We start from the raw sequence: 144,179 nt of genomic DNA, 5'->3' as shown, positions 1-144,179 counted from the left end.
ATTTTTCACACTCATCACTTCAAACATACATATCCAGATTTATTTGTTCCTTTTTCTTGAGTTATGACACCATATTCTTTGATCTGATAGCCGTGGTGTCATCACAGTTGTTGGTGAGTCCTCGTAGTCTAGGGCTTTTCTTTTTATTGTTTTTTAAAGTTTCCAAGAAGAAAATTCGCAATTTCATCCATAAAATTACTTCATACTTTGAAGTCTGACAGAATATTCCATATATACTCTCATTAGGAATGTCTGTGACCAGAAGAATGGCATGTTAATCTTAAATGGTAGAAAAAATATCAAAAATCGAGGTTTCATTTTCAACAATTCAGACAGATGATATCAACAACAAAGACAGTTTATTAAACAACTCAAAATAAAGTACAAAACTGTCATTCCAACTCACATGGAGTTTGTTCGCGCAAAAGTGACATTGATCTTTGTCAGCAGTAAGTATCAGAACCTTATTGCAGTTTGACGGTTCAGTCCCAAGTTAGTACTGTATTGTATGAAGAGAAAGAAAAAGGGGAAAAAAATTAAATACTTTTAACAAACATTCAACAAGGAAGCCCACAATTTTTATTCCTTTCTGAAAATTTGAATTATGCACAGGTTTGTTTGTGTGTGTGTGTGTGTGTGTGTGTGTATATTATATATATATATATATATATATATATATATATATATACATACATACATATACACATACACACACACACAATGAAAAATAGCAAAATCCGTAATTTAAACAGTTTAAAAAAAATCAAAAATCTTACAAAGTACAGTACTAAAATAACAACACATAGCACCTTGGAAAGGGACCATAATCTTTGCCTATAGTGCCAAACAAAAAACGATTTACGGCGAAGTTGAAATGTTTGCATTTTTAAAACGCTCTTCATCAAATAAACAGGGATCAAATGCTTATTTTTGCTTTGACAGAAATCTACAGAAGAAAGGGAAAGCTTTCTCAAAAGGTGACCATGAACATCATTATTTGCAAGTATGAAAAATAAATAAATAAATATGTAGGAATGATTGTGTAAGAGTAATTGAGATCGTTATTTCGGTTGAAAACTAGAAGACTTTTCAGTGTGACAGCCTGAAAGATTAATGTCCTCGCCTATAGCCTTAACACTTGTGTGTTCAGAACATAAAGCTTCTCTTTCCATTACTGCTAATTTTGCCTACATGCTGTGCAACTCTTGTGAAAGTTTGAAGGAAAAGTGCTTCAGAAGATAGAGCTCAAATATGATTCTTTTTAACTTTTCCTGAGAGCACTCTTGTTTTAACAAATCAATGATACTTTTACTCCAAGACATACTGTATCTGAATTTACTACACTTCATGACTTACAACTTCTCCAAAATCTATTACTCTGCTCTGGAATTAAGACTCTTAAATTAAAACCATTCAATAATATACAAAACAAATCCATCAAGGCTGGATGAGGAGGCAGCAGCAGCAACAGGAGGTATGGCCGTACTAGTCTTCATCTGCATGCACAATAAAACAAAGCGTAGCCAAAAAAATAAAAAAACTTGTTGGTGTCTTACTCTTAATGTGCAGCTGAAAACTTGTCAGTGTTCTGAGGGGCATTAACAATTTAACAAAAGGAAAAAAAAAAAATTCACAGGCCAAGTGAAATGAAAAATTGCTCCTTCATACCAGGGATCAATGTCAAACTTTTCGTGTTGAATCAGAGAAGCAGCAGACCACTGAAATGGATCATTTCCAGATGATGTGTTTTACATTAGTAATTCTGATTTGGATTTCCAACTTCAGAATACGTGAACACCAAGGATCTCCAGCTTTCCCACTACGGGTAACCGCCTCACATCTGACTGTTGTGTCTTAGAGTAACAGCAATTAAATCCTGTCTTCTAGCAGTTCTCTTTTTGACTTTTTTTATTCTCCTGAGAGCGCCATCCTCTTATTAAGATCAGGTCAGGTATGGACAATTAGAGCATAGCTGCACAATAGCCCTGGACAATTTTTTCTTGTCTTAGCAAAAAAGTAATATTTAGAAAAATATGGATACACAAAGATATTGGGATACTTTGTGTGCACTAAGCAGTTAGTAAATAATATTACATACTTTAAAATACCATCTTGAAAATAAGATGGATTCAATTCCTTCACAAATTCTGCATGATGCAGTGCACTCTTAAAAATAAAGGTGCCACCACAAGTCATAACGGAGCAATGTCAAACGCTTAAACTACCCCCGGTGTCTCATCACGAGACACTCCACAAACCGTAAACGAGCCTTTCCCATTGAATACAACTGTGAATCACGACTCTGTGCGAGTCAAAATTAGATATCCCGTGATGACCAATTGTTTAAAAAATGATGCTTTAGAGCAGTGCCATAGGGGAACCATTTTTGGTTCCTAAAAGAACCATCCACATGAAGGTTCCAGAAAGAACCTTTAGATCCATAACAGTGCCAAAGAAGAAGAAAATCACAGATTATAGATTTGTAAAATTTAAATAGGCTAATGATTGTAAAAGGAGAGTAAACGAAGGCTAACTTCAGGTTGTCTTAATCAGTCAATATCCAGTTAGGTAGCCTGCTACACACTGACAGTTTGTTTTGTCCACATATTAGGAACCTTTTCAAAGCTCCAAGAACCATCTTCCTAGAATAAAATGGTTCTTTGTCAATTGATGGTTCAACATGGAACCACACAACCTGAAAAAATGACAACCATTATTTTTACATGTGGTTACTGCTGCTTCTCATGGATCCAACATCCTAGGTGTACCCGTCTGAGCAATCTTCCCATGTCTGCCCGAGATTCCTTCCTACTTCTCCAGAGACATACATTATGTTGCCTAGCAATTCTTAAATAGCTCCATAATGGCTTTGCATCAAGTGCTGCTGGTGCATTTACCAACTAACTTTGAATTCAATGAAGAGTTTCAGAATGTTATGTCAAGTATAAGAGACACAACAAAGTCCTTAAAAAACATAATGCTTGCTAAAATATGTTCATTACACATTTACTGCCAAGATACAGATGTTGTCCGCTTTAAACTACATTATCATAAAATCATTCTCTTGATTTAGTTCCACAGAACAAAGGGAGGATGGCATGGAGGCGCAGTGGTAGTGCTGCTGCCTCGCAGTTAGGGGACCTGGGTTCGCTTCCCGGGTCCTCCCTGCGTGGAGTTTGAATATTCTCCCCGTATCTGCGTGGGTTTCCTCCCACAGTCCAAAGACATGCAGGTTAGGTGCATTGGCGATCCTAAATTGTCCCTAGTGTGTGCTTGGTGTGTGGATGTGTGTGCCCTGCGGTGGCCTGGCACCCTGCCCAGGGTTTGTTTCTTGCCTTGTGCCCTGTGTTGGCTGGGATTGGCTCCAGCAGTACCCCCGTGACCCTGTAGTTAGGATATAGTGGGATGGATAATGGATGGATAGAAGAAAGGGCCTGCTATTTAACAATGTCTTCTTTTACCTTGGATGTCATGGTGGCACTGGGGTTAGTACTGTCGCTCCATGGATCAAGTATCCTGTGTTCCAACCCTAATAAGCCTGACTGTTGTGTGACATTTATGAGTTCTCCCCATCTCCTTATCAGTTTTCTTTCTACATCACCACCTCACCAAAGATGTCAATGGCAACTCTAAAATGAACCAACTATGGATCTGGGTTTAGATGGGCCACGTTAAGGCCAGACTTTTTATCCAGCTCTAATGCCTAAAATGTACCCGACAATGCCCAGATTGTCTCCATCCATCTTTAACCTTCAACTAGGTTAAGCATGTTTTGAATATTTTTTACCTAAAACTGGAAAATAAATTGGCGCCAATTAAGTTGCTGACAGCACTCCCAATCTCTCATTTGCATTAATTTAGATGAGTTGTTCTTATCCAAAACATCTCATAAATATTTCTACAGTTGGGTACTTCATAAAGTCAACGAAGGAGACTGAACCTGTGTCCTTGTGCTATAAGGTATAGCTTTAGTCAGCAGAATGGCTTGACCAAGTCAATATATAAGGAGGTGAAAAAGCATCACTAACATGAACGCACACACTTTCAGATCATATTTTAAGATCAAATGTGCTGACCAGGGGCCTCATGTATAAAACCTTGCTTTGATTACAAATGAAAAATATGGCACATGCGCAAAAATAAATTGGATTTGCAAAACTGTACGTATGCCACACCAATCCTTTATATATAATCTCAACTCAACTTACAACAATGGACTTGTGCACACACCTTTCTTGCTAAACCGCATCACAACTCAGTACACATGTACAGAGTAAAAATGTCATTTTTGAATATTCATGATCTAATCACCATATAAATTTGTCCATGTCCCTGAGTGAGACCTGAAGGCAGTCATGCATCACAGTCTAAAAACTGCCAAAAAAAGAAGCAATGGTTTTACTACAAACCACTGGAGAATACAAAAAATAAAACTACAGTGTTTGTGAACTTAAGGTATTGCTAACTGACGTGGATAACCACAAAAATATTTTTTCATTTATGCTCATTGGGCATTATAAATAAAAAGAATCAAGTGACATCAGCTGAGTGGAGATGGAACTAACAATATGCCATCATGCAGCATCCAGACAGCCGTCAGTACACAGCATGAATTGCTGTAGGCTGTATACTGTATGCACAGATCTTGCATTTTTGTCATGTTAAATTGCAATACATACAAGCCTCTTTGCATTCTAACTACATCTTCTAAATCTGCTATCATAATATGGGAAACCTTAGTGGAGCTGTATCAGCAGTGTAGTTTTAATTAACAAATGGTCCTTTCTATTACTGACTGTATGTTGGGAGTGCCTTTCATTTTTTGTACTGTCCTGTGGTGTACCCACTGTCACTTGAAAGGAAGATAATGCAAGTTGTCTGTAATGTACTAAACCTAATAGAAATCCTATCAAGTAGGCTTACTTACCAAGAAGCTAACCATCACAGACAGCATTAACTAAGTGTGCTTCCCATACTACAGTTTCATAAAATAAAGAAATCGTGGGTTTAGCCTGGCTACCTTGCAAACCTGGCCAAATTTTAGCATCACATATTAATTGTATATTAATTGAATGAAAGTGCTTTCCATTTAAAAAAGCAAACTCATTCTGTGACGGTGCCTTTCCTGCAACACGTGTATAGTCATCTGCACTGATTACATTAGGAAAAACGGCAATTGTTGCAAATTTCCTTTGACCTAAGCTTGCTTACCTTGACTTTAAGGAAATTGGACATATCTGGGTAGCATCTTATTTATAAAATCCATTACAGATAGTATGACATGGCTCAGGGATGACTGAGATATTCCTGATCAGTCAGCCAACTGACCCTGAAAAGCATCAAATACCCTACGGTAATTAAAACTTGTAATAGAACAGGGGTCACAAGACTACTGCATGATGGTCTCTGTAAGGAAGAGACCAACTTGGCAAACAAGTGCAAGAAAACGGCTCTAGGAAGTCTAAATCGGCTTAAATATAAGTGATGAGCCAAAAAAATAAGCCTGCAAATTGGCAATATCTTCCAATAGAGCTAATGCTGCCATTCCTCGTTGTCATACAATATACAACACACTCTTTTTATTGACAAAATAGATAGACTGCTTACTAAGGCAATACCTATAACCTTTATGCATTAGGTGTTTTTACCAGCACTGAAGAATGTTGTATTGATAGACCATTTTGGTCAACTGTGATATAATTAGTTCAAGAACACTGGAATGTGACCCACGTTTCAATGACATGCACTGCAAAATTAGTTTTTCTGTTCACTACATTGTGCTGCTAAAATTCCAACACACAAAAAGTCTGTGTAGGATCTATGGATGATCGAAACTTTGGTGTAATGTTAAGCCAATTTTCATGCCAAGTTCATGTTTTGTAAGTCCCAACTTTTACATAAGAAATGATTTACACACATTTCCAAGAGTAAGCCAGTTTTATCCATGAGGCCCCAAGTCATCCACTTACTTCAAAAGGCATCAATAATGGAAGCTGACACCTTCAAACTGGTACTAAACTGTAGCATCTGGGATAAATATGATGGCCAATTTGTAAATTGAATGGGTGTAATCAAATAAGAATACAAAGTATAGTCAAACTAATTATTTCACAGTTACTTCCAATAAATAAAGATTATTAACAAACGTTAAAGCAGTTGACAGTGGTATATTAGCAAGTCTAAATGCACTCAAGGAAATTGTTACTTTTGTCACAACATATTTGGTTAGGGGAACAGGGGAGACATTTTAAGGCTACAAATTCTAAAATTAATGTAAAACATGTCTCTACAGAGCCTTAGAAGGCAAAAGTGCAAATGCCCATAATGGGTTTAGTGTAAACAGACTGGTGAAAATGGAAACTGGAACATCATGAAGGAATCATGGGAGTTCTCCCAAATCTGGCACAAATCCCTGGGGCAAGTTTTCAAAGTTTGTTGCTGGTTCAATTCTAACTTTCCTTTGCACCAGTACTACATCTGTGTACTTATGAATGGTGTTTTGATGCAGAAAGGAAAATAAGTGGTATGTTCAAGTTATAACTAGTATTGCACACCTAAATGCCACATACAGTAGTTTTGAGTGACTACAGATCTGGATACTTTTATGAAGGATGTCATTCTACTTCTACTCAACATTCTTAAGCAGCTGAGGCAAGGTGTTTCCTGAAAACGTACTATACCTATTTGGCTAGATTATGGTCATGTTGAAGAACTCTGCTTCTGATACGGTCTAAGAAAAGCATAATCATAACTGACAAAAGTGTACAAACATGACTATAAGAGAGCGCAAAGACCACCCAAATATCCAACCAGGAACTGCTGCCATATGCAACAGATCCTAAAATCAGGCAAGGCCTTTCTCCAAGTCCTTTGTGAATCCAACATTTCCAAGCAGGTAAAAATATTTATAACTGAAGAGAAAGCAGTGTCACTATACTTCTCTGTGCAGAGATGTCATAGGGAGACATGGCATTAGAAACTTCACACAAATGACAGCTAATGATCTGAATGGTCCTGTCCTGTGGCTGCAAGTGAGATATACCTTAGAAACTATCACATTCAGACTCTAATTCAATCACAAAATCTTAAGACAGTGCCATCCTCACCTATGTCATTGATCCAGCTCACTAAAAAAGCAACACCTACTGAAACACAGCTCATGACTTGCTCAAAAAAAGGATGTCAATACTTCACACTCAACTTTAAGTTAGAGACTTGCTTTCCATATGAACTGGCAGAATGTGCCAACATACAGTGCATCCGGAAAGTATTCACAGCGCATCACTTTTTCCACATTTTGTTATGTTATAGCCTTATTCCAAAATGGATTAATTTTTTTCCTCAGAATTCTACACACAACACCCCAATAATGACGTGAAAAAAGTTTAGTTGCGGTTTCTGCAAATTTATTAAAAATAAAAAAAACCTGAGAAATCACATGTACATAAGTATTCACAGCCTTTGCTCAATACTTTGTCAATGCACCTTTGGCAGCAATTACAGCCTCAAGTCTTTTTGAATATGATGCCACAAGCTTGGCACACCTATCCTTGGCCAGTTTCGCCCATTCCTCTTTGCAGCACCTCTCAAGCTCAATCAGGTTGAATGGGAAGCGTCGGTGCACAGCCATTTTAAGATCTCTCCAGAGATGTTCAATCGGATTCAAGTCTGGGCTCTGGCTGGGCCACTCAAGGACATTCACAGAGTTGTCCTGAAGCCACTCCTTTGATATCTTGGCTGTGTGCTTAGTGTTGTTGTCCTGCTGAATGATGAACTGTCGCCCCAGTCTGAGGTCAAGAGCGCTCTGGAGCAGGTTTTCATCCAGGATGTCTCTGTACATTGCTGCAGTCATCTTTCCCTTTATCCTGACTAGTCTCCCAGTTCCTGCCGCTGAAAAACATCCCCACAGCATGATGCTGCCACCACCATGCTTCACTGTAGGGACGGTATTGGCCTGTTGATGAGCAGTGCCTGGTTTCCTCCAAACGTGACACCTGGCATTCACACCAAAGAGTTCAATCTTTGTCTCATCAGACCAGAGAATTTTCTTTCTCATGGTCTGAGAGTCCTTCAGATGTCTTTTGGCAAACTCCAGGTGGGCTGCCATGTGTCTTTTACTAAAGAGTGGCTTCCGTCTGGCCACTCTACCATATAGGCCTGATTGGTGTATTGCTGCAGAGATGGTTGTCCTTCTGGAAGGTTTTCCTCTCTCCACAGAGGACCTCTGGAGCTCTGACAGAGTGACCATCGGGTTCTTGGTCACCTCCCTGACTAAGGCCCTTCTCCCCCGATCGCTCAGTTTAGATGGCCGGCCAGCTCTAGGAAGAGTCCTGGTGGTTTCGAACTTCTTCCACTTACGGATGATGGGAGGCCACTGTGCTCATTGGGACCTTCAAAGCAGCAGAAATTTTTCTGTAACCTTCCCCAGATTTGTGCCTTGAGACAATCCTGTCTCGGAGGTCTACAGACAATTCCTTTGACTTCATGCTTGGTTTGTGCTCTGACATGAACTGTCAACTGTGGGACCTTATATAGACAGGTGTGTGCCTTTCCAAATCATGTCCAATCAACTGAATTTACCACAGGTGGACTCCAATTAAGCTGCAGAAACATCTCCAGGATGATCAGGGGAAACAGGATGCAGCTGAGCTCAATTTTGAATACTTATGTACATGTGCTTTCTCAATTCTTTTATTTTTAATAAATTTGCAAAAATCTCAAGTAAACATTTTTCACGTTGTCATTATGGGGTGCTGTGTGTAGAATTCTGAGGAAAAAATGAATTTAATCCATTTTGGAATAAGGCTGTAACATAAAAAAATGTGGAAAAAGTGATGCACTGTGAATACTTTCCGGATGCACTTTTACTTAATGCCACAACTTTATCAGCCAAGATGTTGCGCTAAACCTATGATCACTTGCATACCAAATTTGATGGAGACCTGATAATACTTTTATGGTGTTTCACTTTCCATTTTTGTCTGTGAATAACTTTTCTTATGTTGTTACACAGAATCCAGATGTAGGCATTTTGTGAATGCCATTGTTGTTTAAAGTCATGGCATTAAAAAATGATCAATTATAAAAGATCAAGGAAGCAGAATGGAGAATATAAATCATGAATTATACCCAGGTGTGAGAAGAGTTTGAAAAACATGACTACAACTACAATACTAGCTCTTATCATTCAGGATTGACTTAGGAAAAACACAGTGCAAGGACTAGAGGCAAAGATAATACTGCAGTATTAATTTAACCCTAGCAATCCACACGTCTGTGGCTGGAGAGTTTCGGAGGTCTTCACTATTTACAAGGCAATCACAATTCAAACATTAACCAAAAAAATTCAGCCCTGAATATAATTTGAAACCAATTAACAAAAAAGAAAAAATTAAAACAAAGAACTGGGTCAGCTGGGTTCAGGCACTTCAAAAGGTACTGAACACTTCTCGGGTAGGGTTAAACGGCTTACTGGGTGGGTATGGTCCCCTCATTCATAATTATACTCAGTATGTTTTGGGCTTAGATTCCTTACGGCTGCAAAAATCAGCTTTATTTTCTGTTATCACAAATGCGGCACACTTCTCCAGGAGCTGTCCTTGATGAAAAAGTTTCCACCTCTTTGAGGCATGGTAGATTGTTTCTATGGTTTTTGCCATTTAAAAATAAAATAAAGTATTAGTCTGGAACAAATGCAATACTTTCAAGTCTTCTTGCTTACTGGACCAAAATGTCAAATTTTAAAAAGTGCTCCTGTTTTCACACTAGAATGCTGACACCTGCAGTGAGGTAGCCTTTTGCACAAGACCAAACTACAGCCAGTTGATGCTCGTGTGCCGCCTCCTTCAGACTGGGCTCAGCTTGGAAAAGGGAATCGCCTCCCTTTTATTTTACCAGGCACCTGTTAAAACGACAAAGTGTAAATTTCATTAAAACAGTTACTTTGTTGAGTAAAGAATGAAACTGCGTAGATATGATGGAATGTCATCTTTAACTAAAGACTCATTTCCCATTCTTGAGGAACATCTGAAGGGAAATACTGTGCATTCAACTTAAAGATTAAAAGAGGACAGACTTTAAATTCTCAGAATAAAAAGCAAAACTATCAAACATAATGAAATGCACAAAAGCAATTCAGCTGCTGAAAAACTGTCCAGATGTTAAAGTAATTTATTATTCACATACAGTTACAAAGCCACATTTTCAACAGTCATTTCTTCAGTGTCCTAATGGCAAACAACCTAAGCTTATTCTTAACACTAGAATTACCAGAGCCTACGAAAAAACTCGTAGATCCGTCCCACCTTAAATCACTTCACACTTCATCAGCGTCTTTTGTCCTGTAAATGTGTTGATAAGCAGCAAGCAGCCTACTATCACATCCCCCACTGCCGCACAGTTTTCTCAGCTCAAATCTGTTTACCTGAGTGTCAGTTGCTTGGAGTTGTATAGAGTGAGAAGTCAAGCAAAATGACACCTTTTATAAATACTATATTTGGAACACATGTATTTCGTGTGTGTTCCGTGTCTACAACGGTCTATGTAAACACATCATTAAAGCAGAAACGTTTTTCATGTTTTAGTAATAATTGACAAAATGTAGACATGAAGTTTATAATGTGTGAAGCCTAAAGTCCAAATATCAAAGAAACACTTTTACAACAGGTACAAATATAACAGAACAAATGCGCTCAGTCTGTAACAGCCGGTGTAAATGTGTGATACTTGTAAATACTTGTAAAGGTTAGCTTTGTTTTTTTTTTTTAATTCAGTTTCATTCTCTGTCACATTCACGATTCCACCCTACCCCCCCCATCTGACACTGCTGTTTTCACATAAAGACGCGCTATAGTTCAAATGTTATTTATTTGGATCACATAAAGACGCGCAATAGCTCAAATGTTATTTACCGTATTTTTTGCTCCATAAGACGCACCTGACCATTAGACGCACCTAGGTTTACAGGAGGAAAACAAGAAAAAAAATATTCTGAACCAAATGGTGTACTAATATGTTTAATAAAATATAGCAGAATAATATTTCAACCATGTAAATTCAACAGTGGTATTAAGAAGCATCATCACTGTCATTAACAAATAAGGAGAGACTTTAAGGTTCAAGCACTCTTCTAGTTTTATGGAAACCCCAAGAACTCCTCATCGCTAGTGTCAGAATTTAAGATGCTCAGTTGCTCACAATCACTTTGCAGGAGCACGTACCTATCATCACGCACATTTGGACCAATGCTGAAGTTTAATCGCCAGTCTAGTCCCATCTATATTTGTAATGCCACAACGCCCTTCATCTCGTGTTTTGTTGTGGGTTTCCAGTTTGAAAAACGTGAATGCAGTGCAAGCACAGCCCTCGATTCAAAAAATTGCTCTGCATACCTGTTTGTCTGACAGTAGCTGAAAGGCAGCTTCAGGAAAGAACAGCCTGAAGTAGTCCAGCGGCTGGTAATCTGTCATGTCCAACAGCAAGCCATACTGTCTTGTGAAGTCCGGTATTCAGTTTGGCTCCCACGGATCAATGTCTAGGTATTCCTCCCACACGAACCTTGCCATAGGTGCATCGGCTGCACAAATGGTGTCCCGATCAGCTGATGCCAGTTCCTCACTCTCTTGTTCGATTTCCTGATCACTCTCAACAAAATCAGATTCTGAAAATCAGAGTCCGACTCACTGATAATGCGCAAAACATTTGTTTTCTGCACTTGCTTCGCTCCCTCGGGAGATGCCGATGCCATCTTGCTATTGTGTACATTTGTTTACATTTCGCAAATCACGCACACGCAAGGATTAGATGCCGAGTCAATGAGTCTAACATTCCTCCAAGCACAGAGGGAATGCCTGTAATGTATCAGTGAGTCTGAGTCTTGTCGCCCTCTACCCCTGGATGTCGACTTTTGTCAGGTAATACACATCATGGTCTGTGACGCAATATTCGCTCCATAAGATGCACAGACATTTCCAACCTTCTTTTGGGGAAAAAAAAAGTGCGTCTCATGGTGCAAAAAATACGGTATTTGGATCACATAAAGACGCGCTATAGCTCGCATGTTATTTATATGGATCAAATAAAGACGCGCTATAGCTCAAATGTTATTTATTTCGCCAATGCTACACCTTCCAGATCTAAACACTAGCGTGGTGTACGTGCCCAAAAAAAGTCTAACTGCATTCTTGTACCATTGCTCACGTACTAAAGTGTCAGCAGGTATTTTTTGTGACATTACACGTGTAATTTGTGAGCATGCCTTTGACGATCAAACAGAGGAAGCTCTGCAGTTCACTTGTGACTTTATGCTATAGATCTGGCTCTTACATACAAATGACAGTGCATGTGCCCAAAACATTAACATTTATATGTTACTTACATAAAAGCCAGAGCTAATGTTATTTACCTATTTACCTTGAGTTATTTACTTACATGACGAGGGTTCTACATTGGATCAAGAATGTACTTTTGCCATCGCTGTACTTTGTATATGTACATGGGAAGCTCTGCACTGGAGACTTTACGCTGTACAAAGTAAGTAAATAAATAAAGGTAAATAGGTAAATTGAATGTTATTTACTTACATAAATGTTAATGTTTTGGGCACATGCACCGTCCTTTGTATGTAAGAGCCAGATCTACAGTATAAAGTCACGAGTGCAGAGCTTCCCATGTACTGTACATATACAAAGAGCAGCAATGGCAAAAGTGCATTCTTGATCCGATGTAGAATCGTCGGTATGATTTGAGTGTACCTCTGTTATAGCACGTCTATGTGAAAACAGCAGTGTCAAATGCTGGGAGGTGGGGGGTGATATTGTTGCGGGGTTGTTGGGAATGTGAATGCGGCTGAGAGAATAACAGAATAGAAAAAAACAAAGCTAACCTTTACAAGTATCATAAATTACACCGGCTGTTACAGACTGGAATCAAATGTATGTTTTTATTCTAAAATAGTAAGAATACGAGCAGCTCAGTTCTCAAAACGGACTCACCCGGGATCGAACCCGCGAAGCTTTGATTACAAGTCAGCAGCTGATACCGTTGCGCCACCAAATCTCTCATTCCAATTGCATGTCAATGTCGTAGGTAAACGCGGGTTGTTTTTCTGCAGTTATATTTTTGAATAAAAGCGCATTTGTTCTGTTATATTTGTACCTTTTGTTAAAGTGTTTCTTTGATATTTGGAATTCAGGCTTCACACATTATACACTTCATGTCTACATTTTGTCAATTATTACTAAAACATGAAAAACGTTTCTGTTTTAACGATGTGTTTACATAGATCATTGTAGACACGGAACACAAATGAAAATCATGTGTTCCAAATAACGATATAGTATTTATAAAAGGTATCATTTTGCTTGACTTCTCACTCTATACAACTCCAAGCTACTGACACGCAGGTAAAAAGATTTTGGCTGAGAAAACTGTGCACCGGTGGGGGATGTGATAGCAGACTGCTTGCTGTTTGCTGCTTATTGACACATTTACAGGAAAAATGATGCTGATGGAGAAGTGTGAAGCGATTTAAAGTGGGACGGATCTACAAGTTTTTTCGTAGGTTCTGGTAATTCTAGTGTTAAATCGCTTCTTAAATCCGTTCGCACCTCTCCGCCATCGTCTTTTGTCTTCTAAATGTGCAGATAAAGAAGCTGTAAACAGCAGACTATTCCATCCCCCCACCGACTTAGAATGTGCAAGAACTTCTCCCAGCTCATGCCTTGATTGATTATCTGGGAGTGAAGTGGAGTTCTAGAGTGGAAATAATAGATCGTTATTTGGAACATACGCATTTCATGCGTGTTCCGTTTCTACAGTAATCTGTGTAAACACATTTTTAAAACAAACATTTTTTCATATTCTAGTAGTAAATAACAAAATGTAGGCACAAACTATATAATGTATGAAGCTTGAAGTCCAAATATGAAAGAAACACTTTCACGAAAGGTACAAATATAACAGAACAAGTGCGCTTTTATTCAAAAATATAACTGCAGAAAAATAAAGCTGCCTTAAGTGTCAAAGTGTGTGACATTGACATGCATTTACTACGACGGCCCCGTGGCGCAACAGTATCAGTTACTGACTGGGAATCAAAAGGTCACGAGTTTGATCCTGCACGACTCCCTTTTGAGAAGTGAACTGCTCTTATTTTTACTATTTTAGAATAAAAAGATACATTTGATTTCAGTCTGTAACAGTCGGTGTAATTTAAGATATTTGTAAAGGTTAGCTTTGTTTTTTTTATTCACTTTTCATTCTCTCAGTCGCATTCAGGATCCTTCCCTATCCCATCTGACACTGCTGTTTTCACATAGCTCTGCAGTGTATCATGATACATATGACCGCGTGTTTTTTTTCCCCCAATCTTGCCAGTCCCCACATGTTGCTGTATGCTGTTTCTTTTGTACGCCAGGACATGCAGAGGAAAGCATAGTAAAGAGCAGTAACTTCAGCGCTATATGCAATCATCAGACACTCCCCATCTGACACTGCTGTTTTCACATAAAGATGTGCTATAGCTCACCCAAGGAGTGCCCTTCCTACATTTACGACATGTGTACTTGTTGCAGTGTACACACCTCTCTGTGCTATGGTTCCTATTACACTGAACAAGCACCTGTAATTTGCAGCTCTATTCATTATCTCAAAACAAATATATGTGACAATTTGAAGAAATCATTTCATGACGCGAATAGTACCAATCAGAAAACATCGTCGAAGTAATGCAATATTATTTGAAAACGAACAGCGTCAGATTGGGTGTGATTTATACTGGCACTGTTACTTAGTGTCAAATCAGAAGCTGAATAAGCTCCTGTTCTGACTAAGTAAAAAAGCATGAATTAATCAACAGAAATAACCACGATTGACATTTTAAACTTAACGATTTACAGTGCATACCAATTTATAAATTTTATGTCCGTTTAGGGCTACAAAGAAAAAAAAAAAAAAAAGCTTCCTCCCCAGCGGGGAATCAAACTCAGCACTCTACGGCGTGGCAGCGCTGCCGTGCTCCGAGTCAGCAAATCTTAGTGTTACGCCACGGAAGGTGTTGTTACATCCTTGAACCTTTTGTGAAAGTGTTTATTTGATGTTTGGCCGTCAGGCTTCATACATTCTATAGTTTATGCCTACATTTTGTAACATTTATTACTAAAATATGAAAGAGTTTCTGTTTTAACAATGTGTTTACACAGATTACTGTAGAAATGGAACACACATGAAATGCGTGTGTTCCAAATAACGATCTATAATTTCCACTCTAAAACTCCAGTTCAGTCACTCCCAGATAATCAAACAAGGCATGAGCTGGGAAAACTTAGTGAACGGGATGGAATAGCTGGCTTTTTGCTGCTGGTCTTAATCACACATTTAGAAGACAAAAGAGAGGTGAGAATGGTTTTAAGGTGGACCGGATCTACGAGTTTTTTCGTAGACTCTGGTAATTCTAGTGTTAATTAGTCATGTATAAATGCTAATAGGGTTTTAGAGAAACATTTGCAGTTGGATTAATAATACTGAAACCTTTTATTTTGTTTGCTTGGGCTGCAAGGTACCGGAGCTCCTAAACTTCAGTTCTTGGTTTAAAAATCTCAAAAAATATGTCAGTCTGTTTTTTTTGGCAGAATGGAGGTTACTTCCATGTGACATTAAAAACACAAGCAGCTATACCTGATGAAATTGGAAAAGCTTCAGTACAGTGTAGTATTGGCAACCAGATGACCTGGGGCCTCATGCATAAACGGTGAATACACAGAAAAATGCTGCATATGCCTGTTTCCATGCTCATGTTAATTTGTATAAAAAGTAAACTTTGCGTAAAGCTACATACATTTTCACTGCAGCCTCAGACCATGCCTATGCAGATTTCTTTTTTCTTCATTACATTTTACAGATAAATTGTTAATTCCATTTAAATAACATATACTGTTGATAATAAAACGTGGTGGCATAGTGGTGCAATGAAAGCGCTGCTACCACGCAGTAAGAGGGTCACATTCCAGTTGTCTCCTGCCTGAAGCTTGTACGTTTTTCTGATGGGTTCCCTCCACGTGCATCGGTTTTCTGACAAAGGCATGTAGCTTTGGGAATCTGATGATGCTAAAGTGACGCTACTAGTGTATGTGTGTGCTCGTATTCACCCTGCGTTTAGCTGGCGCCCAGTTCAGAGACTGTTCATGCATCACGCTCAATGCGTGCTGGAACTGGCGCGACTCTGGATGGACAGAGTAATTAAACATGTATAATGAAGATTTTTCAATGTTCCTTAAAAGTTTTGAAGAATCAACGTTCTAAGCTTATAGCTGGTTTTACATTTATTACAGACACGTATTGTGTGATGATTAGTTAAGTGGGGAAAGAAAACTGAAAGACAGGCATTGGGAAATGGAATGTTTGACGGAGACAGCACTGCTGAAATAAAGAAAGCCCACTCAGAAGATCCATTAAATTCCCAGGACACCTTGCCATAATATCTCTAAAAGGTGATTGCAAAAATAGCTGTAAGTTCAATTCAGAGAGCATTTATGGGATTTGTGGTAAGGCTCTAAGAGGTAGGATGTATCAATGAGTATCGCACTGGTTTAATTGAAATAATGTATAAATGTTAGGTTCGTGAGCTGTTGTCAGGGACACAGACACAGAAATCAATGGATGTTCATCTGAGCAGCCTTTCTTTATTGCAATCGTGCTATCTCTATCAAGCGTACCAAACCTCAGTTCCCATCCTTCCATTTTATTTCCCCATATAACCAATCACCACACAATAAATGTCTTAATGACAGTAAAACTAGCTATAAACACAGAACACTGAGTGTTCAGAAATGTTAAAGAACACTGAAAAATATTCATTTTACATTGTGTGCGAGGCAAGGACAATCCATGGATGGGGCTCCAGCTCATCGAAGGGTGAATATCGGCACACACATACACAAGTAGCATCACCAAATCAACTAACCTGCATGCCTTAGGAAAGAAACTGAGGCACGCCAATGAAACCCACTAGGAAAACATACAAACTCCAGGCAGATGCCACCCGGGACATGACCCCCCCAATCCCCACCATACTGCAAAGCAGCAGCGCTACTGTTGCTCCACTGTGCCCCCACGTGTTTAATATATGCTTTAATGTATTTCATCATGAAAATGACATCAAGTATACATCAGAGACCTGTAATATCATGAATGTAATGTATTTTGTGTGGCGATCACTGCCTGCACGCTCCTGTTGGCATAAGAGGAAGCCTGTTTAAGTAAGAAGCATGTAATGCTCCGGGTGCGCAGCCGGCACTTCCGCCACACTGGGGAGTGACGGTGGAAGATTGTCGGGAGGCACCTGCAACACATCCGGGTGACCATAAAAGGGGCCGCCTCCGTCCATGCAGGGGCTTGAGTCGGATGGAAGAAGGACGAGGTCCGGGAGGAGGCTAGGAGGCGGCCTGAAGAAGTGAGGCATTATTGTTGTTGGACAGGACTTTGGGGACTGTGGTGCACATTTGTAAATATGGATTTGTATAATAAATGTGTGTGGGGTGAGTTGAACATGTCTGCCTGTCTGTGTCCAGGTCATCTTCCACAATGGTGCCCAAAGTGGGGAGATCTGCCTGTTGCAAGGCGGGGAACCTCATTAAAAAAATATTTTGTGGATGGCCCGGAGAAGCAAGTGCACCCACACACATACTGTGGGAGCAGAGTGCACACGGCCCCGGGAGAGAGAACTGACCCACAGACCGCCACCGGACTGCGGAAGGAGCGATTTCACCTGGTGCAGAAAGTCAGTGAGGGGTGTTACAGGAGTGCAGCAGGCTCCTATGTGTGCGCTGCCGCTGAAGGTACCCGGGACGGCGTGGCGTCTAGGAAGGCCATGCCGAGGCCGTTGCCTTGGACAGACGGGATCCGGGACGTGAGTTCCCTGCTCGCAGGCAGCCGGCCCTGGGGGGCTGCGCGTGTTTTGTGTTTTACAGGCAGGGACTGCGTCGATGGCAGACGCATGCCGATCAGCGGCACTCTGTAGATGCGGCTGCAGTGGAGAGAACTGCCGTGGAGAAGACACTGCAGCTCAGAAAGCCGGCTCATCACCGCACCAATAGGAGGAAATCCAAAATGGCTGCGAACCAGAAGTCCCTCCCCAAGACAGGCTTGGGATTGGAAGGTGTGTCTTGCGTGCACGCCGATGATTGGATGGAGACGGGACCAAGGAATGTACATCTCGGGCCAGGGAAGGACCAGATTGGGCAGGAGGAACGACCCCACAGGAACCAGTCGGATGATGTGACTGACAGACAGGTAAGTAAATCACCGGCTGGCTTTCTGTGCTTGCCTGTGACTCTGCACAAGCTGGAGGAGTGCCTTCAGCTCGCAGAGTCATTATCGCAGGTGCTATGTGCCCTCTGGGTGGAGCTGCAGAAGCTGGAGGGGAAGGCAGTCACGTCGGTAAAGTTGCTTCGTGACAGGGCAGAATGGCACGACGCTGGATCCTTCGGCCAGAGCGGTACAGTGGGGACGGTGAGTAGCACCAACCCCGTAAAGCATAAAGGAGATCCCACCGAAAAGGCCCGTGATATAAATTATCAGAACCGAGTAGGGGGTTCTCCGACAGTGGACGTGGTGGCGAGTGCTGCAGACGGGACAGGATCTGTGCCTTATTCATAGGCAGACCCAAACCGTCACGGCGTCCCAGAGGAAAAGGAGGAATCGAGGGAAGAGAGCCGGTTCCTCCGATAAGGGAGGACATGAGGCAAGAAGGTCACGTCTGGAGAATGGCCGCCCTCTGCGGAGGCAGAGGGAAACCCCAGAGTCGGTGGAGGTGACGGAAGTGCGAGCGGACCCGTCTGTTGTTCCGATCAGACGGGCACAGAACCCACGGAGGGGGTGCCGAAAAGGCAAGTCCCGGGGTGCCAGTTGGAGGGGAGAGTGCTGCCAGTGCGCAGCATGGAGGGACGCCAGGTGGTGGTGTTCAGGCTGCGTCTCAGCCCCTGTTTCTGTCTTTGTTGCAGGACTGGACCCTGGACGAGCAGTAGGACCCGCTTCGTTGGGGGCCTGCCCTTGCGGGACGGGCCGCTTCGCCGGACGGCTCTTCACTGGCGATGGGGCACTGTCACAGCTGGCAGAGGCTACGAGGGTGTGAGTAGCTTCAACCAAAGGGGCACGAAAACCTTGGAGGGGGTGCCGAAAGAGTAGGCCCCGGGGTGCTGGTAGGAGGGGGGAACGCTGCCTGTGTATGTACAGTTAGGTCCATAAATATTTGGACAGAGACAACTTTTTTCTAATTTTGGTTCTGTGCATTACCACAATGAATTTTAAATGAAACTTAGATGCAGTTGAAGTGCAGACTTTCAGCTTTAATTCAGTGGGATGAACAAAACGATTGCATAAAAATGTGAGGCAACTAAAGCATTTTTTTAACACAATCCCTTCATTTCAGGGGCTCAAAAGTAATTGGACAAATTAAATAATTGGAAATAAAATGTTCATTTCTAATACTTGGTTGAAAACCCTTTGCTGCCAATGACAGCCTGAAGTCTTGAACTCATGGACATCACCAGATGCTGGGTTTCCTCCATTTTAATGCTCTGCCAGGCCTTTACTGCAGCGGCTTTCAGTTGCTGTTTGTTTGTGGGCCTTTCTGTCTGAAGTTTAGTCTTCAACAAGTGAAATGCATGTTCAATTGGGTTAAGATCAGGTGACTGACTTGGCCATTCAAGAATTTTCCACTTCTTTGCTTTAATAAACTCCTGGGTTGCTTTGGCTGTATGTTTTGGGTCATTGTCCATCTGTATCATGAAACGCCGCCCAATCAATTTGATTGCATTTAGCTGGATTTGAGCAGACAGTACATCTCTGAACACCTCAGAATTCAATCGGCTGCTTCTGTCATGTATTACATCATCAATAAACACTAGTGTCCCAGTGCCACTGGCAGCCATGCACGCCTAAGCCATCACACTGCCTCCGTGTTTTACAGATGATGTGGTATGCTTTGGATAATGAGCTGTTCCACACCTTCTCCATACTTTTTTCTTGCCGTCATTCTGGTAGAGGTTGATCTTGGTTTCATCTGTCCAAAGAATGTTTTTTCAGAACAAACTGGCTTTTTTAGATGTTCTTGAGCAAAGTCCAATCTAGCCTTTCTATTCTTGAGGCTTATGAGTGGCTTGCACCTTGCAGTGCACCCTCTGTATTTACTTTCATGCAGTCTTCTGTTTATGGTAGACTTGGATATCGATACGCCTACCCCCTGGAGAGTGTTGTTCACTTGGTTGGCTGTTGTGAAAGGGTTTCTCTTCACCATGGAAATGATTCTGCGTTCATCCACCCCTGTTGTCTTCCGTGGATGTCCAGGTCTTTTTGTGTTGCCGAGTTCACCAGTGCTTGCTTTCTTTCTCAGGATGTACCAAACTGTGGATTTTGCCACTCGTAATATTGTAGCAATTTCTTGGATGGGTTTTTTCTGTTTTCGCAGCTTAAGGATGGCTTCTTTCACCTGCATGGAGAGCTCCTTTGACCGCATGTTGTCTGTTCACAGCAAAATATTCCACATGCAAGCACCATACCTCAAATCAACTCCAGGCTTTTTATCTGCTTAATTGATAATGACATAACGACGGACTTGCCCACACCTGCCGATGAAATAGCCTTTGAATCAATTGTCCAATAACTTTTGAGCTACTGAAATGAAGGGATTGTGTTCAAAAAATGCTTTAGTTGCCTCACATTTTTATGCAATCATTTTGTTCACCCAACTGAATTAAAGCTGAAAGTCTGCACTTCAACTGCTTCTGAGTTGTTTCATTTAAAATTCATTGTGGTAATGTACAGAACCAAAATTAGAAAAAAGTTAGGTCCATAAATATTTGGACAGACAACTGTATGTGTGTATATGTACAGTATGTGTATATACATATATACATACATACGGGTTTCCCCGAAAATAAAAGTTCAACTCCGAAAATAAGCCCTAGCATTATTTCCAGAATGCTCTGTAATATAAGCCCTAGTCAAGATCGTCAGCTGAAAAGTAAGGCGCCTAAGGCCAGGTTTATATTTCACACGATGTGACGCGTATTCCCAAAACATCCATTAAATTCTGAGGACACCTTGCCACAATATCTCTGAAAAGGGTGTTTAATGATTACATCCATCAATTCGGGGATGCACCCATTCCAGCAGCACTGGCGCAAGACAGAAGCAAAATCCCTGGACAGGGCATCAGCTCATCACAAAGTGAACACAAGCACCCACACACATACACTGGCGTCATTGTAGCTTCACCAAATCCCCAAACCTTCATGTCTCTGGATGGAAAACTGAGCACACTGTGGAAACCCACCAGGAAAATATGCAAATTCCAGGCATGGATCACAAGGGACGTATTCATTATTTAAACAAAGGTAACGATTTATCTGAAAAACGTAACATACATATTTTAATGCATTTCATCATGAAAGTACAAATTTAAGAATTGTAAATGTGCAGAGAGCGAGAATATCACAAATTTAATGTGTTCTCTGTGGCGATCTATTGCTGCTGTCAGGTCAGGAGGAAGACCCAGAGGCAGGTAGTGATTTAACAACTGTCAGTTTTAAGATGACGGTTATGACGGTCCGCTTTAATGATACAGTAAACTGAGGTTAAAGTGGACATTTCAAGGTTAAAGCAGAAATTTTTACTTTATTATGTCTGTACATTCTGACGGTATTGTAAAAAAAAAAAAAAAAAAAAAAAAAAAAAAAAAGAACAACTTTTAAAATATATCACGTCATTACTTTGGGGAATATGTGACGCTTGAATATTAAAGCACCACGAATGCATTTGTATGTCGGCATTTTGATTCACCACATCTAATTGTTAGTCAAACATCGAATCGCATACCTCAAACCTGTAGGATCCTAAAAGCGGATGATGTAGCAAGAAATTCAGGCTGGAATTCAGAGTTTGAATGTGGAAAGTTATGATGATATTCCAGAAGAAGATGACATGACTGTATTTGGATAAATGTATATTGTTGTACATGAATAAATATAACATCCCCTGAAAATAAGCCCTAGTGCATCTTTTGAAGCAAAAATTAATATAAGACTCTTTCTTATTTTTGAGGAAACATGGTAATAATAATAAAAATAAAATAAACTGGAAGAAATTACAGTACTAACGACTGGAACTGTTATGCTAGTCTAGAGGTGGGCGGTATGACCAAAATTCTATATCACGGTATTTTTCTAAATTCTGCCGGTTTCACGGTATTAGACCGTATTTTTTTCCCCATGCATGAGTGGATGTTAACCACATTTTCCACTGCAATTACTGTAGTAGACTGGCTAAGAATAACCCATTAGACTGTTATGAGAATTGTACATCGTACAAAAAGACATTTTAATGTGCACACAAGTATTAATCCAGGTTTGCATGGCCCCATAAAGTGATAGTTTTCAAGGGGGTGGCACTAAAGAGAAGGAAGCACATTGCATGACAGATGCAGTCAAAATATAGAACCTTTAATTGAACAAATTTTGCAAAAGCTTAAACTATGATTTTGACAACATATTTTCAACAATCCAAAAAGGCATTTAGACTTAGTAAAATATCCAGAGGTGTTTGTCAAAAGTTGGATTGCACTGAACATGTCTTAGAAAAGGAATAAATAGTAAATATTTTTTGTAAACCAACTACACTTTCTGTTAATGTTAACAATCTCTGTCCACTGACATGTTACAGTGACTTTTTAAACAATTTTACCATCATTAAATTGCATAATATTTAAACTAATAAATAATAACAATAAAATACATAATAGTATTACTGATAGTTGCACCATTACTTCAAAGCTTCAAGCCCAGGTGCATTACACAGTATTCACCAAATTAAAATAAAATAAAACAAGTGCAACTTGGTGATGACATCTTACCAACTGTACCATCATTTAGGCAAACTGCATTAATATGGACCTTGCTTCAAGCTAAGCTATATACATAAATAATAAAAACTGCAACTTGCATTTATAATGCTGTTTGTGGTATAGCCCTATGGAAGCGCATTAGGGCCACTGTGAAGAAAAAAAAATATGGACACAGAAGAAAAAAACAAACTATATGTCGAGAATAAATTCAACATGTTGACTATGTCAAGATTAAAGTCGACATTTCCACTTTATTCCTATAGTTTATTTTATAATTAAAGTAGAATGTTGTAAACTAAACTTCATCCTAAAATCAATGTTTAATTTACTAGATTTTCTCAAACCCCGTCACAAGTTAATGCAGCACATCAAATACTTTGTGTTAAGTGTTCCCCGACCCAGTCGTTAATCACTACGCTTCTTAAACTGACTTCCTCCGCACTAAGAGCAGGCGCCTGCAGCAATCACCGCACAGAATCCATTCACTTCATGATATTCCTGCTCTCTACCAAAACCCCAGTTCCTATCTTTCCTTTTTCTTTCTCCACATTACCAATCACCACACGATAAACGTCTTTGTGAAATTAAAACTAGTTATTAACTTAGCCGACGGAGTGTTCAGAACTTTAAAAATATCTTCGTTATACATGTTTAATTATGCCATCCATTCAGAGTTGCACCCATCTCTGAACGAGTCGCCAGCACAGGATGAATACAAGCAAAACATACACCAGCAAGTACAAAAACAAGTACAACTTGGCTTGCAGTATTATCCAGTAGTATAGAAACAGTATTTATACATCTGACCTTTTAAAACTAAAGTATCTCCAGGCGACGGCCATGACTCCTTTTTTTCGGCAAAAGTTCTTCTGTTCATCCTGTTCAACTTTTAGTTCAGTTTCAGAATGCTCTCTGTCCATTTTCACCACGCGGCATACCTATGCTACCGCCCACTATTTGGTGGTGTAGCAGTGAAAAAGAGCCCTAATGCAACAAATCTGTGTTTAGCGGTGTAGCAGTGAAAAAGGTCCCCACTTGAACAGTTTCCCGCTGCACCATGTTCCGAATGTCGTTTAGGCAATTTAAACCGGTGTTGCGGTATAAGAAAAATCCATATCATAAAAAAAATAAAAAACGGTCTTCGGTATGAACCGGTATACCGCCCAGCACTATGCTAGTCCATTATATTAAAAATGTTATGGACCATTGCTTTAATGCTTACAACACATACATTTATATAAGAAACTACCAAAAGACAAAACTGACCAAAACACAATATACAAATACTTTAGTGAACAGTCAACACGGGTTTAGAAAGGAGAAATTCATGCTTAACTTGTATATTTTAATTCTGTGGGAACTCAACAAACACACTTAATCAAATTGGAGCATATCAAATTATGTACCTTGATTTACAAAAAAGCTTTTGTTAAGTGACAGATGAAACTCTAGTGATCAAACTAAAAGAAGAGAGAGCTCAAGGCTCACTGAGCAAAACTGGTCCAGGAATGAAATACAAAAAGATTACTGGGCAAATACCTATGCGAAACGTAAACATGCGTCCTTAAGGAATCGGTTATTAAAACACAGCTCCTTTTATATTTACATAAATTTAAAAAAATTTAGAATCAAGTTTGCAGATAACACTAAACTAAATGGACATGCTAATAACCTATAATCGGCAAAATCATTGCAAAAGGACCTAGACTAGAGTTGTGCAATTAATCGAAAGTTAATTGAAACAGACATTCATAACCTCTAATCGGTGCAATCTTGCCTATGTCGGCTATTTCAGTTTTTTTTTTTTTTTTTTTAATTCTGTTAATACTTTTTTTTGCCAGTGTGTGCTCATGTACTGTCCCATTAAAAACATAACACCGTGTGTGTTTCCACGTGACTCCGTCTGATCCAGTCTGCAACAGGGAAGTAACATGGAGGACAGCTTAAACATCGAGCAACTATTACCAAAAGAAAAATGCTGTGTCCATCGTCTGGACACATTTTCATTTCAGTGTAGTTAACACCGAACAAAACAAAGTTAAATGTAAACACTGGAAAAACAGTTTCAGCAACCAAACGTAGTACCACCAATCTGTTTCAACACTCGGAGGACAGACAGACTGACAAGCGGCCAGCAATAAGTTCCTCCACAATGCAGGAATCAACACAAATGAGGAAATCCCAGTGAATGTAGGTCATAAATCTGCACTGATTAAGCCAGTTTTTTGTACAGACCAGCATTTGCTACTACCTACTGGATGGTGTAGTAAGGTCCTAAAATCTGCACTGCCGCAAACACTCACAGCCTTTAGCAGTATGCCTAAAAGACAACTGGACTTGACAATAGAGGAACTAAAAGTCTTAACAAGTTTTCCATGGGTAAATCAGCAGAAGGAACATTACTGAGCCTCGAGGGAGGAGAGTATACTGCCAGCATGCTGGCCAAACCCAGTTTCCTCACACCAGTCCTCCCGTTGAACCTAATTTAATTTTAACCATGGGATCAATGCTTCTTCAGTATCCATGTGTGGTTTTTGTATCTGTGGGATTTTTCCATCAATGTAACCCCACAGATTGATTGTATATACAAGATTTTTTTCTATTTTTTATTATAATTATCTGCAGATTTCATTCTTTCACCATGGGGGGGGGGGGGGGGGGGGGGGGGGATGGGTCATGAAACGTTTCCCCTGTGGCTGTAGCTGTACAACTAAAAGAGATTTGACAAATGAAGACTTAGTCTATCAACAGTGTTTGGCTAACTAATAAGCTTAAGTCTGGCTATGTTTTCTCAATATGTCCCAATACTTTTTAAAGGTAATTATATTTGTGTGCACATACACCTATGCCTAAGATGATGTTTTGTGTTCTAAGTTAATGAAACTTTATGTTTAATTGTACTGTATTTCAAAAATCAAACTGGCTGCCACACTTAAAGCACACTTGCCATTAAACTAAGTTAATAAAGTGAATTGAACTGAATAACGGCATTAGATGCCTTGAAAGTTGCACATTAAATGTATATGGCAAAGGCCGATTTCCAACTATGATATGTCTTTATACACTTTGAATTCAAAATCTGGAACGGATGCTGCTCCATGGATCACAAAATAGAAAAATGTGTGAAAAAAATGAGTTAGGATGACCAGCTATTAAAGAAGACTACGCTAAAAACAACAAAACAAAAAACATACTGAGCAAAGTCTAGCAATTCCTTCTACAGGGTAGAGCTGGATAGTTTTCTCCAATATGTTTTAAGTAAGCCTACTTGACATAGTAATCCCCAACTTTTAAATTGTTACATAACCATAGGATACACATGTCTACCAAATCTTAGGAGGGACTGACTTCTACATCTTATCTATTAGCTAACCTAAGAAGCTTAATAAATTAAGCAGTCTATCATTCTTTGTCAGACTTCTTAAATGCATAAGAAACATGGGGAAAAATTAAGAAAACTAAAAAGAACGCAAAGAAACCAAGGAACTAAAATGTACTTTTTTTTTTTTTGAACTTGCTGTCTTATCGGGAGGTTTGCGGAACATCAACCCTTTTTAGAGTATGTCTTTGTAGCACAAGAAATTAATTTCTCCTAATTAAACTTTGTAACTGTCACAGAACTTATCATTTTGTGGAACAATTCAAGTAAAACAGTGCTGAATGGTACAGGATTAAATTAACTGAATTTATGAAATACGAAGGGATTAAGGTGGGCCGGGAGTATGAGTTTTTTCGTAGGCTTTGGTAATTCTAGTGTTATGTGTTTAATCATTGCTCTGTCTACAGATGAATGGTATATAGTAATTATAGCAGGAATCAAAGAAACAATGTGGCAACAGATAAGGGTGTTTACTGAAGAAACATATTTTTAAGCTCAAAACATATATGGATGGACCATGCAGTTACAAAGATATCTTGTAGAAGTGCACAGAATAGCACACCAGCATTGCAAATACGTGAAATAATTACTTACTTTCTTCATCTGAATCAAAGCCAAACAGAGACTGACATTTCTTTTGTGCAAGATGACTGTCCAGTGCTTCCAAGTCATTAAAAACAGTAAAGCATTTGCTGCACCTGTGCCTCTGAGTGGTGTGGCTCTCGGCACTTGCCTGCACATTAGCAGTAGAGTCTACTTTTTGCGAAGAGGTTTTCCTCCGCTTGGGCATGCTAATAAATTGTTCATCAAGGTAGCTGGAGGGTGGAGGCCTAACAAATGGCTTCTTAGAGATACAACCATAAGGAATTGCTTCTTCTGTAGCGACTTTTCTGAGCGGTGGTTTTGACAAAGAAGAATCCTTTACCGTGGAATTGCCAGCGTCATTCTGTGCAGTGTCAGCTATATTTTCGGGGGATATGGATGACAGGTTTGTTCTTTCAGTATTCACTTCTGTGGTGCCCAAATCATGCATGTTTTCTATGGGTTTGTATTCTTTTATAGTGCTTTCCACTCCTCCAAGATCTACATCAGGCTCTTTTTCATTTTTGCCGGTTTTATTTTCCCCGAGATTAGAAAAAGCTGGTGAAGTGTTGTGTTCTTCTCTATGACCGTTCAAAAGTGGTTCTGCTGAGGAAATGCGCATAACTAAACTTTTATGGTTTTGCTCAATGTTCTCGTCATTGTCTCCATCTGTGGATACATTATGCTTTGAGGCTAGATTTTGCAAATACGTCTTTGGCTCCACAGACTCCATTCGAAGCTTCCAGTTAGGTAATGGTGGTTCCTCCACAGCCACAGTTTTGCTACAGCTACTTGAAATTTGTCCTTGATCTCGGACAACTGCAGAGCTAAGTGCACATGATTTCACATTTTTTACCAACCTTTCTTCTACAGGTAGAGCAGGATAATGTTTACACTCATGTTCATGAAGCACAGAACAATCAGAAAATGTCATTTTGCACTCTGCAAAAGCACATCGTAACTGGAATTCTCCATGGACTTTTACGTGATTGCTAAGGTCTATAGCCGTCTTAAATCTTTCTATGCAATTCATTTGGAGGCAGAAGTACTTCTTGTCATTACCATGCCTATTAAGGTGATCTAAGTAGTGCTGAGGGTGAATAAATTTTCTTTGGCAGTACTGGCACTTTCCCTTGGACCACTTCATAATATACTCATGTGCCTTAACATCATGTGGATGTACTTTTCTTACATGCTTTTTGAGAGCCCACTTCCGGTTGAAAGACTTTCCACAATCCTGGGCGGGGCATTCAAATCTTTCTTCCTGCCCCTCACCTTTCTTCTTCTCAAGAATAGATCCATTAGGTCTATGAATCCCCAAGGAATCTGTAAGTTTATCTGAACCACTTACAGAACTGTCAGGATTGTCATTTTGGCTTTGGGAAATAGTTATGTGTTGGTTTATGTGGTTTTCAACTGAAGTGGACTGCTTGGCAGTCTTCTGTTTATTTTTGAGATGTGGTGCAGATGGTTTATGTTCACAGTTTGTAGAAGTGCCATTTTCAACAGGAGTACAGCCATTGTCCATTTCCCCTGGCTGTGCAAGCTGTCGTCGTTTAATTTTCTTAACATGGGCCTTAAGATGCTTTAGCATTAGAGTCTGCCGCTTTATCTTTCTACCACAAACCACACAAGTGAAAGTCCCTTTGTGTAAATGGCCCATTGCATGACGCATGATGTGTCCACCCAAAAATTCTCGGTTACACAACAAGCACCGATGCTTTGAAGCATGGTTGTTTGATGAACAAACGGAACAGGAATCTTTTTCAGAGTTGATTTTACTGCTAGGTAACACAACAGATTTATCTACTTCATGTATCTGTGTCTGAGGTGCAGAAGTAGATGGACTTACAAAGTTATTCGCAGTATTACTGGTTTGTTGGATACAATCACCCACTATATTTGCTTCCACGGTGAGTACTGCTACCTCCTTGTCTGTCTCTCCCAAAAGCGTTTGCTTAATATTTGACTGAGGGCTAATTTCTGTTGACACAGCTGACTGTATGGTAAGATCTTCTATCATTATTCCGTCTGAATGCCTAGATGAACTATCACAGGCTGCATCATTCATCTGCTGAGAAGCTTCGCTTCCTCTTTGACAAGCAACATAAACCTGCTTCTCTTTAGATTGTTCATCTGATAGCTTAGATGGTATTACTGAAGCGTCCTCAAGTGGCTGCATAGAGATCTCAGATATCCCTACTAAAGGCTGCATAACAGAAACCTCTTGAGACTCATTAGGTTTTAGTATTGGGTCTGGTATCGTATCTTGTTCGGTTTCATTTTCTATCTGTTCAGTGACGGTTTCTGCCTTGCTCCCAGTGCTTTCGGAATATCCTCCAGTCCCCAACTGTCCTAAAACTGGATGAAGATGATTTGACAATGGATGAATGGATGGAGCTGCATTTTCCAAACAACCATCAAACTGTATGTTACTGGGAACTGACATATTAATGGCTACTACTTCATTATTGGTTACTGAAAAGACCTCAGTTGACAAAATAGAAGCTGTTGGAGTTTTAGGTTCCATATGTAGAAGTGGCTTTTCCAAAGATTCCTTTTGTTGTTTGGTCCAAGCAAATTTTTCTGCTTGGATTGCTAAATTTTTGGGAGGTCTACCCCTTCGGCGAATGCGGAGTATGGATGGCTTCCTTCCTCTTCTTTTGGGAGGTTCCTCAGGTGTTTTGTCTGTCCTCCTTATACAATACCGAGAGGATGCACTATAGGATTGCCTTGGGGGACGTTTCTGTATTGCATCATGCTGTTTGAGAGAACCTTCTTGAATCATATCATGCTGTCTGAGGGAACGCCTACGGCAGCTGTTATCTTGTTGTCGAAGACGGTATTTCAAAGTACCATTCCCAAGACTTTTAGCTGGAACTTCTACTGGCACACTATGGATCTGGGTGGAACGTGCGGGTCTCTTTTTTGACTGTGGTAGTAATGGACCACTTATTTCTCTAACAGGTTCTTTCGGATACTTAAGATGTTTTTTAACAGAACACTTATTCATTATTTTCTCATCGTCATCTTCTTGAAAAGAAACAAAAATAGCTTTCTCCCCCATTAAAGGAAGACAGTTCGTCCGTAGCATAATTAGATTCCAAAACTCTGGATCAAAATATAGGCCTCTCTTTATAATCCGGAGTAACTCAAAACGTATGTGATTTCTGATCAGGTTCATGTCAACATGATATTCTTGATCTGGATGAATGTAAAGACAATAAACAGTGTTGTAGGATTCTACTGTGCGCTCCAGGAAAAACACAGAGAGAGCACAGGCTCTGCATACTTCCAAATCATTTGGTAACAAATAAGCAATCATTTTGTAGACAAGAGATTTAGTCATAGGATCATCACACAAGTCCATTTGTAGAGCAAATGCACACAGTTCTACACAGAGTTGTAAGCCTTCAATGCCCAGCTGAAAACACAAAAAGACAAGATTGTAATTAAGAAACAGTCATCTGACACAACACAAAACAGCACCATCTTCCAAAATAAAGGGGGGGGGGGGGGGGGACTTTGCGGTCTGAAGCATAAAATAAAATATACAAAATAAACAATAAACAGGAAAAGGACACACAATCTTACAGCAAGAAATGTAATTAAGTGTATCCAAAATGTTTGCATTTATTTCTCTTTTGGCAAAAAAGACACTTGCTAGCAAAAAGAAACTCCAATTATAAAGCTTGGTTCTTCATAATCTAGGAAAGAAGGAAAGAAAGTGTTTTGAATTGAACTTTATTAAATCAACAAATCATTTCCATTATCTTAAGCAAACCAAATTAAGAAAACTGCAACTCACCCCAAATAGAAACCAATATCTAATTCATATTTCAAAGAAGAAAACTCTACAAATTACATCATGAACACACCACCTTTCCACAAAAGAATGTACATTTGTGGTCATTTTGTGGACTTTATATTCTAAATAGAGTCTGGTTTTCACAAGTTGCCGAAATATTCTTGTCATGTCACACTGCCTTTCTCTTCTCTCGACATATAAACAGCCAGCTTGGCCTGTTGAATGAGGAAATTCCCAACTTCACAAGAGACACTCTGGAGGGAGGGACTTAGGGGAGCAGAGACACTGGGGCCAGCTTGGCGGAACCTATATAGACCACCACTGAACAAAAGAATTGGCGATTTGCAATGGCATGTGACAGAAGATGTCATTGCTGGTAATTCTTAAGTCTCACTGATTGATCCTTCAATTACAGACAAAATGTCCATTCTGTGGAAAGAGAGAGAGAGAGATACTTTCTTCCACTGTTTTCAACAGTAAACTTAGACCTATTTTAACTGCTCTTAGCTTACCTTTTGGAAAGGAAGCAAAGAAGGAAAGAGAGGACAGCCATATTGGTTAGAAATTGCCAGTCATCTATGAAAGTAAATGGAAGTTTTTGATTTCCAAAAGACACTGTAATCTCTGAAGGCAATGCACACAAACATGTTTTTAGTGTATATTTCTTGGTGAAAAGCATTCAGTTTTACAGTGATTTTATAAATCAATGCCTTTAAAATGTTGTACAATATATTCTAGTAATGAAGAGAATAAAGCTGTGCTTACTGGTGATATGCACCAAAAAGTAGGGGAGACAAAGACTGGTAGAAAAATCAAAAGGAAAGTTCTACCTAATATGATTACTATAACTAAAATATATCACTCAACCATGTCTTTGTCAGATATATTGCGTTTTAAAACTGATCCATATTACTAACCGAGAATGCTAAACTGGATGGACGCAGGGACATCTGGCCATGGGCCGTAGCCGCAAAAAGACGTACTGCGCAGGCGCCCCAAGAAATGAGGGGCCGCGAGAAGCGGATGAGGGGCCGCGAGAGGCGGACAAGACCACAGAAAAAAGGAGTCAAACGCAGGCAACGCACGAAACCCATTGCACACGAAACTAGCACACAAAAAAAAAAGAAGACGCTCGCGCACAACAGCAAGGCACACCCACCCCCCCACCCCCCTACAGGCACCGGACGGGACACACACCAAGAGGGGGATTTAACAAGCCCATGGAACACAAAAAAAAAAAGAACACAAAACCACCCCACACACCCTACAAGCAACGGACGGGACACACAAAGTGGGGGATTCAACAAGCCCCTGGAACACAAACAGAAAGAAGACGCTCGCGCAACAACAATCCTCACCCACCCCCCCCCCCCCCCCCCCCCACCCCACACACATCAATAAGAAGTGACACCCAAAGCCACATATCTAAAGGAAACGTCCATATTAAACATACGTCATCTCAACACCTTCACACTAGGCAGCATAGGTTCTCCTTACAATAAAGCACTATTAACCGTTCAACTGCAGAAAAGGCTCCATATTAACAGTGAGTGCGATCCTCCTTATTACTTAACCATATTTCGCACGCTGAGGAACAAACAAGTCATGAATACACGGTCACGGGTACAAAACGATTCGGATCGGATAACGGGACCAAACACACGAACACGAATGAAACAACAAAATACACGGGGGCGCATACAACGCGCTTTGGAAACTCCTGGAGAAAAAATGTCTCGGATCAAAAAACGCAAAGCTCAAGTAACCCCGTTACAGAGACGTGCCCAAATGGACAGACACAATGAACGTAGACGCATACAGCGCGCGTCTCAAAGTGCTGCATCGAAACAAGCACGATTTCAAAAGAAAGAGCTCGCGACTCAGACATACAAAAAAGGGAGCGAATAGACAGAATAAATGAACGAAGATGTGTACAACGCGCATATGACCTGCCAGAAAAAAAGCAAGCAAGACTCCAAAAGCAGAAAGCTCAACTGACCGACATACAAAAAAGGACAAGGCTCGATACAAACAATGCACGACGTAGACTGAAACGGACTTTTGGCAAAGCGGAGGCGAATCAATTAAAGCTACAAAATAGCGCGTCACAAATAATGGACATGCAACAACACGGCACACAAACGCCACAAGCAAAACATGCCCGTCGCGGACATCAACGCAAGACAACGCCTTCAATAATGAGTCCACTATTGAGGAAAATTCATTGGGATTAATGAATGTCATTTGCAATCATTGTCATTCACTTAACTTCCCAGAAGAAACAACTGACAATACAAATAATGAATTTACACGTTGTTGTCAAAAGGGGCAGATTAGACTGCCTCCTTTACATTCATATCCTGAATATCTACAGAAGCTTCTAACTAACGATGTGCCTGAAAGTAAAAACTTTATGAACTGCATTAGATCCTACAATAGTTCATTTGCTTTTGCATCTACCGGAGTACATATCAGGCCACCAAAAGGCAAAGGCCCATACTGCTTTCGCATATGTGGTTAACAAAATGCACTATATTATGTCCAAAAAATATTAATGTTAATCACATTAATAACCAGGTCATTTCATTACTTCCTGGAGAGACACGGCTCTTTCTAAGCTCTGACAAAGTTGAGTCTGATGACAACAATGAACATCTGAATTTCCCCTTAGAATATTTGAACACTATTAACCCAGACGGATGACCACAACACAACCTTACCCTTAAAAACGGTGTTATTCAAGCAACAGTTCTTACAGAATCACATGCTAACAATACTGTTCTCATTCCTAGAATTGACCTTACGAGTTCTGGATTTACCTTTTACATTGAAATGCCGACAGTTCCCCATTAAACCTGCATTTGCCATGACCATCAACAAATCACAAGGACAAGCCATGGACAAGGTTGGCATCTACCTCTCTGAACCCGTTTTTGGACATGGACAACTTTATGTTGCCTTCTCACGCGTTCGACGTTCATCTGACGTTAAAGTTAAAGTTATAAATGATCCATGCCAAGGAAGACTCATTCAAAGACAAGACACCATCTTTACTACTAATGTTGTATACAATGAAATATTCCAATAAAACATTACTCTATGCCAAACGCTCTATTTTTTATTTATATAGGCATCATCCAAACCTGCACACTATTCTATATCTAATTCATACATCTCACTCTTTGTCATGCCCCAACGCCAGGGGTTGGCGAGCGAAGCGAGCAGGGGGCGGAGCCCCCTAGTTAATCAATGTTTTACAATTATCTGATAAAGGTATGGTCTTTAAATAAAGTATGAATTTTATGCAAGGGAGTAAATTCATCTTGGGGAAAAATTCTAAATAATTTCCTATTGCTCTGTGTCCAAAACATTTGTTTTAACTTATCAACCAGTAAGTAGTAGCAATTCAAAGAAGCAATATAAATTTTAAAAGGTGACAAAAACATATGAAGCTCCTTTTGCTCAAAACATTGGAAATCAGATGAACTACAGTTAAATAAGTAATCTGTGATTTTAGGATGACAAGTTAAAGAAGTGGGTGGCCACACAGACCCAGTGTCCTGGGTTGGAATCCTGTGTCCATATGGAGCATGCACATTCTCCTTGTGCCTATATGAGTTTCCCCTTCAGTTTTCGGCCCACATTCTCCACAATATGTTGGTTCGGCCAGCTGGTGATGTTAAATTGTCATTATGTTAGTGCAAATCTGGGTGTATATGTGAGTGAGCCCTGTCCAAGGCCATTTCTGCCTTATGCTCAGAACAGTTTATCTCCCCTAGCGATCCTGAACTGAATTAAGTGGTTTGAAAACTTTACATTCTATGTTACAATTTAATTTATCAAACTGAACCCCTATCCATCCATCCATTTTCCAACCCGCTGAATCCGAACACAGGGTCACTAAGAACTTAAAAAATGTGGAACATCTGGCGATGATGCAGCATCTTAAAATATTACAATTTCAGTCTGAGAGTCTTTTGATCACATGACTTTGCAGCTTAATGAGCAGAAACACCACAGAACCGTTCTTGGAATGGAGCTACACACCCTTTGGAAAGAACAACTCATGAGTCAAGTGCTTCCTGTAGCTATGAATGAGATGCTTGTGTCTCTCTCCTGGAATTTACGACCACTCTTCTGCTTGCTTATTTATCTGAACTGTGTGTTTCACATCAGCCATCTAGAGCGCTTAGATCTCTTGGTCAGCTGTCTCTGCTTGTCCCTCGTACCAAGTGTAAAACCAAGGGGGGCAGGGCTTTTGCAGCTGCTGCGCCTCGCCTGTGGAACTCTTTACTTCATCATATAAAGGAGTCATCTACAATTGAACTGTTCAAACCAAGATTAAAGACTCATTTCTATTCACTTGCATTCCGTGACTTTCAGTAATACTGATGGGATCCCCTTTGTGATTATATAACATTACTTCTATTTTTTATGTATATAACGTTATTTCTATTTATTATGTATTTTACTTTATGTTCATATATTTTATTTCTATTTATGTTTTATGTTAATTGTTTTGTTTTTCTTTTATTCTATTATTGTAAAGCACTTTGGCCACTTTGTGCTATATAAATAAACTGACATTGACATTTTGCAAAATGCTCCAGGTCTCCCAAATTTGATGGGTAGACTTCTCCAAACGGCACTTTTCAGATCTCACTACAAGTGTTCAATAGGATTTAGATCAGCACTCATTGGTAGTCACTTCATAGAAGTCCAATGCTTGTTTTGAAATCATTTCTGAGTGCTTTTTGAAGTGTACTTTGCGCTGTTGATATGCTGAAAGACCTTCAATAGGGACTAAGCTTTAGGACACTGGATCCTATATTGTACTTGGAAAATTCCTTGCTAATCTTTGGAGTTCATGATACCAAGCACAATTTTAAGGCACCCAGTGCTAGAGGCAGAGAGAAGCAACCTCAAATAATCAGTGATCTACCTCCACGTTTGACAATAGGGACACTGTTCTTTTCATTGTAGGCTTCAGAGCAATCAAAGAGCTCTGATTTGGTCCCATCTGTCCAGAGTACATTCCCCAGTAGGATTTTGGGTGGTTTAAGTGTGTTTTGGCAAACTCCAGTCTAGCTTTATGCTTCTGTACCAGAAGTTCCATCATCCTGTGATTCCAACCATAGAACCCACTTTCATTGAGATGGTGAGCTTGGATCTGTGGGGCAGAGGTTTCTTTTCCATCATTAATGCAGTCCTCCAATGCAATCTTTCTTCAGTTTTTTCCTTCCGTTCATGTCCAAGGAGGTTGTCTATATTGCTGTTGATCTTAAACTTCTTGCATACAGTGGACAAAGGAACATTTAAGATCCTCTGAGATGGACTTGTAGCTGTGCAACTGTTTATGCTTTTATATAATTGTTTCTCACTTCTTAAAGACTATTATTTACTTCTCTCTATGCTTTTTCATGATCATTAATAAAATGCATATTACTGCCAGCCTTTTTTTAATGTCATACACTTTGTGGAAGAATTGGTGCATTGCCTGAAGAAACTGCAGCAGTGTCAATATTTAAGGCCACAACTGTACATGAGCAAATAGTTAATGTGAAAAATATCCATTCTTCCATCATCATCTACTAATTCATGGACTGATATTGCTAGTTTCCATTTATGTTTAATCAGTTTCTACCTTGTTCTCTTTGTAATTTAACAAATTTGCATTTATGCATGTACCAGTTCTCTATTTATTTATTTAGTAATTAGTATAATCTATATTTGTAATTTAACTGACAATTGTTCACAGCACTCTATGACTGCACTCAGTGAAAAAAGCCATACAAAAAATAAATTATATTGTATAGTATTGTAAGTTGTATTTCATCCCTAACTAAAAAGTGTACAGTCATAGCCAACATCATATCACTGAATGATGCTGAATGTTTTAATTTATGCATATTACTCAGAAGCATCAACGAGATACAGAGTGAAAGTTTTTGGTCATTTTATCAAAGCTGAATGTCTTTGCTATCTGAACTTTGTTAGACAACAAATTGCAACTTCAATTGCAATAACATAAAACATAATATTGATTTCAAGCAAATTTATGTTTTATGTAAATAAACAGCAAATTATGTGGCTTTGTTGGCTTGCCACTTCTGAAGTGATACAATCTCTATTTTCTATGGAATATTTGGATATGTACTCTGATCGTGAGCAAGTAAACCAACAATTGAAATTTAACACTGAACTTTACTGGCCAAAAAAAAGAAAAAAAAAGGCATTGTAAGTGGAAGAAATTCGAAACCACCAGGACTCTTCCTAGAGCTGGCCGGCCATCTAAACTCAGCGATCGGGGGAGAAGGGCCTTAGTCAGGGAGGTGACCAAGAACCCGATGGTCACTCTGTCAGAGCTCCAGAGGTCCTCTGTGGAGAGAGGAAACCTTCCAGAAGGACAACCATCTCTGCAGCAATACACCAATCAGGCCTATATGGTAGAGTGGCCAGACGGAAGCCACTCCTTAGTAAAAGACACATGGCAGCCCACCTGGAGTTTGCCAAAAGACATCTGAAGGACTCTTAGACCATGAGAAAGAAAATTCTCTGGTCTGATGAGACAAAGATTGAACTCTTTGGTGTAAATGCCAGGTGTCACGTTTGGAGGAAACCAGGCACCGCTCATCACCAGGCCAATACCATCCCTACAGTGAAGCATGGTGGTGGCAGCATCATGCTGTGGGGATGTTTTTCAGCAGCGGGGACTGGAAGACTAGTCAGGATAAAGTGAAAGATGACTGCAGCAATGTACAGAGACATCCTGGATGAAAACCTGCTCCAGAGCGCTCTTGACCTCAGACTGGGGCGACGGTTCATCTTTCAGCAGGACAACGACCCTAAGCACACAGCCAAGATATCAAAGGAGTGGCTTCAGGACAACTCTGTGAATGTCCTTGAGTGGCCCAGCCAGAGCCCAGACTTGAATCCGATTGAACATCTCTGGAGAGATCTTAAAATGGCTGTGCACCGACGCTTCCCATCCATAATATTCAAAAAGACTTGAGGCTGTAATTGCTGCCAAAGGTGCATCGACAAAGTATTGAGCAAAGGGTGTGAATACTTATGTACATGTGATTTCTCAGTTTTTTTATTTGTAATAAATTTGCAAAAACCTCAAGTAAACTTTTTTCACGTTGTCATTATGGGGTGTTGTGTGTAGAATTCTGAGGAAAAAAATTAATTTATTTAATCCATTTTGGAATAAGGCTGTAACATAACAAAATGTGGAAAAAGTGATGCGCTGTGAATACTTTCCAGATGCACTGTAATTGATGTATTTTTTTTTTTATTTCTTTAACAACCTTGGTCTCTATTGTCATTTGATAACTTGCAAATTGCACAAAGTATCATCTACATTTTCCAACAATGTACTTGTTAGGTTATTCCAGAATATGACACCAACTGTGTCACACCTCCTATTTGATTAATTTTAATTATCACCCCCAGAAATGACACTTTATGTGGACTACAGGTTTATAATAATTTTAGTTGATGTGCACAAGCTTCAAGAGTAGGTTGGTACATTAAATTCAAAATAATAGTGTGTAGTCCAACTGGAAAATTTTTAAAAAAGTAGAAAAACTAAACTTATTTTACAGTCTCATGATGTGATAGTGCAAAGTAACTGGAGCAGAAACTTGATACACCTTAATTAGAATCCATGTTCCAAGATTAAACATTACTCATACATCTTATCCATTTTTAACTCTTTTAAACACAATGACTACTAATTATTACTAAAAACATAAAAAAAATATTTACCTCAGTTTTAATAACCTTCATGAACGGGAAAATTATTTTGACATTCGTTGCTGCCAGTAACAGCTGCTGACATTCTTCTAAAAAATCTTGTTTGGAGGAGTTACCACGAAGCTGAAGCTTGCTCCATGTAAAGATGAGATCCCTGAAAGTAAAAAGAAATGTGAAACATTAGAATAGCAAAATAAAGGGCAGTAGTAAAATTTTTAAATATACTACTTATGTGGTGACAATCTGCACTCTATTCAAGGATAGTTCATTTAAAAGGGCTATGCTGGGATCTTAAAAGGGAGCTTTCTCAGAGACTAAAGTATTCATTTCATTTTTAAGCAGTGCTTAACTATGGTGGGTACGCAGACAGTGCTGTAACCCGGACCAAACAAATGCATTGTGTGCTAAAAGTAGCATGTATACCCTGCACTATGCATGCACTGAGCACCATTTCTTGTTATCTGTTTTTTATTTATGTTGCAGCAGTTAACTACAGCATAAATCCAGAATATTAGAAATTTTTGAATGCATATTTTGAAAACCAACTAGTACTCCATCCAAAGTTGTCTTTATTCCTGTGCTCATTTGTGTCGTGAATAATCTCCAATATGGAAAGTCAAATTAACATTTAGAGATATCTGAACGTCAGGTATCTTAAAATAGAGCTAAACTTTTTTAATCTCTGAAACCCAATTCATCATTCATAATTCTCAAGAAAAGGACTAGCATTTCAACCTAAGACACCATTGTAGCAGCTTTATTGAAAAGCACAATATAAAACCACAAGCAATAGGGTGGAGTAGACAAAGAGTGAAACATAGAAGTCTGTCTAAGCCATTTTAAGAGGCTTTTTACTTATTTTAAAATGTATTAAGACGGTCAAGTTAAATTCGCTGGAAAGGTACAATGGCGAAATTAAGTTCTAAAAGGCAGAATGTCACCAAGAATCACCTGTGGAGATTTGTAACATTTGAGGTGTGATTTCCACATTTTCATTATATTAACTAAGCAACAGACTAGTAGAAATAGAAATTTTACTTTTGAACTAACCAGTGCAATCGTACCAATAGTTATATTTAATTGTAATCTCACAACTGACAACGTTTTGGCAACAATTCATTAACTATTCAAAAAAATGTTGAAATAACGCATACATTTGTGCTGTGTTATCATGTAGGTTTGTCATTGTTTATTTGTAAAGGTTTTGAGAATTGCCATTTCTCCTTATAGTAAATGAATTTTTATATTCTAATATGGTGGTGTTTTCTCTTGTATTCTTTTATGCCTAATTAGGAGACAAGAAAACTTCTAAAATCATAATACAGGTTAAGTATTCTTAAATGCTAGGACCAGTAGTATTTCTGAATTTTAATATTTTAGAATATTTGCATATACATAATGAGACATATTGGGGCCACGTGATCAAGTAGAGAAAAGCAGCCAAACAAGCTAAATGACAACTTGTGTGCATTATAATTCATATCACTGAGCTGTTATTATAATGCAAGTTCACATGACAAACATATTGCACTTCAAAAGTGAGGAATATGATGTACATTGTGACACCCCATGTAGTGGCAAAGTTGGCAAACTTGAGAGAAGTGAGACATGGAGACACAAACACAAATTGGTGGTAATTTCCAAAACAAAAGTGGGGTTTATTTACAGGTGCACAAACACACAACAAAAAATGACCCAATCAAAAACAGTGAATTATGTTTACAGTGAAGCTGTTGGTCCCAAAATATGAAAAATAAAGACAAAAATGTATACACAAAATTGTAGTCCTCCTAAAGAAAAAAATCAACAAGCAGGTAGAAACTACACACAATGAAGACCAAAGAATCCAGAAAAAAATATTCACAAAAGTGTATATACAAGAAAAATAAAGTACACCGCAATCCCTAAATCTATATAAATACCTCCATCAAAACAATACTTCAACCAGGAGATGATATCTATATTTCTACACAACAAGAAAATATATACAAGTAAAGCAAAAGCCAAAGTTTGGTATACTAAAGAATGAGCTATACCACCACACAGAGTCTAAAAAACAACCCTAGAGGTAGGAAGTGCCTCTTATATACTGGGAACAAATCTTCAGCCTATCCTGTGACATGCTCCCTTATACCAATCGCGATTGATCCAGGTGTATTCTGCACAGGTGCTCCTCTCAGTCCTTGCAAGGCATGTATTAAACAGGGCAGCCTCGTGAGCGAGCACGAGTGCATCCAAACGCACTCCCCTCAGAAATTACTTTTCTTGGGGATCCCCTTCTCACACTAATGCATACAATAACTAAACACCCCACATCTTTCTCTTTTTGCTAACAGCAGGGGCTAAAGGCTCAAGGGCCTTTATGATGGGGTACATGCAGCATCCTCCAACAGACCTTATCTGGAGGCGCGCCAGACCTGTTGCCAGTGTTCCACTGCATGAACCTGCCATCGTCCAAGTTAAAATCCTCATGAAACACCCACCCGCAGTTCAGCAATTAAAACAAAACAGCTAAGTACTTTTTTTCGCTCCATGAAAGTTGACTTTTCCCTGTTCTTAGGAACTTATTCCTTTAAGGTGAAAATGCCTGGTAGGCAAATTACCACATATATACTATATTTTAGTTCCTTCTTAAGAGGGACAATGCTGTGTATTTGCACTGAATAACTCGTATGGTTGTACATCAGTTTATATTGGCTACCTTTGTCATTTCTCAAAAAACTGGCAGAGGTTAAAGATTATCTCAGTCAACCTTCCCTGCATCATGCCTATTATGCCAGAAGTCATTAACTGAATGACAAGACTCTAAAATTTGTTTTCATAAGGTGTGTGTATACATGCAAAAACATGTTTTGCCAACATAAAAGGGTAATTTGCACCTGTGCTCAGTTTTTCTAACGTAATCAGAGAAATTTACTTCACTCATATTGCAATAAGGGCACCTAGTGAGAATGAAGCTGCTTTTGTTAACAAGTAAACAGTGACATTCCATTAACAGACAATTTATCTGCAATTTTAACAGTGTCGCACAACAATCTTGAACATAGGTGCTATCGTTTCATTGGGAACAACCTGCACCATTTGTGTTTCATTGCTTAGCAGTTCTTAGTGCTTCATGAGGTACCTCCCATTCCACCTCAGTTTCATTGACCATGTATCATTTCATTATGGAGTTTGATGCTTCACGGGAACTCTCACTGTCCACCTCTGGATCGTCAATTTGGTACAGTTCCTTCACGGTGCTCTAAGCCTCACTGGGGACTCACTCCCCATACCCCATTACATTCTGAAAGAGTGAATCAATTTTGAATATGTACATAAGTTATTCATGTCCACTTTCTGGTTTAAGTATGCTCAAATTCAAGTAATGTTTTATAAGAGAGGATCCTTGTGTAGAATTTGCCACTGCGTCATGACTGAGCTCAAAAATGTTCAAATTTTAGAATTTCAGATTGGGATATTCAACCTGTAATTTGTTATATTTGTCTAATTATACAGCTATGAAATTTTGCAGTAGTTTTAAAAAAAAATATTACAAGGTGATTCAATATACCAGAGGAATAAGCATTCAATATAATTCTGGAAGGCAGTCTGAGACTGGACCTGGCACTAATTCAACAGCAGGGCTCACAAAATTTCAAAATCCCTGGTAGCCCTTCGGGCAGCCACTCTTCAGTTTTTGGTAGCCCAACATAAATTTAAGTAGCCCGAATAAAAAAAGATTATTTTTAATGTATAATATTGTAAAGGAAACAAAACATCAATCAAAAAATTGTTAAAACACAAATTACAACAACTGTAAAAAAAATTACAATCATCAACTCAAATATTTGGTTCTAATTGAACTGAAATTTCTATAAACTTGTAAGAACTGTGTAGAACATGAATCAGTCAGTCATGAACCATGAATCAGTCAGGCTTTCTTTTTGCCTCATAGTTTGATTTGTCATAACTTTTCCGCTTTTTGGTAGGCTTTTCTTTGGCTGTCCCTTCTTCACCCTGACCTGTCTTATTTGGCTCAGCAGAACTAAAATACCTCCGTAAATCCATCTATTTTTACACACACACACACACAACGGTCAGCGATTTTTAAAATTCTCTACGCAATCAATCTCTATCACATGTTTAAGCTTGCTGCGGGAGATTTCACTTGTCACGTTTGAATAGTAAGCTAATGAGTGATAAGACGATGTTAGAGGAATTGGTGCGCAATGAATTCGTCACTGACCAATCAGTACTGCCGCTCTCTATACACAGTTCGCGCGATCGCAAAGTGAAAGTTAAAGTAAAAAACAAGCGCGAATTCAAACGCGATTTCAATATTTCACATATTGACAGTGGCTCATCGATGCCCGAAAATGACATAATTACCCAGCTACATTTGCGAAAGAATGCTAAAGCATTGACATATATTTTTCCTTCCTATGATAGCCCGACGGGCAGGGCTGAGATAGATTTTGGTAGCCCGACTGGAAGACACAATAGCCCCGGGACGTCGGGCTAGCGATTTTGCGAGCCCTGAACAGGCTGCATAAACCAGGAACCAAGAATTTTATTCTAACATATAATTGATATTGCCTATGACTGGCTCCTACTAGAACAGGTTCACCATTACAAATATTGTTAAAACCCAAAAAAAAGTTAAAACATGCCATGGCACTGTTTATAAAAACAGTTAAATAAACATTACTGGAAGGCTACACAGGGGCAACAAAATATTTTTTTTGATAATTGTTACAGACCACAACACACTTTTCTAAATTAGTTTTTCAAACTGATATCAGATTCGCTTTCTGTCTTTTCCAGTCATGTCAACTATGAGAGTTATGAGTAATGTTAGTTTACATTGTACTTGAATTTTACTTTTAACTAAAACATAAGCACCAATGAAGTAAATGTTCCAATATCTTCCAACAAAATAGGCAGACACGGTGGCATAGATGTACTGAACACTGTCAGTCAGCTACCACTGGTTCTTCAAAAACATTTACAGTAGGATTTTCTTGTGTACACTGTCTGGAATGTCGCAGTACAGCATCCAGCAGTAGTGGGCCATCATAGTCTCTCACACCAGAAACCTTGGTAACGATGCTCCACTAACCGAATGTCCTGGTGACAATGTTCTCCTTTCTTGTCACTCACCATACTAAGATTTTCTAGAAAGAATTCTAGATGTGACAGCCCAGTTTCTGGTATAAATCAAACAGATTCTGAATTCCTTACCTGTATGCAGGAGACTTATGGCTACCCAGAAGGTTTTCACAGAGCCACTTGAATGCCTTCAAGCCTCTAGCTTGCCTACCAGTCATGCAGTCTATTGGAACAACTGGTACAGATGACATATGGAGCCCAAGATTTACTCTGCTCAGCAAGTGGACAGCCAAAGTACAATTTATATATCTTCTTAAGATGTGCGGTAATCGGGCGACATTGCGCTATCATCGTGAATGAACCACACACATAATAGAAACTGTCTATTTGATTAATACAGTTTTTAGGCAAGGTAAACACTGAAATCAATCGCAGTTACAGCTGTAACATAAATATACAGAAAACTGTTGTTACATTTTGTAATACTAAGCTTACTTTTGTAAGGCTAATTATAACAAATATCACGCGATATATACAGGTTAATTAGCTTAATCACAAAAACTAGACACGCTAGAGGAAAACTTAACAGACTTGAAATCAGCATGAAAAACACTACAAACCCCACATAAAATTATCACGGGTGACGAAAATTACCTGTTGACCTGTGTTATACTTCTACAAAGAAAATTTTGAAAAACCAACAACCTAAAGTCAAACTAATTTTAAAATGTAGCCATACCTTTCCAAAACTTACCAGATATAGTACATGTCCCCATTCTGAAGCTGCTGTAACAAGAACACTTTGCACAAATTCAAAAGAAGGTCATCCTTCTCTTCTCTTTCTGTGTTACAGATGATTTCAACAGCATCCTTCCCATCTATCCCAGCTATCTGTTTATAAAAACAAAATGTTTTGTTTCCTGTTCCAAAATTTATATACATCTTACATTTTATGTTTTGTCTAGATAGATAGACAGATAGATAGACAGATAGACAGATACAGTACTGTGCAAAAGTTTTAGGCAGGTGTGAAAAAATGCTGTAAACAAAGAATGCTTTCAGAAATATAAATAATGATTGTTTTTTGTTATCAATTTACAAAATGCAAAGTAAGCGAACAAAAGAAAAATCTAAATCAAATCAATATTTGGTGTTACTACCTTTTGCCTTCAAACCAGCATCAATTCTTATAGGTACACTTGCACAAAGTCAGGGATTTTGTAGGATTATAGTCAGGTGTATGATCAACCAATTATACCAAACAGGTGCTAATGATCATCAATGTCACACGTAGGTTGAAACACAGTCATTAACTGAAACAGAAACAGCTGTGTAGGAGACTTAAAACTGGGTGAGGAACAGCCAAACTCTGCTACCAAGGTGAGGTTGTGGAAGACAGTTTCATGTCATGGCAAGATTGAGCACAGCAACAAGACACAAGGTAGTTATACTACATCAGCAAGGTCTCTCCCAGACAAAGATTTCAAAGCAGACTGGGGTTTCAAGATGTGCTGTTCAAGCTCTTTTGAAGAAGCACAAAGAAACGGGCAACATCGAGGATCGTAGACGCAGTGGTCAGCCAAGGAAAGACACATCAAGCTTATTACCCTTCGAAATCGGAAGATGTCCAGCAGTGCCATCAGCTCAGAACTGGCAGAAACCAGTGGGACCCAGATACACCCATCTACTGTCCGGAGAAGTCTGGCCAGAAGTGGTCTTCATGGAAGAGTTGCAGCCAAAAAGCCATACCTCCGACATGGAAACAAGGCCAAGCGACTCAAGTATGCACGAAAACATAGGAACTGGGGTGCTGAAAAATGGCAGCAGGTGCTCTGGACTGATGAATCAAAATTTGAAATATTTGGCTGTAGCAGAAGGCAGTTTGTTCGTCGAAGGGCTGGAGAGCGGTACAATAATGAGTGTCTGCAGGCAACAGTGAAGCATGGTGGAGATCCCTTGAATGTTTGGGGCTGCATTTCTGCAAATGGAGTTGGAGATTTGGTCAGGATTAATGGTGTTCTCAATGCTGAGAAATACAGGCAGATGCTTATCCATCATGCAATACCATCAGGGAGGCGTATGATTGGCTCCAAATTTATTCTGCAGCAGGACAACGACCCCAAACATACAGCCAAAGTCATTAAGAACTATCTTCAGCGTAAAGAACAACAACAAGTCCTGGAAGTGATGGTATGGCCCCCACAGAACCCTGATCTCAACATCATCGAGGTGTCTGGGATTACATGAAAAGACAGAAGGATGTGAGGAAGCCTACATCCACAGAAGATCTGTGGTTAGTTCTCCAAGATGTTTGGAACAACCTACCAGCCGAGTTCCTTCAAAAACTGTGTGCAAGTGTACCTAGAAGAATTGATGCTGTTTTGAAGGCAAAGGGTGGTCACACCAAATATTGATTTGATTTAGATTTCTCTTTTGTTCATTCCTTGCATTTTGTTGATTAATGAAAATAAATGATTAACACTTTTGAAAGCATTCTTTGTTTACAGAATTTTTTCACACCTGCCTAAAACTTTGCACAGTACTACATTATATATATATATATATTATATAATCTCTATATATAGATAGATATATATACAAACATATATACCTGATGCCTAGCATAGTGTTTGTGTGATATTTTCTGTAGTTGCCATAAACATAAATGGCTATAACAGAATTCACTTAACTATTAGCACTTTATAAAATTCCATTGGATAGCCATCTGGACTTGAGGGTTTACAATTTTCTAAGGAATTTACAGCATCTAGGATTTCTAAGAGTCACAATGGTTTGTACAGTTCCTGTATGCATATTGCATCAAGCTGGATCAATAATATTTTATCCAGAAAATCACTGACATAAGCCTTATTTCAATACATGCCCTTGTTTATAAATATGTATATTATGTTGTAAATTTGCTTGTCTTTGCTTTTCCTTTGCAACTTTTAGTTCAGATAGCACAGGTAGTCTCTATAATTGCATTCTCAAATTTTTACTTGTGTACTTTTTAATAAAATAAAATAAAAAATCCAGCATAGCACTGATCAGTTTTATAAATACAGAACCAGTTACACATCTCAGTAAACTGTTCTGATGCCCTTTTGAGTTTGATATTTAATTGTATGTGGTGGGTGTAAGATTACCTTTCCCCCTCAAATATGCTTTAAGCATTTTCAAAGTGTTCCTACAATTATCTAAATTCTTTATCACCCGATTTGGAGCGTGTATGTATTAGAGTTAATTAAGCTTTGTTACATTTCATAACTACCACAATACAGTGTTCTTTAAGTTCTATTACCATCTCAGGAGCTACAAATGGGAACAGTTTATGACTCAATTGTCCCAACATAATTTTGAAATGGAACATGACCTATGCTTATTCTAAACGGTGTTATGTTTTGAACTGCCACTCACTGCCCCATCCTGCCCAGCAGTTTGGAAAAAGCCTTTGATAATGTACCTACGGCTCCTGAAACTCCACATGGCAAAGGTCGGCAATTAAAGGTTGGTGTTCCTGTGTGCTTGATACTTCACAATACTCCAACACCTACCCAACCCTATTGACAAGGGCTGCTGTTCGCATGGCCCATCAATCACTTCTGCTGCATTCTTCACTTGCATAAAGTGTGCTCTCAGCACACTGCATTTAATACCATGTAACTTAGAATAATAATAAATACAGTATTGACAAACAAAAAAACATGTTGGCTAATTTTCTTTTTAACTATAAAGTCTCCATATTTCAATCAACTCCATCAAGGCATTTTTTAAGATTTTGGGATGTTAGTTTTTCTAATGTAGGGATTTATCCCTAAATATTGAAAAATCTAAATGTCTCATCTTAGCAGATGCCAAATTTCATCTTTTTATCCAAATGGGAAATAGTGTGTTTGTCAATGATTGAATAAGTGAATTAGTTAACTTTGCACTACAAATATACAGTAATATTACATTAACCTATGAGAGCAGAGCTGCAAAAGTGTTTTTTCTCTAGGCTTTATCAGTGTGATATTTAATGTTATTACAGATTCTATAAAGGAAGGATTTTCTGAGGTTTTTGTATTTAAAAATTTGTTGAATTCAACTTTCATTGAAAAATTCTACATTTTGCTTGCCGTTTCAGCTGCAGAACTCTACAACTGCATAAACTGTCCAAGCATGCTAATAATTTACTATGTTTACAGCACTATGCTTCTAATAAACCAGTTACAAGATAATTCTGTAGGAGAACAAAGATATTTTCTCCCCAACCACAAAGCTGAAGTACAAAAGGCATCTAAAAAGACAAACTGAATAAACAAATCATATCAAGAAGTACCATTAAGAGACAATCAACCATTACTTCATCTTTTAAGTGTTTAACTTTGTGAATAGTGTTGGGCTCTAGAACATCAATATCAAATACAAAGATTTAAATTAGTTTCATTTGAATACAGATAGAGCAAATGAACAAGGTCAAGACCTATAGAAAATGTGGAGCGGATATATTGTGGCTTGACATTCATTTCTCAGGCCTTGCAGACAGTCAGAATATTAAGATTAAATAAATACTGAGTAACATCAAAAACAAAATATATATAGAAAGCCACATTTATAGGAAGCAGAGTTTAATGTTAAACCAAAGAAGCCACTTAACTGAAAATACAGGATTAAAATAAAGAATAAAAAACGTTAATAAATGGTCTTCTCAAAAAATTTTAACCCTTTATTTGTTTCATCTTGTGTAAGTGAAATGAATACCAACCTCTCTCTGGAGATGATCATATAAAGATGCCTTATAAAGGCAAGTTAAGTAGGCCTGCTGGAAATAGAGATTCTTGCCAACTTCTGAATGTTGGATGCAGGACTTTGAGAGAGCTACTGCTTCTTGGATACGTTCACAGGCAAGCAGGTATCGAACTCGAAACTCAAAGAAGTCTGAAATTTCTGAGCTTAAGTAATGATCCACTGCAAAAAAAAAAAAAAAAAAAAAAAAAGTGCGAAAAAATGCTTATCTTACATATTTAACAAGAATGACCAAATAAGTAACATTTCTACCTTTTGTGGAAATGTGTATTCTATGGCAAACTGTTACCTACAATAAATTGTTAAAACAGAAACAAATATACAAAGACTAGCCATGTGCGCCCAACTACGTTGCACGTGTTAAAGTTGTCTGTGAAGGGCTCCCTGTTTAAACGTGGCTGCCAGTCGTGAACTGGGCCCTTCGTCGCACAGCATTATGATTTATTATAAGGGAAACAAAATTACAAAACAAAACCCTTGGACATTGATTCGATAGGAACGGTCTACTCGGAATCACTGTCCGAATAGTAATTATGTGGTGGTGGAGGAGCATTTCTGCTTCTCTCCGTTCACAGTCAGTCTCGTTTTCAGGACGCTGTCGTTTCCTCTCACAATCTCTTCTCAACCTTTCTCCAATCTCGCAGGTTGCTTTGTGGCAATCCAAAGAGTAAGGAAGAACCAATGCTTCTTTCTTGAACTCTAAACGCCGACTGATGGAAAATCACAGAAGTGTGTCCGACTTATATACTCTGAGTGCCAACTCCAAGAAGTGGGTGAACATTCGATTTGGACGAAGTGCTGCCAACGACGGTCAATAGAAACACAAAAAAACCACAATCTCGACAACGAAGCAGGTGTCGACGCCAGATCTAAACACAAAGCACGGTGTCGACGCCAGATCTAAACACAAAGAGTGGTATCGACAGTGTTTGTAAACAAAAGTAACAACCAAGGTGTTGTGTATTCAGCAGTACAAACAGCACGTAGTCTTCTTTAGTTCAATCCTCTTTAATCACCACACTCCAACCTCATCCAACGATCCTCCCCCTCACTTCCTCTCCTCCTCCATCACTACTGCCCTCTACTGAACACAGCAGGAACACCACACAAGGCAGTGAATTCACAGACAAACAAAGATCAAGATCCAAATGAAGATTATATATAAAGATATTAAAAATAAAACAGATAGGACTGCTACCATTACTTGAACAGAGAAAATAAAACCATCACTGTACAAGCTGTGTTTTAGTTATTAAGAATGCCTGTGTTTGTAGCAATATTTTACTTCCACACAAATGAAAAATGCAAAGAATAAACCAAATAAGCAAGGCATTTCTAACCATACCTGTATAACCACTCTGCTCCACAGATGATATTGTCCAAAAGCATCATTGCCTTTTTCCTCTCAAGTCAACAGAACACATTTTACTGCTGCTTCCCTACACTCACAATGAGCCCCCACCATTGCTCAGTTTGCCTAATCAATAAAACAGTGCTATCTGAGTAACATTCATAAAGACATCCTCAATTTTGAAGGTAATGTTTATGGAGGTTACCAAAAGAATAAGGTCATATTAAAGACACTGAGATTCAGCTAGACAAATTTATTTACTAAGAGCCAGCATATCAAAAAATTTCAGCTTTATTAACACTAGAATTACCAGAGTCTACGAAAAAACTCGTAGATCCGGCCCACCTTAAAACCGTTCTCACCTCTCCGCCAGCGTCATTTGTCTTCTAAACGTGCTGATTAAGACGAGCAGCAAGCAGCCGGCTATTCTATCCCCCACCGTCGCAGAACGTTCGCATAAAGTTTTCCCAGCTCATGCCTTGTTTGATTATCTGGGAGTGACTGAACTGCTGGAGTTTTAGAGTGGAAATAATAGATCGCTATTTGGAACACACACATTTCATGTGTGTTCCGTTTCTACAGTAATCTGTGTAAACACATTTTTAAAACAGAAACGTTTTTCATATTTTAGTAGTAAACGACAAAATGTAGGCATAAACTACATAATGTATTAAGCCATAAGTCCAAAGATCAAGTAAACACTTTCACAAATGGTTCAAGGAAAAGACAACAGCTTCAGTGGCATAGCGGTAAGATTTGCTGACTTGTAATCAAGAGTTCCCGATTCGATCCCCATTCACTCCTATATTTGCCGTTTTCAGTAGTGAGCTGCTCTTTGTTAATATTATACAGTACACACATACATTTAGTTTGCGTCTGTAACACAAGGTGTGCATTTATAGGACTTGTAAGAGTTAACTTTTTTTTTTTTTTTTTTAACTTTTATTCTCTCTAAATCATGATCACGATACATACCCCACCACCCAGGGATCTGACGCTGTTATTTTTCATTTGAAACGGAATAACTGGAGATGTGAGTGATGTTTTGAGACAATGGAACTGGACATTCTCTCACCTGGAGGGATTAAAGCTGACACACAAACGCTGTGTGTATCTCACCGTCACTTGATTTCTTTTTTTTATTCAGTTTTATTGAGTGTTCCTGCTCATGCTGAATTAGTGTGCACCTTATGGTGTATGTATAAAAAAAAAAACACAGGCGTAGATATATATGATATTTGGAATTATTTGTTTTAGGATTTGTATAGTACATTTCGGAAAACTTTGTGGCACGGATGCAACATTATTCATATTATTCATATTCATTCGCATAACATCTTGCGGTTTGTAATCAGTGACTACGTGTTTTTTCCCCCCGATCTTGCCAGTCCCCACATGTTGCTGTATGCTGTTTCTTTTGCACTCCAGGACATGCAGAGGATAGAATAGTACAGAGCAGTAACTTCAGCGCTATATGCAATCATCAGATTCAAATGTTAACTGTTCACACACACGCAAGGTTCGTCTCCTACATTTACAACGTGTGTACCTGTTACAATGTACACGCTTCTCTCTATGCTGTAGTTTCTATTACACACCTGAAAGAAAGAGACAATATATGTGAAAACATCATTGCACTAATGCAATATTATTTGAAAACGAACAGCGTCAGATCAGGTGTGGATTTATACTGGCGCTATTACTGAAAGAAATAAAAGATCAACATGTTCGCTGATCCTGCAGCACTGAATGTGATTCTAAGTAACAGCGCAAGTACAGACGCAAACCAAGTGTGATCAAGAGTCCCCGGTTCGATCCCCGCTCACTCCTATACTTGCCATTTTCAGTTGTAAGCTTCTCTTTTTGTTATTATACAGTACACACATGCACTTGGTTTGCATCTATACTTGCACTGTTACTAAGAGTCAGATCTTTTGGGATGTTAAGAGCGCGTGAGCTTACTCAGTGCAGCAGGATCAACGCACATGTTGATCTTTTTTTTCTTTCAGTACATGTGCCTTCCCTGTTTGTTTATATATCTAGTGACTTTTCTGTCTGTCTCTACTACACAGTGCTCTGTCTGTCTATGTTATGGATTTTAAAAATAACAGTTATAAGGACACTTGTTCATGTTAATTGCAGTCTCAATTGTTAAAAAATACTTTAAAAGGAGCATCCCACATGAAGATATAACGATCTCATTAACTGAGTGCATACCAATTTATAAATTTTATGTCCGTTTGAGGTTAAAAAGAAAAAAAAAAGAAAAAAAAAACACTTTCTCAACGGGGAATCGAACTCGGGTCTGTGAGGGACAGTAAGCCTGCTGTGCTCTGAGACAGCAAATGTTACCGCTACATGGCGGAAGCTGTTGTACCGTTCTTGAACCTTTTGTGAAAGTGTTTATTTGATGTCTGGACTTCAAGCTTCACACATTCTATTGTTTATGCCTACATTTTCTGTTTTAACAATGTGTTTACACAGATTACTGTAGAAACGGAACACACATGAAATGCATGTGTTCCAAATAACGATCTATTATTTCCACTCTAAAACTCCACTTCACCCCCAGATAATCAATCAAGGCATGAGCTGGGAGATGCTTGTGCACGTTCTAAGTCGGTGGGGGGATGGAATAGCCGGCTGCTTGCTGCTCGTCTTAATCAGCACATTTAGAGGACAAAGGACACTGGCGGAGAGGTGTGAATGGTTTTAAGGTGGGCCAGATCTACAAGTTTTTTCGTAGACTCTGGTAATTTTAGTGTTAAGAGTCATCAGTAAATAAAGGACATGGTGGTGGGCATCAAGGAATTCCTATCTGGCTGCATACCCTTCACCATTGCCATATTAAGAAGAACTATAATTGTTGAACCTTTTCCATACTTAATGATTTCTATCAAATGGCCATCGATCAACCGCCATTTACAGCGTGCAATCTGAGAAGGCACTTAAAGATGACAGCATTCAAATAAAGAATGAACTAGGAAAATTGTTACATTTTGTTTTTACAAAGTGAGTTTTAAGCAAAAACAAACCCTAGCCAGGACACCAGAACTAGCAATGAATCAATCAAAGAAACCTAGAGAAATTATCTGTACTTGGCAAAGGAAGCATACTGGACAAAATACAGTATATACAGACTGTACACTATGGTTGTCAATACCTTTTAATGGCCTATGATTATTCTTTAGTATTACTTTCTGGGAATCATAAACAACTAAATTTATTGAAAATCCGTATACACTGTACCATACCTGATTCCTTAGGTTCAGAATCTTCTCTCAAGATTGCCTGAAGTACTGGGTTTTCCCATGGGCCTCCTTCTTCAATTACCTGTTTCACCAGCCTCAAATAAACATTTTTGTATCTTGATAAAAAAGCGAGGCATTCCTAAAAAAGGAATTAGAAAATATTCAATAAAAATATAAATGAATGTACAGACAGAAACATCTTTATACCATTTCCCTTTGCCTATTATTTTTTCTATGAATTTTCTGCTATCATCACTTTGGACAATGATCAATAATGAAAATTAGCCAAGTTTAGTCCTATTTCTCACAAAGCACTGGTTAAATGTAACCCTACCAATCAATCATTTTAGCTACATTTACATGAATTGTGAAAGCACCTACTGCATGGGTTATGTCTGTCTGCATAAAGAAGCCCAAATCCTAGTGGACCGATTTCTTTGAAATTTGGTACATTTAATCTTTAAGGAAATGGATTGAAAATTTAATTTCTGTTGTGATTCTGAACACATTTACATTTTTAAAAGCTCCTATTTAAAAAGCATTGGACAATTTTGAAAATTGTTCATTGCGCTGGTTAATTTAGTCTTAAAATTAACGCTGCAAAGAAGTTTTTATGCACTCAGTAGCTGATCCTGATGGCAAAACAAGTCCTCTGTACAAGTTATTAAAATAGGCTGTAGAGGGCATGCAGCTAAGAATTCACCCTGGCATCAGTGGAACACATAGGCAGATTTTAATACTGATTTGTAACTCTACTTCAGCTACTTCCATCAAAAACTACACATTTTAAAGGTAAGAAATGCAATAAGCAATAGAATCCTAGCAAACAAAAACTGTTACATCGATTGAGCAAGGTTTACTTCACTAGTGTCTGGTGTATATGAAAGTGGTTTCATAAACCACAAAAAATTCTTAGGCTAGTTTTTTAACCTCAAGACACTGCATTAGTAATAGCATTGTATAACATGTATTTAATGTACTTTAACTAATACATGCAATTATTTTCTCTTGTCACTGTTATTTTGAACATGATTCATTGGTACAAAAATACTTTAGAAACAAAAATGGAATATCTCTATCTTTGACTAAGTAAATAAAGAATAATACACCTAATCAGGCCTAGTTCTACACATAAAAAAAATTTTATTTGCTTATACCACATGCATAAAAGAACATGCCCATTATATTCAATGCCTCCATCTCTCTATCATTTTCTGCTATTCAAGCCTATTTGCATCCTTTTTCTTTCTCTCAGCCTATATATGTAGTTATCTCTTGGCAATTGATGGGAGTTGTTGGAAGAGACCATAAGTTGTGAGCAAATGTTCTTATTTTATGTGTTGTTTTATTGTGACTTCCTTATTTAAATCTAATTGAGCATACCATCCATATGCTGAAGAGAAAATTTAAAGGGACAAGCCCATGAAACAAGCAGAAGCTGAAGATGCTCTGCCAAGTCTGATGCAGCCATCACCAGAGAACTTATTCAGCACCCGGTGATGTTTAAAAATTGCAGCCTTCAAGAAGTCATGGCATGCAAGGGATATGTAACAAAGTACTAAATATGACTGTTTTATTATCCCTACGCTATGTCCCAAACATTACGATGCCCTGAAATAAATGGACCACGAAGAAAAGATGTTACCATTGCCACACGCAGTGACCAACATATGGGCAAATACCCTTTAATTACAGTCTACAATGTGAACTTTAATAATGTCTGAATTGTTTGATTTTGAATTTTAAACTATGGTGCTCAGGGGTAAATCGAGGAAAAATGTGTCTTTGTCCCAAACATTGTGGAGGGCACTGTATATTGAAAAATATAGGTTTATAGGTCCATATATTTCCAACACTTAATAATAAAAAAAAAACTCTTGGCTAAAACAAGTGAAAAGCTTCACGAGAAGTTACCAAGGAAAATAATGGGTCTAAAATGACTGGGCAGTAATTGCAATGTTCTACATTTGACTCCATAAGACGTTTTTAGTTAAAAAAAAAAAAAAAAAAAAGAAAGAAAAGTTTGTTCAAAAAAAGATCAATTGTCAAGATAAAAATATATAGTCATTAGTAATATGCAGGAACCAGGAGAGATAGATTGTAATTAAAAAAAAACAAAAAAAAAAAAAACATTTACTTCCAGTTAAAATATAAATAGTTCTATAATGTCACAAATATGTTGTTTAAACAATATTCTTTTAAAAAAACGTATTATTCAGTACAGTTCCCAATCAATAAATTGATAAATAAAATAAAAGTTATTCTAACTAGTCAAACTAGTTATTCTACCTGAAATGATTCAAGAATATCCTTCAAAGGATCCTCGATGAACTCATCCTTTCCAAAGAAAAGTAGAAGTTCAAAAAAACTCCTGTAGAAAAATATCAGAAATTTATGTTATAACCTTGAAGATGGAAAACGAATGGTAAACAACTTCAGAAGATGCATGAAAGCACACAGCAAAAAAATAACCATTCTATTACAACATATACTAGTCTTTCAAAATGTTTTAAAGTATATGATAAAGGAAAAAGGGAAAAAAGATTATGGTACATAAACTTTAATAATATTATAGAAAAAATTATGAAAAAACAATTATGGTACATATACACTTTTACATTAGCAGATGAATGTTAACAGAGCACAATGAAGACAAGAGTAGAGAGGGCATAAAATCTATTGGCAACTCTGAAGTAAAAAAAACAGCCTTTATTTCAAAAGCTATACCAGGTAAAGATTTCTTAGAATCTTCAAATTTTTCACAATACCCTTAAATCACTTTATGAAAAGTATCTGCTACCAAGTATCTGAAGCATAATTCTCTCACTGTAACTCATTTCCCAACTATGTTCCCAGCTTTTCCTATAACCAAACAAATACAACAGAAAGCAAAGCATTTAAAATTGCTTATTAGGGGCTCGACAGTATTTATAAAGAATGTGTACAGTAACTGCATTACAATCTTGACAGTAAAGCACAAGCTCTACGTAATGCATATTGAGAGAGATTGCAGAACTGGCAGACACCCACAAAGCTATTAACTGTAAGTCACTCTATTCAACTAGAGAATTTTCTTAAATAAGACAAACCCTACAGTGCAGTAGTTAGTCATACTTAGTTACAAGTTCAGTTTACATGGCTTTCATTTACAGTTTAGTCACCATCAACAAATTCAGGACCCACTCGATGGTTTGGTATTGATTCTGTACAGGTTTTCACAAAGATAGCTTTAGATTAAATTTCTCTAGCTAGTTGAACAATTCATTAACAACAACCTGTGGCAGATAGTGGATGTTTGTAAGAAGTTTATCTAACTTCATTTTCTCACTAAGCTGCATCACTGACTTAACACACTTGAGCTTAAAGCTTGAATGACATGGACTATGCTTCGGGGCATAAAAATTGCTCCGAAATTTTGCAACAAAAAATAGATTTTTTGAGGCCAAAAAAAAAAAAAATACAAGAAATGCATGGAAAGCAGTTTAAAAATGGTAGGATGAACAAGGGAGATATTGTATGCAATTCAGTCTCCCCAACCCCCCCCCCCAGCAAAAATGTCAATCAAACCTTGAAATTTGTGAGATTTCACAATAAGGGATTGCATAAAAATCTATATTAGAGCATGCTCTTCCCTATGAATCAGTGAAAGGTCCAAATTCCATTCACTTAAAAGAAAGTTATCGCTATCCAAACTTTCACTTCTCATTTTTTCTCCACTGCACATAGTCGAGAAGTCTGCAAACATACAAGGTTATGAACGCAAAAGTAAAAAAAAGAGATTACAAATTAAAATCGTGCAAATACTTGAAGATGCAAAAGTTAAATGCATGACTGTCGAGGACTGAATGTGTGTGTGCATATATATATTATATATATATATATATATATATATATATATAAAATCCCTATGTGCGTCCAGGTGTCCATGTGTGGGTGTCTTCTGATGAAGTGCGCATGCGCGGGGCATGGTGTGATGTGCGATATTACTGTCAGAGAAAGTTAGAGGCGTTTTACGGAAATACAAACCAGTGTTACTGCGAGAGGAAATTAAAGGTACACAATAGAGTGACGCATATTACAGCCACATACAACCCAGTATTACTGTCAGAGGAGATTAAAGGCATATTACCGACGTGCACGCCTGTATTACCACCAGAGAAAATTAAAGGTATATTACGGACGTACAAGCCAGCAGACGTACAAGACAGTATCCTTCAATAAGGGCGCGCACAAAAAGGCGAGCCTCAAAAGGGCGACCTCAATTGGGCGCAGCGAATAAAGGCGCGCGTAAATAAAGATCTGCACCTTTGTTGCTGTTCACATATTCCAGAGCCATTTGAACTAAATTATCTACGAATGCCTTTATTCGCCGAGCTCTATTGAGGTCGCCCTTTTGAAGCTCGCCTTTTTGTGAGCGCCCTTATTGAATAGAGCCGTACAAGACAGTATTACTGTCACAGAAAATTAAAGACACACAATACACGGCGGCAGCCCCCGAAGAACGGTCAGCTCAGCAAGTAAACATCAACAAAAGAAAGGCTGAAAGACAAAGAAAAATACGACCAACAAAAAGAAAGAGTCCCTTGCCATTTAATATAGACTGTTCCTACTAATGTTTATGCACTACTGTTCTAGCGCCCGTTATTGTAATGGGCTAAATGACTAGTGTATATATATATATATATATATATATACATATATATATATATATATATAAAAATTATATATTTATATATATATATATATATATATACACACACACACATATTGTAATGGACAGCTGGGTCCCATGCCCGGCAGGGACGCCCCTGCTGCATCTGTTCCGGGGGAGCAGCCATGGACAGTTCAATACCTCCCCCGGGACGCTTGGTGGCAGCCTCCCTGGCAGACAATGATTCCCCAACCTAGCGCATGGCTCCATGGGAGAGGGAGTCCTCCACAATCTGGTTGGGGGCTCGGATGGCTGCTAGGGGGAGCTGCATGGAGTCTGCAGCCCGGCTGGTCAAATCTTCAGCCCCAGCTTCCGGTTGGGTTATAAAAAGGGCCAGTCACCACCACTCAGAGAGCGAGAGTTGGGAGGAAAGAGACGAAGCTTGAGGAGGAGTGGTGGTAAAAGGGAGAAACTGTTGGTATTGTGTGGTGTGGAAAAGAGTGCTTTTGGGACTGTGTATTGCCTGTGGGTCACGGGTGAAGAGAAAAAGAAAAGTCGTTGTGCTTTATACGTGCCTCTGTGTCCTTCTGTGCCAGGTTGGGCGGCTATATAGCGCCTTTTCTACTATATATATATATATATATATATATATATATATATATATATACACACACACATACACACACACACATACATACACACACACACAGTGGAACCTCGGTTCACGAATGTCTCGGTACACGTACAACTCGGTTTACGACCAAAAAGTTCGCCAAACTTTTGCCTCGGCTCACGACCACACACTCGGTATACGAACAAGCCAGGTTCCCTTTCGGTTTGTACATGTTCAGTCTCTCCCTGTGCATTTCCTGTGCAGCGAGCAAGAGAGAGAGCGCGACACACACACACACACACACACAGGCAGCGTGAGAGACAGAGGCACACACACAGGCAGCGGGAGACAGAGAGAGCCGCACGCACACACACAGGGGCACACACACAAGCGCTCTAGAGAGACACACACACAGGCGCTCCAGGCTCGCAAAAGAGAGACGCACACACGCACACACATACAGGTGCGGGAGAGGCGCGCGCACACACACAGGAGCGCACTAGAGAGACACACACACAGGCGCTCCAGGCTCACAAAAGAGACGCACGCACACACACACAGGCGTAAGAGAGAGAGAGAGGGACGCATAAGGTAGAGAAGGCTTGATTTTGTTTTCAGTTCTATTTACAGTGATCGGTTCGTAGCCTGCATTGTTGCAATGTTACATTTCTTGGTGGTTTATTAAATTACGGATTTTTCAAATGTTCATTTTTTTTCCCCTGTGCTTAAAACTCATTAAAAAAAGTGTTTTTAGCGAGCGGTTCCTAGCACTATAGCATAAATTATTGCTGTGTTAGTTTTCTCTGTTGTTATTCAATGTTTTTACATTTAGTTTACCATTACGCTGTGCATTCTATGGTATAATTAACTATATTTGTGCTTAAAAACTAAAATATATATATATATATATATATATATATATATACACACACACACACATACAGTTTGTACGGTCTGGAACGGATTAATTGTATTTACATACAATCCTATGGGAGAAATTGCTTCGGTTCACAACCAAAGTTTTGGAGCGAATTATGGTCGTGAACCGAGGTTCCACTGTATGTTATATATATATATATATATATATATATATATATATATATATATATATATATATATATATATATATATATATATATATATATATATATATATATATATACACATACACACACACACAAACACATACATACATACACACACACACACACACAAGGGGGCTCCATCCCCTGCTCACTTTGCTCGCCAACCCTGTCTTTGGTTAATCCATCCATCCATCATCCAACCTGCTATATTCTAACTACAGGGTCACTGGGATCTACTGGAGCCAATCCCAGCCAACACAGGGCACAAGGCAGGAAACAAACCCTGGGCACTAGCCAATCGCAGGGCTCGCACACACACCAACCACACATTACGGACAATTTAGAATCGTCAATCCACCCAACCGGCATATTTTTGGACTGTGGGAAGAAGCACCCGGAGGAAGCCACGCAGACATGGGGAGAACATGCACATTTCAGGCAAGGAGGACCAGGGAAGCGAACCCAGGTCTCCTAACTGCGAGGCAGCAGCGCTACCCACTGCACCACTGTACCACTGTTTGGTTAATCGGATATACAATTTTAAAAGCTTTTTTTTCTTTGGAATTGTTTCAATAGTTGCACTTTTCACTTTAAAGGTTTATTAAAAACAATATGTGGAATTACCTTTTCTTCAAGATCGCATTGAATTTTGAATCCGTTTTTGGAAATACATTGCGACAACGCAACGTCCCGTGAGTGAATATTGTTTCTGTTTCTCTAATAAATAATCCAACGTTTTCTAATGGTTGTCCCTTTGATTTGTTAATTGTCGTAGCAAAAGCTATTCTCACGGTAAACTGTAAACATTTTAATACGAATGGCATATCACGATCTCCTTTGGTGTCTAATGTTATTCGCAGAATATATACATCACCTTACTTGTCGCCTGTTAAAATTTGCATCGCTTCTCTGTCATCATAAATATACACCTGACCGAATTGTGTATTCTTTAAAATTAAACTTGTTGTTGCTTTAACTGTTGTGGGACAACCTTGCACTAATGAGATCTTTACTATCTTATTTTTTTTTTGATACTGTAGCGACTGACATAATAAAATGTCACAAAAGTTTTACTTGAACAATCGCTGACTTCGTAACCCCAAACACAACTGTCTAGCACCCTCTCCGACCCCTCCTCCCCCGGGTCTCGCCTCCCCCTTACCGCATCAATCAGTACCCCACTATCAGTCTTCCGTGCTGTACTCCGCCCCCCCCTCAATCGGACCTATCAGTCATTTAAAACAAAAAAGGCTTCAACCTGCTGGCGAGCTGCCTGTTCTGCTTGTCTAAGGTCGTTGATTTAAGAGCCGGGAGCACATTGTGCGTGTCTGCCAAAAGCAATCCAACAACTGCTTAGTTAAAGGTCTGTGGACTTGTTTTAAATCAGGGGTGGGCAAAGTCATTCCTGGAGGGCCGCAGTGGCTGCAGGTTTTTGTTCCAACCCAATTTCTTAAGAAGAAGCACTTATTGCTCTAGAAACATCTTCGTCTTCATTTTAGTTAACTCCCTCATTAAGATTTTGAACCCTTATTGCTTATTTAAGTCTTAAACAGCTACATTCTCGGTTTTTAATTGCTCCTTATTAGCAATAAGATGCAAATGACAGAAGAAACCAGCAGTTAACCATTTTGCTTGTTACCCTTAACACCTGTGTGTATTTATCGTGCACTATTTGGCTTAATTAAATACTTGGAAGGAAAGAGAAGAGAAAAAAGTGAAGGATTGAGAATTACCCATCCATTTTACACTTCAAAGTATTTGGATGATATCCTTAGAATAGAAAAAAAATCTAGAAAATGAGAATAACTTGACATAGCAGAGTTAAAGCACTAACAAGCCATGAAATGTAATTATGGGCAAGGATTGTTTTCTAATTAAGCAACTGGGTTGGAACAAAAACCCGCGGCCACTGCGGCCCTCCAGGAATGACTTTGCCCACCCGTGTTTTAAATGATGGCTCACTGACTTATCTCGCGTGACGTTGTAAAAACAATAATTGGCCTTTACTTCCGGCCGGGGCGTGGTTAAATCTCTTTCTTGCAGGACATATAACGCTGCTCCCGTTTATGAAGTTCTTATCTTTTAATTCTGAGCCCTATTGGACGTGCTTTGTTTTCAATTCCACTTGTTCTGGGCCGATTATCACTTTCCTTATTTTCTAAATTTGCACCTAGATTATTGTTTTTCTTTTTAGCATTTTTTTCTCTCCACTGCATTTGGGTCTCTTTTCTCCGCGCTTTTCTTTTGTCTTCGTTTAGTCGTCGACGTTTCATTTCTACCCTATTCATTTCATTTCTACCGTATTGACCTTATACACTTTATATGCACTGAGAGCCATGGAGCTGTGTGTGCTGCATGACTGCCTTTACACTACTGTAAAGTCTTATCTTGTAAGTAGGGCGTGTCTTGCACAGTGGCAAGTGTCTTTGGTTTTGCGGGTCTTTAAAAATGTCTTCCGAGAGGATCACGTATCGTAGCTTTACATTTGCTTTCCATTCCAGGATTTTCTTTTATATATATATATATATATATATATATATATATATACATACATACACATACACACATATACAGTGTATATATTATATATAGTGTATATCCTCTTTAATAAAACCCGTGTGCGTGTCTGTGTCTTCTGGTGAAGTGCGCATGCGCGGGGCACAGTGCGATGCTTAAAGCAGATGCTTCAAAAGCCGCCTGACGCATCACACAAGACTGAGGGCGGGACCTATAAAATATCGCTCGGCAGATCCAATCGGATTTTGGTAAATGAGGTAAGATGTAAAACATAAGGCACGAAAAATACAATCGGGTACTGAGACACGGAGACCAGCTTCCCCAAAGAGGTGGGATTATTGTTTATTGTTGTGCAAGTGTTCACTCTGAGGATGTCAGATTTGCGATTAAGAAGCTTGGCCTGGTAAAGTGTCAGTCGTTGAAGGGGTTTTCCTAAATATACAAATTTTCATGGTATTACAATAGGATGACTTTTAAAAGTAGATTTATTTTCGCGCACATAAAACCCATTGCTGGGGAGACACCACACATACAATAACCATCTGCACTCCAGCACAGATTAAAATACTTGCTAGGGAACTGCACAGTACTTGCTGGAGAGACGACACAGGCACGATTATCAGCTGCACGCCACACTTTATGCACTACAGTTCTAGCGCCTAATATTATATATACTAGGGGTCTTCACCCCCTGTTTGCTTCGCTCGCCAACCCCCATGTTTGGTTTTCTGGATACACACTTTTAAGATTTTTTTTTCTTTGAATTGTTGCTATTTCATTAGTTTCACTTTTATTTCAGGATTTCTGTAAAAACAATATTTGTAATCTTGCAAGTCCCAATATGCTGAATCTTTTTAATGAGGTCAGGACAGGTTTCTCGGTTTGGAATTTCAGCAGAGACAAAACGATCTACAGTGATCCCTCGCTATATCGCGCTTCGCCTTTCGCGGCTTCACTATCGCGGATTTTATATGTAAGCATATTTAAATATATATCACGGATTTTTTGCTGGTTCGCGGATTTCTGAGGACAATGGGTCTTTTAATTTCTGGTACATGCTTCCTCAGTTGGTTTGCCCAGTTGATTTCATACAAGGGACGCTATTGGCAGATGGCTGAGAAGCTACCCAACTTACTTTTCTCTTTCTCTTGCGCTTTCTCTGATCCTGACGTAGGGGGTGTGAGCAGGGGGGCTGTTCGCACACCTAGACGATACGGACTAAAAATGCTGAAAGATTATCTTCACGTTGCTACCTTCTGTGCAGCTGCTTAGTGAAGCGACATGTTGCACGGTGCTTCGCATACTTAAAAGCTCGAAGGGCACGTATTGATTTTTGCATGTTTGTTTTCCTCTGTCTCTCTATCTCTCTCTCCCTGCTCCTGACGGAGGGGGTGTGAGCTGCCGCCTACAACAGCTTTGTGCCGTGGTGCTTCGCACACTTAAAAGCTTAACAGCCCTATTGATTTGTTTGCTTTCTCTGTCTTTATGACAGTCTCTGCTCCTGACGCACACTCCTTTGAAGAGAAAGATATGTTTGCATTCTTTTAATTGTGAGATGGAACTGTCATCTCTGTCTTGTCATGGAGCACAGTTTAAACTTTTGAAAAAGAGACAAATGTTTGTTTGCAGTGTTTGAATAACGTTCCTGTCTCTCTACAACCTCCTGTGTTTCTGCGCAAATCTGTGACCCAAGCATGACAATATAAAAATATGGTTTCTACTTTGCGGATTTTCTTATTTCGCGGGTGGCTCTGGAACGCAACCCCCGCGATGGAGGAGGGATTACTGTATATCATCAGCAGTTAATAATTTTTTTTTTTTACAAAGTAAAAAATTAAGTAGACTTCTGCATTGGACTCCTGTCTGTAAAGTCGTGCTATTTTCCTCTCACAGTTCCAAAAATACATGGGGTTAACAAGGTGATACCCCAGCTTTTGTCTAGGTTTTTATACAAGGGCTAGACAGAACGTTTTTGACTGCTGGGGTAAATTTAGTTTTTTAAAAAACAGACAGATAAATATATATACACTAACAAAGTAACCAATAAATGCATGTGCGGTAAACTCCGTTTTTGAAATTCTCAAGATTCTTTGTCACATGCATAGTTATGCAGGACAACACGCAGTGAAATGCATCCTGATCCACTTATCAAAAACTGTGCAAAGTTAGAAGAATATCAGTTAGATTAACAAAAAGTCATAGATTGAAAGATAACAGTATAGTAGAACATAATAAGTAAAATTATGTGAATAAAGTAGAATTAAGTGTTAAGGTGCAACAGTTTAGTAATTATTGTGCAAAACCAAAGTTAGACTGGTGCATAGTTAAATGAGGCAGTTTGTTTGTTTGCGCTACTGCGATCTTTACTTACATTTTTTATATTTTCTAATTTTCCTACTTTCATATCCTTTAACTTTCTCCACATGTGTATAGTGCCGTTTTTTTTTTTTTTTTTTGAGCCTTTCTAATTTCACTGGTTTCATAGTCTCTAACCTGCTCTGCATGTGTTTAACGCCAACGTTCGTAAACGTCTTTAAGAAGTTCTACTTTGTCATTTTACTCATTGTCTTTTAATTCTGAGCCGTACAGTACAATACATAGAACAGAGTAAATCCTCAATACAGTAAAAAATAAAAATTCTAGAAGTACGGAGTAGAATTTCACATTAGATGATATCACATAATATGATTTGGATTTGTTTTAAGTGCTGGAGACCTCATTCATCAAGCTGCCTCCCCCATTTTGCCATTCCACATCTGAAATAGCGCTAATCAGATGAAAGGACCCCTCATTCCCACGTTCCCATTCATCGGGGATGACTTTACCTTAGGCAGGCAATCTACAATTTAAAGAGATTGTTATTTTCTTGTGAATTGTTACATATGTATTATTTTCACTTTTACTTTAAAAACTTTTGTAAAAACAATACTTGTCCTTTATTTTCGTCCACATGTGTGGTTACATCTCTTTCTTCCCAAACGTATAATACTGCTCGTGTTGTGAAGGGTGTCACAGCTGAACGTACGCTAAGGATATGCCTTTGGATCATTTGCTGTCTTTCTGCTGCTTGATAGCTGCCTCTTCTGCCTGTCGCATGTCATTGTTTTAAGAGCTGGGAACACATGATGCTTGCCTGCCAAAAGCAATCCAACAACTGCTAGCTTAGAGGTCTGTTGACTTGTTTTAAATGATGGCTGACTGTCTGGTCTCGCGTGACGTTCTAAAAGCAATACCTGTCTTTTATTACTGGCCACGGGCGTGGTTGAATTCTTTCTTGCAGGATGTATAACGCCACTCACGTTTGGTTGGGGTAGCTGCTGTCGCGCTGCCCTTCGATCTTTTTAAAGCCTGTACAGCAGCTGTCCTTTTTGCTACGGCCCTGGGACAATCTCTTGGCACCAAGTCTCATGTTTACGGTCCCCACGAGACGCACCGTGGCAAGTCTCCTTGGTCTCGCAGGTCTTTAAAATGTCTTTCGAGATTATCACGTATCGTAGACTTGCATTTGCTTTCCATTCCGGGATTTTCTTATTTATATATATATATATATATATATATATATATATATATATATTTATATATATATATGTATATATATATACTTCACTAAGTTTTAAAAAAATAAAAATATACTATTTCTATTTTTTTCTTCTAAGGATTCAAATTTGAAGGAAAGAAAAGCAGGTTCACTGTAGTTTTCAAGTTCACATTTTTAAACACCACCATTTTTAGTGCCCAACCCAACATACTTTCTGTAAATAGGTCACTCGCTAGTATTTGTTCTGTAGCAGGAAAAACAACACACTCAAAGCAGACACAGAAATCACAGAATTTGAGTGTTTGATTTTATTGAATTCAGCTGCAACATCTGCATCACCACAGTAGATTGTCTTCAGATGGTGCATGGCCACTAATGCAGCATCTCTTCAGTTGTAAACGAGTCTATAGAAACAATACATCAAAGTCCCCACCACCCACAGAAATGTGTTCTAAAAATGAAGAAAAAAAAAAAACGTAGTACTTACAATGCTAGGCTACTCAAGACATATTGTATTTGCTCACTTTCAGCTGGGAAGGAAGCAATGCCCCTGGTAAAGCAACACAGAGCAGTCCGCAGCACCTGGAGCTGGGGCAAAGGGACTTGCCACCTTCCTGCATATTCTTCAACAACCTGAAAAACAGAGAAGTAGGCAGCAGTGATTATAACATTTTTTACAATGACTATTTTAAAGTAGGGATGCTCTGATCGATCGGCCGATTTTCACGAAAAAGACTCCATCGATTATCAGCAAATTGGTCTATCAAAAAAGTCAATCTTTTCAGCCCCTGCTTTCCCAAGCTTTACGGTAATTTGGTTGCAGTGCTCCTTTATGCAAGGTATTATGGTAGTTGATCCAGTTTGTTTATTTTACTTTATTTTTGTAGCATACTTCCTGTAGTGTAAACAATCGGCAGTGGAGGATTTTTTAGCAGAGAGCTTAGCATTTATATTAAAGAAAGCGGAGGAATAAACAGAGAAGGGAACTGGAGAAGTCATCCTGTGCAATTTGACAAACAGCAAGAAAAGCTAATTGCATTCAAACCTTTTTATTTTGTTCTGTAATTAAAACGGATACCGTTTCAGTTTGGACAGCGACCTTGTTTTAAGTTGAGCAGCTTAAATTTTCAATTGGAAAAAGAAAATGTAAAAGCAAATTGGAAAATTGTCGCTTAGTAAAAATTAGGCTTGTTAGTTTAACAGCAAAATGTATCTTTTACTTACAAAACTAACATGCTTAAAATGTTTAGGTCTTGATAAACAACTTATGAACAATTGATACATTTGCAGCTTTTTTAGGATTTGTACTGGATTTAGTATTTGTCGCTGTGTGTCATACAGCAAGTTTTGGTAATAAACATGTATTACATAATTAAAATGGTAAGCGAAATTTATAATTAAGAATTCTGAATGTCTAGGTGGTACACTAAAAACACACCTTTATAAACACAGAAAATGTATGTTTTAATAGTACAATTAATGATTAAAACCTATAAACATAGGTATACTTACATTTAAGCAGTGTTTAATTGCCAATATCAATTAAATGAGATAGATACATAGATGAAAATATTCAATATGACAGCTTGTAACTATAAGCACTTTCATTTATGCCACATGCATTATTGATACATTTTTGTGTACATACAGTATTAGATAAAGTATAGTATGCATTTTAAGGAAATTTTAGTATTTTTGCAGTTAGTGAAGAATAGGCCAACAAAATTTCATTTTGTCAATAAACAGTTAACACCTGTGGTAAATAGTTTAATTATAAAAATACCAATGATAACACATTAATACAGAACAAAAAGTTTCTATGTGTCTGGTTAAGTAGAAGTTTAGGATAAAACGTTTTTTAAAGGGATAAAGAAAAAATCATTATCAGAATCAGTTGATCAAGTAACATGAGATCAGTGATCTGCATTGGTTCTTAAAAAATCCCCATTTTAAATTAAAGTGAGAAATAGCATTACTGGAAGTATTTAATGGTGGTACTGAAGTTTGTTTGTTTGTTTGTTTTTTTTAATCGCCGCAAAAATAACTAATAAACAAGTTTATTACTGAACTAATAAAAATATGAATATAAAGACATTTAATAAGATGAATGAACTTGCTTATTTAGACAAAAAATATTGGCTTAATTTTTATCTACACAAGTCTCATAGCAACTTTGACATTGTTAAGACAGAAGTGGTATTTCATTTTTATTAGAGACAATGCTGAAAATGCTGGTCCACATATAAAATGTGGTGGAAATTATAGAAGAGGTTTCATTGCCAAAGAAGAGTACTACGATTTCAGCATAAATTCCAAGCCAAACGCATTTAAGCATTTCTTTTAAAATTTAAGTATTACTGGAAAGCCCTGCAGATTATTCAGCAGCCAGCAATGAGAGATAGTCACCCTGCTCCATTTATACAACAAATGATTTCTGAACCCAATCAAAATGATAATTTTAAACATCTGGAATATTTACAAACATCCCAAATGATTAAATATAGTCTGTCTAATCAGATCATAATGGTAAATTATTTTATCTATGCATGAAACACTAAATGTGTCACTTTCCACTTTATTCCTCTAACAAAATAAAAAAACACACTTATTCTTCGGGCTGTATAATGGCAAACTTGAAACTTGAAGATGATTCTGGATTTATTTAAATATTTCATCATAGAATTCATTTTCAGCCATTCTTAAGAAAAACAAAATGAAAAACGTCCTCCATATTTTGCAATCTGAATATTACAACTGTACCTTTCCTAGAGATTATAAAACATTTATTGTTAACTAGCAAAATACCCGCGCTTCGCAGCGGAGAAGTAGTGTGTTAAAGAGGTTATGAAAAAGTAAAGGAAACATTTTAAAAATAACGTAACATGATTGTCAATGTAATTGTGTTGTCATTGTTATGAGTGTTGCTGTCATATATATATACATATACACACATATACAGATATATTATATATACATATACACATATATTTTTTATATATATATATATATATATATATATATATATATATATACACACATACATACATACATACATACATACATATACACACATAGATGCACTTACAATAACATAGAAATCAATATAAACAACATTAACATCATTATCATATGAGAATATGAAGTAATATATAAGAAGCACATTTCATATAAATATAAATAATTAAACAGTAAAATCTTCTTGTATAATTTGCTACTGTGGCTTTTCGTTGGTCTGTCCAGGATTTTAAATCACCTGTAGCTTGCAAACTGTTTCACCTATTGACTTGAAATCTGGTACACATATAATACGTCACGTCTGCTATCCGCTTTATGGGTGATGATTGTATTACTCTTTTTATGTTTATTTTATTTTAGAATCAACTCCTATCTGCGCACACCAGGGCGGCCGTGGGCAGATGCGTATGGTGTATTCACTCCATGTTATCGTGCATTGCGCTGTCACTGGTATTTTGATAAAAGAATTTGAACAATATATAAGAAGCGTATAAATTATTAAACAGTAAAACATTAACATTTAAGAAGTAAAGTTACATTGAGTACTACTGCAGTGCCTTCGGGTATACCTCATTTTTTCTTTGCCCATTACATGCTTAAATGTATACATTTTTTGGTGTACCTACCCGAGAACACGCGACATATAACCGACCGTGGGAGAAGCATGGATTTTAAAGAAGCGTTGAGTTCATCTGCTGGTCTCCCTCGTGGAATAACTGGTAATGTTTCACTAAAATCTACAGCGAGTAAAACGACATTACCTCCTTTTTTTTTTTGTACGATCTCTGAGATGTTGCTTTTCTCGGTTCAAGGCTTCATAAGCTCTTTTATGTTCCATGGTGTACTTAATAAGTACTAATTATCCCAAACCATCATCTTTGAATGTTGCAAGACTTTCGCCTTGTATGTAGATCGGGGTAATTACATTCATTGCATTCCTAGTCTGAATCACAATCTGATTGTATGGGTGGTTACCTGGCACTGTAGGGTTGCCACCCGTCCTTTAAAATATGGAATCGTGCCGCGTTTGACAATGAAATTGCGCGTCCCGTTTTGAATCAATACTGGACGGGATTTATCCCGTATTTTTTTAATCATTTTTTTTTAAAGCAGCGTCTCATGCAAATCATCCCACACGCATTTTATGAAGATGCCTCCTTTCCTACTTTTGATTGGGTAATACTTGATGTCATCGTTAGTTTGATTGGTGTTTTTAACTGTCCAGTGAGGAGGGCGTGTCTTTTAAGTACAGTCTGCAAAGTGTTGGCACTGAGATGTGGCGTCAGCGCCATACTTGAAGCCCCTAACGTTGCGGTCAGCAAGTTGGCTAACATCCGCCATGTGCCGTCTTTCAGTTGCGAGAAGCAGATCATAGAATGGTTGAAACTGTTGCCCCTAACGTTGCGCCACGGCGTGTGGTTCGTTTATACCTCGTGTCTTCTCATTAAACTTTTATCTCGCGAATATGTTATTGCAATCCGCAGCGGGAGCGTTTCTATAAACTTTATTTAAACTTACGTTTTACACCGTGGTTTGTTTCCCTTATGAACATGCTTGTATGCTTAACTCGCTCCGTTCTCAATTGTTTAATTAATTTTTTGCTCTTCGCTGTTTGCGGCTGTTCCTCCATTTCCCCCTACTTCGTTCTTTTATCTCGCGAATATGTTATTGCAATCCTTAACGGGAGCGTTTCAATAAACTGATTGAAAATAGTTTTGCATTTACCTTTTTAGTAAAAGGCGAGCTTTTAAGTCTGAGAAATCACCCCGTAAATGCACACGTTTAATTGGACATGTGTTAATATGTATGGTTACACAGTATTAAAAGACAGTGAACAACGTCAGTTACCTTTGTTCCCGCGTTTGATAAAAGGTGAGCTTTTAGGCCTGAGAAATCACCCCGTAAATGCACACGTTTAATTGCACATGTGTTAATATGTATGCTTACACAGTATTAAAAGACAGTCAAAAATTAACGTCATTTACCTTCGTTCCCGCGTGCGACTCGTGCTGTAAATCTCTTCCTTGTTTTTAGTTCACGTGATTACGTAGGAGGCGTGATGACGCGATACGTGACTCCGCCTCCTCCATTACAGTGTATGGACAAAAAATATGTTCCAGTTATGACCATTACGCTTTGAATTTCGAAATGAAACCTGCCTAACTTTTGTAAGTAAGCTGTAAGGAATGAGCCTGCCAAACTTCAGCCTTCTACCTACACGGGAAGTTGGAGAATTAGTGATGAGTGAGTCAGTGAGTGAGTGAGTCAGTCAGTGAGGGCTTTGCCTTTTATTAGTATAGATGACAAAAGGTTCAAAATAAGAAGATTTCCTTCTGGGCAGACATTTCTGTACTTTTTTTTTTTGTTACTTATTTTTACATTTGGCCACCACCGGGCCTTTCAAAGTATGATCAAAAAACCTTTGCTTACACCAATATCAACTAAATAAAACAAAAACAGTTGGTGCTTTAGAGGAGGGGTTCTCAAAGTCGGTCCTGAGGGCCCACTGTGACTTCAGGTTTTTGCTTCAACTAGATTCATAATCCGTGACAAACTGATCTCAATTAATTAGCCATTTTTTTCTCTTCCTTTATTATACATAAAGAAAGCACAGAGGGATGACTTTTACATTTATAAGACATTCAGAAATATTTCTGCTTTTGCTATAGATTTAAATGCTTAACTCACTTTGTTGCTTTCATTATATTTTACCATTTACTGTCCAGTGTACTACCTTAAATGTATCTTAATAATGTGAAACTGGATTTTAGAGTCCATACCAGACATTTAATGATGCACAGCCTTGGAATCAAGTTTCTTTCGTGCCCAATCTGTCATTACAAAGTTGAAATGTTTGTCACAATGTGTGCCCCTTTTTTGAAACATTTAGTCTCTTGTTTTGAGAGATTGTTTAGATACAAGTATTAGTTATATTTTTTTAGAAATAAAACACACATATACAGACACATACTTTACATAACTAAGAAGCAAAAAGTAAACAACTTGTAACCAAGTACTCATCAAAACCTTTAAAAAAAAATTATTTTTCATGCCAGTCCTTGGAATAATTTCTATGAATACTGAAATGCTATATATCGTCAAGGTTAGAAAGCAATTGAATGGAAGATGATTTGTTAAAGAATGTGTGGTTCATTGCATCTGTATGAAACAATCTAACTAAGAGGAGGAAAAAATAAAACAAGTGACTGATGGGGATATGGGAAGCATCATAAAGCAGGGCATGGGAGGAGAGTGATTAGGTCGAACTCCACCCCTTTGGTTTTTGATTCTGCAGCAAGCAGCACCTGTCAAAAGCCACCTCCGGCAAATGTACCTCCTTTCATGAAAACAACAGCTCAGTGTTTTGCAAATTGTGAGCATTTTGATTAGCCAAGAGGATTACAGAGAAAAATAGGTGGCTAAGTGGATTGGAGAAATCCATATCACGTTACAAAGAGCAGCTATTTACCTCTCATTTTTCTCCACAAATGTAGCAGGCCAGTACCAGTACAGTAGTCAGTTATATAGCCAACAGCAAACACTTGTAAAACCCACTGGTTATGAGGTTCAATTTTTGTGCTCCTTACACCACGTTATGAGTCTCTGAATATTGGCTTTGAATGGAAGTGGATACTGAATGGCAGCTCTGTCATAAATTGCATCTTAACAAAGCTCATATTGTATATTTTTTGCAGAGACCGAGTCATGGAATGGCTGATTTAGTTCTCTACTAATCTTTGGGGTTGTAATTATGTAGCTTTTAACAAATATTCTGTGAAGTGTCCAAATATCCCATTCAGTGAGCATTGACTTGAAACCTTTGTTTCTATTTGCTAATATACAACTTCCATGTTCAGTATATCCATTCACTATTTGGCCTCTGAGAGTTGCTTCATGTTGCTTTGAAAATTCACACATGAAAGTACTCCGCTTCAGGCCTCTTTTATAGCTGATGCAATAACTCTAATATAATTTCACCTTTGCAGTTGCATTTGTAATTGTGATGAAGTAACTTCAAATTTGAACTCCTTTCATCAGTTTAAATGTGTTTAAATTGTTATGTTCACTCCCTGTATATGTAGCCAAAACAAAAATGTTTAGTTGCAAATAATATGCCAAAGTCAAATCACTGGACGTTAACCATTCCAAAAATCAGGAGTCTGTAATTTGGATGATTTCCTGGTGTAAGTTTGCAGTGTACACAAAATACAAGACAAGCATTACACTAATTTCTAAAAATCAGTTTTATAAATCAGACACTTTGCTTTAACTTTATTATGTTTAACACATCATGAAAAACAGATGCTTCTTTCCCCAAAGTCAAAAGACTCCAAGAGAAATATTCACCTTGTTCTTGGCAGATTTTTATTTCCCTTTATGTTGTGTTCACACGTGTAGACTGAACCTTCTCCAGTCAAAGTCTTCATACTATTTGCTGGTTGGCACAATAATTTCAAAAAAGAAATGAGACCTTCTACTAGGAATGCATTGAGCAGAAGACTCTATGCCAATCAAAAGTAACTATGGGGTACCGTTTGATCTTCACCCACTACCACTACAGAAACATGGTCGCCATTTGCGGCTAAAGGCATTACATTTGAAAAAGCCACAAAAGAAGCTCTTTGCAGAAAAATTACCAATATATGACGATCACTGCCCAGAAACGTGTCTAACCATCCAGTTTTAAAGAAGCCCAATGTCCTATTGCAGAAAGGAAAGGGTATGTAGAGTAATACTGTTTCACTGGTTTGCCAGACTCAAGCTACAATAACTTGGCTGCTGTCCCACAACTGCAGAGTCTTGTATTTGCATCATGTGGTGCATAAAATATACATGTTCTTTCTGTGTTATTATGGGTTGTCTTTTCTCACCTGAAAGCCATGCAATTTTAGGTTAGACAGTTCATAGCCAATAAATTTTCCTGGATGGCAGGTAGCTACAGGGCTTATAATTTAGGTAATACAGTGACCCCTCGCTATATCGCGCTTCGCCTTTCGCGGCTTCACTCTATCGCGGATTTTATATGTAAGCATATTTAAATATATATCGCAGATTTTTTGCTGGTTCGCGGATTTCTGAGGACAATGGGTCTTTTAATTTCTGGTACATGCTTCCTCAGTTGGTTTGCCCAGTTGATTTCATACAAGGGACGCTATTGGCAGATGGCTGAGAAGCTACCCAACTTACTTTTCTTTCTCTCTCTCTTGCGCTGACCATCTGTGATCCTGATGTAGGGGGTGTGAGCAGGGGGGCTGTTCACACACCTAGACGATACGGACGCTCGTCTAAAAATGCTGAAAGATTATCTTCACGTTGCTACCTTCTGTGTGCAGCTTTTAAGTATGCTGCACAGTGCTTCGCATACTTAAAAGCTCAAAGGGCACGTATTGATTTTTGACTTTGTTTCTCTCTCTCTCTCTCTCTCTGCTCCTGACGGAGGGGGTGTGAGCTGCCGCCTTCAACAGCTTTGTACCTGCGGTGCTTCGCATACTTAAGCCAAACAGCCCTATTGATTTGTTTGCTTTCCTCTCAGTTTCCTTTGAAGAGGAAGATATGTTTGCATTCTTTTAATTGTGAGACAGAACTGTCATCTCTGTCTTGTCATGGAGCACAGTTTAAACTTTTGAAAAAGAGACAAATGTTTGTTTGCAGTGTTTGAATAATGTTCCTGTCTCTCTACAACCTCCTGTGTTTCTGCGCAAATCTGTGACCCAAGCATGACAATATAAAAATAACCATATAAACATATGGTTTCTACTTCGCGGATTTTCTTATTTCGCGGGTGGCTCTGGAACGCAACCCCCGCGATGGAGGAGGGATTACTGTACTTAAATCTATACTGCTGTATTAAGGCAGATGAAAATGCCAGAGAGGATTGACTGGCTGTAAGGAACCTAGATAACTGAGCAGTGACACTGAAGAAGCTCTTTGAAATGCTGTTTATCTTATAACAGGAAAATTAGATACAGTGGGGCAAAAAAAGTATTTAGTCAGCCACCAATTGTGCAAGTTCTCCCACTTAAAAAGATGAGAGAGGCCTGTAATTTTCATCATAGATATACCTCAACTATGAGAGACAAAATGAGAAAAAAAAATCCAGAAAATCACATTGTCTGATTTTTGAAGAATTTATTTGCAAATTATGGTGGAAAAAAAAGTATTTGGTCAATAACAAAAGTTCATCTCAATACTTTGTTATATACCATTTGTTGGCAATGACAGAGGTCAAACGTTTTCTGTAAGTCTTCACAAGGTTTTCACACACTGTTGCTGGTATTTTGGCCCATTCCTCCATGCAGATCTCCTCTAGAGCAGTGATGTTTTGGGGCTGTTGCTGCAAAACACGGACTTTCAACTCCCTCCAAAGATTTTCTATGGGGTTGAGATCTGGAGACTGGCTAGGCCACTCCAGGACCTTGAAATGCTTCTTACGAAGCCACTCCTTCGTTACCCGGGCGATGTGTTTGGGATCATTGTCATGCTGAAAGACCCAGACACGTTTCATTTCAATGCCCTTGCTGATGGAAGGAGGTTTTCACTCAAAATCTGACGATACATGGCCCCATTCATTCTTTCCTTTACACGGATCAGTCGTCCTGGTCCCTTTGCAGAAAAACAGCCTCAAAGCATGATGTTTCCAACCCCATGCTTTACAGTAGGTATGGTGTTCTTTGGATGCAACTCAGCATTCTTTCTCCTCCAAACACGATGTTCTATTTTGGTTTCATCTGACCATATGACATTCTCCCAATCCTCTTCTGGATCATCCAAATGCTCTCTAGCAAACTTCAGACGGGCCTGCACATGTACTGGCTTAAGCAGGGGGACACGTCTGGCACTGCAGGATTTGAGTCCCTGGCGGCGTAGTGTGTTACTGATGGTAGCCTTTGTTACTTTGGTCCCAGCTCTCTGCAGGTCATTCACTAGGTTCCCCTGTGTGGTTCTGGGATTTTTGCTCACCGTTCTTGTGATCATTTTGACCCCACGGGGTGAGATCTTGCGTGGAGCCCCAGATCGAGGGAGATTATGAGTGGTCTTGTATGTCTTCCATTTTCTAATAATTGCTCCCACAGTTGATTTCTTCACACCAAGCTGCTTACCTATTGCACATTCAGTCTTCCCAGCCTGGTACAGGTCTACAATTTTGTTCCTGGTGTCCTTTGACAGCTCTTTGGTCTTGGCCATAGTGGAGTTTGGAGTGTGACTGTTTGAGGTTGTGGACAGGTGTCTTTTATATTGATAACGAGTTCAAACAGGTGCCATTAATACAGGTAATGAGTGGAGGACAGAGGAGCCTCTTACAGAAGAAGTTACAGGTCTGTGAGAGCCAGAAATCTTGCTTGTTTGTAGGTGACCAAATACTTATTTTCCACCATAATTTGCAATGCATTGTGAAGGGGTATGCTTAACTGAAAGCTGTCCATTTTACTAATGACAATACAAGCGACCCTATTCAAAATTATATAAACAGGTGAGGTCGTGAAGCATGTACTGGTACAGCACGTTGCTGCACCCCACACTAGTGCTGGGCAGTATGACCAAAATTCTATATCACGGTATTTTTCAAAATTATACTGGTTTCACGGTATTGGATGGTATTTTTTTCCCCATGCATGAGTGGATGTTGACCACATTTCCACTGCAATTACTGGCTAAGAATAACCTATCCCACTGTCATGAGAATTGTACATTGTACAAAAACTCATTTTAATGTGCGCACAAGTATTAATACAGGTTTGCATGTCCCCATAAAGTGATAGTTTTAAAGGGGGTGGCACTAATGAAGAGAAGGAATCACACTGCATGACACATACAGTCAAAATATAGAGCCTTTTTATTGAACAAAATTTGCAAACAACTTAAACTAAAATATTGACAACATACTTTCAACCATCCAAAGAGGCATTCAGACTTAGTAAAATATCCAGAGGTGCTTGTCAAAAGTTGTATTGCACTTAACATGTGTTAGAAAAGGAATAAATAGTAAATATTTTTTGTAAACCAGCTACACTTTGTTAATGTTAACAATCTCTGACCACTGACACGTTAGTGACTTTTTAAACAACTTTACCATCATTAAACTGCATAATATTTAATCTAATAAATAATAATAAAATAAATAATAGTGCAACTTCCAGTAATAATACTATTACTTCCAAGACTTCAAGCCCAGGTGCATTACACAGTATTCACCAAATAAAAATAAAATAAAACAAGTGCAACTTGGTGATAACATCTTTACCAACTGAACCATCATTAAGGCAAACTGCATTAATATGGACCTTGCCTCAAGCTAAGCTATATACATAAATAATAAACTGCAACTCGACATTTCCACTTTATTCTCATAGTTTATTTTGCCATTAAAGTAGAATGTCGTAAACTAAACTTAATCCTAAAATCAATGTTTAAATTCAGTAGATTTTCTCAAACCCCGTCATAAGTTAATGTAGCACATTAAATGCTTTGTGTTAAGTGTTCCCCGACCCAGTTGTTAATCGCTACGCTCTTCTTAAACTGACTTCCTCTTGCACTAAGAGGCAGCGATCGTCGCACAGAATACATTCACTTCATGATATTCCTGCTCTCTGAAAATGTAGAATGCTAAGATAATTTTTCATGATGAAATGCATTAAAACAGGTATTAAACATGCATGGTAGTGTGGCGGTAGTGCTACTCCCTCGCAGTAACAGGTCCCCAGGTCTACGTTCAGTGTACTTCAGGTCTACTTTATGGCAGGTGTGACGAGGTTCCAAAAAACTGGATGTATGAATTGGTATCGCACAGGCTTAACTTAAATATTGTGTAAGTGTTGGGTTTGTGATCTGGTGATTGGAGACACGAACACAGAATTTAATGGATGTTCTTCTGTGCAGGCTTCATTTATTGCATGCATGCGGTCTCTTTCTGACGTATTAAACCTCCAGTTCCCATCCTTCCTTTTTCTTTCTCCACATAAGTAATTGCCACACGATAAACGTCTTTGTGAAATTAAACACTACTTATAAACTTAGACCACGGAGTGTTCAGAACTTTAAAAAAAAATCTTCATTATACATGTTCAATTATGCCATCCATTCAGGGTTGCGCCCATTCCAGCAAGCATTGTGTGCAAGGCAGGAGGAAATCCTGAACATGGCGCCAGCACATCACAGGGTGACTACGAGCAATACATACACTAGAAGGGTCAATATAGCAGAACAAAACACCACATCCTACATGACTTTTTGAAAAAAAACTGAAGCACGCCGAGTAAACCCACCAGAAAAACATGCAAATTCAAGGCAGGGAACACCCAGGACGTCCTTGCTGCAACGCAGCAGCACACCCTCCACGCCACCATGTCCCCACATGATTAATACATGCTTTAATGCATTTCATCATTAAAATTATATCAAGTATTTATCTTAGGATTCTAAATGTTCAGGGAGCAGGAATATCATGAAGTGAATGTATTCTATGTGCTGTCTGTGCCTCCTCTTAGTGCAAGAGGAAGTCAGTTTAAGAAGCAGGTAGCGATTAACATGGCTCCGGGAATACAACACAAAGCATTTAATGTGCTACATAACTTATGACGGGGTTTGAGAAAATCTAGTAAATTAAATATTCATTTTAAGATGAAGTTTAGTTTACTTTAATGACAAAATAAACTATGAGAATAAAGTGGAAATGTCAACTTTAATCTTGACAAACGGCGAGAATAAAGTAGAAATGTTGACCTTATTCTCATCATAAGCATCGAGATTAAACTGGAAATGTCGAGAATAACGTCAACATGTCGTCACACTATTACACAGTACCCAGGTACATTATTCAGTATTGAAAAAAATGCAACTTGGCTTGCAGTATCATCCAGTAGTATAGAAATGGTATTCACACATTTGAACATAATGGTCCACATCCGACCTTTTAAATCCAAAGTATCACCAGACAACAGACGTGACTCCTTTTTCCAGCAAAAGTTCTTCAGTGTCATCATGTTCGACTTTATCGTCTGTTACAGCTTCAGTTTCAGAATGTTCTCTGTCCATTTTCACTGCACAATACCTCCACTAACGCATGTACTCCAGTGTATGCTTGCTTAGCGGTGTAGCAGTGAAAGAGAGCCCCCTTAAACAGTTTCCCGCTGCGCCATGTTCCGAATGTTGTTTAGGCAATTTAAATCGGAGTTGCGGTATAAAAAATCCATATCATAACAAAAATAAAAAACGGTTTTCGGTATGAACCGGTATACCGCCCAGCACTACCCACTACACATTGAAACAGCTGGGGATCCTGGTTGGCAACCCTGTAATCAGATACACAGTCCAGTCCAACCTTCCAGAAATGACCATCCATCTGCCACAGCTACGTGTTATGTGGGTGTCCCCTTCGCCTGGTCCAGCCACTTGGGTCCTCAACAATGAGGAAATAACCATATAAGCAGAATTACTGTTTAATCTCTAAAATACAGCAATATGGCAAAGCAAGTCTAGACTAACACAATGCCAAAATTTGTGCAACATAAAACAAATTGGGCTGTCAAAATTATTCAATGTAATTGCTTAATTAACACAATCTAATTGTAATTTCTTAACTAATCATTCCTGCACCATCACCACATTGCATGCCAGTGTGCTATGATACTCTGCACAATTTATGAGTAAGTGAATCATGGCAGCATAACTAATCATTCCTGCACCATCACCACATTGCATGCCAGTGTGCTATGATACTCTGCACAATTTATGAGTAAGTGAATCATGGCAGCAGGTGCCTCACATGGTCCACAGTAAAGTTACTCCAAATATCATCCAAAGGTCTCCTCTGCAGGAGTGTTTTAACTAGAAAAAGTGATAAAACGATTGTTTGTTCATGATGTAAAACAAAGACTTGTCCCATAACAGCATTATTTCCATGAACAAAAGCCTAAAGTGGAAATACTCGAACTATAATGCCAAAAAATGCATCAGTACCATAACTAACCCACTTACACTAACCCATCTTCAAGCTAGTGAGCAGCTTTAAAACAAAAGTTAGTCAGTCTGCTATATACAGTTCATCTGCCACTTGCCACCTTTATTATTCGTGTAGTAGAATACTGTATTTTTCAGTGATTAAGTTTTAAACAAATTACATTCAATAAATTATCAGACTGACTTAGAAGATGTATTTTTAAAACTAAGGAAAAGGAAAAAATGTTTAAGGTTATTTCCATGCTGAAAAGAAGGTAAAAGACATAACTTTTCACCTTTCCATTCTATATCAGGTGTGCAACTGAAAGGAAAAATCAGGTAACATATATACAGTTAGTTCATAAATATTTGGACAGAGACAACTTTTTTCTAATTTTGGTTCTGTACATTACCACAATGAATTTTAAATGAAACAACTCAGATGCAGTTGAAGTGCAGACTTTCAGCTTTAATTCAGTGTGATGAACAAAACAATTGCATAAAAATGTGAGGCAACTAAAGCATTTTTTTTAACACAATCCCTTCATTTCAGGGGCTCAAAAGTAATTGGACAATTGACTCAAAGGTTATTTCATGGGCAGGTGTGTGCAAGTCCGTCGTTATGTCATTATCAATTAAGCAGATAAAAGGCCTGGAGTTGATTTGAGGTGTGGTGCTTGCATGTGGAAGATTTTGCTGTGAACAGACAACATGCGGTCAAAGGAGCTCTCCATGCAGGTGAAAGAAGCCATCCTTAAGATGCGAAAACAGAAAAAACCCATCTGAGAAATTGCTACAATATTACGAGTGGCAAAATCTACAGTTTGGTACATCCTGAGAAAGAAAGCAAGCACTGGTGAACTCAGCAACGCAAAAAGACATGGACGTCCACGGAAGACAACAGTGGTGGATGATCACAGAATCATTTCCATGGTAAAGAGAAACCCCTTCACAACAGCCAACCAAGTGAACAACACTCTCCAGGGGGTAGGCGTATCGATATCCAAGTCTACCATAAAGAGAAGACTGCATGAAAGTAAATACAGAGGGTACACTGCAAGGTGCAAACCACTCATAAGCCTCAATAATAGAAAGGCTAGATTGGACTTTGCTAAAGAACATCTAAAAAAGCCAGCACAGTTCTGGAAAAACATTCTTTGGACAGATGAAACCAAGATCAACCTCCACCAGAATGATGGCAAGAAAAAAGTATGGAGGAGGCGTGGGACAGCACATTATCCAAAGCATACCACATCATCTGTAAACACGGTGGAGGCAGTGTGATGGCTTAGGCGTGCATGGCTGCCAGTGGCACTGGGAAACTAGTGTTTATTAATGATGTGACACAGGACAGAAGCAGCCAAATGTATTCTGAGGTGTTCAGAGACATACTGTCTGCTCAAATCCAGCTAAATGCAGTCAAATTGATTGGGCGGCATTTCATGATACAGATGGACAATGACCCAAAACATACAGCCAAAGCAACCCAGGAGTTTATTAAAGCAAAGAAGTGGAAAATTCTTGAATGGCCAAGTCAGTCACCTGATCTTAACCCAATTGAGCATGCATTTCACTTGTTGAAGACTAAACTTCAGACAAAAAGGCCCACAAACAAACAGCAACTGAAAGCCGCTGCAGTAAAGGCCTGGCAGAGCATTAAAAAGGAGGAAACCCAGCATCTGGTGATGTCCATGAGTTCAAGACTTCAGGCTGTAATTGCCAGCAAAGGGTTTTCAACCAAGTATTAGAAATGAACATTTTATTTCCAATTATTTAATTTGCCCAATTACTTTTGAGCCCCTGAAATGAAGGGATTGTGTTAAAAAAATGCTTTAGTTGCCTCACATTTTTATGCAATCGTTTTGTTCACCCCACTGAATTAAAGCTGAAAGTCTGCACATCAACTGCATCTGAGTTGTTTCATTTAAAATTCATTGTGGTAATGTACAGAACCAAAATTAGAAAAAAAGTTGTCTGTCCAAATATTTATGGACCTAACTGTAGGAGGGGGAGGAGGTATCAAAGCTAGGGCACATGAAGTGCCATTAGGGATGATAAAAGGAGATTAAAAATATAGTAGGCCATTAAGACCTGGAGAAATATGTGATCCCAGAAAGAAAATGAGCTTAGCTTCTTAAGTTTTTATTTGAGAATGATCAGTGTGGCTATGATCAAGGAATGAGAATTGTTCTGCCATGGGCTTTGCAAGGTCTTTAACCCTTAAACCGCCAGAACTGACTATAGTCAGTTCCCAATGCAATTCGCAGTGTTGCAGTAATTGTGATGCTTTTTGCATGAAAAAATGTGTTCCATTAAAATTTCATTTTTTCTTGGTGAATTGTGACATTTCCTTAAAAGGTGCAGCAAAAAAGTATTTGGCGTCCAGGGGTGCATTAACCCCCAAAGTATGTGTCAGTTTAAGGGGTAACTTGACATCTGAAATGTGATATTTGAAACGGTCTGCAAGTTGTCTTTCTGTTTCACCTATAAGGATGGCTGGACACTTCCTACAAGAACTGCAGTAAATAAGATTTTTAGACCGTTTAATAATATTGAATTTTCCAGAGAGACTAGATATAATGGTATTGTTGGCAAAAAAGTTGCAAGTGGCACAGCAGATCCTGCTACAGCTCAAAATGCCTGGTGGGGAATGTGGTTCTCCTCTGTGAAGTGAGCTTCAGATGAGAAGTTTGTGCAGGCTAGGTGGTCAATGGAAGTAGATCAAGAAAGGGTTAGTAAAAAAAAGACTCCTATGAAAGAAACCGTCTACAAAATGGGGATATTTTGTTTAATGACATGTGGGAGAGACAGTGTTTTTGGGTTGAATGGAAGGACCAGCGAGATGCAGGTTTTATTATTGGGGTTGCTGTTAGAGTGGAGGTTACAATGTCTAGCCTTGGCTTTTTAAACCCAATGCAGCTGTCACAATGGACTGAAAGAAAGAAAATTTGCACGAGAACACTGCACAGCATTCTGCCCACAAACAAGCCACTGTTAAGAAGCTGGATTTTTTTGAAGAAAAAAAAAAAAAAAAAAAACAACATACACTTTCAATTTTCTTACTGGATCAACTGCACAGATGCACACCTCAGTGAAATCCTGGTCCTCACATAAATAAAAAACTGTTAAAATCAATACTTCCGAATTGAAATGTTTCTTTTTCAGTTGCTTCTATTAAGTTAACATGGATGACTCTGTCCTGCCCTAAACTTCTCTCATTCTAAGAGACAAAGGAGCACTATGAAAGGGCAATGTGTGGAGTTATATGAAACACCGCCAATATTGTGCAACCACCAATTCTAATCTGAAGCACAGATTGATTGATTGATGTATTTATTTTACCAGAACTGTTATGACTAAAATCTTTTAGGCATAGTACAGAACCTGTGGTTGCTACAACAGTGAATAATACCAGATTTAGTATGGTTTAATAATGCACGTTACACTGATGTGGCAACCTGGTTACTTAGATATCTAGTAAGCTGGCTTTGCAGATGTAAACATTACCAAGAAAAGTAAGAACTTATAAACAAAATGATTTAAGTGCGCATTGTCGGTCATGCTTTTCTCCAAATTTTATATTTAATATTCAGCAAGAAATTATCTAACAGTAAGAAATCAAATATCGCAAACAGCTCCATAAAGAAACATATAGAAGTTGCATAAATATATAAATGTTTAAATGTGATGAAAGAAATAAGCCACTTATTAGCAGACAAGAAGAGAACTGTACAGAATTTATATCCAAGCAAACTGATTTTTTAGAGACAAATACATCCTCAGAGATCTCTGCAGGAATACTCTGCAAAACTCTGAAGGCTTTCCCAAGGGTTACTGCATATATTTCCCACAAAAACAAATTGGAAACCAAGAAGGTATCAGAGCTAATCAGTGAAATTACCAGAATAGATCAAGAACATGCCAGGTGTCCAAATGAGGCACTTCATAGGAAAAGACAGGCTCTGCATACAGAACTCAACCTCCTGACAACTAAAGAAACATAACTCATTTTTAAATCAAGACATCATTACTATGAACACGGAGAGAAAGATAATAAGATCTTAGCTTAACAAATCCACAAGCAGGAAGTTTGCAATGCAATCCCAGTAATTACCAGCACAGATGGAGACAAAATCATTGACCATAAAAATATAATGCACACATTTAGAGACTACTATAAGTCCCTATATTCTACTCAGTTTCAGGAAGACAAAACACAACCCAATGCGTTTTTGGATGCATTACAGATACCACGACTAGATACTCCCAGTGCAGAGGAATTAGATAAACCTCTGACACTATCAGAATTACTAGACACTAAAAACTCAATTCAGAGTGAGAAAGCAGCAGGCCCTGATGGCTACCCTGCCAATTTGTAAAATGAATTCTTAATAAAATTAGCTCCCCTCTTATTAGCAACATTTACAGAAGCTAGAGACAATAAAATTCTACCTCAAACTTTTCACCAAGCATTAATTATCATCTTTCCTTAGCAAAATAAGGACTTATTACAATGTGCATCATACAGACCAATCTCACTTCTGAATAATTATGTTAAGATACTCTCCAAAGTCCTAGCTAGAAGGATTGAGAAAATGTTTCATAATGGACAATAGAATAAGCTGATATTACCAGTTTTATAATATTTATAAATATATTTATAATACAGTGATACCTTGACTTACAAGTGTCCCAACTAACGAGTTTTTTAAGATACGAGAAGTTTCTTGGCCGTTTTGCTTTGAGTTGAGAGCTAAACTTTGGGTTATGAGCCAGCTTCAGATACCCCACCCTACCGCTAGTTCGTGCAGCTCGCCACAGTGAACGCCGCAACATCCCGTGTCTCACTCGTTCACTTTAAGCAGTTAGCTCGCAGTGGAAGCTTCAGTGTTGTGCTCGCATTTGTGCTTGCAGTTATTTTGCAAAACTTCGTTTTTCCAACTATGGGTCTGAAGAAAGTGAGTGCGAAGGACAGTGCAGAGAAGAAGCAGCGGATGATGTGCATTGAATTAAAGGAAGAAATTATAGAAAAACATGAACAAGGTGTGCGTGTAGTTGATTTGGCGAAGCAGTACAAGCATAGCACTTCTCCTGCTTCAGTATGGTGCAGATTGTAGGAGTCGATAAAGGCTATAACGCCAGCCAAGGGCATTAAAATCATTTCTAAACAGCGGACATCTATCCATGAAAATATCGAGAAGCTGCTGATTGTGTGGTTGACGGAGAAGCAGCTCGCAGGAGATACCGTGACGGAGGCTATAATCTGTGAGAAGGCACAAGCGATTTACGCTGATTTGCAGCAGCAGACCCCAGGCACTTTGACAGACTTGGCATCGGGCAAGCCGTTTAAAGCCAGTCGGGGCTGGTTTGAGAATTTTAAAAAGAGGACCAGCATTCACTCCGTTGTCAGGCATGGTGAGGCTGCGAGTGCGGATATGAAGGCAGCTGAGGATTACCTCAAAACTTTTGCAGGAATAATAGCGGCCGAAGGATACATCCCCCAGCAAGCCTGGACATGGATGAAGGTGAAATCAATGAGCTCATCGAGGAGCACTCTGAGGAGCTGACAATGGAGGAGCTAAAGGAGCTACAGACGCAGCAGTACACGGAGGTTTTGCAGGAAATAAGTGACGCGGAGGAGACGGAAGAAGTTATCTCTACAAGTGAGATAAAGGAAATGTTGGGAATGTGGGAGAAACTTTCAGACTTTATTCAAAAGAAACACCCATAAAAAGTTTCAACTGGGCGCACGATGGCGCTATTTAATGACACTTGCATGACGCATTTTAGAAACATTCTGAAAGAGAGGATGAAACAGACCTCATTGGACAGGTTTTTTTCGAAAACCCCTGCAGATGAAAGTGAGGAAGGTGCAGCGAAAAGGGCAAAAATCAGTGAATAACATTCAGTTATTCAGTTCAGCCCTTCTCCACCACCTCCATCAGCATCTTCAACTCGTCTCCAAGGTAAAAGCTGTACATTATACTGTACTGTACTTAATAAAACCAGGTTATTGCAGTACATTCTATTGTATTGTGCTTTTATACAATATTCGTTATTTATAAGTACATTTTTCTTATTTAAAAACATGTAACAAAAAAATTGCAGTGTTTTTTGGGGGTCCGGAACGGATTAATGGCATTTCAATTCATTCAATGGGGAAAACTGATTTGAGATAAGAGCATTTTGATTTACGAGCTCAGTCACGGAACGAATTAAACTCGTATCTCAAGGTATCACTGTGCTCCACATATTTCTATATTTGTCTTAGAAAATATGTTATCCTCTAAATTCGTGTGTTTTGCTTTAATTACAAGATGAACTTAATTTCAAAGCTGCACAAAGAGAAAAGCTTCAAATTCAGTACATGTTCATATCAAAACAAAAAATAAAGTACATAATACTGAGTAAAGACAGTTCCACAAGTTTTACATTTCTTAATTTTAATCTAACACAGTTAAGCAGATATGCCCCTGCCTGATCATTCAACTCTCTCTTAATTTACAATTGTGGTGTGCTTGCCATTGCAATGAACGATGGAACCCACAGAAGGACAAAAAACAGTTCAACACACAAATGAAAAAAGTGCAATGTTAATGTTAATTTGTTTATGACTCATTTTATATGAACCTTCAGTAAAGCCAATTAGTTTGGTAGCTATCTTTTCAAGATAAATAAATATTTAATGCTTGTTAAAAACACCTTTTCCTGAAAAACTGCAGTTAAAATAATGCAATCATGACATGTTTATTTGCCATGGAAATCTGGCTTCATTGTTAGGTTAATGTATATGTTTTAGTATCTTTTCAGTGGCTTCCAATTGTTTCACTTTTTTCTGTTGCTCTATTGGCTACAACAATATAAAAATTGCTGTATATGTCCCCTATAAAACCAAGAGTGTTCCGGAGCGTTGACTTATTTCAGATCCACACATATCAGAAAAAAAGCATTTATGTATCATTTTTTACAAAGCTTATTAGTGTGGTTACTAGGATATATTACGAAAACTGCAGTTACTATTACACTAGGATAGTGATTTGAAATCTCAGGCTATCATTTCAGCAGGTGAATTTATTTTAACTTTCCATGCATTCACATAAATAAGCGTTCAGTGTATATCATCAATATAACAGACTAGAAAAGCAACAAGGCATTTACTTTTATTATCAGACACTAGTGCTGGGCGATATGACCAAAATTCTATATCACAGTATTTTTCAGAATTATATCAGTTTCACGGTATTGGACGGTATTTTTTTTCCCATGCATGAGTGGATGTTAACCTATTCCACGGTCATAAGAATTGTACAAAAAAACATTTTAATGTGCACACAAGTATTAATACAGGTTTGCATGGCCCCATAAAGTGATAGTTTTAAAGGGGGTAGCACTAATGAAGAGAAGGAATCACATTGCATGACAGATGCAGTCAAAATATAGAGCCTTTTTATTGAATAAAGTTAACAAACAACATAAACTAAAATTTTGACAACATATTTTCAACCATACAAAGAGGCATTTAGACTTAGTAAAATATCCAGAAGTGCTTGTCAAAAGTTGTATTGCACTGAATATGTCTTAGAAAAGGAATAAATAGTAAATATTTTTTGTAAACCAACTACACTTTCTGTTAATGTTAACAATCTCTGTCCACTGACACGTTAAAGTGACTTTTTAAACAACTTTATCATCATTAACCTGCATAATATTTAAACTAATAAATAATAACAATAAAATAAATAATAGTATTATTACTGATAGTTGCACTATTACTTCAAGACTTCAAGCCCAGGTGCATTACACAGTATTCACCAAATTAAAATAAAATACAACAAGTGCAACTTTGTGATGACATCTTTACCAGCTGAACCATCATTTAGGCAAACTGCATTAATATGGACCTTGCTTCAAGCTAAGCTATACTGGGAAGAAAAAAACAAACTATATGTCGAGAACAAAGTCAACATTTCCACTTTATTCTCGCCGTTTATGTTGAGATTAAAGTCGACATTTCCACTTTATTCTCATAGTTTACTTCATAATTAAAGTAGAATGTCGTAAACTAAACTTCTTCCTAAAATCAATGTTGAATCAATTACTTAATTTACCCCGTCATAAATTAATGCAGCACATTAAATTCTTTGTGTTACGTTCCCCGACCCAGTGGTTAATCACTACGCTTCTTAAACTGACTTCCTCCGCACTAAGAGAAGACAGCGATCACCATACAGAATCCATACACTTCATGATATTCCTGCTTTCTGAAAATTTAGAATGCTAAGATAAATACTTGATATCATTTTCATGATGAAATGCATTAAAGCAGGTATTACACATGCACGGTAGTGAGGCGGTAGTGCTGCTCCCTCGCAGTAAGGGGTCCCCAGGTGTATGTTCAGTGTAGAGAACTTTATGGCAGGTGTGACGAGGCTCCAAAAAACTGGATTTATGAATAGCTATCGCACAGGTTTAACTTAAACATTGTGTAAATGTTGGGTTTGTGATCTGCTGGTCGGAGACACGAACACAGAATTCAATGCATGTTCTTCTGAGCGGGCTCTCTTTATTGCATGCATGCTGTCTCTATCTGACGTAGGCTACCAAAACCCCAGTTCCTATCCTTCCTTTTTCTTTCACCACATAACCAATCACCACACGATAAACGTCTTTGTGAAATTAAAACTAGTTATAAACTTAGCCCACGGAGTGTTCAGAACTTTAAAAATATCTTCGTTATACATGTTTAATTATACCATTCATTCAGAGTTGCGCCCATCTCTGAACGAATCACTTAACACAAAGCATTTAATGTGCTATATAACTTATGACTGGGTTTGAGAAAATCTAGAAAATTAAATATTCATTTTATGATGTAGTTTAGTTTACGATGTTCTACTTTAATGACAAATTACGAGAATAAAGTCAAAAGAATATATTCTCGTCATAAGCGTCAAGATTAAAGTGGAAATGTCGAGAATAAAGTCAAAATGTCGTCACACTATTACACAGTACCCAGGTACATTACACTGTATTGAAAACAAATAAAACAAGTACAACTTGGCTTGCAGTATTATCCAGTAGTATAGGAACAGTATTTACACATCTGACCTTTTAAAACTAATCTCCAGGCGACAGACGTGACTGCTTTTTTTCGGCTCTCTGTCCATTTTCACCCCGCGGCATACCTATGCTACCGCCCACTATTTGGTGGTGTAGCAGTGAAAAAGAGCCCTAGTGCAACAAATCTGTGTTTAGCGGTGTAGCAGTGAAAAAGGTCCCCACTTGAACAGTTTCCCGCTGCGCCACGTTCCGAACGTCGCTTAGGCAATTTAAACCGGTGTTGCGATATAAGAAAAATCCATATCATAAAAAAAATAAAAAATGGTTTTCGGTATGAACCTGTATACCAGCACTGGTCCACATCCGACCTTTTAAAACCAAAGTATCTCCACACAACAGACACGGCTCCTTTTTCCGGCAAAAGTTCTTCTGTGTCATCATGTTCAACTTTATCGTCTGCTACAGCTTCAGTTTCTCTGTATGTTCTCTGTCCATTTTCACCATTCAATACCTCCATTAACGAATGTACTCCGCTGCATGTGTGTTTAGCGGTATGGCAGTGAAAAAGGTCCCCCTTAAACAGGTTCCCGCAGCGTCACGTTCCGAACGTCGTTTAGGCAATTTAGACCGGTGTTGCGGTATAAGAAAAATCCATATCATAACAAAAATTAACGGTTTTTGGTATGAACCGGTATACGGCCAAACACTATCAGACACTACTCACAACAAGAATAAAAGCATTTGGAACAGACACAACATAGAAGAAAAACAAAGACAGAAAAGAAAAGAGATGGAAATTTGCAACTTACTGCTATGGTAAAGCTCCTTACAACTGCCAATTGGTGAGGCATATGATAAAAATGCAAAATAATGCCTAGTGAGGACCTACTGCCACTGCTGAATTAAAACTTGGACATATTCAGTGAACCATCTATTTGGTTAAGTGAGGCTGCTCTATTGTGTTACTGATGGAAATGATTTTCTGGCTAACATTAACCATGTAGTCCACAAGACATTTATTCATTTTCCGATATTAAACTAAGTAATGACTGAAGTTGCAAAAGTCAAACAAAAATTCTTTCATTAGAACATGCTTGTTTATTAGCCTTGTTGGCAGCTGTTGGCACATTGCTTGGCATGGATGCCTCATGGCTCCAAACTAAACATCAAGAATTTTGAAAAGGAGGTAATTTGTGACATTTTATCCCATCATACCTCCAAATGGCTCTGTACCATATTTTACACAAGTCACTGATTATATTAAAAGTCCACCCACACTGGTCACTGTGAACAAATAAAACTTGTGTCTTTCCTAAAGTAAGACAGTGCCTTGAAACTGAGAAAAAAAACAATTATTTCCAAGTTTGTTTTCACCTCAACAATTATTCCTCTGATATGCAAGACATATTTCCTGAAACCACTGCCACTTCAAAATGGATACATTCAGCAAGGCTTTTGTTTCAGGTTTGTTCTATTGTATCACCAACCACAATATTTAAGGTATGGAGTAGTGAGGAGATGTGTTTTATAAATATAGCCATATTTAAGGATGCACATTTGTAGAGTGAAAATCAAAAATACCATGACAATGAACTATTATGGGTTATTTTTACATCCACTAGATTGGATCAATATACCGATTTTTATCTATCCTTTAACATCAATTAAATTTGTTGAATTGGCATACTAAAAAATCAATTTCCAGGAACCTAAAGTACTTGATAAATCTCCTAGTCCATAAAATATGTTGAAAGATATTTCTACCAAAAGAAAAGAGATGTTAAATGGATTTGTAAATGACTAAAAGTTTGTTTATGCATCCTTTCGGCATTTATTAAGAAGGCAGAACGCAGTTTGATTCATAATCATTTTTAATCTACATTATACTGGAATCGGAGAGAAGACACACAGATCTCTGCAGAAGAGCAAAATCATTTACCATTAGCTACAATCTCATGGTGAGCATGATGAACCAAACTGCGACAAGCAGATCTGTTCTTTGAAGTTGGGTATACCTTTACCCTAGGTACTTTATTTATTGGGAATTGGAGGACTCTTTTTTATAGTAATTCTACAATAAAGCATGTGTAAGAGCACGCGCACACACATGTACATGCACCCACAAACAAACACAAAACAAAAAAAAATGGACCTAAAAAAAGGCAGCAGCTGATCCTCTCTCCTTGCTCAGCTTTGCTTCTAGTCAACCACTATACCCTGTCTTAGAGTGCACCTAATCCCAACTTGCTTACCCATCACCTTGTTCTCCTCCTCATTGTCAAACACCCAAGTCAATCCAGACTTCACACTTACTTAGGGTGCAAAGTAACCCTACAACTGCCCCAGAAGAGAGAATGTCTGGAGAGCATGCGTCAAAAGTGAGGGATTTTTGCGAAAAAAAAAAAAGAAAAAAAAACATTTTAACAGGCCATAAAGTTTCTAACATTTGTAGAAATTGTCAGATTAATGGAGAAGAATACTGAATAAGGACTAAAGACACATTTTGACAGTTATTAATAAAATAAATGTATCTAGCATTACATTTTAGTGTTTACTAATATTGACCAATACTGGAATGCTTTTGTTCTGGACAAAATTGTTAACATTCACAAGCCTTCATCTTTCCCTAAAAAGTAAATACAAGAACAGGGAGAAGCTAAATGACACTGCCAAAATGCAGACACAGCCTACATTGTCTTTATAGATATATAGATATTTTGCTCTTTATTAACCTGAAATATCATGTAAATTGTGAATACTTGTTTGATCTTAATTCAAATATAACTGTATAAGTTTTCTATATTAAAATCATTTGTCTTACATGAAACACACCTACACTTGTTAAAATCCTAAAATACAATATTAAGAATGGGGCATTTTAGAAACAGCACCTTTAGCTGTTTGTGCCCGATCAGGGTTCAATACTTAACAATACAAACAAATTATGTTTTTTTGAAACATTCAGTTCATGGAGGTAGTATGCCAATAAAAAAGGCTGAGGACCCCTGGCCTAGAGATATCAAATATTTGATCACACAAGTGTTAATAGTCTACAGTAGTTAAGCATTTACTTTGATTTTAATAGGTCTACTTTTATCCCAAATCATGCTGTGATACTACTGTTAGCAGTAACCAAGATCATGCTTTACTTTGCAGCACTGGGTTTACATTAGCAGAGGGCCCTGACCACACTGAAACTATAACATTTTCAGCTTAAAAAATTTTGGGTACCTTGGCAATAAATTATGTACATTTAAACTAATGATATCTCTATCAAAATGCTACACTGTTCTACATTCGTTTGCTTGACTTACAAAGAAATAATAGCTACTTTGTTTTCTTAGTCTCAAAAGTTTCACTTAGAATACTTTAGTAATATTTTTAGTTACAATTATTTCAAACTACATGAGATACTTTAAAGACAATCTTTCAAATTTGGCTTCATTTTTTATGAATGTCAACCTTGTATTTGAAAATCCCTGGTTTATTACAGTTTATTGAGGATTTACTTTACGGATGCAGACTTAACTTATTTGAAATATTACATTTTTTTTTTAAAAAAGGCAATCAAATTGCAAATCGACAGGTACAAATCAAAGGTCAAACTGAAAACTGTCTAGTTATTTCTGTTACACATTCATAAAAAGATGTATTCTAGCTGAAAAGATTAATACAAGACTGAAGTACAGAATGTCAGCTTTCATATATGGGCAATATTTTATATTTTTATATTATATGTATATATTTTATAACAAACAGTACTGGGTAAAAAATAACATTTATTCCTGTTTAATCCCCCAGTTCTAGTTGAGAATTACCTTATTCTTCATTAATTCATCTTGGTGAGGGTTATACCGACAACATATCAAGCCAAACAGAAGAGTCAATCTTCTCCTAAAAACTGTTTTCTTGGGCAAGCAGAGAACTTTAAAGTCATCCTATCCTAGGTCTATGCCTTGATCTTCAGACAATTCATCAGGCATAGTACATACTCATATGCAAGGAAGGGAACATTCTTGTTAAATACAAAAAAATCACCTGAACTACTTTTTACAGATGCAGAGAAGCAGCTACTGCACTTTGGTGTTCTCTTGTATTGCCGAGCTCTTTCTTTTATCATTGAGATTCAACCTAGTAACCACTTTCTGGCGGTTTTTAGTTCATCTCAGTCCTGCAAGTCACTACCCAAAGCTCACAAGAAAAGTGACGTAGACCCAAAAGTGCTACCACTAGAGTCTGGGATAATGTTTGCAAAAACTACACCATCACATCATCACCTCTACCCTATATATGAAGAAGATTCCAAGTTAGTGGAATTCCTGTACTTGAGGCAGTTTTTCCCCCCTAACCGGGACAGAGTAACCCACTCTTTTCTGTTACAGGACTATGATCACTTATTTGGAGATACGCAATTATCAACCTAAACAAGCAACATTGACCAGACAACTGCTTTACTACATGCCAGATTATCATCACATGAAAAGAGACAGACAGAACTGTCAGACCCCCAAACTGGACTTAATGCTATAACAATGATAACAACAAACAGGAAAGACGACAAGATGAACCCTTAGTGTACTGTTCTTTTCAAATGAATTTGACTTAACAATAAGCCTATTAACACAAATATCTCTGCTAATACAAAAGCAGAATGACAAACAGAAGGAGCCCCATACCCTTGCCACAATATGCACCTTGACTCAACTCTTTGATTCATATGGGGAAGCTGACTGACTTTTGACTCCACTAGAGTCCAGTATAAAGCCGGGATGGAAAAATACATTTTTTACATTAATGCATTCATCTTACTACCTTTTTGCAAAGTGGCTTAATCAAATACAGGAACATAGAGTATCAAAGACAATCCTGACAGCATGGAGCACAAGGTTGGATGGGGCATCAGACCAAAAAAAAAAAACACAATATACCACACTTTGTATACAACATGCCTATCACAGAAACTAAGTAATTTAATCTGTTTGCCTAATTCATGTTTACTTGACAAAACTTAAAAGAAGCTACCTAATTAGAAGCAACACGCCAATGTTGTGCAACGTGAACTTACATGTAAATTTCCCCTTTAGTGATACCGTAGAAATCACTCAACAATAGATTTTACAATATAGTATAAGTCATTGTACTGCACAATATTCAATTAAGTACATTAAATATATTATGTACATAAATAATTATAGAGTAAAATAAAGACGTAAAACAACTTAAAATATTTATTTTAAAACTAAACACAACAGATTAAATGAAGTAAACAAGTTCACAGACATTATAAAAATTAGTACAGTGGCTTAATGTCTCCGTGCATGATGATCTTTAAAGGTCTATCATACCATACCATTTTTATTTGTTAAGCGCTTAAAAACACAGCATTACAACTGACCGAAGCGCTGTACAGTTAAAACAAGCAAGACTAAAAGCAAAATATTAAAAACAAACATTAGGAGAGAATTAAAACAGAGACACTAAAAACAGGTCAGGGGACCCAATAAAACAGAGAAATAGCAAAAAGCAAGTGGAAATAAGACAGGTTAAGAATTAAAAGCGAATGTGAAGAAGTGCGTTTTTAGGTGTGATTTGAATGTGGCAACTGAAGCGGCTTGCCTAACCACTAAAGGTAAGGAGTTCCAGAGCCTGGGCGCACAGACGGAAAAAGCCCTTTCACCACGAACTTTAAAGTGTGCCTTGGGAACGGTTAGGAGCAGCTGATCTGCGGATCTAAGAACACGAGGGGGATTGTGACGATGGAGCAAGACACTCAAGTAGGCAGGGGCTAGACCATTTAGTGACTTATAGGTTAAGAGGAGTATCTTAAAATCAATTCTAAATCTAATCGGCAGCCAGTGTAGGGTTTTTAAAATCGGTGTAATGTGTTAGCTTCTGCTGCTTCCAGTTAAAAGCCTTGCAGCCGCATTTTGAACCAATTGGAGTCTAGAAAGAGTGGCTTTACTAATACCATATAGGCAGGAATTAGAATTGTCGAGCCGGGACGTAATGAATGCATGGATTACTGATTCCAGGAGGTGGTAAGGCAGAATTGGTTTGAGTTTGGCAATTCGCCTGAGATGGAAAAAGCAGGATTTTACTGTGCTGTTGACTTGAGCATCCATTTTCAGGACCATATCCATTTTGATTCCAAGATTGGAAACAGACGAAGTTACTGGAATGGGAAGAAAGTCGAGGCCAAGGGGTAGGGACTGTTTGCGGTCGGGACTAAAAACAATGACCATGGTTTTTGAATCGTTCAGGTGAAGGAAGTTTACAGCCAGCCAGTCCTTAATGTCAGATAAGCAGTCGAGAAGAGGTTTAGTGGAGTCCGTTGACTTGAGGGAGAAATAAATTTGGCAGTCATCAGCATATAGGTGATACGAGATTGCATGTTTTCTAAAAATTGCACCTAAAGGCAGGATGTAAACTGAAAAAAGTAGTGGTCCCAAAATGGAACCCTGGGGGACACCACATGGGAGTGGGACTGATTCAGACGAAAAATCGTCTACATGACTCTAAGAGTCCTGTTGCAGAAATATGACCTGAACCAGTCGAGGGCTAAGCCAGATACACCAGCCCAGGATTCGAGTCGGGAGATCATGATGTCGTGGTCGTATCATGTGTATGTGTGACTGACTGAGTGCTCATTTCTTTCTCTTTATCATCTAACATGTGCTCTGATAGGACAAACAAGCTGTCAGCTATCTTCACTTAAAAATTTCTTTGGGTGCACGAATGTGAATGCATGTGCCTCCATGTCTGCACAAATGTATACTTAAATAAATTATGTATCTCAAAAACTACTTGTGCAAAAATTGTGCAAATCAATAGTGTTTGCCCAATGACTAAACAATGCTGAAAGAAAAATATCCCAGTAAGATTAAACAATTTCTACAGGCATTATCGCTGGACAACTGGGCCAAATTCAATAGGCATGTAGCCTTTGACAAATGAAACACAATGTAGTTTGTCTGAGCCCCAGGTTAACAACGACTGCCACCAGTACTGTTAGTCAACAGGGTGCTTGCGGAAATTGGGCTACTGTTGGCTGAAGAAGAAGAAGGAGAAGGAGAAGAAGAAGAGGGGGGAGACGTGTCCGGAGGCAGGAGGAAAGTAAAGAGAGTGGAACCGAGGGTAGGAACTTTGAATGTGGGCAGTATGACTGGTAAGGGGAGAGAGTTAGCCGATATGATGGGAGAGAAGGAAGGTTCATATATTGTGTGTGCAAGAGACTAAATGGAAGGGGAGTAAGGCCAGGTGGACTGGAGGTGGATTCAAAATGTTCTATCATGGTATAGATGGGAGGAGAAATGGAGTAGGGGTTATTCTGAAGGAACAGTATGTCAAGAGTGTTTTGGAGGTGAAAAGAGTGTCAGACAGAGTAATGATTATGAAGCTGGAAATTGGAGGTGTGATGATGAATATTGTTAGTGCATATGCCCCGTAGGTTGGGTGTGCAATGGGTGAGAAAGATGATTTTTGGAGTGAGTTGGATGAAGTGATGAACAGTGTACCCAAGGGACAGAAAGTGGTGATTGGAGAGGATTTCAATGGATATGTTGGTGAAGGGAACAGAGGAGACGAGGAGGTGATGGGTAGGTATGGTGTTAAGGAGAAGAATGAAAAGGTCAGAGGATAGTGGATTTTGCCAAAAGGATGGACATGGTTGTGGTGAATATGTATTTTAAGAAGAGGGAGGAACATAGGGTTATGTAAAAGAGTGGAGGAAGATGCACAAAGGCAGATTACATCCTATGCAGAAGACTCAATCTGAAGGAGATTGAAAACTGCAAAGTGGTGGCAGAGGAAAGTGTAGTTAAGCAGCATAGGATGGTGGTCTTTAGGATGACATTGGAGATCAAGAAGAGGAAGAGAGTGGGTGCAGAATCAAGGATCAAATGGTGGAAGTTGAAACTGCAAGGTTGAGTTTAGGGAGGAGGTGAGACAGGCACTGGGTGGCAGTGAAGAGTTACCAGACACCTGGGAAACTACAGCAGATGCATTAAGGGTAACAGCAAGAAGGGTGCTTGGCGTGACATCTGGAAAGAGGAAGGAGGAAAAGGAAACCTGGTGGTGGAATGAGGAAATACAGGAGAGTATACAGAGGAAGAGGATGGCAAAGAAGAAGTGGGATAGTCAGAGAGGTGCAGAAAGTAGACAAGAGTACAAGGAAATAAGGAGCAAGGTGAAGAGAGAGGTGGCGAAGGCTAAAGAAAAGGCGTATGATGAGTTGTATGAGAGGCTGGACACTAAGGAGGGAGAAAAGAACCTGTACCGATTGGCTACACAGAGGGACCGAGCTGGGAAAGATGTGCAGCAGGTTAGGGTGATAAAGGATAAAGATGGAAACATACTCACAAGCATGGAAAGTGTGTTGAGTATATGGAAAGAGTACTTTGAGAGGCTGACGAATGAAGAGAACAAGACAGACAAGAGGTTGAATGATGTATAGAGTGAATCAGGAAGTGCAACAGATTAGCAAGGAGGAAGTAAGGACAGCTATGAAGAGGATGAAAAATGGAAAGGCCATTGGTCCAGATGACATACCTATGGAAGCATGGAGGTGTTTAGGAGAGATGGCAGTGGAGTTTTTAACCAGATTGTTTAATGGAATCTTGGAAAGTGAGAGGATGCCTGAGGAATGGAGAAGTGTGTACTGGTGCCAATATTTAAGAATAAGGGGGATGTGCAGGACTGCAGTAACTACAGGGGGATAAAACTGATGAGGCACAGCATGAAGTTATGGGAAAGACTAGTGGAAGCTAGGTTAAGAAGTGAGGTGATGATTAGTGAGCAGCAGTATGGTTTTATGCCAAGAAAGAGCACCACAGATGCAATGTTTGCTCTGAGGATGTTGATGGAGAAGTTTAGAGAAGGCCAGAAGGAGTTGCATTGAGTCTTTGTGGACCTGGAGAAAGCAAATGACGGGGTGCCTCGAGAGGAGCTATGGTATTGTATAAGGAAGTCGGGAGTGGCAGAAAAGTACGTAAGAGTTGTACAGGATATGTATGAGAGAAGTGTGACAGTGGTGAGGTCTGTGGTAGGAGCAATGGATGCATTCAAGTTGGAGGTGGGATTACATCAGGGATCAGCTCTGAGCCCTTTCTCATCTGCAATGGTGATGGACAGGCTGACAGACGAGATTAGACAGGAGTCCCCATGGACTATAATGTTTGTGATGACATTGTGATCTGTAGCGATAGTAGGGAGCAGGTTGAGGAGACCCTGGAGAGATAGAGAAATGCTCTAGAGAGGAGAGGAATGAAGGTCAGTAGGAACAAGACAGAATACATGTGTGTAAATGACAGGGAGGCCAGTGGAATGGTGAGGATGCAGGGAGTTGAGCTGGCGAAGATGGATGAGTTTAAATACTTGGGATCAAAAGTACAGAGTAATGGGGATTGTGGAAGAGAGGTGAAAAAGAGAGTGCAGGCATGGTGGAATAGGTGGAGAAGAGTGTCAGGAGTGATTTGTGACAGACAGGTATCAGCAAGAGTGAAAGGGAAGGTCTACAGGATGGTAGTGAGACCAGCTATGTTATATGGGTTGGAGACAGTGGCACTGACCAGAAAGCAGGAGACAGAGCTGGAGGTAGCAGAGATAAAGATGCTAAGATTTGCACTGGGTGTGACGAAGATGAATAGGATTAGAAATGAGGACATTAGAGGGTCAGCTCAAGTTGGACGGTTGGGAGACAAAGTCAGAGAGGCAAGATTGTGTTGGTTTGGACATGTGCAGAGGAGAGATGCTGGGTATATTGGGAGAAGAATGCTAAGTATAGAGCTGCCAGGGAAGAGGAAAAGAGGAAGGCCTAAGCGAAGGTTTATGGATGTGGTGAGTGAGGACATGCAGGTGATAGGTGTACCAGAACAAGATGCAGAGGACAGAAAGATATGGAAGAAGATGGTCCTAACGGGAGCAGCTGAAAGAAGAACAGATTTCCACTGATACACATATAGACACCATGATGAAATGATTTTTTTCTTAATGTTTTGAGCATCACAGTATCAGAATCTGAGCTTAAATCAATAGTGAATTTTTGACCCCCATCACCAAAATTTCATGTACATGGAAGTAAAATGACTAATCCAAAATAAAAAGACAAAAACAAAAAGAAAAAAAAAAATCACTTGGGTTGCTACACTAATCCCTGTGTGTTTTAGAACCACTGTCAAAACCCTGCCATAAACTGAAAATCTTTAATTTTAATATACATAATTTCACACTTTTTGTGGCAAACCTTACTCTAATGATCTTCACAGCAAAATAATTTAAGGTATAAAGAGAAATACAATGGGAGATGTAGGACATTAAATTATTCTTCCAATTTTACAGAGGGAGTGTGTTGGTAACAAAAGCTGCAACTTTGTATTTACTCTGTAATATACTTCTCCAAACCCCTCACTTGTCTTCAAATCATAATGCAAGGTGAAAATTACCTACTGTCGAGTGTTCAGAAAAATAAAGTGTTTCTTTTGACCCTGTCTATGCCATGTTCAGTGAGATGCAAAAGTACTGGGATAATGAGGTAATATAGGTTATTTTTGTTGTACTGTATATTCAAAAATATATATTGTAGGAATGTGAGACTAAAGTACAGAATATCAGCTTTTAAATCTGGGTAATGGTTCACATATAGCATAAACAATAATGGAAAAAAATGGTGTTTGTTGAGTTTAGTATCCCAATTCCAGCTGAGCGTAAGTATTGGGACAAATTAATCTGAAGCAAAATAAAGTTGGATAAAAGTTAATATTTGGTCACATACTCCTTACACGCAATAAATGTTCCACATCGGTAATCCATTGTTTTGCCAGAATGTTAAAAACTTCATTTGACATACTGTTCTTTTTGGCAGACTTTTTGAACTGGTGCTTGTTTTGAGTTTTTTGACTATTTTCCTTTTCAATAGGTGAAATGCATTATCAATTGGGTTTAAAATTGGCCAGTCTAATACTTTTCACTTTTTCTTTCTGATGAACAGTATTCCTTATGTCATTGTCGTACTGTGTTATGAATCCCCATCAAATAAGCAAGGAAGCATGTGTTTAGATTTGAGAAGACAAGATGATGTTGTAAACTTCAGAATTCATCCTGCTGTTATCATCGTCACTTATATCACCAATAAAGACCAGTGTGCCAGTTCCAGAAACTGCCATGCATGGCCAAGCCATGACACTGCCTCTTCCATGCTTCACAGAAGAAATGGTGTGTAGCCCCCCTCTTTCCAAACACATGTAAACTTGCTCCCGGAACCTTCTGGCTAATCTTTCTACTTCTTTTCCGAATTCCATTCTGACCTCCCTGGTGTTTGTGTTAATAAAACGTTTTGCATCTAACAGTATAGATTCTGTTTTACTTCTTCTGCAAAAGGTGAATACCGACACTTTCATCCTTGCACCTTGTAGACTGCATCATTTTTTAATGTTATTCTTGGGTTTCATTTCACAGCTGTAACAATACTGCTGTCTTCGGCCACTGTGGTCTTTTAGGAATGGCCTATTTACAAATTGCTTACATCTACAGTGGTTTTTATCTTTTTTGAAATATCCAAACAGTTGACTTAAGAATGTCTGTTCACCAATAGTTCTAATCTGTGTTTTCTTTAATCTTATTGTCAAACTTCTGTGTATTGAATTATCTAGTTTTTATCTCTTGTACTTCTGATGTCAACATTAGACCCTAAATGCAAACTGCAATGACAATACACAACCCTACACACTCAAAGCTCTTATAAATTGATAATATAATGTGGGAAATTACATCCCTCACATCTTCTACAACTCTGTGACGGCCAGTGCAATTTTCTATTGTATGATGTGGTTTGCTGGTAAAATAACTTCAAGACAGGCCTACCATATCAACAAGCTAATTAAAAGGGCAAGCTCAGTTATAGGACACACTCTTGACCCACTGGAGGTAGTACCAAAGGAGATACTTAAAACAAAACAGAGTGCCATTATGAACAATGCTGCACATCTTCTCTCTGACACAGAAACACAGAGTACTTTCAGCCAACAAATTACTCAGCGCAAGTGTGTCAGGAAACACAACTGGGGCTCCTTTATACCAATGGCAGTACACATGCATAATACCTTACTATGACTGTGAAGTCAGAATTGTTCTTTCTTTTACATTTTCTTCTTAGTCAAACCTTAGTATGTGTATTTATTTATTTACTTACTTATTTACTTACCTAGCCATCTATTTATGTTTTTAATTACTTAAAGAGCTTCAATAAAAAGCTAAATTGCCACCTGAAGACAAATTTATATCTCCCTATCTATCTATCCATCCATCCATCCATCCATCCATCCAAGAGAACACCACAGCAATTAGAATGACCCGTCATTCATTAGACCTAATAATTATGCTCAGCTGGAACACTATGCATATCCAATGTCATTATTTTACAATAATGTATATGCGATATGTAAAAAACTGCCCAAAAATAAAAGCTGACATTTGGTGCATTAGTCTCATATTCATTGTTTCTCCTGGAACATGTGTTTTATGTCTCAATATTTTGGCTTCTCACTGTACGCTTTTGTTGGTCTTAGCTTGTGGAGTTTGAATACTGTACTCCCTGCATCAGATTTATTCTAATACATAGTTTATATATTATATGACTCTTTAAAATAGCAGTATGATTAATATCCCTGTAAGACCTTCCAAAATAGCACTTTCCACTGCAAATGCTATAAAAAGCTTTTTTTCAGAAACACTTGGGGGTACATTCATACTGTAATTTTTTTTAATCAATTCCTATGGTGGGAAAACAAACGGTGAAAAAATTAACATTAAAAATATGCAAAAAAGTTGTTGGGTAGCTGTACCTGAAAAATCAGAGTCAACTGGTTGTTTACAACCACAACAGTACTTATGGGCCTAAAAGAAAATGAACACCCCGTTCACCAATAAAGTCAGCTAAATGTATTGGTGCATCCTAATACTGTTGGGTGTTTGTCAGGTCTAAGGACTCATTTATACTTCATGCTCAGAACACATACGCGCCCACATCATGGCTGCCACGCGTTTCCAGCATTCATTTGATGCGTCCTCTGAGCAGGTCCTAAGAAATTAATGCGATGTGTGAATGAGTTGCAGTACCAGCAAAAAGTCGGGGGGCACAGTGTGCTAAAAGTCGGAACATGACGTCAGAGTCTCTGTTTACTATCTACATGTGACAGAAAGCCTCTATGCGGATCCTACAGGATCGATGTGCGTGCTTCAATGTTAGATGAATGGTTGGAAGTGGTGAAGCAAAATGCCGACATACAGATGCATTCGTGGTGCTTTTATATTCAAGCATTGCATATTCCTGATCATAATGACACGATACATTTTAAAAGCCTCACATACCGTCTTCTGTGCCATCTTTATTTCTAGGGCTTCCTCCAGTACTGACAGCAGTGGCAAACAGCAATAGATCGCCACACTGAGCACATTAAATGTATGATATTCCAACTCTCTGCACATTTAGATCCTCAGATTTATACTTGATATCACTTTCATGATGAAATGCATTGAAGTATGTATATTACATTTTACATATAAATCGATAATTTCATTTAAATAATGAATACTGTTAATTACACACAAGAGAGTGACACGGTGGCGCAGCGTTAGCGCTGCTGTCTTGCAAGGAGTCATGTCGCTGATATTCCCTGCCTGGAGTTTACATGTTTTCCTGCTGGGTTTCCACAGTTTGCTCCGGTTGTTTCCTTTCAAAAATTTGGTTACACTAAAATGACGCTAGCATGTATGTGTGTTTGCTTGCATTCACCTTGCGATAAGCTGATGCCTTGTCCAGGGATTGTTTCAGCCTTGTGCCCAATACTAGCTGAAATGGACAAATCCCTGGACTGATGGATTTAATCATTAAACATCCTTTTCAGAGATACAGTATTGCGGTAAGGTGTCATCGGAATTTAATGGGTGTTCCAGGCAATTCACAGCACAGTGAAGCCGAACCTGTTCTCCCCGTGATAATATCTCGCACTGCCAACTGGTGGATTCCTCCAGATTTACGTAAAGTATGTGCGCAAGTATAAACAATACAACGCTTGCGTAGCGTCTAATGCAGCATGCGTCGCGTGAAGTATAAGTCCGGCCTAACATTGCTGCTCTAGGCAAGCCAGTAGGAAACAAACTACATTATCTTACCTGTACTCCTAATGTTCTTATCAATATGTACACTGGAACATGTAGCAAATGTCAGCTAAGTAAATAATTAAAACTAAATTCCACAGATTTCAGAACACTGGATCTATTTTAGATTTATCAGTATGCTGCTGTTGGAGTATATGAATTTCCCCTTGGGATTAATAAAATATCTATCTAAAAGTGATCCAACAGGCAACATGTTGAACATATTGTTTCTGCATCTAATAAATTGGTAAACTGCTTTCTAACAAATAGGAAGGACTTCATCCTTATTAAATGGGCTGCTTAGATTGAAAAGGGCTTTGCTAGTGTTACTGCTTTTTAAAGAAAATATCAGGGAGGATGTATTTTGCATGCACAGACTGGTTATTTGTCTGGATTCAAAGCTTTAAGGTCAAAAATACTGAATGTCTTCAGTTGATGAGATAAAATGTTAAATGTCTTGCTGTTTCTAGGTATTTGAATGTATGCATCATCTGTGCTAAATGAGGTACTTTGGGAACTGAAACAAGCCTTTAGCATGAAAACTGACGTCTTGAAAACAATCCTCTGGACCATATCTCTCTCAAGAGTTCATGCTCTCCTTCTCTCACAGGTTATTAAACAAAATTTCCCCCTTTTACAGACTAATCCTTCCACAGGAGCCTTTTTTCCTAACACTTACCTTGCTCTCCCCATCTGTCAACCACCTAACCTTCACAAACTTCTCACAGCTCACTTCACAGAGGTGAGCCATATTACCCAGTAGGCACTTTGGGCTGTAACAGGAGCTGATGTGTCACTTCTGACTATGTCACCAACAACAGAATTTTATCTGGTCTAAAAACTGTACTGCATTTCCTGTTGGAAGCATCCAGCCATCTGTACAAGTGGAACAGGAAGACGGCTTGTATCACAACGCATGTTTGACCCATTAAAATTAAAGACCTAAAATGCCTATACAGTATAATACTACACATGCCTTGGTCATAGAACACAGATCAGTGTGGCTTTCACAGATGTTTCAAGACATTTTAACCAAAAAAAAAAGCTAAACTTATTCTCAGCCTTGGTTCACATATTTTTCCAGGTATTTAATGATCAACTAACTTTTCAATCTCTCCCTTCATCATCACTTATAGCTGCCTTTTCACTATTACTCTCACCTTTTCTCCTTTCATCTACACTGGCTTTGAGCCCTCCTTCCATTCCTACATGCTACCAGGTAGATCCTATTCAGCTGCACATCTGATAAAGGCTTTGGTGCATTTCACCTTCTTACTTTTTCATCGTGGAAATAACCTTTAATCTTTTTTTTCCTTTTGCCGATGTGCGTTGACAGAGCCCTACACTAACTCACTAACTACACTAACATAATTAGACGCATGTAACTTACTATGTCAATTGCTCGTAAAAAAGTAAACATGACGGTACACTAATACGGAGATTAAATCTAACATGAAATTGAAATAATTGTTTGCATACAGGCCTAAGTTCCCTAGCTCTACAATCGGTAACCGTTAACACTCAAGAGATTTTTGATACTTATAATCGATTCAGCATTTAAACTCCTCGACCCCAATGTGCATTCCCGAACGACAAAATGGAGAAAAACAAACAAAATCCATCGGAGCCTGGGTTTGCATAGGCATTCAAAAACATTCTGAGGCTAGGTTTTCAAATGCATTCAACATTAATTACAGACGACTCCCCTGCCCAACTATGGTTTGAAAAGAACACTTTTTATTAATTAAAAAATAAATAAGTTTCTCTTTTCGCTTGCTGTACAACAACAACGATGAAATAAAAAAACAAAGTGTTCTAGAATGAGGCAGTCTTAAACTACAAAGGGAATCCCAAGAAAGTAAACATTAGCAGTACTGCCGGCCCGGGGGGAGGGGGCAGGGGCATTTTAACTGCCCAACCGACTCAGCCAAGCGCGGCAACACTCACCTGACAGAACCTGGAACAATATTCGGCAGTCCGTAGTTCCAAGTCTAGCCTAACCGCAACCTGCAATGAACTCTCCAGCTCCTCTCTCAATCTCTCTGATTCCTGATCACTCTCCTCTTCCGCCATGCTGCTAGTCCCAGCCTGCGCGTACAACAACCGTGGACAGTCCCAACAGCAAAGCGCTTCCTGCACCGCCCACTTTCTTTGTTATAATTAGCTGAAAGAGACGTCAATTATTCTGATTCCGGTTTTCAATTGGGTATACTCAAAGTCAATGTCACAACACTAAAGAAACATCCTCCGCCAGGTCTGCTGAGCAGGAATCTGATAGGCTGTTACCACACATCACTCATTTGAGCAAATCATCTCCGCTCGGAGACCTCCGCCCCACCCTCGTTAGTATTGAAAATCTCCAATTGGTGAAAAGCAGACGTCAATCAAACATGACTCTTCAATTGGTGTTTAAATCCTACTTCCCGGATGATTGGTTAGAATGAGCCGATAATTGATGGTAAGGTTCTAATCGTATGAAAGTAATAGGTACACTGTTTTGTGGACGTCTAACAATGTGATAAAGGAATATTTGTAAGTTTAGTGGAACCCCCATCTAGGCTGCTGTCTCCAAAAGAAGCTGTAATGAAACCGGAGTGTCTGCACTTGTCGACATTGTGATGACTGACCTTCGAGACTTCAGAACGGCTGTTTGAAAGGCAAAGGCACTGTTTTTTCTGCTATTATTGTATCTGAGATAGTTTTTCCGATATGAACGACAAAGCGATTTGACTGTCACGATAGACCCTCTGTGAACAAAGAATGCCTCGCCAAGTGTTGTGCGAGTCCGCTGTCTTTGAATCACACGTAACAGTAAGAGGTATATACGTACAATTAAAACCGATCCTGGCGTTTCACTCACTGTTGTCTAACATATTGGAAAGGATTTATTTGATCATACATGTGATTGCAGCAATACATGGGGCACGATGTATGTTTGTACAATCAACAGCTTATAAGCCCACTGAGCCACAGCAGCATTCAAATTATTAGTCGTGCAACAATGGCAGGACGGAAAATCACTGTAAATTCAAGTCAAGAGCAGGAAATCAAGGATCGAATTGCCTGTTTGTTTGTTTTTTTGATACATGGCGATTATTAATCCATTTGCCACCTCTGTTGATAACAGGATACGAGAGGCCAAGGTGTCAGATTGTTTCTTTCCTGGTAGGTACGTCACCTCACAGTTCAAGATTGGCAGAATAGTTGTCAGATGTTTTTCGTTGACTGACTGACCTGCGCCGTTTTTGAACTCGTTATATGCAGAAGTAAGCATTATCAAACCTGTTTAGTAAAATTCAATGTAATGAGAAGTTAGAGCCTATCCTGGCAGCCTTAGGCAGAACACTAGGCCATCACAGGACCCAATCATCTACATTCACATTCATATTCAATTGAAAATTGGCAGTTAGGAAGAAAACCTGCATGCAGACTACACACAGCAGGCATGAGTTTCAAATCCAGGATGTCAGATCTGTGAGGCAACAATAATAATTAATCTGTAATCTGTCATCATACCACCTAGTTATACTGATCACTTTATAGTACTAGGGTGTTGTACCGTGTTAGCCATTATGAATGTAGAGAAAAGCCAAGCAAAATGACACCTTTTATTGGCTAACTAGAAAGATTACAATATGCAAGCTTTCGAGGCAACTCAGGACCCTTCTTCAGGCAAGATGTAATACAGAAACTGAAGTTTCCTATGTTTATATACACACTCTAGGACAAGAAACAACATTGGTAAATCTTTAAATGAGAGATTTTGTATGTAAAAAATTAATAGATTCATTCAGGCTAGGGTTAATTTAGCAAGAGAGAAAAGAACAATGTATTGTCAAGATCTCTGGATAAGATAACTGTCCAACAAAGTCTTTTGAAGTTTGTAATGAGTTTTTCAAAACAATGTGGGTCTGTAGACAGGTTGTCTGTCATTCTGAGAGATGTAAACAATCCTCATATCTGGCCATAAAACTCTTGTCTTTATTCAATCCATGTTGTAAAGTATTAAATTTTAGCATGAGTTTAACTTCCCATTCTTTTCTCTCTTGCTGTGTTTTGAAGTTGCCCATAAGCACTGTGACCTTAAAGTCCTTCTCACAGTGTCCATGGCTGTTGAAGTGGGCCGCCACAGGAACATCTGTGTTGCCATGTTTAATGTGGAACCTGTGTAAGTTCATTCTCTGGCGGAGTGTTTGTCCAGTTTCTCCCACATAGAGTGCAGTGTCAGGACATTTCATGCAGAAAATTAGGTAGACTACATTAGATGATCTGCAGGAAAGTGATCCCTTGATGTGATGTTCGAGTCGGCAGTGTGGTATAACTATACGGTCTGTATCATAGATGTGGGCACATGTTTTGCATCTTTTCTGTAGGCATGGAGATGTGCCATTTTCTGTTGGTTCACTTAGGGAGCCTCGGACAATTAATTGTTGAAGGTTTGGTGGTTGTCTGTATGCCAGGAGGGGAGGTTCAGGAAATACATTTTTCAGTGTTTGGTCATTGTTTAGTATTGGCTGAAGTTCTTTTATAATTTTTCGAAGCGTTTCAAGATGTGGGTTGTAGGTGACAACAAGGGGGATGCGATCCTTGTTGTCTTTGTTTTTATATTCCAGAAGGTTGTCTCTGGGTATGGCAGTAGCTCTTCTTATTTAAGTGTCTGTTGTTTTCGGGGTGTAACCTTGTTTGATGAAATCTTGTCTGAGCTCCTGCAGTTGTTGATCCCGGTCTGTTGGGTCTGAGCAAATACGATTGTACCGTATTGCTTGGCTGAAAATAATGGAGCGTCTTATATGCTTGTAGTGGAAGCTATCATTTTTCAGGTAGGTCCGTCTGTCTGTCGGTTTGTGAAAAATAGAAGTTACAAGGGTGTTGTCTTTCAGTTGAACGGTGGTGTCAAGGAAGCTGACTTCTGTTTTTGAGTAATTCAGCTTCAGCTTTATGTTGGGGTGAAAACAATTATATTCATTATGAAAATGGAGGAGGTCCTTTTCACTGGCAGTCCAGATTATGAAGATGTCATCTATGTAACGGAGATACAACATTGGTTTTACGATGCACATTGACATGAAATCTTCCTCCAATTTTGCCATAAAAAGATTTGCATAGTGAGGTGCAAACCGACATCCCATTGCAATCCCCATTTGTTGTAAGTAGCAATCCTGTCCAAAAGAGAATAGATTATGTGTCAGAGTGAATTTTATCATTTCTATTACTGACTTTGTGGGTAAATCGGTTTTGAGTTGGTTATTATTTTGGACCCAGTACTGCCAAAATTAGTAGGTTTGGACCTCTGCATGGTCACCTGTCCTGTTATAACTTCACTAGGATAACATCTGTGGATTAAAAGGCTACTCTGCTTGTAACGCCCCCTTCAGGTCAGATACTGAGGACCATCCATACTTACCCTAATAATTATTTTCTCTGGCTGTTTGGTCTCCTTTACTTTTTTAGGTCAAGTTTTGTCTACACTCATGAGACAGGCTTACTTTTATCAGAGCACACTGGTGGAACATGGCCTGTTGTTTTCTGAGAGCACTAGTGCCTCATTCATCTTTTAAATGGGATGCCTTTTTAAAATGTTCTGCTTTAAATATTTCAGTCAGTAGGTATTTTAAGAGATCTTTACTAATGCACTCTTTACTGATACCATCAACTTGTGCTGACTACCTGTTGTGGTGTAATGTAGTTCAACCATTAATATCCATAAGTATTGTATTGTTAAAACAGTCAATCACATTCCCTCATCATAAACAAAAGTGATGTCATTAAAAACCGAATCATATTATGTCTATAAAAAATGTAGACTTAAATTAAGGTTACAAAGTAGACTGTTCTAGTTCCTGTTTTAAAGCAAGGAGAGTATCCAGGGCCTTCTGGAAAGACACCTTGATGCAAGTGTTTAAAAATGGATCTAGATGCCCCCATCCATATGTCACAATAGATAGATAAGAGGCACATTCATATAGGTTACCATTATCATTTAGACCCATAATTATAAGTCACATTTAATCTAAACTGAGGCATTTTGAAACCATTTAACCCTACTGTAGAATGCCTTTTTGGCAAGAAGGAGTGAAAATGACAGAGCTATAAGAGGAGTTACTTTCTTTATTCTTTCTTTATTTCAGTTCATACCTCAAGAATATGCAGAACAATGCTAGACAAATTAATGTTTTTATGGTGTTATGCAGTGCCACATGCCTTTTCAATATTATATACCTCTGTGGAGCTCTGATACCTGAGGTATGACAACAAAATGGCATATGTGTTCTTGCTGGTGATCTTTTCCAGGATGCTTCCAAATCTGGCACCCTACAATCATGAGTTTGGATTAAGTTGAAGGAGCAAAGGTAGTAAGGTATGAACTGATATCAGTTCCTATAGCACTATTAACTTTGACCATGTTTGTCAAATTGTATCATACCTAAATCCTGAGAAACAAGTTTCTTTTGATGCACTGAATTGGTGCTTATGGGGTGATCAGGTACTGAAACTGCATAGCCATCCGAGCCTTTTTTTTCCTAAGAAGGGTCTTTTCAATTTTTCACCACAAATCTGCAGTGTAGAGACAGGATAATTAGTACTGTCACTATTAATGGTGTTGGTGACACAGTAACGCAGAGGTTGGTGCTGCTGCTTCACAGTTCCAACACCCAGTATTCATATTATGCATCTATTGCTAAGTGTATACAATTCTTTTTTATTTTTAAATACAAAGTATAGGGAGATTCACTCGAAAGGAGCCCTGAATATTCTGTAATAACTCTTGTTAAGATGAAGCAATCTGAATGAAACAGTGTGCAATGTGCTCCTCAGTATGTGGAGCTTCGAACAAGCTGGGATGCCCCTGCGTTGGAGCGATGAGGTAGGTGCCGGACAGCCATCGCGCCATTTAACCTTCGTTTGCAACTTCTGGGTGCATACTGCCTGTACCCCTTCACTCAGTCACTCGACTTCTCATCAGGATGGTGGTGTACAGTATTGAGCAGCCCAACTTCACGATGCAAAACTATTGGGTCACCGATTTAAGTGATGTAAGAATCAACTGTATGATCGTGAGTTAAAGGAAGGTTAATTCCAGCAAGATGGGGCAACGTGTCACACATCGGCAAGGAGCATGGTAGAAATTGACTCCTTCTTCAGCAACAGGGTAATTTCAAATGGGCTTTGGCCACCATAGTCGCCGGATCTTCATCTCTTGGGGTATGCTCAAAGGAAAAGTCTATCAGAACAAGCCTCACACTGTGGAAGATTTGAAGGAAAACATCCAATGTGAAATTGCTGCTATTCCCCCCCGAGTCGCTTGCCAATATGTTCAGGAACATGGAGCACCGCGTCGAAATGTTCCTGGCAGAAAATGGAAACCATTTCCAGCATTGCATGTAATGCAATCCATTACACATATGCCAAAGTTTATAGCGTATTTTTTTTGGTTCAGAATGCTTCATCCTAACGTGAGTTGCAACAAAATATTCTGGGCCTCTTTCAAATGAATCTCCCTGTATTTTGTCTCATGATAAATTTAAAAGGTTTGATCTTAACATGTTTCTCTAGTTAAATATACTTTATATATCAATGCCTATCAAAAGAATTGCTATTGTACAAGAGTATTAAAGGAATACTCCACCCAAAAATTACTTTGTATGTTGCTTACCTCATGTAATTTATAGTGTTAGTGAGGAAAACTTTTAATCTGATGTTTTCATGCAGAATAGAAATGACAAAGTTTCTGATAGAATAGGAGTCTATGAAGACAATGCCAAAATCGTTCATGAAAAATCTCATGATACGTGTGTTGCACAATCCACGTATCAAGTCATCCAGTCATAATAATAATAAGTTGCATTTATAGAGCGCCTTTCACAAACCCAAGGTCACTTTACATACAGAGTAAAAATGCTCAGAACATCCCAAACAAATATATTTCTACTGAATACCTTTAATAAGTCACTTCAGGATCTTATAAATGAAAGTGGAAATTGCTTAAATGTAGACAAGCATTTGAATTGTACACTTGCTTTTTTTAATCCAAATTGACAAGCCACTGTTAAGGAAATGTTTTGATGTGTTGCTTGTTTTTAGGTGCATTCTGTTGTTTTATCCTTTCCCTTGAGAGGCACCTTGATGTTTTTGAGATATTCCATTACATTTTAAACATTTGGAGCCAAAACCACTTTAGATAGATACTGTAGATAGATAGATAGATAGATAGATAGATAGATAGATAGATAGATAGATAGAAAATAAAATAAAATAATAGATGATAGTGTGCAAGGAGGCCATTCAGTTATCAGGAGTTTTTTATAACATTTTATCTTAAGTGTACTATTTCCAGAGCGGCATGATGATGCAGTGGAAAGCAATGCCCCCTCAGAAATCCACTATCCTGTGTTGGAATCCCATGTCCAGAATTTTATGTATAGATTTTGCATCTCCCCCCCCAGGTCTGCCTGGGTTTTCCTCCAGGTCCTCTTATTTACCTTCATCATCTCCTAAGTTGTGTATTTTATCTGTGGCAGAGCGACGGGCACTGAGCAGGCTCCTGTCAATCATGGGGAATCCACTGCATCCACTGAACAGTATCATCTGATCTTAGAATTAATCTGAATAAAAGTATACTCTTTCCAGTGAATTCACAAGCATATAATATTAGATTAGACACCCTACCTTTTACCATAGCAGATCAGTTTAAATACCTAGGGGTAAATATCACAAGTAAACATAAAGCTCTTTATCAACAAAATTTTGGCGTCTGTATGGAAAAAATTAAGCAAGACTTGCATAGATGGTCAACCCTTCATCTCACTCTAGCCGGAAGAATTAACGCTGTTAAGATGAATATCCTTCCTAAACTTCTCTTTTTATTTCAAAACATTCCAATATATATCAATAAATCGTTTTTTAAACAGTTAGATTCAACAATAACCTCATTCATTTGGAACTCAAAACACCCACGTATCCGAAGAGCGACCCTACAAAGACCTCAGGCAGAAGGTGGCATGGCTTTACCTAATTTTCAGTTTTATTACTGGGCAGCAAACATACAAGCCATAAAAACCTGGACACAAATAAATGAACATACACAGGCTTGGTCGCAATAGAAGTAAAATCCTGTAGTACTTCTTTATATTCCCTGCTCTGCTCTCCAATAAATGCAAGTTATCGCAAATATACTAATAACCCAATTGTGCTTTACTCACTCAGAATATGGAACCAAATTAGAAAGCATTTTAAGATGGAAAATCTTTTATCAGTGGCACCTCTGCAAGAGAACCACCTCTTTCAACCTTCGCAAGTATATCCAGTTTTTAATACCTGGAAATGTTTTGGGATTAAAATGCTCAGAGATCTTTATATAGACAACATATTTACATCTTTTGAACAATTACGTTCAAAATTCAACCTCCCAGCTACACATTTCTTTTACTATCTTCAAATTAGAAATTTTGTTAAACAGAAATTGCCCGATTTCCCCCACCTTGCACCCTCCACAATGCTGGGAAAAAATACTGCTCAATTTCGAGGAATTAAACACTATTTCCGCAATATATAAAATCTTATTAGAGTCCCTACCTTTCAAAGATTCAAGAGGACATTGGGAAGAAGATCTCTTAATCAATATATCAGAAAAGGAGTGGAAGGTAGCAAAGCAGAGAATTCACTCGAGTTCTATATGCGCAAAGCATAGAATTATTCAACTAAAAATTATATATCGAGCTCATCTGTCTCGCTTAAAACTGTCCAAAATGTTTCCAGGGCAGGATCCAACCTGCGAACGTTGCAACCAAGCTCCTGCCTCACTGGGTCACATGTTCTGGGCCTGCACCAAACTAACATCATTTTGGACAAAAATTTTTAAGTGCCTTTCAGACAGCCTTGGTATCACAATCCCTCCTAACCCATTAACAGCTGTGTTCGGTGTTCTTCCAGATGGACTTGAATTGGAGAAGGACAAGCAAACGGTGATTGCATTCACTACACTTTTGGCACGCAGACTTATTTTGTTAAATTGGAAGAATCCTAATTCTCCTCTTATAAGTCAGTGGGAAACCGATGTTTTATATTATTTGAAATTGGAAAAAATCAAATTCTCAGTTAGAGGATCTGTACAAAATTTTTTCCAAACCTGGCAGGATTTAATCAATATTATTTTAGAATAAGAGAAATAACTATTACCGCATTTAACTCCCTTCTCCATCTCTTATTTACATATATATTTACTTCTCCCTTTCCTTTGTTTAATGTTGCCTTATTAAAAAGCCTTAAGCAATTTTCCTTTAGCTAAGCTCTCCTTCTCAGGGGTGGGGTTTGATTTGTCTTCAGTTTTGTTGGTTATAAATTGATCTGTTTGTATGGAATGATTACAATGAAAATTAATAAAATAAAATATAAACAAAAAATAATTTAATATTTTCTTTATTAGTATTCTGCTGCTGGAGTATGTGAATTTCCCCTTGGGATTAATAAAGTATCTATCTATCTATCTATCTATCTATCTATCTATCTATCTATCTATCTATCTATCTATCTATCTATCTATCTATCTATGCTCTAAACACATGTCAGCACTAATGAAAAGGCCATTAGTCCATTTAGTCCAAAGGACTCCCCTGCAAGGCCAGTGAGGGCAGTTGGAGTCAAGGGAGTGGATGCTCACCACTGCCCCATGGATCACCAGGTTGTCTGTGTCTGTTGTTTGATGTCTCTCCATGCTGCGAGGTCTGAATAGGATAAGCTGGAGAGGCATCAGTTTTAAAGGGAAGTACCAGAGACTGTGAATTTTAAAGAAGATTCCCACCAGGTTTTAACTTCATTTTTTAAGGATGTACTAGGGCACTTCGCTTGCCAACCCCAGCCAAATGCTATGCGCAGTTGTGAAAAAGGGGGGTGAACGTATCCCAAGGAGATGCGGCCGCTCCTCCAAAACCCCTCTTAAATGGTGATACAATGGGAAAATATTCCTTTTTTTACCTCCTCTTTGCTTGATCAGCTGCTGGATTGCTGCTGCTGCCGTGCTGTGTTAACTGCACTTTGCTCACCTGCCCCTCCCCACCAGCGCTACGCACCATTGTGAAGAGGGAGGCTGTACGCACCCCAAGGAGAAGCAGTCGCTCCTCCAAAACCCCTCTTTAACAGTGAAACAATGGGAATCAAATAACAGTTGTTTTAAAGTCACTGCCTTGTCTCTCTTCTCCTCCAGAAATCCTCAAACACTATTCGATCTCTTTTCGATGTTCTGTTATTTCACTGAGTAATATTTTCCGTTTGTTTGCACTAATGCGATCTTTACTCTACAGCTACACGCCATTGTGAAGAGGGGGGCTGAACGCACCCCAAGGAGACATGTTCACTCCTCCGAAACCCCTCTTGAACGGTGATACAATGGGAAACATATAACAGTTGTTTTTTTTACCTCCTCTTTGCTTGATCAGCTGCTGGATTGCTGCTGCTCCCGTGCCGCATGATCTGCATTTTGTGCAGCGCTTCAAACGTTTAAAAGTCACTGCCTTGTCTCTCTTCTCCCCCAGACATCCTCAAACACTATTCGATCTCTTTTTGCTGTTCCATTATTTCACAGAGTAATATTTTCCGTTTGTTTGCACTAATGTGATCTTTATTCTTATTTTTTTGAGACTTTCGAATTTTCCTACTTTAATTATCTCTGACCTGCTCTGCATGTGTATCATGGTACTTGCTTCCAAAGGCTGTAAATATGACGTGACTTGCCCGTCTCACGGGACGTGAAAGTGTCTGCCTCTCTTCAGAAGATCACTCTTCAAAAGATCACGTCTCGTTGCAGTCTCGTCCCAAGTTTGTTTTTTATAACTGAGAGATTTATTTGAATTTTAACCTCCACCATCGCCTGCTTTTATTGATTATTTGTTTATCAGAGACTTTGTGATGCACTGCTCTGTTTGTTTTTGGATTTTAATAAAAGCACAATTGACTTTACACCTACCCCTTGGCTGGATGTATGTGTTCTTACCTGCTAAGCTCATCCCTTGGTTACGTTATCACCGGTAACTGTTTCAAGAGGCTCCTGGATGGACCCAGTAGCATGGAATCAACCCACACCATCACATGCAGCCAACAATTTTAGTGAAAGACTTCGTCACAAAGATTAAATCTCCATCTTGCATTACTTTGAAAGATTTTGTTTAAAAAAATTAAACTACATTTAGCCTCCGACCCTGCACATCCAGCAACAACTAGACAACTGCACAGGGATGGGCAACTATTTTTTATGGGGGACCACATAAGAAAACCTACTTGTTGAAGAGAGCCAAACACATTCTGTCAACTGTTACATTATGTAACCATATTATATTTCTTTTTTTCACCATAGTAACATTAATATAAACCACATATTCACAGATTTTGTTTGATTTATTGAACCATGGAACAAATGCACAATATAACATGCTTTCTAACACAATCTACAATTCCTAATTGTGTAAAGCAAAAACATAAAATAAGAAATACATTTTAATACGTTACTCACTGATAAAGTATTTTAATGTCTCTACCTTTGAACCCAGCCACAGGGGATGCACAAACCAGTGTGTTTCTTTGTGCAGGTCCCAAGCCCGGATAAATGGGGAGAGTTACGTCAGGAAGGGCATCCGGTGTAAAATTTTGCCAAATCAATATGCGGACAACAATTCAAATTTCCATACCGGATCGGTCAAGCCCTGGGTTAACAACGACCGCCACCAGTACTGTTAGTCAGCAGGGTGCTGGCGGAAATTGGGCTGCTGTTGGCCAAAGAAGAGGGGGGAGACTTGTCCGGAGGCAGGAGGAGAGGAGGAAAGTAAAGAGAGTGGAACTGAGGGTGGGAACTTTGAATGTTGGCAGTTTGACTGGTAAAGGGAGAGAGTTAGCAGATATCATGGAGATAAGGAAGTTTCAAATATTGTGTGTGCAAGAGACTTAATGGAAGGGGAGTAAGGCCAGGTGGATCGGAGGTGGATTTAAATTGTTCTATCATGGTATGGATGGGAGGAGAAATGGAGTAGGGGTTATTCTGAAGGAACAGTATGTCAAGAGTTTTTTGGAGGTGAAAAGAGTGTCAGACAGAGTAATGATTATGAAGCTGGAAATTGGAGGTGTGATGATGAATGTTGTTAGTGCATATGCCCTGCAAGTTGGGTGTGCAATGGGTGATAAAGAAGATTTTTGGAGTGAGTTGGATGAAGTGATGAACAGTGTACCCAAGGGACAGAAAGTGGTGATTAGAGTGGATTTCAATGGACATGTTGGTGAAGGCAACAGAGGAGACGAGGAGGTGATGGGCAGGTATGGTGTCAAGGAGAGGAATGAAGAAGGTCAGAGGATAGTGGATTTTGCCAAAAGGATGGACATGGCTGTGGTGAATACGTATTTTAAGAAGAGGGAGGAACATAGGGTGACGTACAAGAGTAGAGGAAGATGCACACAGGTACATTACATCCTATGCAGAAGAGTCAATCTGAAGGAGATTGAAGACTGCAAAGTGGTGGCAGGGGAAAGTGTAGTTAAGCAGCATAGGATGGTGGTCTGTAGGATGACGTTGGAGATCAAGAAGAGGAAGAGAGTCAGGGCAGATCCAAGGATCAAATGGTGGAAGTTGAAAAAGGAAGACTGCAAGGTTGAGTTTAGGGAGGAGGTGAGACAGGCACTGGGTGGCAGTGAAGAGTTACCAGACAGCTGGAAAACTACAGCAGATGTAGTAAGGGTGACAGCAAGAAGGGTGCTTGGCGTGACATCTGGAAAGAGGAGGGAAGAAAAGGAAACCTGGTGGTGGAATGAGGAAATACAGGAGAGTATACAGAGGAAGAGGATGGCAAAGAAGAAGTGGGATAGTCATAGAGATGCAGAAAGTCGACAAGAGTACAAAGAGATAAGGTGCAAGGTGAAGAGAGAGATGGAGAAGGCTAAAGAAAAGGCGTATGATGAGTTGTATGAGAGGTTGGACACTAAGGAGGGAGAAAAGGACCTGTACCAATTGGCTAGACAGAGGGACCAAGCTGGGAAAGATATGCAGCAGGTTAGGGTGATAAAGGATAAAGATGGAAACGTACTCACAAGCGAGGAGAGTGTGTTGAGTAGATGGAAAGAGTACTTTGAGAGGCTGATGAATGAAGAGAATGAGAGAGAGAAGAGGTTGGATGATGTGGAGATAGTGAATCAGGAAGTGCTACGGATTAGCAAGGAGGAAGTAAGGACAGCTATGAAGAGGATGAAAAATGGAAAGGCCATTGGTCCAGATGACATACCTATGGAAGCATGGAGGTGTTTAGGAGAGATGGCAGTGGAAAAATTGATGAGCCACAGCATGAAGTTATGGGAAAGAGTAGTGGAAGCTAGGTTAAGAAGTGAGGTGATGATTAGTGAGCAGCAGTATGGTTTCATGCCAAGAAAGAGCACCACAGATGCAATGTTTGCTCTGAGGATGTTGATGGAGAAGTTTAGAGAAGGCCAGAAGGAGTTGCATTGCATCTTTGTGGACTTGGAGAAAGCATATGACAGGGTGTCTCGAGAGGAGCTATGGTATTATATGAGGAAATCGGGAGTGGCAGAGAAGTACGTAAGAGTTGTTCAGGATGTGTACGAGGGAAGTGTGACAGTGGTGAGGTCTGTGGTAGGAGCGACAGATGCATTCAAATGGGAGGCGGGATTACATCAGGGATCGGCTCTGAACCCTTTCTTATTTGCAATGGTGATGGACAGGTTGACAGAGGAGATTAGACAGGAGTCCCCGTGGCTATGATGTTTGCTGATGACATTGTGATCTGTAGCGATGATAGGAAGCAGGTTGAGGAGACCCTGGGGAGGTGGAGATATGCTCTAGAGAGGAGAGGAATGAAGGTCAGTAGGAACAAGACAGAATACATGTGTATAAATGAGAGGGAGGTCAGTGGAATGGTGAGGATGCAGGGAGTACAGTTGGCGAAGGTGGATGAGTTTAAATACTTGGGATCAACAGTACAGAGTAATGGGGATTGTGGAAGAGAGGTGAAGAAGAGAGTGCAGGCAGGGTGGAATGGGTGGAGAAGAGTGTCAGGAGTAATTTGTGACAGACGGGTATCAACAAGAGTGAAAGGGATGGTCTATAGGATGGTAGTGAGACCAGCTATGTTATATGGGTTGGAGACGGTGGCACTGACCAGAAAGCAGGAGACAGAGCTGGAGGTGGCAGAGTTAAAGATGCTAAGATTTGCATTGGGTGTGACAAGGATGGATAGGATTAGAAATGAGTACATTAGAGGGTCAGCTCAAGTTGGATGGTTGGGAGACAAAGTCAGAGAGGCGAGATTGCATTGGTTTGGACATGTGCAGAGGAGAGATGCCGGGTATATTGGGAGAAGGATGCTAAGGATAGAGCTGCCAGGGAAGAGGAAAAGATGAAGGCCTAAGCGAAGGTTTATGGATGTGGTGAGAGAGGACATGCAGGTGATGGGTGTAACAGAACAAGATGCAGAGGACAGAAATATATGGAAGAAGATGATCTGCTGTGGCAACCCCTAACGGGAGCAGCTGAAAGAAGAAGAATGTCTCTACCTTTGACAACTTAGTGGGAAGAATCAAGTCTTTGATGAGTTTCAAGTAGCGCTCTGAAGTCAGGTGTAATTCCTGATGTTGCTATTCGCAGTACAGCAGACAGATGGTCATCACTGAGAGAAGATTTATACCTGGATTTGTTGAATCTCATTACTGAAAAGGTCTATCCAAATATGTATGTTGATCCAAAGAGGACAAGTATTCTCTGAGATAGTCTTCTGAATTGTGGGAAATTCTCCTTTTTGAGAGAATTTTAGAATGTCAGTAATGGCACTGACTCAAAGTGTTCTGCCAGCAATGCATCAGTCTGCAAGTATATAATTTCAAGTTGCATCTCACTAGGGAAATCTATCCATGTCACATGTTGTGAAAGGAGAGGAGATGGTGAACATTTCGTTTTCCACTGCTTTGAAGTCTTCAAATCACCTGGAAAACTCACCATGCAGTGCCCAGAACATGGCTGCATATCTGTTAAGCTGATCAGTAGATAGATTCCTCCCTCTCAGTGTGGGAAGCCGTGTCAATGTGTTCTTCTCTGCTGGTTGAGAGAGAAGCAGCAGCTTCCTCATAAAGGTGTTGACTAGGCTGTGCATATAAAGTGCAAAAACTTTGCCTAGCAGTGTTGTATTCAGTTCATTCATAAGTGCAATCGCATCAACAGCAAATGCTAAATTTAATAGCCCCTCAATGCTGCTTATTTCAGGGATGGGTTTTCCTTTCATTTGGACAAAACTCCTGAATCTCTGATTTCAGATCACAGACCTGTTTGAGCACTTTGGCCAAGCTTAGCCACCTGAAAGCTGTGTGGTAGCCCAAATCAGTGTTATCAGACTCATGCTGCTACAACAGTGTAACCAACAGTCTGTGAGGTAATGCCCTAGCCATGATGAAATTTAGAATGTTTATTACAACATCAACAATATGATTAATTTTCAGGATTGATTTATATAGCATTACTTGGTGAATAATACAATGTGAAAATATGAGTTTTTGGGATGGGTTTAACACAAGCACTTTTTCCTGCATTCTTTATAAAAATCCAACATTTTTACCTGTCAGATTAGGATAACCATGAGTTGTCACACCAACTAACTTTTCTCACTGCAGTGCTAACGTTTGCATGCATGTACTGACATCAGTAAATAAATCTTTACCAGCTGTTGTCCCTTTCAATGACTGTATGGAAGCCAATTCATCTGTCATTTCAAAGTCTTTCATTATTCCTCTCACAAAAATCAGCAGCCGAGCTGTGTCATGAAACATCACAGCTCCCGTCCAAGGCCAAAGAGAAGAAGTCAGCATTTTTCACCATGCATTTCAGCTGTAGTACCAGATTCTTTGCAATTTCCTGTTTAAACACATCCTTCTTCTCTGGGTAAAGGATTGCTACCAACTCCAATAAGCACTCTTTAACAAACTTTAAATCAGAAGACGGCTTGCTTCTTTTGGCAATGTTGTGAGCTAATGTATAACTGTTTTTTTACTGTTCCTTCCTTTGCTGTATTAAGCTTTGTATAAAGACTGCTGTTTTTGCAGTTTAACAATTCCTCTGCAATCCTCACCTTCTCCACTTTAGATAAATTTCTGTATTTTTCAACATGCTTGATCTTGAAGTAACAGTTCAAATTGTAGTCTTTAAATGTAGTGATGTGCTCTTTGCATACCAAACAGATTGTTTTACTGCTAACCTCCATGAAAAAATACTTGGAAGTCCAGGATTTGATGAATGATGTGTTATCCATATCAGCTTTTTGTATTTTACCACTTGTTTTTGTTGTGTCTCTAAACAAAATGCAGACAAGGATGCAGATTAACAACAGGTGTTGTCTTCCTTTATTCAATACTAGGGGGCTTCGCTCGCCATCCCCCGTATTTGGTTTTCCGGATACACACTTTTAAGATTTCTTTGAATTGTTGCTATTTCATTAGTTTCACTTTTATTTCAGAACTTCTGTAAAAACAATATTTGTAATCTTGCAAGTCCCAATATGCTGAATCTTTTTAATGAGGTCAGGATAGGTTTCTCTGTTTGGAATTTCAGCATAGACAAAACGATCTACATCATCAGCAGTTAATAATTTTTTTTTTTTACAAAGTAACAAAGTAAGTAGAGTTCTGCATTGGACTCCTGTCTGTAAAGTCGTGCTATTTTCCTCTCTCAGTTCCAAAAGTACATGGGTTTACCAAGGTGATACCCCAGCTTTTGTCTAGGTTTTTGTACAAGGGCTAGACAGAACGTTTTTGACTCCTGGGGCAAATGTAGCTTTTTAAATAAGCAGACAGATAAATATATATACATGAACAAAGTAACCAATAAATGCATGTGCGGTAAACTCCGTTTTTGAAATTCTCAAGATTCTTTATTTGTCACATGAATAGTTATACAGGACAACACGCAGTGAAATGCATCCTGATCCGCTTATCAAAAACGGTGCAAAGTTAGAAGAATATCAGTTAGATTAACAAAAAGTCATAGATTGAAAGATAACAGTATAGTAGAACATAATAAATAAGTAAAATTATGTTAATAAAGTAGAATTAAGTGTTAAGGTGCAATAGTGTAGTAATTATTGTGCAAAACCAAAGTTAGACTGGTGCATACTTAAATGAGGCAGTTTGTTTGTTTGCGCTACTGCGATCTTTACTTTTTTATATTTTCTAATTTTCCTACTTTCATATCCTTTAACTTTCTCCACATGTGTATAGCGCCAACATTTTTCTTTTTTTTTTTTTTGAGCCTTTCTAATTTCCCTGGTTTCATAGTCTCTAACCTGCTCTGCATGTGTTTAGCGCCAACGTTTGTAAACATCTCTATGAAGTTCTACTTTGTCTTTTACTAACTGTCATTTAATTCTGAGCCGGATTGGACGTGCTTTTTTTTCAATTCCACTTGTTCCGGGCTGATAATTACTTTCCTTATTTTCTGAATTTGCACCTCGATTATTCTTTTTTGCTCTTTTTTCTGTCCAACGCATTTGAGTCTCTTTTCTCCGCGCTTTTCTTTATTCTTCGTTTAATCGTCGACATTTCATTTCTACCCTATTCATTTCATTTCTACCATATTGACCTTATACACTTTATATGCACTGAGAGCCCTGAAGCTGTGTGTGCTGCATGACTGCCTTTACACTACTGATTTGTTTTTTTTTTGATATTGCTTGTAAGTAGGGTGTGTCTTGCAAGACTCTCGTTCTATGTTCACGTGAGACGCACCGTGGCAGGTCTCTTTCGTCTCGCGGGTCTTTAAATTATCTTCCGAGAAAGATCACGTATCGTAGACTATCAGGACAGGGGACAGGATTTCTTTTTATAATAGATAGATAGATAACATGAGCAATCTATGTCTCACCCCTTTTTCTGATGCAATCTCCCTCAGTTTCCCTTTTTTATATCCTGTCCTTTCTGATGGAATTTCCTGCAATTTCCCATACATATCAATTATGATCTGCATCTGCATGGTCACATCTGATGGAGATACAGACTGACACATCCAGGCAAGTACTTGGCATCCATACCTTCCACAGGTCAGACAGGTCTGCAATAACAGGTAAATCTTTTCATCACTTATGTAGGAATCAGCTGTCTATGAAAGCAACTTCAACCACATGATATTGTAAAATAGTATTAAAAATGTGTTTTATGTACACTACTAGTACATATAATTACATTTTATTATCAGTGTTGTTTTTAATATGACTTACTATCACAAAGATGTCTAATTAGCAAAACTATGATAACAAACTCTAATGAAGTGACTATTAGATTTAAAAAGTCTCTGTGCACCTGAATATGACCTCATGAATATTATCACTTGAATTTTACTTTTATACTTTTGTATAACACTGTAGCTAAAGAAAAAATATTGCAAATTGTGACTGAATGAAAAGAAGGAGGCTATACATTATTCATAACAAATACAGTTTTTTCATCTGTTATACTATACTTTGACACCATCCCATACAAATAGACACTGAATAAATATTTGCATAATGAGAGCTGTTTTTTGAATTAAGAGTTACTGTAGTTACCAGTGAAAAGTCAAGCAAAATGACACCTTTTATTGGCTAACTAAAAGGATTACAATATGCAAGCTTTTGAGGCAACTCAGGCCCCTTCTTCAGGGAAGATGTACCAGACATCAAAGAAATGCAAAGGTTAAACATAGGTACAAGATGGAATGGGTTTGAATGTTCAAGCAGGATCTTATCTAAGATTATCTGATACTAGTGACTACAGACTCATTGTGTACAAATAGTGCCCAAGGGGGATGGTAAGTCAGATAAATGTAAATTAGGGTTGGCAATTAGTAAACTCACATAGGGCTGGTGAGAAGGTGCGAGGGACTATCTTGTAGTGAGTTTTGGTCATCAGGATGAGCAAATGGCAGCAGAATGGATCCACATGATACAAGTGGGATCCTGAGGCTTCTCCTGGGGAAGAGACAGTTCACATGTTTCTAGACTCACCTGCAGCTTTATATAAAATGAATTGCTTCATATACTAAGAGCCATCAAAGACTTTGGATCTTCAGGATGTCCACTAAACCCACAGTAGTTTCTGGTGTGGCCTAAAAATGCATACTGGGGATTAAGTTAGTTTGTGACTGTAGTTTGAGATGGGAAGATGTGTGTGTAAACCCCAACCAATTGGACAGAAAGACCCATGTATAGCTTGATCCAAGGAACAGTTAGATTTTCCCCTTTTTAATCTTGTGTTGCTCTCATTGTTCATAAATTTAGAAAAAATATGAATTTTAATCTCTTTACATTATATGTCAGCATCCTCAATTTGGAGAACCTCTATAGTACTCATCCATCTTTCCATTTTTGGTATCAGTTAATTCCAGTTCAGGCTACTGGGGACTATCCTAGTAACACGGGGTGCAAGAATAGGTTTGCCAGTCTATCACAGAACAGTCATGGAGCAGTCTATCACTCATATAAGGCCATTTTTGGATTGGCTGGCAACTGCATCCCTTGAAATGTGGGAGAACCAGGAGAAAGCAAACATGGACATAGGGAACACACATTCCACACATACTGTACCATCAGCCTTAGTTCTAGAGCTGTAAAGGGATACTATAAGCACTGTTTCTTCATGCTGGTTTTTAGATCTGAAACTTCCAACACTTTTATATATAATTTTAAATAGTTTAGTGGTTTGGAAATGCTGTGCTGGCTCTGCATGAGTGAGTATGGATATATACATTAGTAGAGCTGTAATAGACTGTACAGGGCTGCTTCGTGCATTACACCCAGCTCTGCCAGTATAAACTCCAATCCCCAATGACCCTGTAATGGATAAAGTAGATTCTGCATAGAAGTTGAAGAGAATATAATCTTCTAAATTGTAAATATGTGATATACCCCACTAAGGTACTGCAAAAAAAAAAAAAAATCTCCAAAAATATATTTTATATTTAGGATTCTAGTTGAGTGTGGAGATTGGTTGAACCAAAGCATAAAATAGCATATTTATTAGCAAAAATAATATTAATAAAAGTCCATGTACTGGTTTCCCACAGGCTTGAATTTGGGTTAAGCTGGTTCAGCAAATGGATGAATGAGTGGATATTTGAACATTACTTTACATGCTGTTCTGCTGTGGATTTTGGCTCAGTATGGCAACTCAAGATGACATTACAGTCTGTATGCTCTCTTAGTTTTGCTTGTAAGAGACCCATTGTCTGAAGGTTCACTTATCATCAAAAAAATGAGGCATATGGCAGAGGCAAACTTCTTGCGTACTACTGTGTGGCATTTACTTATGTATTTACCGGTACTTCATGTAATGTAAGTGATGTTTCTTTAGTGTTGCTTTTAAGATGTTAGATAAATCATAATTTGATAAGTGTATGTTACGATTTGCCATTATGTATTGTATTTAGACTTTTCATGTTACTTCATTCTGGGTGTAATCTTCGATGCTTTTCATTTGTGGAACTTGATTGGAAAGGTAGGCATAAAATATTTTATAAAATATTTGGTTGCATCTTGTTGCAGCACACATATCTGTATGGATTTGTTGGATAGGCTCTGGCTTATGGCAACTTGGTAGTGCAGTGGTTCTCAGCTAATGGGAATCAGGGTTCAGTTCTTAACCTGGTCATTGTGTGGCATTTGCACATTCTCATTGTGTCTGTGTGTTTTTTTTTTTCTACTGAAATAGATATAAATATTCCATAGATGTGTGTGTGTGTGAGTGAGAGAGAGAGAGAAATTAAATTTAAGATTCTGAGCTGGTCTGAAGGTAGGTGGGCATGTTCCTCTTGAATGGTGCTCTGCTTTGGTTTGGTTTTGCCTAGTGCTGAGATAAGCTCCATCCCCTCACAACATTGTAATGGATTAGCCAAGATTGAAAAAAAAAAACATGAAACTGCAATGCCTTACTCTTTAACATCAAAGTAGCTCAGAAAATAGGTATAGATTGGAATAATGGTATTGTAGGTTAAAATTGTGCATATATATATTGTAGCAGTTAAGGCTTTTGTCCACCTCTTGAACCCTCAGGTACCACTCTGATGACCAGGTGAAAGTATAATACAGTGATCCCTCGCTATATCGCGCTTCGCCTTTCGCGGCTTCACTCCATCGCGGATTTTATATGTAGGCATATTTAAATATATATCGCGGATTTTTCGCTGCTTCGCGGGTTTCTGCGGACAATAGGTCTTTTAATTTCTGGTAAATGCTTCCTCAGTTGGTTTGCCCAGTTGATTTCATACAAGGGACGCTATTGGCAGATGGCTGAGAAGCTATCCAGCTTACTTTCTCTCTCCCTCTCTCTCTCTCTCTCTCTCTCTTGCGCTGACGTAGGGGGGTGTGAGCAGGGGGGCTGTGTGCAGCTGCTTCCTGAAGGACATGCTGCAGGGAGCTTCGCATACTTAAAAGCTCAAAGGGCACGTATTGATTTTTTTTATCTGTCTCTCTCTATCTCTCTCTCTATCTCTTCCTGCTCCTGACAGAGGGGGTGTGAGCTGCCGCCTTCAACAGCTTTGTACCGGCGGTGCTTCGCATACTTAAAAGCCAAAAAGCCCTATTGATTTTTTTTTTGACTGCTTGCTTTGCACTCCTTTGAAAAGGAAGATATGTTTGCATTCTTTTAATTGTGAGACAGAACTGTCATCTCTGTCTTGTCATGGAGCACAGTTTAAAATTTTGAAAAAGAGACAAATGTTTGTTTGCAGTGTTTGAATAACGTTCCTGTCTCTCTACAACCTCCTGTGTTTCTGCGCAAATCTGTGACCCAAGCATGACATTCTAAAAATAACCATATAGACATATGGTTTCTACTTCGCGGATTTTCCTATTTCGCGGGTGGCTCTGGAACGCAACCCCCGCGATGGAGGAGGGATTACTGTAACTATTCTTTATTTTATTATAATGTGTACAAAGCACTCCACACACCACACTACTCATATACACTACAATTCTCAATAAACACAATCCTCCTCGCCCAGACACTTGCCACCCTACCTCCCAGCTCAGCTCAGTGTTCTGGGCTTCCCACAATCCTTTTATAGCCCCTGACCCGGAAGTGGTTCCTGGCACAACCCACAAGTCCGTTTCCTTCCGGGTCAAGGCAAACAGTCCTTTTCTTCATCCCGGGAGCACGTCGTTCCTTCCAGACACGTGATGCTGACGCACTCCCAGGTTATAGGGCATACAAGAGCCCACTAGCCCCCCTACAGCGACTCCCGGTGGCCCCCAAGGTATCCAGCAGGGCTGTGTGTATAAACTACAGAGTCCATGAGGCCCTGCTGGAAGTCGGGGCACCATCCTGCTGTCCGGAGGGCTCCTCCTAGCGGCCTGGGGGTGGCGACCGGAGTCCATAGCCGGTCGTCCATCACAATATATATATATATATATATATATATATATATATATATATATATATATATATATATATATATATATATATATAATGTTATATATATGTTACATAGCTTACTGTCAAATAATGCAAAGAGTATGCAACACGTGTTTCACCCTTATTTGGGCTCATCAGGGGTACACACTTGTCTGCACTCCTCTTGGGGATCGAACCTCTGATGTCAGATCGAGACCCAGACTGTGGATGCTATGAATATATATTCATATATATATGGGCGAAACATTTGTTGCGTACTCTTTGCATTATTTGACAGTAAACTATGCAACATATATTTATATACTGTATATAAATATTTATGTGGTATTTGTGGTTATTTGCTATGTTGAGCAGATACAGTGTGCAATTCAGAATGTTCTTCCATCTACATTCATATTCGTCTTAGTCCAGTACATACTTACCTATACCAGGGCCCATCTCCAAAAGTATGAAACGGTTTCTTGTAAAAAGCTGTCTAGTCAATTTGTTGGTTAAGTTAAGTTAGCGATGTTCTGCAATGCATAATAAAGTTTTATGTTAGCTTATGCTGCCACCTACTGACTTACAGTGATAATCAGTTTAAGAAAGTGTGTACTGTATACTTAAAGGATATGTTCGGTCGTTATTTTGTCACAATCGTGGTGTATATTAATTTGCTACATAAAATTGTGTTTTAACAAATTCTGTGTCTGTTCTTGCAGCTTACACTGTTTTGAAGGGTACCACATTCCATAAATTAATGAAAAAGCCTTTAAATTTTCCAGATACATCCTCTTTGAAGCAGCAAAGGTTTTGATTTAATAAAACACGTCTTCTACATTTATGAGGCAACCTTGTGATAATAAAAGGAAACTAGAAATAATTATTTTGTCACAGATTCTTAGAACTATTTTCCTTGAAGTAAGAATATATTTTCTGTTTGCTTATCTGCTCACAGCAGTGGTCATGGGTGGAGTTTAGAATTTAATAAGAAGTTGATCAGCATAAAACCAAATGTGTTTTGGAAGCTGTTTAGAGCAATTTTGTTTTTTGAGAAAATGTTTAGAAAATGCACAGATCCAGGATTTAAATAAATAGTTAAAAAAAAACTTGTGTTTACAGTTTCCATCAATTTTCTTGTGGTAATCATAATACCTTAAAGTTATGGCTTGTAGCAATTAGGTTGGATGTGAACATTCAAACTGAAGACCTACTGAAAGTGCGTCTGCAATTTTGGAGGCTCATTTCTCTGTGGATGGCTACTTGCAGCCAAAGAAGAATAGGAAATGTGTTCATGATCGTCCATTGTTACAGTTCCAAACATATTTATGGTGAGTCATTTCAGAGCAGCTTCAAGTAAAGTGGGGTGTAATGTAGAGTCATTGAATATTAACAACGGAAATGTCATTTACTAGCAAATACTGTATAGCCCTTATGTAGGATGGCATGGCAGAACAATCGTTACTGGTACTGCTTCACGGATCTAGCATCATTAATTTAAATTGTGTGCCTGGTCATTGTCTGTATAGAGTTAGCACATTCAGGCTAAGTGTAGTGTTTTCTCTAACCCATATAAAAAACCATAAAGATAAACTGAAATGACAGTTCCAGGTTACCTTAAATGGGATGATTATTCATGGGTGTGTGTGTTTCAGTCCTTCCTGTGATGGGCTGGCACCTGTTTCTTGTCTTTCATACGGTGTTACAGAGGGAGAGACAATTAGCGAAATGAGATGCAGAGCTGGTTTTCTTTTAAAATGGTCAAATCTCACAAATAGTTTTCCTTTTTTTATTCTGTGCAATCTCAACTCAAAGATTAATATGCAATAAAATTCTTGCCATGAAAAATGGATATACAGTATTTGGTAAGTTTAAGCCTTTTTTCATATTTGGGCCCTGGTACCCTTTAGCCATAATATAGACAAGGATTTTTTTTTTTAATTTGTATAAAAGAAAAAAAAGTTTAACTGTAGAACGCAATTTTATGTGGCAAATTAATATATACAGTACCATGAAGAAATAACATCAACTTAAAAAGTATTGAACTTATCTTTTAATCTAACAAGATGTTATATTCTTAATTGATTTGTAACTATTCATTTGTTATATTTCATTATGTTTTACATAACACATTATATTGTAAATAGTTCTTATATGTCACAGATGTATAGCTTTCCTGACAAGTTCAGCTGATACTAATAATGAATAATAATAATTAAATAATAATTAAAATCAGCTACCTTACTGATGATTAGGATCGTGACTACAGGCATATCAGCTTGAAACACAAAGTGATGAACAGGAATAATGAACATGTTTCTCACTTGAAAGACATGGGGGATTCAATAATAATAATAATAATAATAATAAAATAATAAAGACTTTATTGTCATTGTGCAACAGTACATTGAAATTGGGATACCTTTCCCAATGATGCTAGTAAACAAAATAAATATCAATAAATAAAGAAAATAATACCACAATCAATACAGTTAAGGATAAAGTGAAACAGGATAAAATAATACAGCAACCAAGTGCATCCCTGGACTTAAGGACATGTTTTTAACAATGAAGTACTTCAGAGAGATGCATATAAAATAACAGTCAAGGATGTTTTTTTTTATTTTGTGATCAACTTTTTATTGATAAAATGAAAAAGAAATACAGTAAAAGAAAACTAACCTTAATAACTGTTTTTTGGGCTATATAAAAACAAATATCACCCCACACCAACAGCTGAGGTTAGTTGTTTAACAGTTGTGCACACTAAATAACTATGCTCTACTGTGATAGAAATCAGGCATATTAGTTATAGAAAGAAACTTATCCAAGTCTGATAAAACCTCTTTGAGTCAGTAATCAGGCAGGAGAAAAACTGTTCATTGCGTCTTTAATTATCTCCTCCGCAAATTCTGAAAAGGGAGCATCCATCATAGCAGTCTGTCACAGAATGGTCAAAAAGTAAGGGCAAAGGTCCATTTTATAAACAATTGAATTTATATAATAGTGCCAATCAATGTGTACATTTACTCTGATTGGTTAGTTTTATTACACCCAAATGAATTATTGAAATAAAAGTCTAATCCATTACACTGTTGTTCTTTTCATATGTCTTAAGTTGATATACTACCCTAGAAATTTCTGTGAATGTGACAACTGTCCAGTCTTTTTGTTTACAGGAGATCTGCTGAATTCTTTGGACATCTCTTAGTACATTTTTTGTATGACATCAACCATTCTCCTAGTACATTCTTGTTTTTGATGTTCACTTGGCCTTTATCTGGTTTCCTGATCTCCTTGGACAGGTTTCTGACATTTATTAATCCTTTCTGCTAATTCTTAAGATGAATGCTATGTTTCCCTAAAATTATTCGATTACACTACATATATATATCGATATATTGCCCGGCTGGGATGCCTGTATAGTGGATGGGCTGGGGGAGAGAGCGTCTTCAGTGCTTTTTCTCCCCCAGGAGGATAGAGGTCAGCCCCCCGGGTTGCTACAGCACCACAACAGATTCCAGCAGGATGTGCTGTGAGCTGAAGTTTGCTACAATCCTGTTCGGATCCATGGGTACTGCCTGAGTGTGCTGCAGTGCCTGCACAGCCCTACTATGTTGGGCCACACCCAGAAATGCTGCCAAAAGAAAATTACCTTGACACCTGGAGCACTTCCGGGTACCTTGTAAAATGAGCCATCAGCCACTTCTCAGAGAGCCAGGAGGTGAAAGACAAAGCTTTCAGAAGGAGGAGTAGAGGCAGACAAGTGGCATAAGTGAGAGAGAGAGAAAGGAAGAAAGTCTTTCTGGTAATTGTGCTTGCTGTATATATATCTACTCTATATATATATAAAATCTGAAGCCTAAAAGTGCAATGATTTTGTGCAACGATTTTATGTGACATTTTTATGTCATGTTTTTTTTGTCATGCTTGAAATCAGGCTTATTTAATAACCTACATATATATGTTTGGTATCATTCTTTACAGAATTTATTGAACTTTAATGTGATGTTGTTAGATTTTCAGATTCTTATTCTGTTTTTAAATTATAAATTAAAAAATATCAAGAACTCACATCCTGTGAGACGAGACTTTGTGCCAAAAGATTTAACCACGCCTGGGCAAGGGAATAAAAGTCAAAGAGTAGGACAGCTGCTGTACAGGCTTATAAATGTTCGAAGTGCCGTGCAAGATACAGATCACTTGGCACAGCAGCAGCAGCAAGCCAGCAGATGATCGAGCAAAGAGGAGCTTTAAAAAAAACTATTTGTTTCCCATTGTAACACTGTTTAAGAGGGGGTTTCGGAGGAGCGACCACGTCTTCTTGAGGAGCATTCAACCCCCCTCTTCACAACACGAGTGGCAGAGAGAACAGCAGTATGAGTGTATGTACACATGCATCATTTTGTGCTGGAGGGTGTCAGGTAGAGTCAAAATCTCCACAGCACAGTTTTCAATATTTTGATGGCACTAGGGTAAAAATCATTCAGGAACCTGGAAGTAAAGGTCTTAATAGATTTGCAGTGCCTTTCAGAAGGTATCAGAATAAAAAGATTTCACTGGTGCATAAACAGATGTACTGTATGTCTGTTCAACAGCTTAATGTTCTTCACAACTGTTACCTCAGCTAAATTCAGCATCACATAACCCCAGATATGCTATTCAGCACTGTGGTATGTTTTGGATTTTATCCTTTGATCCATTTTCTATTTTTGATTTTGTAGCTTATTAAATGGATAGCTTTTTCTTCTTGAAAACACTCTTTAAACAGAACATTTTGGGACAGATTTTTCTCCCTCAATGCTGTCCTCCTGTACCTGCAGTTTTACTAACTAGAGAGCTGCACAAACATTGAACCAATGTCCCACACTGCAAAGTACAAACTATGTCAATGATATGCGAAGATTGCCTTAAGAAACCTACTGTAAAAGGAATTCTGCAGTGTTTGTGTGTCTGCGTGTGTGCGTGTGTGTGTGTGTATGTTTGTATGTGTGTGGGAGATAGAGGGAGTGAGAGTGACAGCGAGAGGGATAGACAGAGCAAGCGAGAGCAACCCCAAGTGGGAAATAAGACCCAAAGGAACTTAAGGAGTAGTACTTGTGACACTTAGGAGATCCACACATCTGCTTAAATGCATTGAGCCAGTTACATGGCTGCCTATAAGTTTTCCGAAGCATCCTGTCTTTGTTGACTCATAGAGTCAGGGAATATGAATACAGACGACGATATATCTGACCAAGTGAGAGGTGTGAGGCAGAGCAGGTGTTATTAATGTGCAGCAGAGAGTAAGATAGAGAATATGTCATTGAACCTGTATGGAAGAAGCTGTGGAAGATCTGAGTCTTTAGTAGAGTGGCTGATCAAGGAGATGGCTTCCAATAAACCTTTCGTGAAGGAGCAAGATAGAGAAACTGTGTTTTGCAATGTATTAGGCTATCAGTATCAGTGATGATAAAATGCCAGCAGAATTATGCAATAATAAAATCACACAAAATGATGATCTAAGAACATATTATTTAGTCATACGGTACAACTACCAAACAACAGTATTTAAATATATTTCAACAGATATATCAAATACTCAAAATACTGAGATCAAAAGCACAAATTAATTTTCTTTCAGTAAACGGCACACTGTATGATTAATGCATGACATTCAACATGTAACACGTTCATAATTTCAATCCAAGAATGTAGAATATAATTTTTCAGGACAAATCTTCTAATTTACAGTTTTTGTTCCATGGGCATAGGGCTAAAATATATTGTACTTATATAATTTATGTGATTTATGATAATTTTGATAACTGTTCTGGTGTGGATGCTTGAAAGGACTCAAGCCTCAAGGCAGGACTGAAAAGTTTGGGGTGCACAAGCAGACATTATTAAAGTTATGCTGAAACACTGTTGGGTCTTCAGGCATCTCAAAGCAACTTAGAAACAGGAAAGTACTGTCTGACACAAAGAAAAGTTTTACAGCTAAGTTGAGTTTGCTAGTACACGTTTTAACAATACGTTAAATTATAAGATGAGTTTAATACTTATTTAATTAATGCAAAACAGTGCTAGCAATCTGGGCAGTGTCCTACTTGCCCCAAATGTAGAAATGCCACTGCTGAAAGAAGCTGTGAGGAAGAAGAAATTGATTTAAGCCTTTGCTTAACATGGTTGAGTAACCATATGAGATTAAGCTTGGGTTTCTTACATGTATAACAGGTAGAAAGAGGTAGTGCCAAGTGGGACCTAGTCTGCCTTCTCTTTGATTTTGTTACTTTAGATGCATAAAGAGTCAAAACTTTCTCTTTGTGAAGGCATACAGCATTAGTCACATTCTTCTGAAAATTGTGTTTTTCGTATGGCAGTTGTCAAACAGCTCAGTATTCATAAACACTTTATTAAGTGAGCCAAAGGGAAAGTTTCATTTCATACAGAGTTTTGCAAAACTGACACTAAAATTCATTTCACAGGTGATTTCACAATTGTGAAATGTAAAACTCACAAAAATGTTTTTTGGCATGAAAAGCAAGGAATAATACTCCCTAAAGCCTTATTCACACTTCCATATTTGCCCGTGTCCTTTTCCACAGCAGCATCATGTATGCCATCTGTCACACACCTGTTATATCAATTCTATTTATGCCCCTCATTCTATTACTACAGAGAAGTGCACTACATTTTTTCAAATGCAATATGCTGCATATTTTCCAAAGGAAAATGTACCATTATGCAAATTACTGTATTTTCTCTAAAGAAAAACTCACTACATGTAAGTACACTCTCCTGACATTATATAGAAACCACTGTCATGTAAAATACTCAATAAATAAGAAGAGTATTGAGCCATTATTATATATGAAATTCAAACATGGACATCCTTTTAGTTACACCTATAGGTGGAATCACATGCTTTCTTTTAATGCAGCATGGCAAACTGAAGAAATCTAACAGAGCACTTCCTTATTCAGCTAGGTTCATTTACATATAATGACTACAAAGCATTTCAAACAAACCAGTCAACATACATATAAATGGTATGGTCCAGAAACCCACCTTTGCAATTAATTATTACATAAAATCCTAAAACAGTTGACAAGAGTCATAGTTGATACCTGGTTAAAAAGATATATGAATTATATTTTTTTTTTTGCTAATTGACATGCACTGGTACAAATGTCAGAATGTTAAACAGGCAGTCACTTTCAAGAACATTTCACAATACCTTACAATTCCTCCTTTTTGATCTGTCAGAGTAACTAACTAATGAAAATTTTTAACAAATTTTTATCATAATCATGATAGTCACCAGATTAGAATTCTTAGTTTAAAAAGAGATTTCATTCACTATACTGTAGTTTGATCTTCTTCACATAAAGACAGCCATAATAAGAATACCAATTTCTGTTATGAGCAAGTCCTGTTATCATCTAAAAATATAATTCTGATCATTGTTAAAGAATAGTGGTTTGATATCAAAGGTTGTGCCCCAGTCTTGAATTTGCATCATATTTACAGCTTGGATTCTTGTTGCCCTTCTGTAACAAGGTGGCTGTGGCAGTTAGGAATGAACAGTTAACTAGGCTGAAATAACAAGTCTCATACCACCCTTTGGTCAAAACCTGGATAAACATTTTTTATAGACAAGGTAAGTACCATTAAATAGCAACTGCAGTTTTATCCAGTGCTAAAGAGTTCTCTTTAGAGCTTGGACAGTTCTTGGCTTGTGGGGTTATAGGAGAGCTTAAAAAACATCAAGCTGATTGGAGAAGGTCTTATAGCCTTTGCCTTTAACATGCTTGTCTATGATTTTCTTCCTTAGACAGCTCTCTCCTTTCTTTCTCTGGTCCATGTTCAATGTGGGGCACACGATGATACCAAGCAGAGTATTTTTCTCAATTTATATAGGCTGAATGACTAATTGCACAGTTGGAAGTGTGTGAAACTAAGTAAAGAAAACAGCTAGTTTGAAATATCAATCTAATTCAATTATTTATGTTCTTTTCTAGAGGTACCAACAAATGTGTCAAGGCCATTTTAGAATATCTTTGTAGACTAAGCAATACTTTATCTCTTTTCACACTTTCTTTGCTTTACTGAATGACATATCAATGGCCTGCAGGTACACATGTCACAACTGCTTCTCATTTAATTACTTTTATGGCCATACCTGGTTAAACATCTTAACTCCCAAAGCCAAAATAAGGAGTTCTCTTTCAATTTATACATAAGGAGGAAAGGATCTAAAGGCAAAGGCAATTATTTGTTCTGTTCCATCTGTGAACTTATGTGACAATATGGCACCAGTACCTTAAAGAGAAGCAAAAGCTGATGTGGTAAGCTGGGGCCGTAATGAGATAGTATATTGTCTGATGTAACAAGAGGTTTTGCATCACTGTAAGCACATTTGCAGTCTTTGGTCCAATAATATGCTGCTTCAGTGCACAACAAGCTGTTTAAATGGTGCAATACGTTCAAAAGGTTTGAAAGAAACATATGGTAATAATTCACAAGCCCCAAGAACAAATGCAATTTAGCTATATTCTGGGGTTTTAGTAGGCCTACTTTCTCAGACTGCTTTAATTTTGTCTTTGCATTTATGCAAGTCTATCATATTAATTTAGTGCACGCAATACTCAAAGGAGTCTTTGAAAAACTCACACTTATTTTTGTTAACTCACAACCTAAAGACTGCTAATCTGTTCAGGTATGTTGTTACATACTTAAGATGCTCCCTTTCATGCAAGGCCAATTAATGAAAACATTTCTTCTCTGCTTTGAGATGCAAAGATGTCATCTAACCAAGGTAAGAGATATTGTTCGTCTTTAACACAGGGTTCAATGTTACTTTGCAGTCACCACACCACAGAGGTGCACAGTGCCATCATCCTTTATGACTGGTACAGTTAGAGTGGCCCAGTTGGACTATTCAAATTTTGTAAGCATGACATCCCTTTTTGCAAGAAGTCCCTGACGTTCTGCTTCCACTTTTGGACAATGATCATATGACACTGCTTTGTCCTGTAAAACCTAGGCACAGTATTATCTTTTAATACAATCTGTGCATTCATATGTTTGTAATCTGCTAAAGTCATCCCGAAAAAACCTGTGCAAACTGTGAAAATAGCTCTTTGAGTCTGCTAGTACCAGGCTGGTTGCTTGGTTTTTCTAAAGTTTGCATGGCTTTGATTGACTGCTAATCCTGCCATATCTCTCTCAGCCACTCACGTCCCAACAGTGGTAACACCTCCTTTTTATTACCATAAAGTGGCAATGTATGTGCCTTCCCTGCTTATTTAATATTTGCGTTAATTGTTCCCAAAGGAGCTTTTTCTCATCCATGTATGTTTTTTTTAACATTAAAGTAGCAGTCTGTAAGATTCAATGTGCAAAATATGCCTTACAGCTATATAGCAGATAACTGACAGGGATGATTTTTTGTCCAGTTCCATCTTAGAAGGTAATCCTTCCACTTCAGGGGGAAACCAAACTGAACTGCTTTCAGGCTGTCTTCTTTTGATATTCCATAAGTTCCTGATAATAAAATAAAGCAGACTCTCAGGCACCCTTGGTTCTTAATATTCTTTTCAGTGGTTATCCTTTGTTCCCTGAACAGTTCCTGCATTTGCTATGAAATTCATAGTTTTCAATGCTTTCATGACATTTTCTTAATTTTTGTTTATAGCACATAATGCTGTCATTGAGAAGCACACTAATTAGCTAGATATGTTACATGGTTAGGGATTTTGGGAAACATGCATGTTTACAGGTTAACTCTGCAATGAAGTGTATCTTTTTTTTTCTTTCGGCTGCTCCCATTAGATGTTACCACAGTGGATCATCTTCATCCTGTCCTCTTCACCTTGCTCTGTTATACCCATCACCTGCATGTCCTCTCTCACCACATCCATAAACATTCTCTTAGGCCTTCCTCTTTTCTTCTTACCTTGCAGCTCTATCTTTAAAATCCTTTTCCAAATATACCCAGCATCTCTCCTCTGCACTTGTCCAAACCAGCGCAATCTCGCCTCTCTAACTTTGTCTCCCAACCGTCCAACCTGAGCTGATCCTCCAATGTACTCATTTCTAATCCTATCCATCCTCATCACATCCAATGCAAATCTTAGTATCTTTAACTCTATCACCTCCAGCTCTGTCTCCTGTTATTTGGTCAGTGCCACCGTCTCTAGCCCATATTACATAGCTGGTCTCACTACTATCCTGTAAACCTTCCCTTTCACTCCTGCTGATATCTGTCTGTCACAAATTACTCCTGACACTCTTCTCCACCCATTCCACCCTGCCTACACTCTCTTTTTCACCTCTCTTCCACAATTCCAGTTACTCTGTACTCTTGATCCCAAGTATTTAATCTCATCCACCTTTGCCAACTCTAATCCCTGCATCCTTACCATTCCACTGACCTCCCTCTCATTTACACACATGTATTCTGTCTTGTTCCTACTGACCTTCATTCCTCTCCTCTCTAGAGCATATCTCCACCTCTCCAGGGTCTCCTCAACATGTTCCCTACTATCACTACAGATCACAATATCATCAGCAAACATTATAGTCCAAGGTGACTCCTGTCTAATCTCATCTGTTAACCTGTCCATCAACATTGCAAAAAAGAATGGGCTCTGAGTTGATCCCTGATGTAAACCCACCTCCATGCTGAATGCATCCGTCACTCCTACCGCAGACCTCACCACAGTCACACTTCCCTCATACATATCCTGTACAACTCTTACGTACTTCTCTGCCACTCCCGATTTCCTCATACAATACCACAACTCCTCTCGAGGCACCCTGTTATATGCTTTCTCCAGGCCCACAAAAACACAATGCAACTCTTTCTGGACTTCTCTAAAATTCTCCATCAACATCCTCAGAGCAAACATTGCATCTGTGGTGCTCCTTCTTGGCATGACACCATACTGCTGCTCACTAATCATCACCTCACTTCTTAACCTAGCTTCCACTACTCTTTCCCATAACTTCATGCTGTGCCTCATCAATTTTATCCCCCTGTAGTTACTACAGCTCTGCACATCCTCCTTATTCTTAAAAATCGGTACCTTTACAGTTGTGTGCTTTACCAGTTTACCACAAGCTATATATTGAGATACCAGGGGTTCTGTCCTGGGTCTTCTCCTGTATTCCTTACAGCAAGATAGGGCAACCTGTCAAACGTCAGTTCGCAGCATGGCACAAATTGAATTGTTTTTTTTGCAATCGGGTCATTACAAAGGGACTCTGGTCATCTTGTTTCATGGATCTGTCAACTCTGGATTTCTTTCTTTGAGGAGCGCTGAAAGGAAAAGGGTACAAGAACAAGCCTTGTACACTGGAACAATTACAGTGAAACACGTAAAAGGAAACTGCTGCCATTACCCATACAATGCTTGCAGATACATTTGCCAATATGGAGCACCGTGCCGATTTGAGTTTGCAAGAAGAAGGCAACCATTACCAATGTGATTGGATTGTTTACATATTTATCAAGGTATGCACTGTATTTATTTCATTTCTATCGCTTCACTTTAACATGAATAACACATCATAACTCAGGGCCCCGTGAATTAGAATCTCTCTGTATAATGGAAGCAGAGCCATACGTAGACACAAAGCTATGACCATATAATGAAAAATAATAAATATTTTGTTCCCACTCAAGCATATTTCTCAAATGAATATTACTAAAAGAAAAAATGGAAAGCAAACATATTGTTAATAAAACAATATTTTATCATTCAAAAGAAGGAATAGATTCCTGAGGTATATTACTGCTAGTGTAAATGTTTAGTGTAAGCTTTAGTAAAAGTGGGAGATATACAATCTGTATAGTTTTTATGGCATGAGGAGGTGATTATGTTTGGAAAGATAACATGAATGGTTATTTAACTCAGTCACCTGACTCACGATAAGAAATGAAACAGACAAAAAATTATTAATTGAGACAATTTATTTGCCTTCTCTTAAATATCTTTTTTTTCTAATAACATTTTCACATGAGCTCCACTATTACTAGTACATTCTTCTAAATGAGTTTGCAGATTGTTTCACGTATCCAAATTTCCATGTACAAATCAATAAACTGAGAAAAAAGTTGAGTTGCGTAGCTCAATTATTCCTAAAAGTGTATGTGCTATTTATATATTTTGCTGATATTAGGATAAATCTTTCTACCAACTGTCATTGTGTTGTATGCTGAAGGCTTCATTCTATAGGCTGTCTCATTCTTTTTATATTTTCTAGTGTTCTCACAGTTCTCAACCATGCAACAAACACCTCCTACCCAGTACCTGTAGATTAAAATCTGTTGTACAACTTTAAAACAGTGTTACAAAAATGAATTGTTTCTGGCTGAGTCACTTTTAACTAAAAAATCTTCTTTGCTCCTGAGTTTCAGATTTGGATTGAACATATGAGGCATCAATCAGTTGTTCATGGCCACTGAAACTGCATGTAGCATATAACACTGTCATATAGCTATATATATATATCCCGACCCTATTGAATCATCCACCACAGCACCCCATAAATTCACATCTTTGTGCTGCAGCCATTATTTTCATTTCAACATTTCAAACTACAGCCACGGTCCCTTCAGCTCTCAAACTTCTCTGTTTCATTCCCTCCTCTCTCCCTCTTTCTTTTATCTGTCGTTGCTTGTCAGTTATCTCAGTTTGATTGTTTTATGGGTTGTGAGGTGGGTGGTGGTGTCATGGGAATATTTATTATAGTTTTGTACTATAGGAACAAAAGCTTTCTGTGATGCGTCAACAGTTTTGTTTTGTTTCAGACTGCATACTAGTGCATTAAATAGTATGGTAAATATTTTTGTGTAACCCATGCACTATGGTATTTATTTTTAATCCTGTTAACTGTTAAATGAAAGCAGTTGAAACTGTTGAACTGGGATTTGCACTTGGTTAAGTAACATGAATCTGAAAAATTTGGGGCTTAACTAAGTGGCACAGCTATCTGCATTTGATTTTTTCAGATCAACATTCTTGCAATTTTATTACTTTAGTAATGTGTTGACTGCTATGTTATAAAAATGTGTATGGTATAAAAACACATCTACTTATTTAGTATGTATTTAGTGAAGAAAACAACTGAGGACCTGTAAGGTGTTTGCTTCTCAAACTACAGATTCTTATGCAGTTGCCCGTCTAGGCCTTCACCAACCCTCCCTGGCCATAGCTTTTTTACTCCTCTGCCCCCTGGCAGGTGCTTCAGAGCCCTACATGTCTGCACTACCAGGCTGAAGAACAACTTTTATCCCAAAGCAATCAGCCTATTAAATGCACACCGATCACTGCCCCTTTCTTAAACAGAAACTACCACTGATTTAACTGAATTTCTGCTTCAACCGCGCATGGCCACAAACTTATACATGACCCATGTGGAACTCATGACCATTGCATTGACTGTAATCTTCACTGTGACTTCATTTACTTGTGTCTTCATTTATTATTTATCTATTTATGCTTACATGTTTACCTTTACTTTTACACTGTGTATATTTGGAACTGTTAATAATAACTGTGCTTCTCATTATCTATTCTTTATTATCTGCTCTTGTATATGTTTATCTAAGGCATCTATAGGCGTGCTCCAAATGATATTTCATTGTATTGTACCGTGACAATAAAGGTATCTTGCATCTTGCAAGATTTCTGAAATAACCAATTAGCATTAACTTATGACTAATTAAGAATAAGTTATGGGAGTTTGCCATTAGGATACTGAAGGAATTGCTGCATAAAATGGGGCTTTGCAGTCATATGTGAATAATACATTAAAAATCAATTATTTCAAGTAGTGCTAGCCCTTATATACACTAACTAGCTGTCCCCTGCAGCTCAGCCCACATAGTAGTAAAACAGCACAAATTTTAAAAATCAGTAAAAAAACTGCGCAGTGGTAGCGCTGCTGCCTCGCAGTAAGGAGACCCGGGTTCACCATGCGTGGAGTTTGCATAGTTCTCCCCGTGTCTGCGTGGGTTTCCTCCGGGTGCTCCGGTTTCATCCCACAGTCCAAAGACATGACAGGTGCATTGACAATTCTAAATTGTCCCTAGTGTGTGCTTGGTGTGTGTGTGTGTGTGTTCCCTGCAGTGGGCTGGCACCCTGCCTGGGGTTTGTTCCTGCCTTGTGCCCTGTGTTGGCTGTGATTGGCTCCAGCAGATCACCGTGACCCTGTGTTAGGATATAGCGGGTTGGATAATGGACAGATGGATGGATAAACGAACAGGTATCACTAGCTAAGCAGAAGCAAGGTACGCTCCAAAACATGGCCAGAGGTAGAGCGATTCGAAATTTTTTTGTGTTCATGTGGGTTCCCTTTAGGAAATACACGTAGACACTTGTACATAGACACTCAGGAGGCCCAGTGTAAATGTGCCCTGCAGTGGACTGGCATCTCTTTCTCAGACAGTTTCTTGCATTCTTTACTGCTGGGTAGGCTCCCAGTCTTTGCATCCTCAAAAAATGGATTTATGATCATAATTTTAAGTGACCATTGCTGCATTAATTTGTCCTAATGTGTGTATTTTTGTAACAGAAAGAAAGCACAACCTCTTAAAGAATTAAGGAAATTCTTTTGATGTTGCCTCAATCAGAAAGCATTTTTAACTCTAAATGTAATCTTGATATTTGTATGAAAGTACAGCAAATACTCAGAGAATCATCAAATATTTTATAACATTTGCAGAGAGGTATGACTAAAGATTGCACTGCCTACTACAGCAATTCTCATGAGTATATCATAGACAGTACAAGATGCTATCTTTACGGTAGTCTGTAGTTATGAAATATTTCAAATATTTCTGTGCAGAATGATAAAGTGTGTTATTTTGGTGTAAAATGAGTATTTATTTTTAGCTTTGTCTAAACATATTAATGGGAGGCATAGTAGTGCAGTGGTTAGTGCTGCTGCTTCTTCTTTAAAGATCCTGGATTCAATTTCCCATGCCTGGTTGTTATCTGTGTGGGGTGTCATCACATTTTCCTGTTGAGTTTCCTGCATGGCTTTTTCTCCAGATCCCTTTAAGATGTGCCACCAAGGTAAATTGATGACTTTGAACTGGGCTTAGTGAGAATGTGGGTGTGTATGAGTTGGCCTTGCGATAGACTGGGGATCAATCCAGGGCCTTCTATCCATGCAATGCTGCCAGGTTAGGCTGTGAGACCCCGGCATTAGATTAAATGGATCTGAGAATGCTGACTTTTGGTGCTTTTAACTTTGGTTTTGGTGATTTTAATTGCAGCACAATCTATCTATCTATCTATCTATCTATCTATCTATCTATCTATCTATCTATCTATCTATCTATCTATCTATCTATCTATCTATCTATCTATCTATCTATCTATCTATCTATCTATCTATCTATCTATCTATCTATCTATCTATCTATCTATCTATCTATTTTTTTAAACAGGTTTTGTAAAAAGCTATCTATCTATCTATCTATCTATCTATCTATCTATCTATCTATCTATCTATCTATCTATCTATCTATCTATCTATCTATCTATCTATCTATCTATTACTTTCACGCTTACTGTATATTAAACGTTTTTCTTGCTAGAGCTGGCCCATTTTTTTCTCATAATGTGACAGATTGTGTATGAATGTGACTTTGAATCTGCCTTATTCAAATTATAATCAATGTGACAGAATGTGTATGAGTGTGACTATGCCTCTGCCTAATTCAAATTATAGGTAAAAACTGTGGGTGTAAAAATATACAAAAGGGTCTGATAAATTCAGCACATCACAAGAGACAGAATAACTAAAGCAGCTGTCCTTTTTTTCCAGGGATGCATTGTAACTTGAGTTGTAGGAGTAGACGCTATTAGTGCCTGAAGAGGGCAGTATTGACTATCAAACAAATGAACCAAACTAACAGCACTTAAAGAGAAAATTCTAATTCAATTAGAGCCAAGTTGAAAGTAGAAGTGAGCAATCATGAACTGCAGAATAAAGCACAAAATGCAAATCCATGTGACATGCTACTTTCTTACATCTTTCTACAAACTTTTCTAAAGTGAGCACTGCTTTTCTGCTCGTTTAATGCACCTCCTTTGAGTAACTCTCTATGAAGTTTATTACTTATTATTTGGCTGATGCCTTTATCCAAGGCAACATACAACATCTGAAAGATACAATTGGTGACATGTCTTTTTGATTTTTTCTAATTAGAGCACAGGCAGGTAGAGAGACTGGCACATGATCACACAAAGTGAGTAGCAGGATTTAAACCCACAACCTCAGGGTCTGAAGTTGAAAACCTTAACCACTACATCACACTGCATGGGACTTAGCTGGAATGATGACTTCTATTCATAAGCCATTTTCACTGGACTTTTGTAATTTAGGTAACGCTTTAGTTTAGGCACTGCAAAAATGCATCTACCTGTATTACACATTTACTCTTATGTAACAAGACCTTATCAGAGACTAATTTTGTTCTTCGTAACACTTACAAATCATCACTAGATAGGTTATTAATCTCTGTGCTGTGTGTCTTATTGACACAATGGTAAAATCACTTGTTAATATGAAGGATTCAAAGGGTCTTATACTAAGCTAGCTGTGTAAGCCCGTGCTATAAAAAGCCTGGGGTCCTAGAAACTATTGAAATCGTCAGAAACAAATTGAAATGTAGAGATGTCAGGTAATTGAAAGGAACTACTCTGGGCATCTCTGTCCTAGGAGGTTTCGTTTTGCTGACATGCTTGCATCGCTTGTGTATTAGTGGCGGGAGGAAAAGTAAAAGGGATACTGTTTTGGCGATGTTAGCAGCTAAGCGACTTTGTCTTTCTTCTGAGGTTTTGTTTTGCTGACGTGCTGGCTTCACTTGTGTTATTAGCGGCTAAGCGAGTTTTCGGTTTCCTTGGAGGCGGAGCCCTTACCCACCTCTCACTTCTGGGCTGGACAGACACACACACTTCCACGCTTAGACGCTTATATATAAGATATGTAATATCAAGCGAAATGTGTCTCCATTAACCCACCTCAGACCACTCCAAAGTGAAGTTTTGTTAGTATGTCATATTGAATAAACACTTTACTTATACTTTGTAAGTGTTATGAAAACCCAAAGAATTGTTGGTCAAGGCCTTGTTACAAAATAGTAAATGCGTAATAGATGCATTTTTACAGTACCTAAAGTGTTACCGTAATCTGATTATAATTCTACATGAACAGAAACCAATAACAATAGTACATTGACAAAAGTGTCCAAAAATCAAAGATTCATTACCCATCAGCACTATACTACATTATACTGCTGTCAAAAATATTTGTAGTAATACAGCCTAAAACAATACAGTACACAGAATGTTGATCAGAGGATAGCAGGTTAAAAAAAGTAGAAATCTACAGAAAACTTCAGTTTTTTCTACTCATTTACAGCAGAGAGAAAACTGATGAGCTGGAAATTTGATCAAAAGCCTAATATAAGTTATGTTAAATGCAGTTAAGTTCAATATTTAGAAAAAAGAAGTGTCTTTACAAGTGACATATACAAAAATATCTGCACTCAAGTAGAACTAAAGGTCCTGAACACACCAACTAGAACACTTTAACACATAGTTACAAAGGCTATTTGACCACTCCATTGCAATCTTTAATGCGTATATTGAGTAGCTTTTATTTTTATTATATGATTAAACTGATTATCCATGCTATTTATAACAAGCTAGACATAAGCATAATTCATAGTAGAAATAAATTGTTGTAAATTATGATCTGAACTGAAATTTACTGTTAAAAAGAAACTTACACCGTGAACAAGCATCATTTTAATAAAGATATAAGTTCAAATTACTCCTATGATGGTCATACAGTATTTGTAGCATAAAGAGCTTGTCCTAGAGGTATTTAAATGATTGTCAGCAAGGCTATCTTCACTAGGATTTTCAACCAGTCCCTGTCCCAGGCCACTGTCCCATCCTGCCTCAAGTCCTCAATCATTGTTCCGCTGCCGAAAAAATCCATCACGAACAGTCTGAATGATTTCCGCCCAGTGGCACTCACATCTGTCATCATGAAGTGCTTTGAGAAACTGGTGTGGAGTCATATCATCGCCTGCCTGCCAACAGACCTGGACCCATTTCAATTTGCTTACAAAGCAAAGAGATCCACAGAGGATGCTGTGGCCACAGCCCTTCATGCTGCCCTGACCCACCTGGAGTAGCAGGGGAGTTACACCAGACTGCTCTTTCTGGACTTCAGCTCGGCTTTTAACAAAATCCTCCCACAACAACTGGTGTCCAAACTGGCAGATCTGGGACTTCCATCACTCACCTA

At 38.4% G+C, this 144,179-nt stretch overlaps 1 protein-coding gene across 1 annotated transcript; it reads right to left on the bottom strand.

Annotated features, from left to right (window-relative positions):
• Positions 1–26,727: 26,727 nt before the first annotated feature.
• Positions 26,728–104,709, bottom strand: znf654 (zinc finger protein 654). The gene is made up of 8 exons (XM_051926985.1): positions 104,418–104,709; positions 65,797–65,942; positions 55,195–55,276; positions 52,909–53,044; positions 48,263–48,465; positions 44,270–44,406; positions 38,437–38,578; positions 26,728–30,282 (listed from the first exon to the last, which is right to left on the bottom strand). Exons 1-8 carry the CDS (start codon positions 104,541–104,543, stop codon positions 26,863–26,865), a joined length of 4,392 nt encoding a protein of 1,463 aa, XP_051782945.1. The 5' UTR covers positions 104,544–104,709; the 3' UTR covers positions 26,728–26,862.
• Positions 104,710–144,179: the final 39,470 nt, after the last annotated feature.

This window comes from Erpetoichthys calabaricus, chromosome 4, assembly GCF_900747795.2.
Source record: "Erpetoichthys calabaricus chromosome 4, fErpCal1.3, whole genome shotgun sequence".
Taxonomy (NCBI): Eukaryota; Metazoa; Chordata; class Cladistia; order Polypteriformes; family Polypteridae; genus Erpetoichthys; species Erpetoichthys calabaricus.
This window is presented reverse-complemented; position numbering and strand designations above follow the sequence as displayed.

Bases quoted from the DNA above. Each gene is read 5' to 3' on its own strand.
- znf654 (XM_051926985.1), bottom strand. From the start codon at position 104,543: ATGGCGGAAGAGGAGAGTGATCAGGAATCAGAGAGATTGAGAGAGGAG. The intron at 53,045-55,194 runs GTAGAATAACTA...TTCCTTTTTTAG, and splicing joins ATATTCTTGAATCATTTCAG to GAATGCCTCGCTTTTTTATC. The intron at 30,283-38,436 runs GTAAATATTTTT...TTGTGTTTTCAG, and splicing joins TGAAGGTTATTAAAACTGAG to CTGGGCATTGAAGGCTTACA.